The sequence below is a fragment of the Mastigoproctus giganteus genome, chromosome 12, assembly GCF_048544385.1.
Source record: "Mastigoproctus giganteus isolate SK-2022 chromosome 12, ASM4854438v1, whole genome shotgun sequence".
Classification (NCBI taxonomy): Eukaryota; Metazoa; Arthropoda; class Arachnida; order Uropygi; family Thelyphonidae; genus Mastigoproctus; species Mastigoproctus giganteus.
Window position 1 is genome coordinate 154,384,534 of NC_143586.1, and position 144,179 is coordinate 154,528,712.

At 39.3% G+C, this 144,179-nt stretch overlaps 1 protein-coding gene across 1 annotated transcript; it reads right to left on the reverse strand.

Moving 5' to 3' along the window:
• Nucleotides 1-6,790: 6,790 nt before the first annotated feature.
• Nucleotides 6,791-113,959, reverse strand: LOC150077524 (paired box protein Pax-6-like). The gene is made up of 9 exons (XM_090386910.1): nt 113,886-113,959; nt 76,947-77,062; nt 64,425-64,771; nt 34,685-34,919; nt 26,456-26,602; nt 24,941-25,023; nt 17,317-17,504; nt 16,847-17,082; nt 6,791-7,958 (listed from the first exon to the last, which is right to left on the reverse strand). The coding sequence occupies exons 2-9, from the start codon at nt 76,957-76,959 to the stop codon at nt 7,864-7,866; spliced, it is 1,344 nt and encodes a 447-aa protein (XP_090243036.1). The 5' UTR covers nt 76,960-77,062; nt 113,886-113,959; the 3' UTR covers nt 6,791-7,863.
• Nucleotides 113,960-144,179: the final 30,220 nt, after the last annotated feature.

Sequence of the window (144,179 nt, forward strand, 5' to 3'; positions counted from 1 at the left end):
GATCAGTTCAATTACTAAACCTGCATTACTATTTGAATAAATGGGACAGTGCCTTCCTAGAAATGAAAGTATTTGAATGGATCCTTTTGCGCGAAATTCCATTGTGGACGAAGGTTGAGGAGAGCGTTTTTTTTATTTCAAATAAAATAAAACTGAATATTGACGATGGCGAGTTATTCAATGAAGTTTGTTGTGTTAAAAATTATGTTACTAAGGGAAAACCCAAAATGAAATGACCTGCCATCATAAATGGGTTGAAATATTTAGATATTGATAAACAAATATCTTTTAAAAATATTTTAAACATCGTAGAATTTTGCTGGTCTCCCGGGATCAAATGCTCCTACTAAGAGAATATTTTCAGTAATAATATGTGGACCAGCGAGAAAACACAACTAAAAGTTGAAACAGTGAAAACATGCATTTATACTAAATGCAATTTTGATATGAGTTGTATGCAGTTTTATGACTTTTAAAAAGATGAGCGTGATATTTTAAAAAAGTACATTCATGCGAAAAATATGAAAATTGTGTTGTCTTTTTTAGATAAATTTACATCTATTATTTTATGTTAGATATTTTTATTATAATATGCGTTTTGTTAAATATTTTTGTAAATATTTTCTTAGTTTTGCTTTTGAACCTTACTTCGCAAAATAAAGTAATAAAAATAAACTGGTTTTTTTATCCTTATAAACCTATTTCAGATTTGCCCTTTATTTTCTCAGGTTTGTCCTTCATTTTCTCGGGTGTGTTCTTTATTTTCTCCAAGAAAATATGGTCACCGTAAGTATAAGGGAAATCAATGCCATAACATGGAAAATCAGCTTCTGTGAGAGAGAATGTTATTTTCAGAGAAAACCAAAGATTGCAAATTTAGTAGACATTATTTTTCATATTTTTTGTAAAAAAAATAAGATTTGTACATGTTTTTATAGAAAAACAATGTGCTTTAATAACAAATGGCACCATCTTTTATAATAAAAGCACATTGTTTACTCATGGTAGTTGCCACTACCCTGAGTGTGATTTTATAATAAAAGCACACTCAGGGTAGTCGCAACTGCCCTGAGTGTACGTTAATTTTTTTTTCTTCAGTTTTTTCATTACTCAGAGAATTCCAAGGTTGGAGTTCTCTGAGTAACAGACTCCATGGGGTTTCGAGTTTCTCTCGAAACGAGGCAATGAGAGTGAATGAGTTGGAGATACACATCTCCAGCTTACTCGCATCATCCAACCCTATCAGATGTCTAATTATGGGAGATTGTCAAAGAAAATGTTTTTGGCGATCCAGTATCAAAAACTCTGAAAGATTTGCAGAAAGCATAACAGGCGTTCTACCCAGCTTACCAACAGGGACTATTCGAAAAGATGTATTCAATATATAAAAAAAAGACTAAAACTTTGAAGTTGGGGACCCTCATGTTGAATACGTTCTTGAAGTCTACTGCAACTAGAATAAGTAAAGCAATTTGAGCTATTTTATTCTGCACCATACTGTACCTAAATTGCTTTCGAACGGTTTATATGTTGAATTTTTAGTTAATTTCAGAAGATGGTCCAGCGCCAGAATACAAAAGTACTGAATATATGCAGTACATTTGTCACGTGGTTCACGTTTGTCTCTTTATCACGTGGTCCAAGCTCACGTGATAAAGAGAATAAAGAACGATGCCGTTCTTATATTCTCTTTATCATGTGAGCTCATCAGACTTTATGCGGTCACTCCGAAGTAAAAACAAAAAATATTTCATTCATTTCTTTATCCTGCTCCTTCTGATTGAATACTGCTTTGACTTCCCCCACTTTTTAAACAACAACATGCTATTCTCTTAATTATTACGTTTCTGAGATACTAAACGGAGTAAATATAAGGCAAAAGGAAAGCACGTGGAGAATTGCTGTTACGTTTTTGATCCAATTCGTTGATGTATGTATGAATGGAATCCTTTAAAAATTGTCAACGCTTTGCATAACTTTACCCAGATCAACGTGGTGTTGAAATTTAATTGCATGTAACTGAAGAACCTACCTGAAAACTGTTAAAATTCGTTGCTTATTCATTACTAGCCAAATTTATGTTCAAAAATCTTCACAGATGATTTAAAATATTTTCCCTTCATCGCATAACATTCAAAATTATATTTTCCTGGAATTCTAATCAAAGGTGTTGATAAACCAAGCAGATATATAGTATTAAGTAGATTTATGAAATCTCCCCTAATCCAGATGAAGTCGAAGATGTTGCTTTCATGTTGTATTAATGTTATTGCTATTTTCATTTTATTTTATTATTATTTTTTTTCTGCTTACTCTGAGAACCGATGTTAAAGGGTAAAGATATCGACTCCAACACAGCATTAGGATGCATAAACAAAAGTGCTTCGTGAAACTTAGTAATGGTCAACAGTATCTCGATAACATCATAAAAAGTGTACCGACGGGAAAAGAAACCGGGAACGTGACCCACACTTGGTCACCTTTCCATCGATCACTGGTGACACAATTGTGGCAGCTGGTGCTTCTGCCCTTGATGTAAGGTGAATGACTGCTGGAGTTTGCTATGTTAGTTAAAGATCACATGGGAGCGGACCGGCAATCTGGTGAGAGGGTCCAGAATTTATAGCTTCTCCTCTTTCGTCGAAATTCAAGCGAGTTTAGATCAAAATGCCCATGAGACCTAGTTTCTTCAATGGTAAGTTACTTCATTTCTGCAACTGATCCTTTGGAACTGGAATCTGTTTCAGAAATGAAGGTTTAAAACGGAAGAATTTTTCAATTTAAACACCTCAATCGTCATTATAAAATACAATATTGAAGGGACCCGCAACTTGGCCAATGCAAGGTCCTCCAGATTCCAAGTTCTACAGTTCACACAGGAAAATTCTGTTTGTAAACTTGGCGACTGAGATCGAAATTAATTTTATTGGACATGGAGTAGTGCTGTGACATTATTTTGATTGTTGTTTAAGTATGATTTAATAGTATGGTTTCACACACTGGTATATGATTGTATGCTAGCCCCCTTATGGGTTCGGGACCCATAACTTAAGCTTTCATTAATAAGCAGAATTTTGCTTTTGGTGCCTGAAACAATGCCTCAATTCCACTCTGTTCCATTATTAACTTTGATTATTTTCTTTAAGACCGTTTACTAGCTATATCAGGAGAATTTGGGTCTGTTCTGTCACAAACTGTAACGATTATCGTAATGCAACTTAAGAAAATGTAAAGTAATTTTATTTTGTGCAACAACACTCTTCGTACGATGCTGTCATATATATTTTGAAATTGAAGAAAGATTCCACATTTAATATATGCGTGTTTGGGACGTTATAGTAAGAAACCAACGCTGGAAAAAAAAAGCATTTTTATTTCCCTCTAACTGAATACACACCGAAAACGGACATGTTTAGGTATATTTTACAGACCATCTTAGGTTTCTCTGTTTCCCAAGAGAAATCGAAGCTTTGGTATCGTGCTTGTCGTGGAGAAATGACACTAGGTGTCGCTATACAGACATCCCTTTTCACAATCTGCCGCCAAACGGTTACAATGAGGAATTAAAACAATTGTAAAATTCTTTGGGTTAATCATAATAAATAATTACAGAAAGGGCTTAAAATGGCGCGAGCCAACGGCTGGAATCAGTTAGTTTAAAAACACAACGGAGCTGGCATTATTATAATTCCCGAAGTAGAGGGAATGGCACAAAATTCTTTTAGAAGTTAGGTTTGAATTGATGAATTAATGTCCACTGCATTTATTTGGAAATACTTCGGCAAACTGTTGAATAAAATGAAATAATCTTTACTAACATTTTGTCATTGATTCTGCATAAAAACGCAATTCAGGATTAGACAGGCATTTTTATTTTCTCTGTTTTAAAGTTATATTACTGTAATTAGGATATTGTTTTTCCCGAATATATCCAACCCTTCTAAACAAGGCCTTTTATGACATTGCAAATTACAATACTGAAAAAGAACCCGTTCTTTATTATGATTCCCACCTCCCCCATCAAGCATGCTGCTATATTTGGTAGGAGAGATCGAATTATCCTATATGTAAGAGTCATTCAATATAGGAACGGAATTTTCATTTTTAAAGGAGAGAAAATACCCATTGCTACCACGTTGAATTTTATATTGAAGTTTGCAAGTCTCCATGTTATCAGACTCGAACCGTATTCTCCCTAAAGTTTATGAAAAATGATCAATTCCGAATCAACACAAACATGGACATCACTAACTTCCATTACTCACATTGTCCCTTCAAAAAAAGCTCAGATTACAGAACCCACCAAACCGTAGTTCAATCGAGACATGAAAGAGATTTTTATGAGTAAATAGAATATGTACAGAAAATGGCAGAAAACTCGATGCGAATTTCACTACGCAGAATATAAGACACAAAGAGCCACAGTTCTTAAAATGAAAAAGCTAGCACATTACCGGATTGTATGGGCGTAAAGGCAGATTGTCGTAATCTAAAAGGATATGTGATATATCTCAAGCATCGCAAAAATATGAAACTAGATAAACATTTGCTTTAGAAATGGGCGTCACAAACCTTTCAAACACCAACGGGTGATCAGACCAATACGAGGCCTTCGTGCCATACGATCCAGTAAGCCAGATTTGTCCTCGGTCCAACTAACCCGGGAGAAACTGAATGGATTGATTAATAAGTTACCACAGGGAGAAAATATTGGACTAGATGGCTTTCCTTTATGGTGAAGCAGTGCAATCTTTGAAACAGCAACTGTCCCGAAGATCTAGAACAAGTGTTATGTGAACAGGTGTTATGAAGCCAGTTCCCGCGAATGCAAACTCTAAAGACTGGAAAGACTCGCCCGATATCAATAGTGTAGAACCTTAAAAAATATTTGAATTACTAATCCACAAGACGATAGTAGATCACTATTTTGGACATCGGCAAACACATCTTCGTACAAGCATTAACAAGAAATCTAACACCACTAATCTCCTTTATACATTCTTCAAGACCAGTATACGCTGGGCCTTGAAGCCAATTGAATCTCATATTCCTAGAACAAAGTCCACCTTTCATAAGGCTTCAGTCCCCGGCTGTGCTTCGAATCCTTGTGGAGCACTTCAATATAAAAAATGACCTCGTAAATATATCCAAGTATATTTTACTACAGAACATACATCGTAGAACATACATTCACTAAGAATATAAACTGGATTGTATCGTAACTAGGGGTATGCCACAAAAAGGGGGATATCGTCACTCGGGCCCTTTTCGCAGCTGCATTAGAGCCATTTCTCTGCTCCCACTCTAGGTTCATCTCTTACGCTGATGACATGGTGTTTTTTTTTTTTTATTGAGTCGGGACTGTGTAGATTCCAGTTGTAAACGGGAAAGCGACACAACAGATATCCAAGCTGGATATCTGTTGTGTCGCTTTCCAAACATATTGACTTAATATATTTTTCCAAACATATCTTAAGTCAATTGGCCTCGAAATAAACCACGCGAAGACGGAGCAGATGACCTTTACTTATAAGAAACAACGAAATGTTAGTAAAGTGTCGATCAGCGGTGAAGTTGTTAAACTTGTCAAAACCCACAATGAACTAAAATTAATATGAGATATGAAAGGTTCTCATCCCATATTAATCCCAAGTCAATAGTTCAACCAGTCTCCAGATGAACCTTTTTTATGTAACCTGAAGATGGAACCTTGGAGACAATTAGTTGCCAAAAAAACATCATCACATTGGCACAATTCCTAACTCATAGGATAAATGTGTTTGACGTCTGGTTGTTGGCATCATGCTGAACCAGAGGTCGAATTCTGGAATCCTTTCAGTCCAACTGAGAAGCAGACTGGCCAATATGACATCTCTACGATGTATGTTCCCTGCTAACATCATTGAAATGTAAAATTCTTTAGACTATGAAGGGATATGCACAGACAGGACGTAAGAAACACCATACTGACTGAACTGTATAAAGCGATAGCGTTTTAATTTTATCTGTATTATAGATGAGATAAATTTGAGGCTAATGTGTTTTTATGTGAGATGCAATTGTTAAAAAAGAAATCAGTTGATATTATTACGTATTTAATTTATTTCAAAGTACTGGATATTGTGAAGCGTCTTACTAGCCAAACAGGCTGTCCAGAGGGCAAATATAAATTAAAATGAACAAATAATAATCATAATATTTTAACCTATATCCTTAGTTTTCGCAATAGAAAGTTGGCAATGTTGCCTTAGATAGCCACGTTACAAGATGGCATCTTCTCTGTCAGATTGCACCTCTATTAAACAGCAACACGTCACTGAAGTTTTACCGCTTGAAGAAATAAAACCATCTCAATTGTAAATAGTACAAAAGAAATCAATTTTACCATAATTTGACCCGAAATAAATTTTATTTATCGAAAAATATGTATAGGTGTCGCGTGAACTGTCTAGAAATATTCACTCAAATGTAGTGGGTGAACATCGCCATTAGACTGTTCGAAACAACAGTACCTGCTGCAATTCATTTTGCTGATAAACACGATAAAAAGCTGGCATCTTTGGATGAAATTTATAATGACAGCCAACAATTTTATCAAAAAGAATTTTCTCTCGCGAGTGTCCAGAGATTAGTAAACAAAAGAAGACAGCAAGAAGAAATCTTCAGCTGGAGAACTACCAAAGAAATATGCCAAAGGGGCAAGAAGTGAGCATTCTTTGCGGACAGACCTTTCTTTATTGAAGTTCATGGGCAGAACACACTGGAATTCCAAATGCCTTTTTGTGTTAGTTATTTTTCTCATGAATAACAAGTCCCCTGTTCCGATTAACCAATCGCGGTAAGGTTTAAAGAAATTTATCACACGAAGCAATGAACATATCTGATGCATGAGGATGGTTCCGCACTATCTTCACGCATCAACATCGTACATCAATTGGAATTTGCTAAGGCCTTAATAATAATCCTTTAAACACAGTGGACAGTAATTCAATCTGCTTAATTACGACATAACTCTTCAGAGGCTATTAATTAGCTGTTGGAGTCACCGTTATTCTTAAATAATACCAACTTCACACCGTGTTCAGCTCGTTTTCAAACAGTTACTCCAGCCGACTAAAATCAAACGTTTCCAGGTCGGATCTACTCATTCCTGTATCGAAACCTGCTCCTTTGGTGGTGGAGGGGTGGGGTTAAACCTCGACAAAATAACCAAAACTTGCATATAAACCAACTGCAGAGAAAGCACTGAACTATGACGTCACGTATGCCACATACGACAGCTGTTCACTAAGTACATTGTTACGTCATCAATCGTCTGCTACTCACATATATTGAAGCTTGTGCGAAGAAAAGTATGTCGTTGGCATCAAATGGCAGTATCACAGATAATAGTTGCTTATGGAGTTCTGGGACAAGACATTAATTTCGGCATTAGGGCAACTCCTTAGAATTATTTGGAAGCTGCCTACTGACACGTCACACAACGGAAGACTAGTATATTAATAATGCATCATTTTTTTTTTTTTCTTTTTTTGTCGTTGGCTCTTCTAGAATTAAATTCTTCAAGATTAACACTACAGGTTGCCAATCTTTGGTTTCGATGTTTGCAAAATTAGCTGTGTTTCCAGACTCTGCTATGTATAAGTATGTATATATGTATATTATATATATTTATATATTATATTGCATTAAAATGAATAAATATTCGTCCTCAGTCAGATGCCCAAAGTATTGCATTGCATCAATCCTGTCGTTGTCATCTGACTTGCTTGGCAATTAGTTCTTAATCCTGGACTGCCCTAAGTTTGTACGACTGGTCAGAGAGCTTCATGGTCGCTATACATGTCTGCGATTTGTTAACAGTCACTGTAGTCTAGGCCAATAGTTCGAAGTCATATTCAAGTCACTATGTTGACCGGGTACCTGAACCGGGACTGATACCCCAGGAGATATCAAACCTGGAAGAAAAAAAACATATTTTAAGCATTCTTGATGAAACTTAGATGTTTTTTTATAATGTTAATCATATTTAGTGGAGCACTGCGCAGAACATCAGCTATTCTGAGTCCACGCAGAATTATGAATCGTACTGTATATTTTTAAGAATATTAGATTTTGTAACAGATTAAGAGGAGACAAATTGTTTCCAAGAGAAAAAATAATAATAAATGTAGGAAAACAGTCCAGGTAGACCTGAATAATAAATTATTTTGGTTGTGTATAAAAATCTTATGTGCATAAATAGCGTGCTTAATATTTTAATTAAACAGTTTGATTAATATTATTAATAATAAGTGGATTTATCTGAAGCCTGAACTAGAGTTAATCGTGTTGATGAGCGAAAGAACTTTTTAGGGCTTTTCGCACAGTACTGAGTTTGTCGGTTTATGGAAAAAGTAGTTTTCCATCATAAAATTTGTTTTTACCCCGAAAAATAGACAGACTTAATTTTGAAGTAAACATATGCACTCACGAGCCAAAACATTATGATCACCTACCCGATTGAGTGTTGGGCCGCTTTTTACCGTGATAATCGTTTGCGCCCGATGTGGCATCGAATCTACAAGACCCGGAAGGTGTCCTCAGGTATTCTGTACCAGATAGATAGAACGACATCTTGGAGTTCTGCAATGGAGGAGGCCCTGGCGTGGACTGGTGAATGCTGCGTTCTACCGCGTCCCACAAAGGTTCGATGGGATTGATGCCGAGGGAAATTGGCGGGAAGAGGAATACACGAAATACTTGGACATGATCCTGGAACCATTCTGCACAATGCGAGCCTTGTGACACGAGGTGTTGTCTTGTTGAAAGAGTCCGGTGCCATCTGGATACACGATCACAACGTAGGGAAAACTTTTGTCCAAAACAATGCCGAAGTAGTATCTGGCGGTGAGGGTGCGTTCAATGGGGATGCGAGGACCCAATGATGTCCATGAAAACGTTCCCTAACCGTCATAACGCCGCAGTCGGCCTGTTTTTGTCCAACCGTGCAGTCAGCATGGTGGAGCTGGAACTTTGATTCATTAGACTAAGCGATTCTTTTCCAGTCTTCCAATGTTCAGGAATGGTGCTCCCGTGTCCACTGCAGGAGGAGTTATCGACGACAATCGGTGAACATAGGCACATGAACAGGTCACCTACTGCTTAGACCTATCCGCAAGAGCATCCGCTGGATGGTGTGCTCGGAAACGTTTCTCTATACACCTTGGTTGTAGTCTGCCATTAACTGAGAAATCATGAGCCGTCTGTTGTCCCAGACAGCTCATACCAATCGCCATTCACTTCGACTGTCAACCAATAATGGTCTCCCATCCCAGCACATTGGACTGTTTTGTGTCCTTCTTCGAACCATTCCGCCACACCTTCGCCATGGTGGTCCTCGTACAGTCGACAATGCCTGAGATTGCTGAGAGGTTAGTCTCCGCCTTCCCAGCGTGGCAAATCATTTCCAGTTCAAACTCCGTTAGTTACTTCCTTTCCCCATTGCACGGGCTTCGTACTGACAGACACAACTGCCGTGCGGTCACTATATATGCTGCACCAGTCAGTGAGTGTAATTTCGTAATTCGGCTATCAAGCGTAATTTATATCCGTATAAGTATATTGTGTCTGTAGAAGTATATGTTCACAGCACAGCACGATGCCCTCGTGGGTAGCACACTTAGTAGAATCGCTTCATGGCTGAGTTAGTCAGTCTCAGGCGCGAGTAGCATGGTTTTTTCTCTCGGCAACTCGGGCTTTTCGTTCAAAAAACAGAAAATCGACCACAGAATACACGAAATTTACAGACAATATACACGGAGCAATATAGCCTTAGTCGCTGATGCTCCTAAAACCCCACTACTACAACAGCCCGATTTGCACTTTGTGCGGGCAGGCGGAGTTACTGGACACTTGTTCATTAACTCATTTTAATTCCTTCCGCCTGAACAAAAACCAGCTGTCTTTCTCTCGAAATTCCGGCCTCACCCGGGAAATGCGTTTCAATAGTCTTTGAATCACCTCTACGTAGAACGGAACATTGACTCTCTCCCCTTAAAGTACAATTCCTTGTGAATCACACCCGTTTGTCGAAAACATGATCAGCATCCCCTTGATCCTGGACTTGTGTAAACGAAACCTTTTTGGCCTTGGTCATGATTTTGAAATATACTGCATGTTCTGACTTTTCGTCTCTGAGTCGTACTCAAACACCAAACACACTCTCTCCAGTGACAATATAGCCGAGTAAAATTGTAGAAAGAGATCGTCCTTTGACTCCCAAAATGATGGCCGAATGACGATCGCTTGCTACAATTTCCCGAACTTTTGCAACTGTCTTGATTTCGAGAGGTGGGCCCACTTCTTGGGTCATCACGAACGTCCTCACGTCCGTCTTTGAACCCCTTATACCATTTAAACACACTGGTGCGACTTAAGGTTTCATCACCATAAACATTTTTTAACATTTCATATGTTTCTGTTGCAGATTTTTCCAATTTACAGCAAAATTTGATATTCGGTACTGGACAACCTCTGTACCATCACCCGGGCAGATAAACCAGAAATAACCCGAGAGGAAATAAACTACTCCTTCTGCCTGAGATTGGCTAACTACAGCCTCAATTGACGAGGACTTCAGAACTTGAGGACCTTTTTTGCAACCGTAGATAGTGGTCCCATGAAATCCTAGCCAATTTTTGCTTAATGTTTTATAACAGAACAGAACTCCATGAACACCTGCTGTTCTCAGAAAAGCGACTTTGTAAATGTAGTAAAAACAAATATTCGATTTTTAGGCTTAATGGTATCGCGGTAAAAGGCAGTATTGGGTAGGTGGTCATAGGATTGATGAAGGTGTAAGTCGTGTGACGTGTTTGAGAGCAAGTTTTCAGCTATATGATCTGTTGGCCTATTAGAACCAGCTATAGAACTGATATCTTCAGAAGCTTGGATTACCCGACCTTGACCCGTAGAGTCCATCGCATATCAGGCTAGTCACAAGTGTCCAGTTTGAATAGGGAAGATCTTCACCAGCGTTGATATGTTCCTCTTCTATTTATTGTTCTTCTGATAGCTATTAATCAGTTGAAAGAAATCGCTTTTGCTTTCTTTAAGTTTAAATGTACGTAAGAAATTATGTTATTTTTAAGTGTAATATAAAGTTACAGTTAAAAAGACAGGGGCTGGATTTTATTTAGATTGGTCCTTATTTGCAAAAAAAAACAAAAGCCCAGTAGTAGCAGTAGGGTTTTAGGAGCATCTGCGACAAAGGCCATATTGCTCCTTGTACATTGTCAGTAAATTGCCTGTGTCCTGAGGTCGATTTTCTGTTTGGTGGACGAAAAACCAAGCTACACGCGCCTGAGACTGACTAACTCCACCACGTTGTGAAAAAGGCCCATACAAAATTCCTCACGTCATCGACCGGACTCAAACTCAGGTCTGTTCCATCCGATATGGGGACGATGGAAGTCATACCAACTGTGCTACCCATAAGGTCACAAAAGCGCTTGTAATGTTAAATACATGTGGACGGTTAAGAATGCAGTCTTCGTTGAATTACAAGTTCATTTAAGCAGGTTTCCTCCTCAGTTGTTTTTTTTTTTACTCATTAAAAATTTATATATAAAAGTTGCAGAATATAATAGTGTTTTCCTCATCTTCGGGGTACAGAATAGCAAAACATTTCTACAGACAGTGCTAGAGAGCAATCGCTTCCCAGTGAACTGTGTTGCACCATCTGCCATATAATTCGGACCACGCCCATTCGGACTTCCGTGGTTTGGTTCATGGAAGGAACCAACAAGACCGAGATTACATTGAAAATCAGACCATCGTATATCTTTTGAAGCTAATGCAACATACGTTAATAAGAAATTTGAGAAGAAACTAGCTACAAGATAACAATTTATTTCAATTTCTTTGTGATTATCGGTTCCAGATGAATATTTTGTTGAAAAAGATTTTTTTAGAATAAAACTAAGTCGAAGGTGGAATGTGGTCCTTTAGAACATCTCTATACCTTTCATAGGATGAAGTAATTTAATTGCAGAAGATTGTTAAATACTGCTCATACAAGTGTCATATAAAAAAAGTGCCGCAACCTTTGGAGGATCAACTGATTAGTACTGTTTTTCAGACAAGACCATGGTTCCAGGTGTCGAAGATTATTACCCGGATGGGGAGAAAGACGAGAATTATACTTAACCTTTCCAATGAGCGAAATTTTCCATCAGCAGAAACCACAGCTACCCACGGGACATTGAGTAGTGGTGTGTGCTTGGGGAGGAGGTGAGAAATCTATATCCGTGATGTAAAAGTAGGTGTGTAATAACCGCGTGATCACCTATTACTCGTATCGCAACACTGCGAAAGTAAATGCTTTAATTATGGGGTCTGGTGGGAGTGAGTTATCCATTGCAAATATCTCCATTAGCGTCAAATAGAACACTGAACTAACTCTCGCTAGTGATTAATTCTCTAATTAATGACCCGGATCACAGCACAAGACAGTGAATGCACCAACATGACTGGACTGTCACGAACTGTTAGCAATTACTCAATCATGGTTCCCTTTCAGTCCTCGAAAACGTCGCACCAGATTCGATCAATGTCCCACGCAAGACATGTAGATAGAATCGTTACGATGTGGCAGCTGTATTCGCCGGCCATAGCGGTAGCAATTAAGCTCATCACGTGATACGATTTCGAAATTCGGATATAAATACCTTGACGTACATTCTAAACCAATCCCATCATTGTGGTGTTGTTGCCTTCCTGTCGGCTTTTCAATATACAAGAAAAGAGACTTAACGAAAAGTTGCTTTTGTTCCATCTAAAGCTCTCCACTAAAATGTTAATTTGGTATTAATTAACTCGCGAATAATGACACGCGACTTTTACTTTAATTCTCTGTTGTATAGGATGCAACTGGTGTAACCCATCTGGAGAAAGTTTTATATGCTTTGGTATTGCAGTCGAATGTTACAGCGAGTAAAAGTTAATTATACAAACTAATACAGAGAATATAAATCCACGTGTACACAGAAAATGGAAAAATAAACAAATAAAAGCTAAAAATTAGATGCTATTTAAATTTTCATTTTAAATACTGTTAAAATATACAGATTTACATAATAAATATGGGAAATTGGAGTGTAAAAAAGAAATATAATGTCCCAATAAGTTCTTGCAATAACTGTTAACTGCTTGATATATGAACTTCTATCCTAATTGCTGTCTCCTTTGATGAAGCGATTTTAAATATTGTTTGTAACCTGTGCTGTGGTACTCTGTAAGCCAATCTTGTTTGATTAAGTACTTGATCATTTTTGTTTCAACATTTTCTAATTTCTTAATAAGGAAACAAAATCGCGAGACCAAAAAGATAATTGTCGTTGCTGAATGCTGTAGCCGAATTTTATTCATTTTTTTGTGAGAATCCTGATAAGATTCCATTTGGATTCATCAATATTTATGATTAGATTATTATCCGAAGATAAAAGGGTTCTGCGAAGGAGTACAGTTTAATATAACCATTAAGGATATACGAAGTATGGCAATAAATTTCCCGGACTTGAGCAATATGAAGAATACAAAGTGAAGGAGCTCAAAGATGGTTTTATTTTTATTCAAAGTAATCGCCAGCTAATGCACTTGTTACACCGTTCATGTCCTCACATATGTTCCTGAAATCTTCTTCCTTTGAGGGCAGTTTTCACCTTGGGAAGGAGAAGAAGATCGCTGGTGCTAGATCAGAGAGTAGGGTGGATGGTTGAGCTGTAAAATTCGAAGTTTCGTGATAATGTCTTCACTATAAGTGCAGGGGCATTGTCGTGCAACAAAAACCAGCTGTCTTTCTCTCTAAATTCTGGCCTCACCCGGGAAATGAGTTTCAATAGTCTTTGAATAGTCGTTTACTTGTGTAAACGAAACCTTTTTGGCCTTGGTCATGATTTTGAAATATACTGTATGCTCTGAATTTTCGTCTCTGAGTCGTACTGAAACACCAAACACACTCTCTCCAGTGACAATATAGCCAAGTAAAATTGTAGCAAGAGATCGTCGTTCGGCCATCATTCTGGGAGTCAAACGATGATCTCTTGCTACAATTTCCCGAACTTTTGCAACTGTCTTGATTTCGAGAGGTTGACGGACGCCCACTTCTTGGGTCATCACGAACGTCCTCACGTCCATCTTTGAACCCCTTATAGCAGTTAAACATACTGGTGCGACTTAAGGTTTCATCACCATAAACATTTTTTAACATTTCATATGTTTCCGTTGCAGATTTTCCCAAGTTACAGCAAAATTTGATATTTGTTGTTTGCTCTATTGAAAAATCTAAACAGAAAGTTAAGCTATTAACGAAACTGGTTGTTACTTGCAACCAATCAATCTACTGGACAACCTCTGTATCACCATCTATTGGAGAAAGTTTGAACTGCAACATACCACTTCCTTTATTTTCAAACTCATCGAACATGACTGTAACAGCACCATGTCCGGGAACTTTACTGCCACACCTCATATATTGAAAAGGAGAAAGCCCAATGAGGATCCCTGAGGAACACATGCAAGAAAAGATAGTTCACGAGATGTTAAGCCGCTATGAAAATAATCTGACACGTACGTTCTCTAACAGCTTTAGAAGTGGAATACAAATCATAATTAGAGAATTTTAATTATAAAATTAATTAATTCTAAATTTAAAAAATATTTAAAATTTTAATTTAAAATCTTAATTTCGATTTTTAAATTTCGTGGGTGACTCTAGCGAATGTCTTTGAGAGAGAGATCCGTATAAATCACATCAACCCAATTTTCTGGATCAAACTCCTTGATGGTAAATTTCATCAACCCAATTTCATCGAAAATTGGGCTGATGTGATTATACGGATCTTTCTCAATGATCATATAAGATCATTAATACATTGTTAGTTGGTTTATTTTTTCGCCAAAGAAACTAAGGCTGTGAGGCATCAATGTGTTGTATTTGTAAATTGCGTCCTACGGTCATTTTGCCTATTCTACGGGAAGAAGAACCCTAGTTTCCTATAATACTTTGAGGAAACTCGTTTTAGATATGTATTCTGAATTATGACATCTGGAAAATTCACAGACTTTCAAATCCCCGTTTCCTTGCTTTAATTATGGAGTCTGGTTGAACTGAGTTATTAATTGAGAATATTTCGATTAGCGTCAAATAAAACATCGACTTAACTCTCCTTAATGATTAGTCTCTAATTAATGATCCCGATCACACCGCGCAACGAGACCTCTTCTTCCGAAACTTCATACACCGATTTCAGAGATTCTGCTGCTGTTTAACTCATTTTCAGATGTTCCATCAGTACGCTCGCGATTTTTCTTATATGAGTAATGTCATTAAATCTCTGTCCACTGAAGCCGTGAGTTAATTTTGGGGAACATGAAGAAATCACAAGGTCTCTAATTGCGGAATAAAGGGGTGAGGAAGGTGCACAGCCATGTTACTCTTGGTTATAAACTGTCACCCGTGCCCTCGTGGGGGAGCACAGTTGGTAGGATCGCCATCCTCTATACACATTGTGAAAAAGACATGAGCTCGAGACCCGTCGATGACGTGAGGAATTTTTATGGACCTTTTTCACAATGTGGCCAAGTTAGTCGGCCTCAGAGGGTAGGATGGTTTATTCTTCTGAAAACTCGGGTTTTTCTTCCAGCAAACAGAAAATCAACCTCAAACACATGCAATTTACAGACAGTATACGCGTAGCAATATGGCCTTAGTTGCTGATGCCCTTAAAACCCTACAACAACAACTTCGTGCGCTTTGCAGTGAAACGTTAAAAGTTGCTCTTTAGATAAAAAAAGAAAACAGCTTTTTGTTGCTATGGCAATGTATATGACTGTAATAAACAATGAACAACTCTAGCATCACATCAGGGACTTTTTTTTGTAGAAATGCATGAAGGCAAAAAGTAAAAACACCGAGGAGTCTGAGAAACATTAGAGCAGATCGAAAAACATGAATGTAGGACAAATTGCTTAGACAGAAATGTTGATAACTTGTAAGTCGAAACCATTAGTCTAGCAAATGATAAAGTAATAGACTGTATAATGCATAATGAATACAGATTCGGATATGTAGGTCGACTTACAGAATGAAAGCAAATACAAAGAATATCGTGTCCAGGAAAAACTTTGGGCAATAAGAATTATTTATCGAAATAATCTTGCAAAAAGTAAAACATCCACTTTTCCAGAATATACCACAGTCGCGATGACAAATATCTGTTTATTTTTTTTTTCGATATAACTCTGAAATTTAAGATGGAGCTTCTACATCGTTGAGGTAAATATTGCGCTTTAAATTAAATTATTGAGTGATGAGAGGTTTTTCAAGTGGACGAAAAAGTCCATTCGTTGTTCACTGTTGGAAACTATCGATTTAGACAGTCCTCAATAGTTCTTTGTGTGAGCATCTAACATCGTGCTAATAATAGGGTTTTGTTCGATTATTTAGAATATGCATTTAATCATCTGAAGCCAAGGCCACGATGTTTCAGTGGATTGTGTCATAAATTGAGTTTGTGTTTTGTGTTCTTTTTACTATTTTCTGGATGAAAAACTTGTTTTCTTCCGAAAACTCCGGTTTTTCTTCCCGAAAATAAGAATAAATTTTCTTTCATACATTAAATGAGTTTTTCATCCCGCAAATAGCATGGTTACACGGTATAATAGACTAGGAAACTCTCACTCGAAACTAATTAACTCGTCCGCTTGGGAAAAATGAGCTTAGTATTTAAAAATACATCTCGAGACTTTGGTCAACACAGTGGACTATTGGACTACGTCTCGAGACAGAATTTTTTCCACGTACCTGTTGATGCAGCACCTCCATTATTCACGGTGGGGAACTGTCCGTTTATTGGTTGCATTACGTGAGGCTGGCTGGAAGGACACGGCGGTCGACTATAGTTACCCAGTGTCAAGGAGTCGTAGGTGCGGGCGCCTCCTGATGGCAACATGCAGGAATAAGATGTCGCCTGTTGTTGAAGACACGAGCTGGGCGCCATGTTATTGGCCATCGAATAGTTTGACATTGAAGGAATAGTGCTGTAGAAAAAGAAGAAATTTAATTATTAAATTATTAAAATAATTAAAATTCCAATTTTTCTATGAAATTAATTCAAAACTAAATTTACTACTGATTTCGTTATTTGTATTGAACTAGATGGATTAAAACAGTTCATAGATGGACTGTTTAAGGATTGATAACTAAAAAAACTTTTTGGTACATCAACGATTAGAATTAAGCACTAAGTATTATTTGAAGTAAAGCCAACTTACGTGTAGGAATCTGCCATGCTGCCAATTGGCTGACCTATGGCAGGATACAGGGAGTTAGGAAAACCTGGGTTGATGGCAATGCGACCTGTGGCAGGGTTGGTTGGTACGGTGGTCTGTTCTACCACTCGCCTTTGGTTTCTTAGTTTTTCTTCTCTTCTCCACTTCGCCCTCCTGTTAGAGAACCACACCTGCAACGAAAAATAAGTTCTTCTGAAGACAAGGTATCGAAGACCAAGTTTAATTGCTTAACTAAAATCTTACTGAAGATATGCAGAAACTGAAGCATTAGTACTTCTACCGGAGAGGTTCGGTGCAAAGCATCTATTGCTGTTCCTCTCAAAGGCATAATAAACTTACTGAAATAAATTGTGCTACTTACTGATAAACGCACTTTTCATCTGTCACCTGGCATCAAACCTATCGTAAAATACAGTACATAGACGCAGTAGGTAAACTACCATATCACCAAGTTCGCCAACGTTGGGGGCGAAGAGTCAAACCAAACAGCCGGATAGCTGGTTTGATATGGTTCTTAAAGATACATGAGGGAAGTTCAGAGATCTGGAGGATTTCTTAAGTGTCTTCTTCATGTGCCTTGTCCGGTCCCTCGGACGTTGGCCATTACTAAGGAGAAATCATTCCTGTCTTCCGCTAATTTAAGCAGTTCTTCTACATTTCGAATGTTGGTCCATTGTTGAATGCTATGTAGCCAAGATGTTCGTCTCCTACCAATCCCTCGTTTGCCTTCAATCTTGTCTTTTATAATCAATAGAAGTAGAAAAAATTTCTCTTCCCGCAGAATATGGCCAAGATAAGAGATTTTCCTACATTTAATGGTAGTTATTAATGTTCTTGCTCTGAGGAGGACTTCGTTGTTGTTTACTAAGTCCGTCCATGATATTCGCAACATCCTGCGATGTATTCACATTTCGAATGCCTCTAGTTGATTCAGGGAACCTGCCTTGAGAGTCCATGTCTCGACATCATATAAAAGTAGAGACCAGATGTAGCATTTGACCATAGGTTGCCTTAATTTCAGTTTGATGTTGTCATCGCAAAGAAGCGTTCTCATTTTTTTGAAGGTTACTCTGATGATTTCAATGCGACTTCGTATTTCTTCCTCGAGGTCTGATTTCTTCGTGATAGTGATTCACAGGTATTTGAAAATTGCATGTGTTCTGAGATAGATTTTCTGTTTTCTGGACGAAAAACCAGAGTTTCCGGGAGAAAAAACCATGCTGCCCTTGCCTGAGACCGACTAACTAAGCCACGTTGTGAAAAAGGCCCATAAAAATTCCGCGCATCTTTGTAGGATCGCCGTTCTCCGCACACCGAGTGGAAAAGACCTGAGTTCGAGCCCTGTCGATGATGCGCGGAATTTTTATGGGCCTTTTTCACAACGTGGCTGAGTTAGTGGGTCTCAGGCAAGGGTATGGTGGATTTTTCTTCCGGAAACTCTGGGTTTTCTTCATGAGCAATTCAATCGGTATTGAATAGAACAATACCGATGGTTTAGTGCCAAAGGTTATATACACTCAGTGATCACTGAATTATGATTTCTCCCCCCCCCTCCATAGCTCAAAGTATAACAAACCGAAAAGCTTCGTAGACGAGAGTAGTGATAATTTGCATCTGGTTTCTGGTTGTGCAAGTCAAAGAGATAAAGTAGCAGTTTCAAAAGGGCATGATTGTGGGAGTCGTGCGTTGGATACTTCCATATTGGAAACGGAACGTCTTGTCGGTTGCTCGCGGCCCACTGTGGTTAAGGTGTGCACAGAACAGTGTCGAACGAGTCGAAATATCTCCCGCTGACAGAACTGTAAAGATGGATGTTCGCGGTGAGCGCGTTGTATGGACTCAATGGTAGGTCACTGTGCAACAGATGACATCGCAACACAATATCTGGAATGAAAGAACAATACCCCAAATGACGATGTACCTCACACTCAGACGTATGGGGCTCCACAGCAGACGACCCAAGAGGCACCTCCTCACCGCTAATCATCGTCGAATGAGAATTCTGCGGTGTCAACAACACGCTGGTTCGACACTGGAGGACTGGAAACGATTGTGTAGGTCGGATGAGTTCAAATATCTGGTACAACACGCCTACAGACGCCTTCATTATGCACGTTGCCCACTATCCAGAAAGGTGGCTGTGTTGCTTAATATGAGGCAAGTTTTGACAAGAACTATGATGTCTGGTGCGTATGGACCAACGTTTCACTGGTAAGATCTACCGGCGACTCTTAGGAAATCATGTGCCCCCCTGCCATGTCGCAATTTTTCCCAGACACAAACGGGATCTTCCAAGAAGACGATGCGCTGTGTTATCGGGTCAGCACTGTGCGCGAGTAGTTCGAGGAACACGGTGAAGATATCACCCATCTAGATTGACCACCAAATTCGCCTGACTTCAATCCAATTGAACACCTGTGGGATGTTTTGGAACGGGAAGTGAGTCATATGGACACGCAACAGTCTATTCCCGATGCTGCGAAATGTAGCATATTAGATAGGGAATGTCTATTCCCTATCTAATATGCTACCTTGAAGGTAGCATATTAGATAGGTGGTCATAATTCAGTGATCACTCAGTGTATAATGGCTAATTCCATGGTGTGATAAATAGCTACATTTTTAGCGTGATGTTGTAATCGAAAGAAGCGTTTATTTAGCCAAAGCTGCTTTTCAAAAAATACAGAACCTGATAAATTTTGGAGGAACATTGTTTCTATCCAATTTTTGAAACAATTTTTTAAGTGCTTGTATTGATATGACAAATACGTACCTATCTATTGCAATGAGTCCAAACGATATTTTTGTGGATTTTATGTGAAATCTTGGAATCAAATTGACAGAAATGGGCAGTTTGGAATCATTTCTTTTATCGTATAAATTTACAATTACTTTTTCATCTGCGCTTTTATTGTGTAATTTCTAAATCTCGGAAGATTAAAATGTCCGTGTTGTCGGTAGTTTTCTTTAGTGTGAATTCTTTAGGATAACTTTCTTTATGTATTTTGTGAAAACCACAGTCGAAAACAGCCAGGTCGTCAACGAATCAATACGCAGATAGTTTTAGGTCATTTTGTTTTTGGAACTGCGATTTGAAGTGGTGTAGGAATAAATTTGTTGTTATTGTTGTTGTTGTTTTAGGGTTTTCGGAGCATCAGCTACTAAGGCCATATTGCTTCCTGTATATTGGCTGTAAATTGTGTGTGTTCTGTGGTCGATTTTTTGTATCCTGGACGAAAAACCCTAGTTTCCGGGAGAAAAAACCATGCTCCCTTTCTCCTGAGACCGACTAACTGAGCCACTTTGTGAAAAATGACCATGAATATTCCTCACGTCATCGACGGGACTCCAACTCAGGTCTTTTCCACCCGGTGTGAGGAGGACATCGATCCAATAAGTTTTCGACAGAGAAGCAATTCTTGCTGATATTGGTATTCCTTTAGTCTGTTTGTTGACTCTTCCCCCGGTGTCTATACAATTATTAAAGACATGTAATTCGCATGAGACGTTCCAGATTTAGTGGGATCAATTATAAAATCGACAATTATTAAAATGTCATTAAGGATAGATAGATTGAAATTTTTTGTTTGGACTGTAACAGCCACTAGTAACAGTTGCTTGTAATGAATCAGAATCCGCTTGGTTGCTTATGGAATTTTGGGATCATATCAAGAAATGGAAGATTCGTGTTTTCAATATTTTGCCGAGAGGGCTATAGCGCTAAGCAGCTATAGCCCTCTCGGCTATAGCTGCTTAGCGCGGGTCGGAGACGGGTTCCTATATGTTCTACGTATTCCCCATATTTTGATACCCGTTGCACGTATTAGTCATACTTTCGTTCTCCTAATAAACATTTCAGAATAAGCCCTTCCGAGGTATTTGCCCATCCTTACCCCACAGTTCTTTGCATTAAGACAGGTGCACTGGTGTCTCAATGTACTGAAACTTTAATTATTCACCCTCCTGAACTCATAAATTCTAATAATTCTAAAAATTAAAAATTCTAATATAGTAATTTTCTGGCTAAGTTTTATATTCTAATATGGCTAAACCCTCTTTCACTCCAACAGCTCAAACATTAATTCCTATTCCTAATTCCCATTAATACGGTGGTTATAACAACTGTGCTACTAGGAGGGCATTACTTCCCTGAAGACCTCGTGCACAGGACATTTGGTAGAATCGCCGTCCTCCCCACGCTGTTGGAAGAGATCTCAGTTCGAGTCCCGTCGACGTGAGGAATTTTTATGGGTCTTTTTTTCAATGTGGCTGAGTTATTCGGTCTCAGGCGAGGACAGCGTGGGTTTTTCGAGAAGCAGACAGCAAATCAACCACAGAATACACACAATTTACAGCCCTCGTGGGTAGCACAGTTGGTAGGATCGCCGTCCTCTCCATACCAGGTGGAAAAGACCTTAATTCGAATCCCGTCGATGATGGGAGGAATTTTTATGGGCCTTTTTCACAACGTGGCTAAGTTAATTGGACTCAGGAGAGGGTAGCATGGTTTTTCTCTCGGAAACTCGGGTTTCTCCTTCAGGAAAGAAAATCGACCTCAAAACACACGCAATTTACAGACAATATACAAGGATCAACATGCCTTAGTCGCCGATGATCATAAAACCCAACAACAACCAACCACAAAATTTACAGACATATTATGTACTGCGCAATGTGCATAAAACACTACAACAAGCAACCAAGAGAGTTGAATAACTTAAGGATCTGGAGCTCATAGGATAGTAAGTTCACATTCAAAAAGCATATTGAACAACTTAAAAGAAATTTCCACACAGCCTGAAACTTAAAAGAAATTTACACAAACCAGATGCACAATCAAAGAAGAAGTTACTGGAACTTCAAAACTTCAGATAGTAATTCCATTCCTCACAAGATGCTTGTACTACCCAGTTGCGATGTGTGGTGTCTTTAACTGGTCTTCAGCCTTCTCTAACAAATTAAGAGGATGGAGGCAGTTGAATATTGACTGTTAAAGCAGCTGAACAAAGTTACTCACCAACCGATCTCCTGGAAAATTCTGCATTTAAACTTAAACGTTAAACCGAGGAAACATGGATTGCAAGAAATAAAACAAACCAAGCTCGCAAAACTGATAACGAAAGAAATCGGTGTTTCTGATATCGGTTACATTATTCATGTATGTACCAAAATATGTGAAACCGGGACAAAAACAATGGAGAAACAAAAACATCAGTAGAAAAATTAAGGAAAGAAAAATGTTACAACGCATGTTTTCTACAAACACAATCCAGTTAACAAAAGTATCAAAACTGTTATGCTTTGATACGTTGGATCCCAATTTTCGATTTTCTGTTTATTGGACGAAAAACCCGAGTTTCCAGGAGAAAAAAAACTTTGCTACCATCTCCTAAGACTGATTAGTTCAGCCACGTTGCGCAAAACACCCATAAAAATTCCTTACGTCATTGATGGGATTCAAACGCCGGTCTTTTCCACCCAGCGTGGGGAGGACTGTGATTAAACCAACTGTGTTATCCACGAGGTTCTTTCCTGAATTCTTACTATAATACACTACTTTCAGAGGATCTCTTTCTGGATGTCTTATAAATCTACCAAAATTACTATTGTCTCTAAGAGTGATAACAGCAATGAAATTTATCATTTAGGGTCTTTCCTCAATGTTCATTCCTATATCAATCATTATCCCGTACTTCAGAAGCATGGTTTTAGGAGGAATAAGTTCACATTTCGTATGTATGCAGTTATTTCGCTATAGATTTCGGAGGTCTTCAGTAAATGAGGGCAAGCGTGCTGGAAGGGTGATTCACACAGCGCATATTCGATCCTCTACAATACCACTAAATACTTGTTCTATTTTTATTAGTAATTGTTGTGGGTTTGAACTTATCTGCCATATGTCCAGCCTAGAACATAACCAGGAAATTTATCTTAAATGAAAGAATGCAGGAAGAAAAACTTTGGGTATAAAACCCAAACTCAAAATAACGAAGTCCAGCTTTTGTTAATACCTCAAAACACGAACAGTGGCTGAAAGGAAACTTTAATACGAATGCAAAGTTTCGAAATTAACCCACACCATTTCTTGAATAACAGACGAGTTTTTATTTATACGCAGATAGATTAGATCAATCCATTCTGGAATTTTAGAAGGGAGGGTTCTTATTAGAAATAAGTCTGAATAAACTACGTCTGATAAGGAAAGACCCCAGATATTTGAAATAACAACGGGGACTTCGAACATTTACCTCTTTAAGATGCATTTCAAACGTCTTCGCTTTATCACTGAATTCTCGGCGATTCTTTTGATGTCTCCAAAGAGTTCATCGTTCGCGGTGCATAAAAGACTTCCTGTCTTTTTCTATTCACAGTTTTCTTCGGAAACCCACACAAGGAGGGCTTCTTTTTCCTAGTTCCTTCAACCTGTATTGTGCTTCAGTAATTGTGTTTTAACCGCGATGTTTATTCCGTGCTTTATGCGGGCAATGCATTCTAACTGTCGGTAGCATCTGCGGTATTATGGATCGAAACTCGTCCACAAACAACACAGCGATGTCTTTGTTTATATGGGAGGATGAGAGTTTAATAGCAGACAAAGGACAAAATATAAATGATTCTGCCCGAAACCATTGGCTACATAAAATATTGGCACAATCCTGGAATGTCTTTATCCCTTCTTTATTGAGTATCTAAATCTTCAAACTATCAAGAACCGATGGAATTTCATGAATGGGCATTTAGCATCGCGAAGGAGGTTCAAGTAACACTAATTATATAATATGAATAAAGTACGTTAAGATGCAGAAAATATTACTTAGATCTGCGATTTAAATTGCTTCAAATATTTTGACTGTGAGTAATTATGAGGGCTGTTTATAAAGTTATGGAAACACTACTTTTTTTATATTAGGGTTTTAGGAGCACTAAGGCCATATTGCCTCGTACATACTGTCTGTAAATTGCTGATCGATTTTCTGATTGTTGGATGAAAAATCCGAGTTTCCGAGAGAAGAAACCATGCTATCCTCGCATGAGACCGACTAACTCAGTTAAAGACCCATAAAAATTCCTCACATCATCGACAGACTCGAACTCAGGTCTTTTCCACCCGGTGTGGTGAGGAGGAAACGCTGTCTCTTATACACCAGCTCTTGAGAAGAAACGCGTGGCGTAGATTGATAAGTGTAATGAATTGAATTGTTATGATGATATGAGGAACACCAAAAGTCATTATAAAATTCTGAATAATTGGTATTCTTTAACTGTAGAATTCGTAATTCTTTAAGAACTTAAAGAATTAGTATTCTTTTAAGTTCGCTGAATCTACTAAATGACCTATTCCCAAACTCTATAGCAACATAAACAAAACAGCAAAGGTACTCAAAGGGATCGATTGGATTGATGTGCATAGTCCTCCTGAGTTGTGCATGTCCTCGAGACAGAAACGGAAATCTTTTTTTTAATTAGTCTGTTGGAAGATTATGTTTAATAAAAGCTCGTTACAGCAGCCACTATGTAGGATCTTCTCCAAATTTTGAAACAACTGAGCTCTAAATTAATTTTCTAAAGATATTAACATATTGCATGCTCAAGACGAATCGCTTACCTGTATCCTAGCTTCTGGCAAGTCGATTTTGGCAGCTAACCGTTCCCTCGCAAATACATCGGGGTAGTGGGTCCTCTCAAATTCTAGAAGGATAAAATACAGTCATTAAAACGAGCCAGGATCGGCTGGAAGAATCAAAGTCCATTAATCAATATCTTCTACATGGTATCATATTGTTACAAGGAGAACGGATTGTGTATACAAAATCACTATCGATGGCTAGTTCGATTTATACTTGATGAGTGGGGAGGTCTTAAACGCTCAAAACTACACACACTGACCAAAAAAGTAGGAACCTCTGTATTAAGATAGTCATAGCAGAAGTAATGCAAATAAATGCGAACATGATCTATCAGACTTTGAAAAAGGTCTTCTCATGGATTAGCAGAAGCCACGATTCAAGAAACGAAAGACATAACTAGTTTCTCAAAAGCATCCATATCAAAGGTTTTTAATGACTGGAAAGAAAGCGGGTTTTCCACATCTCAAAGGCGTAAAGGTGGTAGAAAAACAATACTTCAGGAGCGAAGTCTTCGTACTCTAAGGGGAACTGTACAGAAAAATAAAACATTCAGTGTGCACCTAATAACATCTGATTTAGTCAAATCCATAACTGCCCAATTTCAATCCATGCCATGCGCAGGGAATTGAAAAAAAAATGGGTACTGGCAGTTCTATTCGAAAACTATTTATTTCAGAGAAAAACAGAGAACTTCGTGATTGGACAGTGGAACAATGGAAGAAAGTCACGTAGTCAGACAAATAACGATACGCTTTGTTTTGCGCTAATGGCACGCAGAAAGTGTGGCGATTGACACACAAATGTGTCCATCGCTTCGTGAGAACCTCACGAAGTGATGGACCCTGCTTGCCTTGTTAAGACAACCCAAACATCTGGAGATGATATGGAGAATGTTTTGTTGGAAAGGGCTGGTTCCATCGATACCGATGGAAGGTGGAATATCATCTACAGAGTACCTGAATTTTGTATCAGATCTATTGCACTATGCAATGTTATAATTGTATCCGGAAGGTGATGGTACTTTATGGATGACAATACAACAGTGCATCGTGCCAGAATCGTGCAAGAATGGTTCGGAGAACACGACACGGACTTCCACCATTTTCACAGGTCCCCACATTCACTCGATCTCAATCGTATTGAGAATGGTTGGATATGCTGCAGAGAGCCATTCAGCAACGAAGTCCTCTTTCCCCCAACTCTGTCGGATTTACGCGACATTTTGCTGGAAGAATGGTTACAATTAGACCAAAACGCACTAAAACGCCGTATAGAATCCACACAGCGTCGCACACATGACGTTATTCGAAACAAAGACTGCCCAATTTGATAATGAACAAAAGTACTTTTTTTTTTTTGGCCAGTGCTATGTATTTGCTGATAGTTTTGAGCGGGTTGGTTGTTTATTTATTTTTTTTTTAGAATATTTTTGAATTTGAAGGAAGGCAGTAACATGTGTGTGTGTGATCTAAAGATACTTATACTTTTCTTACCTTTTTCTAGTGCCTCTATCTGCTCGTGCGTGAAGGACGTCCTGTTCCTTTGAAGTTTCCTCTTCAGTCGCAGCCGTGCCGTACTGTCTTCGTCCCCACTTGGACTATGATCGCTTCTCGTTGAGCCGTCGGAAACACTGCCGCTGTCTGAAACAAGGAGTTACTGGATGAGACAGGAAAAGTACACGAAACTTTTTTTTGCATCTAATTGTGAAGCAAATGGTTCAGACTTAAAATATTGCGTTGTCTTCTACTAAAAGTCAAAGAGCCCTGCGGGCAGGCTTAGTGAAGGCTCCCACTTTATCCATCATCTGAGAGGTTATGTAACTGTTTATGGTTGCTATCTTGGGCTTGGCGTCATAAAATTCTACCATTACAAATTTAGTGGACACTATTTTGAGAATGCGATGTTCTACTTGGATATCAATGCAGCTCTGGAGCATGGCGATCGGAAAGATCATTTTAAGATCGTTACAGCAATTGCCTCCTTTCTTAGTTATAAATGATTTAGTTAAGACATCTTTTCCATAATAATGTGTGTATTGCAATATCAAAGATTGGCTTACGCGAAGACCAAAGAGTTGAATTTCACAAGAATCCTTTAATAACAATTTGATTATATAGAACAGAAAATCGGAAAAGTTAAATAGACAATTAAACAGGAATTGCTTCCAACACAATAAATCATTAATAATAATTTAACTGTCAAAAGTTGTCTTTTCCATTCGGACAGATGTTTCAGAAATCTGGTTGGCAGCATTACAAACCTTCTACAGAGAAGGTTTGAAAACAACTTGTACAATCATCAGAAAACCAAGGGTTTGCAAACAGAAGCAAGTATACTGGAAACAATCTGTGGAAACATTCAATTGCAGCTTCGCAAGTAGATTACAATTCATCAATGACAATGAATACCATGCCCAAATCGTGGAGGATAACATACTGTTCAATAGTGAAATCATCGATGGAATGTTAATTGCTGGCCAATAGGAGGGAGTTAAGATGTCTCCCGAGTGCAGTACAGGCCACAGAGGTACATGCTACCAATGATGCTACAAGTAGTTCAGTTGACCATTGTGCCCACTGAGTCCTAAAGTGCGAGCCCAGTATAACTCCCAAGAACACCACAAGCGTGCTCTGTAAGACTGAAGTCAGAAGATAGCGGTGGCCACGCCATACAGATAATGGTGTTCATCTCCAGATAGCGGCCAACTAGTCTTGCTCGATATGGTTGGGCATTATTGTCCTGTAAGATGAAGATGCCTCTATTGCATCTGCATGTCGCACATAGGGAAAACACAATGTTATCTCTGCATTACAGAGATAAAATTTAATTTTTATTGTGGTTCCAACAAGCAAACACTCAATCAGGTGGTTCGTTTCAGACATTTTAACACATTAGCAATGTTTGGTTCGCTGAATGAGGAATAGACTCGCTTCCCTGTCTGCCCCTTAAAAGAGCGTTTGATGAATACGCTGCGTTACCATGGTGGCACGTTAATCCGCATCTGCAAGTCAGCGCCATCTTTTTTTGTGTTTAATGAACCATTCATTGGATGTTTACAATATAAGTTGGAAATATATTAATTAATAAGATGTTGTGCTGCTCAAGTTTTGCATAATGGTATACATTTTAATTAATAAAAGGAACTGTTTGAAACGGAACTGCAATATTTGCAACAACTTCTAAATTTTCTCTGTTTTTGCTTTGTAGTGAAATATTACTGCAAAATCATGTCACAAAATTATTCAAGACTAAAAATATTGTCAAAAGAATACATTAAATATCGAATCTAAACCTTAAAATAACCAAGGAGTGCATGTGAGGTAATTTTAAAGTAATAAATTTTCTGTTTGTCTTCAGGGGGCCACATGCGGTCACAAGGTTCTACAAATATACACTGCTCGACAAAATTAACAGAACACATAGAAAACGTGGTGCAACTCGTGCAGCTTGCGATGAAGCAGGCCAAAATTTGGTATGGCGGGGTACCATAGAATAACGATGAAATGAGGAGACAGCGAAAAACTTCCGACAGATATAAGGGACGTCTTTGGGGGTTGTATTCGAATTACCAAAAAAAGGTCACATTACAGAAGTCGATACAAGGTGCTCGAAAATATGGTCATAGTACGTCATAAGCTCCCCTCCAACGGTTAAACAGACCTAACAGCAGTGAACCATGCTCAATATAAGGTGTCTATAAGATTCTGTGGCAACAAATCCCATTTTTCCACCAGCGCAGCACCTGAGAACCAAGTGACCGAGGAGTTGGATGTCGGCGTGCAATGCGACGCCCAAGGACATCCCACACATGTTGAATCGGATTTAAGTCTGGTGATCGTACTGGCCACAGCAGTCGTTGGATAACTTCAGTTTCAAGATATTCCTCCACCACTTGAGTTCTATGTGCAGTGGCGTTGTCGTGCAGGAAAAGAAAATCTACGCTAACCATACGCCTAAAAATTTTCACACAGGGTTCGCGGACCTGTTCTCGGTACCTGTGCGCAGTTATGGTACCCCTATCAAAAACATGAAGAGGTTTCCGGCCGCTGATCATTATTCAGTCCCACACGAGAACACCGCCTCTCCCGTAAGTCTCCCTTTCTCTGATGTTGGGGGGATGGTACCACATTCCTCGTTGTTTCCAGATTAAATAACGATTAGAATCTGTTTGTAGGCTAAAACGGGACTCGTCAGAGAACAGAACTGTACTCCATTTGTCAGGGCTCCGAGTCATATGTTCATGGCACCAGTTTCGACGAGCTCTGCAGTGGTTTGGGGTTATTGGGATACAAACCGCTGGCTTCCTTGCGTAGAGTCCACTTGAACTGAGCCTTCTTAACACAGTCCAATTAGAAATGTTTCACCTGTGGCCGCAGCAACCTCAAGAGAAGTTGATTACGGGGCATCGTAGAGTTCCATCTTGCTGTTAGAGCCAGATAGCTGTCTGTTCTGGTTGAAAATGCCCTCGGGAGACCTTGGCCAGCTCTCCTTGTCATGGTTCAAGTCAAGTCGTCCAACGGCCCGCCATCTCAAAGAGTCATCTAATAACGATGACTTGCGATTCATGTAATAACGATGACTTGCGATTCTCAGGACTGGAGATGTGGCTATCCCACTGAGCATATCAAAAAACGGGAATGAAGTGATGTGGTCCCAACTAGTATTTTTATAGGCATGAATAATTTGCATAACGTGCGGCTCTGTAAGGTGGTAGAGCGATTTCTATTGGCTACTCGGAATTTGAATGCCAGGATGTCTATTACATGTATATCAAATATTCGCCTTCAGCATCGCTGTTCACATTAAAATATTGAGAAAAACATATTTTATTTTGTTTTATGAATTTTGTGGAGTAGTGTATTTATAGTTGTGTCTGACACATGGTGTTTGGATAGAAGGTGAACAACTATCAATAGAAAGGTGTCAGCATATTAACTATTCTTGTTTAAATGCAATCTGCTTCCTAGGACATTCAACATGAAATCGTTCCGAAGTGACAAGACGCTTCTGAAGTCTTTAAAATGGTGCTGACATTAGAGAGAGAGAGAGAGAGATTACACTACCATGCATTTTGAAAAAAAATTCACCAATGTTTTCCCAGAAAAGAGTGTTTCTGAATAATTTTCTGATGCTGATTTCAAAAATGACTTCCATTTGTTTCCATCACATCAGGTTTCTTCAAAAATCAAGAAAAAAATTTAGATTTTTCACAAATTTTTATCAATTTTGGCAGAATGTGTGCACTGCTCAGAAGGTTTAGAAGGATTGTGCACAGGCTGTTAACCAACAGACCAATTGCCATAATAAATGAGGTGTAAATTTAGAAACTTCCAGGCCAGTCGTTTTCAGAGAGATGCTTTGCTTGGATAAAGAATTCTGCATTTTCATTTCAAGCCTCTAGAAAAGTTTCATCTCCTTTCTGTAATGTTCAAAAAAGTCTGAAAAGAATCTTGTCTTTAGTCTGTTACAATACGCAAAATAGGTCATATTGATATTTGAAGTTTGCAAACAACCATACGTCACGTCTGGTATTTTACGCATTGCAAAAAAGTACGCGTCACGCTTAATATATGAAGTTTGCAAACAACCATACGTCACGTTTGGTATTTTACGCATTGCAAAAAAAGTACACGTCACGCTTAGTGTTCCAGGTATTTCAAACAACTATACGTCATGGATGGACGTATTGCAAATAACTATACGCCATGGATGGACGTATTGCAAGCAACTATACGCCATGGATGGACGTATTGCAAGCAACTATACGCCATGGATGGACGTATTGCAAACAACTATACGCCATGGATGGACGTATTGCAAACAACTATACGCCATGGATGGACGTATTGCAAACAACTATACATCGTTTTAGAATTTGACGTGTTCAAAAAGCCGCATGTAATATTAGAATTTGACGTATTTAAAAAGCTGCACGTCATATTATTTGACGTATGAAAACAGCTATATACGTCGTGTTAGCATATGACGTATACTTGAAATACGCCAAATGTCAATGTGACAGGTGTTTGAGGAGAAAGCTCTAAGGGGATGAGAAGGGACTGTGGAATGGGGCGTAAAAAACGATCTTTTTAAGCGAAATTACACTTTCAGCTGCAATGCCCAGTGCAACTGGAAGTGGGCAGAGGCGGGGACGAATCAAAAACTTTTTCCTCACCACCTCAAGCCACCGTGGAGTAAATTGCAACTGATACCGTTTACCGACTGTAGTAGCGTCTTTTACGACTGTAATTACGAGGCCCTCGCCATAGTTTTTAGACCCAAACTACGGACCGAGCTCAGCGAGTCCTCACCTATTCCCGAATTAGAGAACGCGGCGTTATCAGTAGCTCGCGCTCCACTGGGTGGTAACCGCGTTAGAGGAACGCCCTCTAGGCGTTCGCTATCTCCCGTTGGCTGTTAGTTCGGCTCGACCAGCTGTAAGAATCACGTGATGACAGCGGTGGAAGCAAAATCTCGTGCACTCTGATAAATACCTCTCTGTTCCTTCGCGCGTCCTTTGGGGATAGCTTGGCGGGGACGATAACGTCGGCGACCATTTTTTTTTTTTTTCTTTCTTTGGAGTCATCGGGTTGACTTTTCCAAGTACGGAATAAGTTTCGGCTCGAGGCGACAGACAGCAAAAAACGTGAGAATTCATCACGCAGAAGACGTCGTCAGTGAATAAACTTCCACTCTACTTAAAGATAAAGCGAAGAGGAGACTGCAGAGATGTAATATAAATATCAAAAAGATGCGATGGGAGAAATAGATGCGCAGTTGTGGGTAACTGCATGTTTTCTAGAAGTACAATGCACGACACAATGGTTGTCACTTTTAGCGATAAGTTTACTGCAGGTGGCGCTGTTTCTACTGGCTGCAGCAGATGGGTTATTCTGTTCGGGAGAACTTTGTTGATTCTGAAGAAAATTTTGATTAAAAAGAGAAATGTATTGCATCTAGAGGTTTGAAGAAACTGAATAAAACGCTAACAAAATCTGCAATCGTGACGTCATCTTATAACTCGCCAATTATTAAGAGGGTGGTTCGGAAAGTAGTGGTAACTGACTAGCTTATGATGATTCTGTTGAAGAGTGGCGAAGGAGCTACGTACTGTTAGCATTATGCCTCGCGTCGACCTCTGAGCGGTTTTTGAATCTTTTGCAACAAACTGAAATTACAAGTGTCTAGAGAATGGTGGGAGGGGCTACATGACATTGAACTTTTTTACACAGTCTTCGCCCTTTATGTCCACGTCGAACCGACATTATCACTAGTTCTATAGCAGAAGTTTTTATTCTAAAGGGATGATTTTGCTTCGTTAATATGGTTCAGAGCAGCTGCAATACGTAGTTACATCTTTGGCCAGAAAAAGTAGAGGTAGTTGCCACTTCTTTTTAAACAGCCCTCTTATTATGAAAAATAGGTTTAGCGTCGAAGTATTACAGGAACTCTAGATTAAGATGTCCATTCCAGAAAGAAAATATATTTTAATAGACCTTTGCATTTTCTTCTTTGTACGCCTCTTCGCTGCGAGGAGATGAATTTACATCCCTCATATAAAAGTAGGAGTGCAGAAGAAAATTATCACTACTGTATCTATGAGAGAGATAGAGAATGAAATATTAAGACAGGAATGAAATGATTGCGAAGGAAATACATAAAAGAAAGGAGGAAACAAGAAGGGAGGGAAGGAATAAAAAAAGAAGAGAGAGAGAGAGAGAGGATGGTGTGTGTGTTCAAGAAAAAGAAGAGAAAAGGAGAGTGGGAGGAAAAAGAGAAAGAAGAGATAATGAAGAAAAAAAAGAGAGAATGCGCGTGTGAAGAGAATATAGAGCGAAAATGGAGAGTCAGAGAGATAAAGAAAGAAAGAAAGAAAGAAAGAAAGAAAAGAGAGGGAGGAGAGCGAGAGAGAAGAGCGAAAAAAAAAGAGATAATGAAAGCCAGACAAAGAGAAGAAAAAGAAAAGGGAGAGGAGAAAAGAGAAAAAGGAAAAGAGAGAGAGAGAGGGAGAGAGACAAAAGGAAGAAAGAAAGAAGAGAGAGAGAGAGAGAGAGAGAGAGAGAGAGAAATGATCACAAAAGAAATATATAAAAAACAGAAGAAGAAGATATAGAGAAAGAATAAAAAAAACAAAAGAGAGAGAGGGAGGGAGGGAGGGAGGAGAAAGAAGAGAGAATGAAGAGAAAAAGGAGAGAATATGCGAGAGATGAGAATAAAGACTGAAGATTAAGAGACAGAGATAGAAAGAAAGAAAGAAAGAAAAAAAGAGGGAGAATGAGACAAGAGCGAAAAAGAGATAATGAAAAAAAAAAGGAAGAGAAAGAAAAGGGAAAGGAGAAAGAAGAGAAAAAGGGAGAGAGAAAAGAAAGAAAGAAGAGAGAGGAAGAGAGAGGAGAAAGAAAAAAGGAAGTGAAGAGAGACAGCGATAAAAAAAATAGAGAGGGAGAAGTGGGAGAACAGAAAGAGATAATGAAAGAAAGAAAACGTGAAGCAATAAAAGAAAGAGTGGAAAGAGAAGATAAAAAAGAAGAGAGAGAAGAGAAATAAAGAGGGAGAGTAGAGAAAAGGAGTGAGGAGAAAGAGAGAGAAAGAAAAAGAGAAGAGAAAGAAAAGACAGAAAGTAAGAAAGAGATAATGAAAGAAAGAAAAGGAAAAGAAAAAGAGAAGAGAAAAGAGAGACAGAGAGGAGAAAGAAGAAAAAAATAGGGAAAGAGAGAGAGAGAGAGAGAAGGAAGAAAGCGAGAGGGGAGGTAAAGAAAGAAAGGAGAGAGAAGAATAGAAAGAAAGAGTTGAGAGAAAGAGGGCGAAGAGAAAGAGAGAAAGAGAAGAGAGGGAGAGGGAGCTAAAGAGAGAGAGAATACTTGTAGTTTGGCAACATTTAGCATCGTTGGAAAACAGCGTGCAACAATGCTCACTTCATTGTTCATTCGATCCATTGTTGCTGCGCAAGATGTGCAGCGAATGATTTTTAATCATTGCTCCCCTAATGATTCTTTGCATGCACAAATTAAAGACAACACCGGCAGCCATTTTAATACTCTCATAATGGCCGACTCCGTCTACACTCATCCGCGCCATCATCTTCGCATTAAATCTGCCGGATGGCGTCACTGGTGGTGCTATTTTCACAATAGGCGTTTTCTGAACAGTGTTAAGGGGGGGGGGCGATAACGCGAAGGACACGGGGATGACACAGCAGTATACGACGCCACAACAGCTTCAGAGGACACGAATCTAACCCGCAGATAACGGCACCTTCCTGTTCACTCTATCGGAGTTTCCGCCCGATTACCCCCGCTGCCGAGCACCTTGTCGCAGATACAGGTCCCGTGTAACTAACCCGTGCCCTGCACGAGGACACGAGCGAAACGTCGCAGATAAACACCGTTATCTCGGATGTAAGCTTTTACAGCGAGTTGCCAGATAATGAGCAACTTTCAAACATCTCGCTGTCATGGAAACTGCAAGTGGATGTCGCAGCCGCACGCATTAAACGCGAAATTAGAAGCGACTTTACTTAAACGAGCGCACGTGCAAATTAAAGCCAACCCCAACTACTTAAACCCGAGAAATAAGACAAAGACGGAGACATTCTGATCTCCGATATTTCCCGAGTGCTTCCGAACTTCCAATGACGCCATTACATTCATTCAAAGAACACTTTTAGAAATTTAGGGGAAATGGGCAAGAAATGGTTTTTGCGCTGTCCTTACGTGCCTCACCTTTCTTCTGCATCTGTCCATTCTCCGCAGGGATGCTCACAGAGTTCACAGACGGCAGACAGTTGGCAGCAATGCCCCCTAGCGTCGTTCCGCCATGGTACCATGGATTTGGCCTCGGCCAGCCTTGTCCATTGAACATGCGTAGCTTGTCGTACACGGCATCTTGAGCTTGGACTTGGGACTGTTGCTCTTTCTGAGACACCAAGTTTCTTAGCACCCGATTGATAGAGGAAACCTGAAACGAAATGAAACCGTTAGATGGTTACTTACAGGAAGATGGTATCCACACAAATCCCCCTTCCCTTCACCTTATCACGGAAATGTCGAACGCCCTCATGGGTAGAACAGTTGCCAGGATCTGCGTACTCCCCACAGCGGGTGGACAAGACCTCAGTTCGAGTTCCGTCGATAACGTGAGGAATTTTTATAGTTTTTTTTTTTTTTTTTTTTTTAGAATATGGCTGAGTTAGTCAGTCTCTGGCGAGGTATATGGTTTTTTCTCCTGGAAACGCGGAGCAATATGGCCTAAGTCGCTGATCATAAAACTTAAAGCAAATTTTCTAATTCCCAACAGTCAAAATGAGACTTTTTTGAAGGACCTTCGAACTTTGATCTGCTTGTGTGCGTTCTAAAATCGTTCCTATTCACATACCAGGAATTTCTATTTGCAACGCAAACTTTCTCATAAAATGAAATCGATAAGCTTCAAATTTCGAATTTTTAAGCAAATTCATTTGAATTTATAGCCCGAAAAAAAGCTATTCAGCAGAATTCGGCCACAGCTGATAGCCCAGCAGATGATTACAACAATCAGTTAATAGTCCGACAGAATTCCGCTACAACAATGGGTTGATAGTCTGAAAGAATTTAACTATAACAATAAACTGACAGTCCGACAGAATTTTGCTGCAGCTATGAGCTGATAGTCGAATAAAATTCGAATAGAACACTGAGCTGATATAACAATAGAATTTGGCAACAACAATGGGTTGATAGCCCAACAGAATTCGATTACAAGCAGGTCGACAGTCTGAAAGGATTTGCCTACAACAATGTGCTGACAGCTTGAAAGAATTTGCCTAAAAAGTGAGCTGATAGGTCCAACAGAATTTGTTGCAACCATGAGCGGATAGACCAACAGAATTGGGCTTCCACACTGAGCTGATAGTCCAACAGAATTCGGCTAGAACATTGGACTGATAGACCAACAGAATTCGGCTATAACACTGAGCTGATAGACCAATTGAATTTGGCTACAACAATGGGCTGACAGTTCAACAGAATTTGGCTGCAACCATGAGTTGATAGGCCAACAGAATTCGGCTGTAACAATGGTCTGCTAATTTTAAAGAATTTGTCTACAACAATGAGCTGCTAGCTCAACAGAATTCAGCTACAACAGGGTTGACAGTCTGAAAGAATTCGCCTACAATAATGTGCTGATAGATTGAAAGAATTTGCCTAAAAAAGTGAGCTGACAGTCCAACAGAATTCGGCTGCAACAATGAGTTGATAGTCTGAAAGAATTTGCCTACAACAAGACTGATAGCCCCGAATTCTTACAACAATGTGCTGATAGTTTAAGAGAATTTGCCTAAAACAATGTGCTAATAGTTTGAAAGAATTTGCCTAAAAAAGTGAGCTGCAGTCCAACAGAATTCGGCTGCAACAATGAGTTGATAGTCTGAAAGAATTTGCCTACAAGGCTGATAGCCCCGAATTCTTACAACAATGTGCTGATAGTTTAAAAGAATTTGCCTAAAACAATGTGCTGATAGTTTGAAAGAATTTGCCTAAAACAGTGAGCTGACAGTCCAACAGAACTTGGCTGCAATAATGGGTTGATAGTCTGAAAGAATTTGCCTATAACAATGAGTTGACAGCCTGACAGATTTCAGCTAAAACAATAGGCTGCAATTCCTAGAGAATTCGACTGGAACAATGGATTGATAATCTGAAAGAGTTTGCCTACAACAGTGGGTTGATAGATTGAAAGAATCTGACAACAATGGGTTGACAACCCAATGGAATTCGGCTAAAACAATAGGCTGATAGTCCAACAGAATTCGACGCAACAATGGATTGATAGAATGAAAGAATCTGCTTACAATAATGAGCTGACAGCTCAACAGAATTCGGCTGCAACTGAGAGTTAATATTCCAATAGAATTGTCTACAACAATGGGCTGATAGTCCAAAAGAAGTTGCCTGATTTATGGGTTGATATTCCAGCAATGCTGGCAAACGCACCATAATATACTGCAATTAAATTAATAATAAACTCGTCGAGGGAAAATACTGATCACTCACAAGTATATAATGGGAGAGGACAAATGATTTGCGTTGTTTCATATCTTCCATTTTGATTCACCCATTTGGCTTCTCGTGGGAACGAAGAATGGCGTGTTTCTCCTTCGTCTGAATGCTACCATTGCCCTCTGCAGAACGATTCAATTAATCACCACAAGAAACATTTCTCACCGGGGAAGAGCACTTCTTGCGCGCGTGCTCGTGTTGACATCTGATTTCAGGCAATTTCGCTAAATACCGCGTCTGTTAATTCCCTTAAGCGCTGCACGACAGCGTGTGTAAACAAATTGTTTTTACTCGAGTGGTTTACATATTTAAGGAAGACGGCCCTTAACCCTTGCCACTGCGCACGATAAATAACGCAGCAGATTGCTCTTGTTGTCAACGGAGACGTTCTTCGGCGTTTTCTTTGTTTCTCTTCTGTGGTAATTGCAACGCTGGCCATGATCATTCCAGAACTGCATTCATTGGAGAAAGAGACAAAGATGTCCAACTTGACTCAAGGATTATTGGACACGTGCGCACAAAGTGAATTACTGAAAGTTTACAAGATGTCCCACAATCAACCAGACATTCGTCCTCCTGAGTTGTCTTGGCAAATTCGAAATTAAAAGAAGTGGGTCCAATCCAACTAACATCGCCACCGAATGATTTGTTGCTACATTTAACTCCGAGATTTGTAGCAGAAAAATGTGATCAATTACCGTATTGGCTCGTGTATGAATCCCTTTTTTGTTTCGTATTTCAAGTATGAACTAAGAGAGAACATATTTGAGTGAGGGATTCATTACTGCTTCCACTGCAGTCATTTATATTAAAGAACAAAGTATGTACCTATAAACTGGCAAACTCTAAATAAAATAAAAAAATAAATAAAATAAAAAAAAAAGAGATCAGACGAAAAATAGCTAAACCTAAAAGTAAGAGAGGGAGACCCCTAGATCCTGATATCTTTTAATTGAAAGAACCAGTATATTGTAGAGTGCCTTATTGGGGATTGATGCTAGTCCTTAACATATTATTGGGAAATTGAACTAAATATCTCAGAGCAATTTCGTTTCAGAAGTACACTGATGACGTTTTTAGACAAAACCTGAACAACTTACACTCGAGGAAAAAAAGAAAAGCAGTTGATTTAGTAAAGTTTTAATCTATAGCTTCTAAAATTTAATAATTAATACTTAGTCTAATTTTAACATCAAATTCAAAAATTTTAGCTCAAATACCACACAAAAAAAAAAAAAAAAAAAAAAGTGGTCCAGACGAAAAACAGCCAAAACTTAATTGAAAGAACTAGTATAGTCTAGAGTGCCTTATTGGGGATTGATGCTAGTCCTTTACATATTATTAGAAAATGTAACCTAAATGTGCATCACAGCAATTTTGTTTCAGAAGTACACCGATGACGTTTTCAGACAAAACTGGAGCAGCTTTCTCTTTGAGGAAAGAAACAGATGATTAAGTAAAATTTTAACTTAAAGGTCGTAAAAATTAATTACTAATACTTAGTCCAATTTTAACATTAAATCCAAAAATTTCAGACCAAATACGAAAAAAAAAAAGAGGTCCAGATGAAGTAATGGAGAAAGTCCCTTGACCCTGTGATTTTTAAATGAAAGAACCAGTATACTGCTGTAAAGTACTTTATTGGGGTTTGATGCTAGTCCTTAACATTTCATTAAGAAATTTAACCTAATTATACATCTGAGCAAAATCGTTTCAGAAGTACACCGATGACATTTTTAAATAAAAATGGAAAAACTTTCCCCTTGAGAAAAAAAGCAGTTGATTAAGCAAAATTTTAATCTAGAGGTCGTAAAAATTAATCACTAAGTCCAATTTTAACATCAAATCCAAAAATTTCAGACCAAATATGAAAAAAAAAAGGGAAAAAAATAGGTCCAGATGAAGTAATGGAGAAAGGCCCTTGACCCTGTGCCTTTTAAATGAAAGAACCAGTATACTGCTATAAAGTACTTTATTGGGGTTCGATGCTAGTCCTTAACATTTCATTAAGAAATTTAACCTAATTATACATCTGAGCAATTTCGTTTCAGAAGTACACCGATGACATTTTTAAACAAAACTGGAAAAACTTTCCCTTTGAGAAAAAAAAGCAGTTGATTAAACAAAATTTTAATCTGGAGGTCGCAAAATTTAATCATGAATACTTAGCCCAATTTTAACATTAAAAAAAAAAAAAAAAAAACCAGAAAAACACAATTGGTAGTTCGTTTTCGCATCCAGCGTATCCTAACAAAGCGTGACACTTTGTGCCAAGGTTGATATCGTTTTAGAGTGAACGAATCTTTTGTTTGTCGTTTACAAATTAAGCTGGAACCGCTGACAAGGCGATAATGACAGAAACGTAATTCGGAAGAGAAAGAAAGTAAGACTGCAGATTTTGCGTCTCATGTCCTCAGCAATATCCCTTTTTTAACGCCAAAAGATTACCATTTAAATGTAAAGCGTTTGTAGACACACGCGCATACACATCTGTATAAAGCGGCGGCGTCTCCTTAAAAGTTGCAATGTCGTCAGACGCTACGCCGATACTATCACCGTCATCATGCTCGCAAATTACTTTTTAGCGTCCTAAATCGATTCGAACCTCTGCAAAACCGGATCAATTGAAACCTTTGCTATTTGCCTTATGTTGGCAGTCAGCGCAGACGTACCACGTTTATACATCAGACGAATTCCAACGTGAACGCTGGCAGCGTTCGTGGAGCGCGAGCTGGGCAGTTGAAAGAGAGAAGATGGGGGTCGGGGGAGGGGGGGGAGAAGAAAGAGAGTCGATTTCACCGGTTGTGTGCGCTGTCTAAATTGAAGATGAACAAATACGCCGAACACACAGACGAGACCAGTGCGCAAGGGGAGAGCGTATTACATAGCTGCACGTGCTTGCTACGAGCTCTTTATTGATAGTCGAAGGGGCAAGTCAGAAAACACCGTGGGGTTGGGGCAAGCTGGTCAAAAGGGAGGGGCTCAACCGACGGGAACATCTAAATTGACACAGTTCACAGAAAAACATTTGCAATTCAAATTTCGGCCACAGGGAGGCGCTTCATTAATGTGAATCGCGTCGGACGACAGCGTTAAAATCCAATTCCGACATCAGCATAACAATAGCGGCATTAAGTGTGACCCGCAATAATACCGTCACTTCTTCCCGCTGCCAATACCCGCCCTCTTTGCTTCCACTCTCTCTGGCGACGCAGACGATCCGACAAGCGACACCCCTCCGCTCTCGTAGGCACTGTTTGGAGAGAATGTCCGGGGATGTTGACTCCGTCCAGGCTACCGTGTGTCAATACACGGACGTACATCCAGTCGACGGTGCCTAAAACAGCTTTGGTAATACTGGAAGAGCGCAAGTCCGAACAGACGCACGCACGGAATGTGCGTTGGGTTTTTGCAGGACAAACAGAGGTGATTGGAACGCGTGGTCCAGTCCGTTTCTTAAAGAACACACAGAAAGAGCGCTTCCTGCTACCAAACCTGAAATCGGTATGGAGTGTAGTCCATTTCTTTCAAATTACTGGCGTGCTCTTAAAAAGAGGGCGCTCAAATCGCTGTCACTGACCCTAAACAAAAACTGGTGTTGTGCAACTAAGCTTAATTTTGGATGCGTTTATTTGCCCCTATGAAGATCTTTATTGTACAGGTCTATTCAAAATGAAGGAATATATAGATGGGATGGTAAAATTAGATGACCAATTTTTTTTCAGATTGGCTGAAATCCATAGAAATGATGGATGAAAGAAAGGCAATTCTTAAATGGTACTGGAACAAAGAACAAAGACCATTGGAGATCCTTACCTTACCTCACCCTAAAGAAAGATGTTAAGTTGCCAGGGATAACTGTGTGGGTGAGACTCTCCAATCGGGGAATCATTGGACTTTACAGATTCAATGGCACTATTACTGACGAGATTTAATTTTAAATGCTAAGGTATTGTGGAGTACCCAATATCAGAATCATCTTTCAGTGAGAAAAAAACCACTCTACCCTTGCCTGAGGCAGACGAACTCAGTCATGTTGTGAAAAAGGCCAATAAAAATTTCTCCCGTGGGACTTGAATACGGGTCTTTTCCACCCAGTGTGGGGATGACGGCGTTCCTACCAACAGCCTCACCTAACTGTGTACTCTTATTGAAAATGCTTTTGACTTGCTTAGTAAATGCTTCTTCAGTAAGAAAAAAGGTTAAAATTTGTCCAGTTGGAAGATATCTTTATCCTATTAAAGTACTGATGATACAAGTGATTGGTACGTGCAAAACTCAGTTTAAATAGAAAAAGATTTCTTCCCTGTCAATGTGGCTGTAAAAATTTACTTCTAGAGTTTTCTTGATTGGATCGCATTATTCGTTACTTTGTTTAAAAAGTTGACATCTAATAGTGTTCTTATTTCCTACAATATATGGAGTTTAAAGTAGGCGTGCCATTCTTTTCGATATTTTTCACAAGGCCCCTAGTGCTTTGCAACCAAATGATTGAGGCTTACTCCAAGATTGAAGACTTGACCATTTGGTAGCTGACCATATAACTGATGAGTCTCTGAAGGAACGTTTTAGAATACAAAACATAATGGACGTTAAGATCTGGAGTTGCTACCATTGTTTCCAGGCAGTGGCTACTTCGTTCACAGAGGTGCTGTGCCTGGTTTTCAATTATTGCTTCAAAACATCTTGCAGGCATTCTGGATTACAATGGTTGCACTGGGCTAACCCAAGTAGATTTTCCATAGTACTGTCTTCAAACCGTGGCCCAATGTCTTCCTTCCTGTATCATGTTGATACAAGTAGAAAGACATTCTCCGGAGAATTTTCACGGTGCAGATAAAGCACGAGTCCCAGGTTGCACTCAAAGACATCACCATTCATGATTCTGTGCACATCAACTAATGATTCCAAGGGAAATCAAATGAAAAAGGTTTAGGCCATTACACACTCACCTGACTTCACTGTGGGAAAAAATAGACGAAACAGTTCCTTGGAAAGACGCAAATCCGAGTGTCCAGATCATGATTCATCACTACGTATCACCCTCTGCCACTGCATAAAAGTCCATCTCTTCTAATCTATCCTCCCTAACGAGTCTTGGCAGGAATTGTCAATTTACAAATTGAGTCGTCGAGCAGTAATATGGTCACAGAGTCCCGTCTTAAGCTGGCTTGCTTATGGAACTCTCTGTGGTATTCTCTGTGGAACTGATATGCAACTTTTCCTCATCTAGTCCTGACTCTAAATGCTAACCCCCTGAACTTGCTGTATACTTATTTACCCTCGAAAATTTTTTTCGAACTTTGTCTATCCTAGAACATATTAGGTGAACAACTTGATCCACGCAGAACTATACCCACTGCGTCTATCCTTCTTTGTTAGAAAGTACCCAGGAGGGTGGAGTATGCCAGATAGAGGAAAGGAGAAACTGGCACTATTGAAGTAAGTGGAAGTGACGTCAATGTGAAACGGAAGTGTGCTCGTATATGTTTTGGGGCAATAGTAGATACTATGATTGCATTTACAACATTGTTTCTCTTCAGTGGACTCATCCTAAATTTTCTCAGGTTGCAAATGCATTTTCTTCCGATACATTGATTTCTTTGTCTAAATGAAACGAGAAATGATCATTTTTTCCGAAGCAGCAGTTTTATTGTTCTCAATTGGACTTGGACCGTATGCCCAATTACAACTACAATCCCCTAATATTTTAGAATTTCTGTAACGATAATTGAAGCCATTAAAGCTAAAGAAACCTTCATTGTAAGTTTTGGTGGTGTTAAATTTACAGATCCCAACTTCAATACCGTCAGTATGCTTCGGCTTACAACTTTGTCCACTTCCTCCCCTCCCCTACCCGCCTTGGGTTCCTCTTTTCTCCTTGACGAATTTCTTTCGTAAGCACCCGAGGTTAAACACCAATCGCTCGCAGGAAGTCGACAAAAAAGAGGACAAGAGGACCTTCTATTCATTTGCAGACAGGCCATCCTGATAGGCTACGATCCGCCACTTGACGTAATCTGGCTTCCTAATGGACGGGAGACAGCCACGACAACACTCGCCACAGCTGTCGAAGCATGTGATGAATGATCTGTGCCCTCTCTCTCTCTCTCTCTCTGATTTTATTTTACTTTCATTGATTTGGAAGCGGTCATCTTGGAGAAAAAGTCCAAATGTGAATAAATATATAAAAGGACCTTCAGGGAAAACAGGAAGGTTGGTAAGAAAAATATGGCCGAAACTGTCTTTGCGAATCCTAGTAGTTGTTTTAACTACTGGTCCCAAAATTTGTTCGAAAATAAATCATTTTCTTTCTAAAACTCTCTCCAATGAGATAATACTCTTCGGCCTAAAGATTTTTCAGTTAGAAATGAAATATCTTTTGAACTTTGCCATGAAAGGGTGGACGAAGACTTTCCTCCACCTGAGAAAAATAGAAAGATCGAATAATAAACTAGGCTTAATTTTGCTGAACACAGAACGCCCTGATCTGATTACTATACCCACAATATATTTTTATATGCGATGTTGTTTGATTGTTTATTTCTGACGTACATTTTTCTGTAAGGTAACTAAGGCCTTAAGGTGTGACGTGCCTGGATTGCGTGTGATTTATGCTAAGTTTGTTAGATGAAATATCCAAATTTACGAGTCATTAAATTTACAGTGTCCTCTCCTGAGACCGACTAACTGGGCCATGGTATGAAGTGGGGGGGAGGGAAGAGAAGAAAAGTTCTTCCCGTCTAAATGGGATTCGAACCTAGGCTTTTACCACACAGTCTGCCATTTAGGAATTGTTTCGGTGCTAAGTTTCATTCATGACTATTACAGTTTCGATCTGATTTCTTCCTCAGACAGGGTGGGCTGGAACGGGCGCTGTGTACCAAGTGTCCAACAAACACAGCCAGCAGAATGTTCAAGGAATCTCCAACGGGGTGTCATGCATAGCGTGAGAAGAGTGCTGGAATTATCGGACAAATTAAGCACAAAAGCCTTCCTTTCCGTGGATAGAGATCGGAATGCACCATCATGGCCCGCTCCCTTTCGGTGCCTGCGGACCCTTGTAGAGCCTGAGAATCGTCCGCAATGAAAAGAAAGATCCCGTCACACTACAAAACAGTTACAAAGCCGTACATCTGTTATCCGACACAACTCCCACCCTCCGGCAAGGGATCGGGCAGAAGGAGAAAAGGAAGGGAGGGTAAATTTCCCTGCATAGTGCCAGAACCACAAAAGAAAACACAGACCTTTCAAAAGCGCGTGCCCTACACCAGCTATTACTAGTGAAGGGTCTTCCATTCTGTGCAGCGGGCACACGGACATTGTCGCTGCCCGCAGGCACACACAGATTAGATAAGTGGGACTGTCTTCTTCTTTCTCTCAGCCAATGAACACCGGTCTCGCTATTAACATGTAGCCTTTCCCATTCTTCTTGCGTTACTTTCAAGTCTCTTTTCTTGTCTGAATACTTTGGTCATCTTTTTCAAAGACAGGAGGGTCGAGTAGGGAGAAGGAGCTTGTTTACCACTCGGGTCGTGTGATTATAAACCTCAGAAACTGATTGGCTACGTTTTCAACTGGTTGGCATTATTTTACTCGTATATCGCCTTTGCACGTGGCATACTCATCGCTCAAAGTATATTCCAGAGGTAGGAGAGAGGCACTGCCAAACTCAATCTGAATTCAGACTTGTATAATTAACAAATGCTTATAAGATGCATTAATTTTTAACAGGCATGAGTAGCCAATACATATTTATAATTTCCTGGAACATCGAGTTTTTCATCCAGGAAACTGATAAATCATCAACCAACGATGTTTAGATGATGTTAGACGATGTTCAGAGTTGCAGTTGGATGCAGTTCAACGGAATGATGTATTTAATCATAACTGACATATCAGTTTGGATGATATTTGTTATGCATTTGATGTTAGCCAGAAAATCTAACACCAGCAGGTGTTATTCTGAAGCAGATGATTCATTTTGATAATTCACAGAAGTAAATTAAGGCCACGAAGCATCGATACAAGTCCTCGCCAGTAGCATAGTCAATGTAATCAGTCTTTCCACAACGGGTGGAAAAGAGCTGAGGTCGAATTCCATCGATGAAGTGAGGAATTTTTGTTGGCCTTTTTCATAATGTGGGCTGCGTTAGTCGGTCTCATATGAGGGTTGCATTGTTCATTTTTCTCCAGGAAACTCAGGCCTTTCGTCCAGAAAACAGCAAATCGATCACAGATATACACGCTGTTACATTGGACAGCCCTCGTGGATAGCACAATTGGTAGGATCGCCGTCCTCCCACACTGGTGGAAAAGACTTGAGTTCGAATCCCGTCGATGAAAGGAGGAATTTTTATGGGCCTTTTTCACAACATGACTGACTTAGTCGGTCTCAGGAAATAGTAGCATGGTTTTTTCTCCTGGAAATTTGGGTTTTTCGTCCAGGAAAGAGAAAATCGACCTCAGAACCTCAGCAATTTACAAACAATACACACGGAGCAATATGGTCTTTAGTCGCTGATGCTCCTAAAATCTTACAACAACAACAACAACATTGGAAAATAGCATATTCCATTGAAATCACTAAAAAATGATCCTATATATATATATATTGACACACCCTTGTATTACTCCTGAAACAACCGCACTCCTAACTGTTTAACTAAAAATATTTTCAAAAACCATCCTGGCTCATTTCTCATTTTGGCTGTTCCATTCTTGTACTGTTACCATAGAAACGATTAGTTCAGTAAATCATCTACTGTGTACGGGCCCTTTCTTGTAAAATGGAGTGGTGAATGAAACCGAAAAACTGCGAGAGGCTTTCTTATCTCTGGAGTTCATCACAAAATCGGACCTGCCTAAGTCTTTCTTATCACAGCTACATCATCTTCTGGCAGAGGATTATACGGAACTCGTGACACCGTAAGAAATACGATCGCAACTCCTACTTGAAGAAAAAAGGAAAGTTTCGGCCCTTTTTGGACTCTCCAGGTGGCTTAGGGGGAGTGTATCGGATGAGGAAAAGCCCTCGAGTATCACTAGAGAGGGTATTTTTGCGAGTCTCTGGGAAACCATAGAATAAACGGACAGCGGAGTCAATAGCTTGTAAAGGATCTTTAGAAGCTAATCTTTCCTTGTCACTGTGAGCCACCACCTGTGGGCGGCGGTGTACTCATTGTCAAGAGACGCTGTCTCTCATGTGAGACTCGCGTTACTCTTGCGCCTATTAAGACGGCCTATTGAATGACAGTGAAAGGAAATTCATTAAGAAGACATCTAAAGAATTATTGAAAATACCGATGTAATTTTGTAATCTTCTCCTTATTCATACATGTCCCCACAGGTTTATTACGTTCTGTATTTTCCTGACCTGTTTATTTTCGTTCTATTCTGCTTGGAGAAATTAGGCTTTTGCAATGATAGTATGTTTATACATTTCTTTTGCTATATATAATACACCGAGTTGGCTTTTGCATTAACTATACCTGTCTAATACCTCTTGGCATCGGCTCCACAAGGTATTGGAGGGTGCCCTGTGGTAATGATACCCATGATTGCACAATGTGTAAAGTAATGCCGGCATCACAGAACAGGAGCACTTAACTATGTTGGCTGTTGTCAATACACTGGCACCTGCACGTCTTGCTCACAGTTAATCCACGTTCAAAGTCCGAAAGATCTCAACGCTGATCCATTCTTCCTTCAGAAACTCAAAAACTGACCGCCACGCGTGCGAACTACAATCTTATAGCTTACAACATTGCGCTTTGTTGTCTAGAATGGACCACACACTGTTTCTTAGAGTGGACTGGTGGAAACGTATTTTCAAAGATACTCTTTAACTGTTGTCAGTCAATTAATTTAAGATCACCATTTCTCTCCATCTGTTGTACTCAGCAATCTAACAGTTCAAAACCCCAGTTTCTGGGGAAAAAAACCATGATATCTACGCCTGAGACTGATTAGCAATCTAACAGAAGGATCTTCTGTCCAAGAATGCAGGTTTCTTCACACTGATGCTCGAAGTTCTCAAGCCTCTGTGAGTGGAATGTTTCTCACCGCAGTCTCAACAAGACATCTAGGCCTATACTCTTGAGTGTGCCAACAAAAGGCCTAAATTTTATTTGCGTACACCTAAAGAAGGCATTTCTCCAACACCTGCTGCTGCTGTCTTTGCAATAAAGAAAAGAGCAGAGAGGAGCACTCAGCCTGTTCTTGAACTGACAAGCAGCCCTTACAAGGAATCTCTTCAAATGAAACAGCGAAAGCCTAAAGGAAAAACGTTAAATACCGACAGGGTCCTAGAAATCTGGGGCCTACTGAAGAACAGAAAGATAATGAAAGCTGGTATTGCTTTATTTGTGAAAAGCAGGAGATGCACGATATTATCCAATGCATCTCATGTCATGTCATCGATGGGTACACGAAGAATGCGCTCTAGTTAAAAAAAGAGCAAAAAATGTACTATTTCTTTGTGTGTAAACCCATTAAACAACAAAGTATGTTCTATTTTCTAAGAGTTGGCTACTGTATATCTGTATTATACACTGAGTGATCACTGAATTATGACCACCTACCTAATACTTCGTAGGTCCTCCTTTTGCCTTCAGTACAGCAACTATCCAACGTGGCATTCATTCAACAAGATGTCGGAAGTGTTCGGGTGGTATGGGCAACCAAACTGTGTGTAATGCGGTCAGCAATGCAGGTATGGAGGTGATTGGTGTATCCAGACGCCTGATATGCCTTTCCATAGTGTCCAACAAGTGCTCTATGGGATTGATATCGGGGGAAGTTCGGAGGCCAATCGATATGCTGGAAGTCAGAACTGTGTTCCTCAAACCATTCCTGCACAAGTGCCCAATGGCTCGGCGCATTGTCATCTTGGAAGACACTATCGCCATTCGGGAAAAAGTGTAACATAGCGGGGTGTACACAGTCAGCAAGCAGTTGACGATAGCGGAGACCAGTGATACGTTGCTCCACATGCACCAGAGGTCCAAGTTCCTGCCAGTGAAACATGCCGCACACCACGCCTCCACCGGCCTGCACTTTTCACACCATGCATGATGGATGAAGAGCCTCATGTTTTTGACGCCAAACCCGTACACGACCATCCAGGGTGTCAAGTAAATAACGTGACTCATCCGACCAGCACACCTTCTTCCAGTGTTCTAACTTCCAACTTGCATGCTCTTTGCACACCAGACGAGTCTTTATGCCGATGAACCTTGGTTAGGGGAAGATCCGTAGGGGTCGTCTGCTGGTATAACCAATGCGTGCGAGCGTGCGACGAATGGTCATGCCTAAATTTTTCCGGGTGGCCCATGTTGTATTGGGTAATCAACTCTTCAACAATGCTGCGCCTGTTCGCCCGTACGAGTCGTTGGACCCAGCACTCACCTTTAACATCAACTTTTCGCTGACCTTTGCAGTTTTGCCGTCGGTTCGTTGTTTGGCCATTTTGACGCCAGTCCTGGTACACTTTAACTACGGCGGCTCTCGAACACCCCACAAGTTCAGCCGTTTGAGAAATCGAGGCACCAGCTCGTAGAGCACCCACAATCTGTCCTTTATCAAAGTCCGATAAATCCTTCCTTTTACCCATCTCTCTCTGAATTTTACCTACCTACTGAACCACCGACACCTTATCTATGCTACGCAGGTCGACTAACTGCGCACTCTCGTACCTCACGTGGTCAACGGGTCGCATTCAGTTCTCATAGGGGTGGTCATAATTCAGTGATCACTCAGTATATATCCCATTGTGTGTAAAAAGCAATATTTCATGATTCTAGAACAATTTAACCTCTGATCCAATCTAAGGCACCTTACTTGTCCAATCAAAGAGCCATATTCCTGCATTAGATCACTTCTACAATTTCAAAATATATTTATTTAAAGTTGTTCTACTGTCATTACGCATATGATTGATTACTATTTGGTAAAAGTGTTTATGCTGATTCACATGATAAATTTTCAAAGGCTTTTACAGACGTGATTCGAAATAATCAACTTGCAAAGTTATGGATCCCAATTCAGACAACCTTCCCCTACGTGTGTTTTCTGGTGGATTTGCTGTTTGCTAAACGAAAAGTCCGGGCTACGAGGAGTAAAAAACCATGCTATCCTCATCTGAGACCGACTAACTCAGCAACGCTATGAAAAACACCCATAAAAATTCCATGCGCCAACGAGGAGATTCGAACTCTGGTCTTTTCCACTCACTGTGGAAAGGTCAGTGATTTTACCAACTGTGCTATTCTTGAGGGTTCTCAACATGACGTTATTATGTTATTTTATGATAATAAATAATATTAACTTGTCGTTTGACGTCCTTACCAAAAGGTACCAGTGCAGCAGTGAAAGAGTTTTTGCATCTGGATTTCTGATCCAACGAAGAAGAGCACAACTGATATGTTGCCTTTCTTATTAAAAAGTGATCACTTAAAAAAAAAATAATTAAATTAAAAACTGGATGCCCTGGTTTCACCAGTTTCATTTAACTACATCCTAAGCTCTCAAAAAATGTATCTAAAACAGATGAAGATTCGTGTTTCTTTAGAATGGCTATAAAGGAAAGCGTCTATTGGAAGTTCTTAAAACCCTTAGAAGAGTTTTGAAAGAATCTCTTAGAGCTGCTGGAACGAGTACAGAGAAGGGCAACAAGATTGGTGAGTGGAACAAAGGGTTGCTCTTACCAAGAAAGGCTTAAGTTCTGCAAGTTGCAGCATCTGGAGACTAGGCACCTGCGAGGTGATCTGATTGAGAAGTATAAGGCCTTGATTGGTTTGAGAAAGCTCAATGCTGATTCTTCCTCTTGCTCAGATTGAAAACCTGAGGGGGCATAGATTCAAATTGAGGAAAGACAGTTGTAGAATAGATGTGCTGGTGGTTGATTGCTGGAACAAATTTCCACCTGTCGTTGTGGAAGTTGATGGCTTAAATAAATTCGAGGAAGAAGTGGACAAACCTTTGGAGCAAACGGATGGGTGAAATGGGAAGTTTTTTGGCTGATGCTGTTTAACCTCGCTTCTTGCATCATATTCTTCCACTACTGCTAATGCTAGCTCCACTTCAAGGACAGAAGTGACATTTTCTTTATAGGAGCGCATAAATCCTTCTTGTGTGTGTGTGTGTGTGTGCCTTGAAGCACGAGGAAGAAAGGCACTCCTTTATACCACTCGAATAATAACAAACAAAACAGGAACCATGTGATTTCGAGCGCATACAAATCACTCAGAGATGCTAACATTTACTACTTTGGAAACTATGTTATGTTAATAAGAGCAAGTGGAGCTAACAAATCGTTTCTTTAAACCTCCAATGGCCCCTTTTTTTAGCGACCAGCATCGAGCGGATAACAGACCAAAAGAAAAAAAAAAAATCGTTTGCCTTGGAATCAGATAGCGGTGATGAATGGCTGCATATTGCCATCGCATTCCTCTACGAAAATCTTTTAAAAAAAACTGTCCTCCTTCTTAATATCGACTTTCTTCATTTTACAATAAAAATAAAGGAAATATGCGAGAAAGAAAGCTCGTGCGAGACAACCATCCCACACTCTCACCGAGTGCGCATGCGCACTAAAATTCAATTATCTCCGAACGATTTATGATGCTTCTCGGGCCGTACTCCCCCGTAGTCATTTATTCCAGGTATTATCCCACAAACCTCCCACCGTTCCAGACTAAACCTTTTCATTAAATTCTAATTCAAGCTGCCTTTAACGCTGTATTATTACGAAGGCGCTTTGTACTCTGTCACCACACTGCGATACCATAACCTGCGCCTGACAAAGCCAAAACGCGAGCATAGGTTAATAGCACGTGAGACGCGTGCTCATGCCTAGCGCGTGAAATTAATAAAAGTAGCCCGAAGCCCCCGTAAACCTTGCGTGCCATTCATTAAATTGCTTCGCTTTCAGTTCGACAACGACCAACTGTTCACGCTGTTGGCTACTGCCAGCAAAGTAAGATACCGTCTGGGATGGGCTGGGATGGGATGGGATAGCGCGCCAGCCACAGAGTCTGCTTAACAAAAGTGGGAGTCCAAAGGAGGAGAGAAGGAATAAGAGGGGGGAGCGTGTGGGTGATGCTTTAAGGGATGGTGATTCCACTGTTTTTTTTTTGTGTGTTTTTTATGGGGAGACAAAAAACCCGGATGGTTTGCATTCCCTTGTCATTTGTCTGGTGCTGCGAGCCCATCTTGGTCAGTCGGTTGGAAACCTCATTTAACATATGAGTAAGGAATGCAGGAGTCACGTGTCGTTTTTCGCCCTTCCCCATGACGTCATTGGCTGTCGTGGTTGATTTATTTACTTCTGTTATTCGACCGGAGGTTCGTAAAGACTTTAACTGCTGCGGCAGCGGGGTTTAATAATTGTTTCTCGTGCTTTTTCAATGTTTTTGAGATGACCTTTGATGTCATTGCATCCTTTAAATATTTTTAAAAGATTTTCAAGGCCGAATTTGACACAAGAATTGTATGCGGATGAAACCTTGTAGATTCATGGTCAGCAGGACCACATTTCGGATCCATCTAGTTCAGCATTTGTCGTAATGACGTCACACATTGTTTTAATCCCACTAAAACGATGTTTATTGGTTGCATTACAATTGACGATTTCAAAATCGTCAAACCTTTTTTGTTAATAGGACTGCACCTTGTTAAGGGATCCTGCCATTGCTGGAAACACATTTGGAATTCATGTTTTATTATCTCTTCCAGAATATCTTTCGATTTTTGTTCGATCTCTTTGGATCTCTAACAGATTTCATAATCTAGAACCCCCCATTGTGCAAACTAAGTAATAAAATATATTGAAATGCCTCTGTGGGTAAATCATCTGCCTGATTTCTGCAATAATTTCATTTTAATCTGGCTACAGATGGACGCATATTTTATTGCTTCAATGCAGTTCAGCTCATTCTTGAATTCTCCCCATTTCTTGCCTTCCAGTCTTCACTGTCCTCTTTGACCATACTGGTCTTCCCCAAAGTTAAGTTCGTTCTCCTATTCCTTTCCTCATGTATATTAATGACCTTATTGACTGGAAATCCTATCCACAGTTTTGCTGATGGTAGTACCATGCAGTCCACCTTCCAGTTTGAGCAACCTTGCCCTGCACAAACAGTGTAATTTCTCGAACATCCACGACCAATTCCTTAATGCTGATCTTCATGTAATTTTCCAATGGAGTAAAGATAACTTAGTTCATTTCAATCCCTGTAAAACTCAGTCCTGTCTTCTTATATCTCGCAAAAAGGATTCTTCTGCTCCAATGTATAACTTCTATGATACCGATTTATAGACAAGATCACATATCTCTATGTGGTTCTCACATCTGGGGTGGTGCCCTCAAAACCTTTCTCAAGCTCCTAGACGCGATAGAAAACAGAATAGCGTGGTTTATTAATGATCCCTCGCATACAAATTGTATACATCCGCCTAAAAGTATGGAATCAAGTTTCATTTTTTTCTTAATTTTCAGAGATTTTATTAAAATAGGACCAACTTGTTTACCAATTTGATTAAAATATTTTCTATTGTGTGTAAAAATCAAAAAATTAAATCATACATAAGAAAATTCTAGAATATTCGAAATTATTCCAGAAAGGTGTAGAAGACTCCTAAATGTGGTAGACTATTGTAGAAGATTCTTGAATGTGGTAGAACGTTGTAGGAGATTCCCGAATGTTGTTGGTTGATGATTCTAGAATATTCTAGAAAGCGAGAGAATTGTTTCAATATTATAGAAGATTGTAGATCACTCTAGAGTGTTCTGCAATAATATAAATTGAGCAGCAAGAGCTGAAACATAAAATCGAACACCCGTCCTTCAGAAAGATTGTTTGATGTAAGTTTTGTGTGTTTCGCAATAAACATGGCAAGAAATAAGGAACTCAGTGTTGAAAAAATAAGTGCTATTATAAGATTGTATAAAGTTATTCCATGAGAAGTATTGGCAAAAAAAAACTAGGAGTTTAATTTAATGGAGTACAAACTACCATTCGACGATTCAAGGAAACTGGCAGTTTAAAGGACAAACCAAAATTCTACGGAACCACAAGATAAGACCATAACACTGCTTTCTAAAAGTAATCGACGATAACTGGACCTGAAATACAATCTGATTTCAACAAGAAAAGAGAAACTCATGTGTCTACATCCACTGTAAAACTGCATCTTTAACAAGCAGGACTCCATGGCTTGTAGCTTTCCGAAAACCTTTGTTAAAACGGAAAATCGAAAGAAACAGTTGGATTGGGCTAATAGCCACCAACATCAGACAACTGATGAGTGGAAAAAAACATACTATGTCTACAGTCAAGTACGGTGGCAGTTCCATCATGATCTGCAGTGGTTGATAGAAATGAAGGCTGGAAAACATTCTTGAACATAATGCAATATCCTCTGGACTTCGACTTTGTGGAAGAAAATTTATATTACAACAAGACAATGACCCGAAGTATAGTTGTAAGCTGTGTAGGGATTTTCTAGAAGCTAAACAACATGAGGGGACTCTTCCAAATTGTGCTGGGCCACCCCAACTTAAACACAATAGAGCTTTTAATGGATTATCTAGACTCAAGTCCGTTCAGTCTTCCCATCTTCACAAAATTCATGGGAAATGTTGGAGAGCGCTTGAAATACTATTAGTGAAGACACTATTATAAAATTACGTTTGTTGTCAAGTTCCCCGATCTCATGTTGTGAAAGCACTTTACCACGAACTGCTTGATATGATAATACGCACTCTAAAAACCACTACTCCAATGAGAAGTATATTACCATTTATTTAAAGTGCATGCCATTACCGGTTGCAGCACCTGATATCCCGTGTATTGTGGATATATCAACAGGTCCTCCATGATATTACCGTGGTTTTGCCACTTGTCACTAGTTTGGAGAGATTTCAAAAATTTCTTTACTTCATGCAACATGTCCCCCACTCTATTTTCACTTTACCGCTGAATGCATCATGAATAGTTAAACGAATAGAATAAACTTATTTGAAAAACGATCTAAACCTCGTTCATTTCAAAAACATGAGTGGTTCCAGTTCCAATTTCAATCAGTGGTTGACAGAAATGTTCCACTTACACTCTGACTGGTCCCACTTACTTTTTCTGGCAAAGTCCCAACACCACTGTTGGAATTCTCTTGGAAAAAGTAAGTGGGGCTTGGCAGGCGTTGTCAGAAGTTACCTCAATCACTGCTCATCTCAGTTGTCCTAATTATTTGCTGTACGATTCCTTTCGCTTCAAAGATGGTACTTGTGCAAATGCCCGCTTTGATATTGACTGTCAGAGACTTAGTAATTTGGAATCTCCTCTGGCTTAAAATCTCTCTACTCCATTCTATGAAATTCACCTGCTACCTCTATCGTTCTGGAAACTCCACTAATCACTTGGAACTCTGACTTTCTTTCTAGCTCTCGCAGTGGCATAATCACCGTTCTCCCCATACCGGGTGGAAAAGACTTGAGTTCGAATACTGTCAATGGTATGAGGAATTTTTTGGTCCTTTTTCGCGACATGGCTTTCCTTGATGATTTTAACGTTTACAACTCGAGTTGGTTTCCCTTTTGTACAGTAATTTCACCGACTGGTAGAGATTCTGAGTCTTTTGCAATTACTAATGACTTCTCACAGATTTGTTTATTTACCCGCTGGTATATCAGCCAATCCTAACCACAATCCCCCACACACTTTATCTTTTTCTCACAAACAACCCTTCAAAGTAATGTTGAGGTGAGTGGTCCTCTAGGCAACTCAGATCACAACTTATAGTCTCTTCGCCAGTGGAAGCTTTCTCTAGTGGCCATTCTCACCTTCGTGTTGTTTGTTATTAAATTATTCTTGTCGGAATGAAATTCTTTATTCCCAATTTTACCTTAAAATCTCCTCCTTTATCTAAACTCGAAAACTTTTCCAATAAATGTTCTAAGGCTGTTCAAGACAAGACTGTTGCATATCTCAACTGGCTCGCCCCCAAATCTCTAGGTTCATTCTCTGCTTCATTAAAGCTCGCAACAATTGTAAAGCGGTTATTAATCAGTCCAAACTAGATTTTTAACAGGCTATGAGTAGAAACTTACTTCTTGTCCAAACAGTAGCCAAGCATTTTGGTCTCTCGCCAACGCTATTAGCCACAACGTTTGCCCATCTGTACTCCCACCTCTGTCAATACCTCATGGTTCTATTGCCACCAGAGCTAAAGATAAAGCCGACTTACTAGCATCCTACTTTTCTTCTAACTGTTGTATTGATGTAAATGAAGTCCTACCATTCCCAATACACACCATTTAATGCCTCCTCTGATCTTCCGATAAAACGTTGTTAGAAGAATTCTAAACAACCTTGATGCCAAAAAAGCGCTCCAGGTTCTGATGGCTTCTCTCCATTTGGTTTCAAAATCTGTGCTCCTCAGCTCGCTTCTGTTCTGTGTTGCCTTTTTGCAATTTCTCATCCCACAGGTATTTTTCTTTATGCTTCAATATTCGTTCATATCAAGCCAGACACTTAAAAAGGTAACAATCACTCCCGTCCAATTATTGTCCTATTGCATTTACTTATACTCTTTTCAAATAATGAAGAAGTCCATCAAACGCCAACTCTTAACCTATCATGAATCCTTCCTGGTATCAAAGATGACCAATATGGATTCCGTTTTAGGCTTATCTTTGGACGAATTCGAAGTAAAAGTTTGGTGAAACTCAGGATAAGGCTTTTATGGTGTTTGGCATTAAGGCCTTCTAAATAAGCTTCCATCTTATGGATTACTGACTGACTTTTGCAATTGGGTTTTCTGTCTAAAACTAGCTACGTGATGGTAGTTGGTAGGGCCGCCACAAGTGGGTAGTCGAGGTAGGCATCGCCTGCAGGCAGCAGTTCAGGAGGGCGCAATTTTCTTTTTTTTTTTTTTTTTTTTTTTGAGATTGTTTTCTGATTGGTATCAATATTCAGAATTTCGGACAGCAAATTTTATTTCGCCTACTAGTGGCACATAGGGTCGCAGAGCTACTGGTAGTTGGTCTCTGTCACGTCACTAATGCAATGTGTTCCCCAAGGCTCAGTTCCTTCTCTCATTCTTTTCCTCTTCTATATTAATGACATTCCACCAACTGGAAATCCTATCCATAGTTTTGCTGATAACAGCACACCTACATTCCATCTTGCAATTTGAGAAACCTTGCCCTCCATAAACAGATTCAACTTCTTAAATGACCACTACCCAATTCCTTAAATGCTAATCTTCAGGTTATTCTCCAATGGTACAAGGATAACTTAGTTAATTTCAATCCTTCTGTAACTCAGTCCTTTCTTATTTCTCATAAAAAAGAATCTACTGCTCCTTTGTTCATCTTTACACTCAGATTTCTAGACAAGGTCACATATCACAAAGGAAGCTGTGACGTGGGTGATGACTTCAGTATAAAAACTGCAAAGGCTGTTCGACTAAAGTAACATGAAGCTAGAATGGAGAAAACGGGTGATCTGTCAGAATTTAAAAAAGGTCTTATTGTGGGTGCACGTTTAGCAGAGCTACGATTCAAGAAACGAAGGACTGCAAAGTGAGAGGTTCTTCCACATCTCAAAAGCGTAGATGTAGCAGAAAATCAAAACTTCATGAGCGAAGCCGTCATATTCTAAGGAGGAGTGTACGGAAAAATAAGACTTCCAGTGTGCAGCAAATAACATCTGAATTCAATCAAGCCTAGAACTGCCCTGTTTCAACCCGCACCATACACAGGGAATTGAAGAACTTGATATTGGCAGTCGCCTACCTATTAGGAAGCCACTTGTTTCATAGAAAGAAAAATCGGCTTGTAGTAGTGCCGAGAACGTCCTGATTGGACGGTGGAACAATGGAAGAAAGTCATGTGGTCAGACGAATCACGATACAATGTTTTGCACTGATGGTAGGACCAGGAAGCGACGAATCCTGCTTGACTTCTCAAGACAACCAATGCATCTGGAGGTGGCATCATGGTATGGGCAATGTTTTCTTGGTACGGACTTGGTCCAATGATACCGGTGTAAGGTCTAATGTCATCCAGGGAGTACTTGAATTCTGTATCAGATCCACTATCCGAAAGTAATGGCCACTTTATGGATGACAATACCTGACAATGCCAAGTATTAAATTCAAGAAGCCAGAATCATAGGAGTCTTCATATTCTGCAAAAGGAAATGAGAAGTAAAATCACAAAATGAAAGGTCGAAAATTATCCAACTGTATGGTAATCTCGAGGTGATAGAGCTTTAGTTAATTAAAAGTTAATTTTTACACATTCCATTACTTATTTCAATCACGAATTAATACCATTTTTAGAAATTATGTACAGTAGAGGTACGTGAGGTTGCCGAAAACTGTTTTTTGTCCAATAAAGTGCAATAATCCCATGTTATGAAGCATGAAACAACGAATTGCCTTGGTCTTGAATTTAAAATAAACTGCTTCCCAAGGAAAAAACTTATCATAAGTATTGAGAAACGATGCAGTGCAAATTTAAACATTGAATCGATACAAGTTTCAGTATTATAACTTTCTCTGCAACAAAATGAAATACTGATGGCCTAATCTGAAGATAGAAAGAAGTGGTCTCACTAGAATGTCTGCTCAGAACACCGATATTATCTCCAATGATCATCTGTGGGATGAATTGGAGAGGGTTATGCAAAATCTACCATTGAAGCAGATTTTAAAAACTGCGTTTAAAGGTTTCCTGCATCATTAGTGGCAACAAAACAAAACCACTGTATTACCAGTTTCCATTGAAACCTAGAAATAATTTGCCATCCAGTTTATCCGTTGAGTTGATGGCCAAAGGTAGGAATACAGAATAATAAAATGGTGTTTAAGTCACTTATATGAATATCTCTTGGATAAGATGGCGTATGCTTCTGTTTACTTGTATCGTATGACATCACCAGACAACCCTTCCAGACGATTTATTAAATTGATTCATTTTATAGGAAACTTTGTTTTCTTTTAGCTACAAGTCCAACCTCTGTTCACATGCAATCATGAGCCAAAAACATTATGACCACCCCTGTCTCCATGAGTCGATGCATCCCACAACACCTAGGGATGATATCACCGACCGGCGCAACATATATAGCGATGGAATTGGTAGTGCTTGTAATTTCTTCAGTACGAAGCCCATGAAATTTGGGTTGCAAGGAAGGTGAAAGCTATTATCCCAGCAACCGCAAGCATTGTCGACTCTTCGACTACCACAATAGTGAAGGGTTGGAAGGAATGGTCTGAAGAGGGACATAACTACCCAACGTATTGGGACCGGGAAATCACCACTGGTTGACAGTCGAGGTGGACAGCGGTTGGCACGTGCTGTCCCGGACAACAGACAGCTCACGATCCCAGTTAAGAGCAAACTACAACTAGGGCGCACAGAGAAACGGTTTCGAATACACCATTCAACAGACGCTCTTGTGGATAGACCTATACAATTCCTGCGACATCAATTCCATTTGTGGGATGCGGTGGAGCGCAGCATTCGCCAATTCAACCAATCTCTCGCTGCGTTTCCGAACTCAGGAACGTCCTTCTATCCAGCTGGTCCAGAATACCTAAGGAGAGGATACCTTCCGCATTGTCGTGGAGTGGATGCCACACCGAGTGCTAGCAGTTATCACTGCAAAAGGTTGCCCAACACACTATTAGATATGTGGTCATAATGTTTTGACTCATGAGTTTACACTTCATAATCAGATGACATTTATCTGTGGTCTGCTCACGGAAGGGAAGTAACAACTGTAAATAAACAATGGGGATGATTATCACATGGGAGCCCAATCACACTGTACAATAAATGGCACCAGGAGCGATAATTAGGATGCTGTCAATGTGAATGAAAGATTAATCAAGAAATTTCGATTTTTCTTTAGTGTTCACGTGTTTACACGCACTGTCTTCTTTACGTGAATAGAACACGCATCTAGCAGGAAGATGTACAATCCTGGAGATCAGTAGTGAACGGTGGAATCCCAGGGCATTGCCTTTAACCTGGAAGAACTATTTCAGCAGCTGGAGAAGAGCCCAATATTAACAGCGTCAAATGCTGATTGTACATAAAGACACAAAGCAGCAATTTCAGAATTATCATTAAAAGCTTGAAGAATTTTTGAGGATGCTGTGATTGGAGGTTGTCGAGTGTGGCTCTTTGCTTGAGAACATAGTGATTTTGGGAAGGTGTCTCAGGAAGTAGGTGGTTGGAAAAAACTGGTAATAGTACTTTTTCAGGAAGCTTAAGTAGACTAGACGCTTTGGATATGAGCTTGTAGTGAATGACTGATTTTGGTCTACCGAACTTTGGGACCGGCATTACCTCATAAATATTCCATTGTGCAGAAAATAACTTTATTTTCTCACAGTATTATAGATTGTTAATAAGACATCAGCAATACATGGACATAAGGGTTTTAGATGATGTGTGGCACTTAATCATGTTTTGATAAGCATTATCGCTCTGGGATGTGTTGGTCATGAAGTCATAATAAAGAAATGGTGCCCACCATGTCTTGGACTTCGAAATAATGGTAATCCTTTTTGAGGCTGCATATCTCGCAATGGTGGCAAGAGATATCTTAGGCAAGCCAACAGCCAAATCGGCAGGACAAGTTGTTAATACATCCCATGAAATTGCAAAGGTAGCAGCTTCAAAAAGGATTTCCATTACCTCAAAGTCCAAGACATGACGGACATGGTATTCAAATAGTAATGAATAACAGTGATTTTATTGTAATTGCGAAGTGGTTGGCTGAAGTTCGTCAAGGGCATTAGGAGAAATAATGTTACTGGTACGTGGTCCTAATCAAAATATGTTTCTGGAGGGCAACGAGTTAGTGCGATTTGAGGCAACGATGAGGTTGAGCTGATTGTAGCTCCGGGTTTGGAAATTCTATGACACTTTCTGTTCCAATTGACTCAAGATCGTGCGTTAGCATTTTTCTGAGACTGCCAAATTGCTGAGAGGTTAAAGTCACCAAAAATCAAGTGCATAACATTTTAATGCGTTTAGTTTACCGATCAGTTGGTGGCATCCAGAATAAAAGTATGGTGTGGTGGTGGAAGGATATAAATCGAGCCAATATCAACATTCATGTTGTCAAACTTGAGAGATATGTAAAGCTTCGAAACATTGGTTTTGTCTGGACTCCTGAATAATTACAACAAAGCGGTTTAACTTGTACAGTATGCAGCCGCCGCTTCCACTTATGTCAAATCGAGATGCAAATGCTGGAGCATATTGTGCAGCTTTAGCCACACCAATGATTTCTTCAGTCTGGTGCGCCAACCAGGTTTCTTTAATACACACAATATCATACTGCTGTGATTGGAGGATCTACTCAATCAAGGATATGAAACTCCTTCGAAGGCTCCGCGCATTTTGATAAAAGATGACCAACAGATTTTGATGAGTTATGCAAATTCATATTTGCTGTCTATTTCTAATATGGTTGTTATTTCGAGTGAGACGCCAAGTGAGCTGACAACCTATATATTTCTGCTATCTCCATCATCTTTTGATACTGTCTCACCTGAAGATGTATATATATATGGGGAGAGAGAGAGAGAGAGAGAGAGAGATTGCAGGTTGGACATCTCTTTGGAATGTATGAGATATGCAGGGACTTATGGTCATAGGAAACAAAACAGCTGGGATTCCATTTTCCGTCATTAGTGTTAGATTCCTGGAGGATAGAAGGTGGACTTCTAGGATTGACACAGAATAGACGAATCAGCACACCAACAGAACAAATGATGGGATCACAAAGAATATCAAAGCTGCTCTGCGCACAGACTGTGCGATATGATCACTGGACAGGCAGCTGGTGAGCCTCCACTTTGATCTGTAGTTCTTGGTAAACGGAATCGGTAATCTGTTGTGAAGTAGTGCTAAGAAGTACTCCGAGGTGAACAGGCTTTTCTTGACTGATGTGCTATTTGGTTGACTTGCGGATAGCCTGAAAGTTTTAGAGATTCTAAAAACTATGCTACGACTAGACTTGTTCGTGATCCGACGTGAGGATTAACAGAAGAACGACAGCGGGAAGCGGTTGGCTCTACACACAGCTGAAGTATGTGCGATGTAACAAGTTGGTAGCCACTTTTCATATACTGCAGATCTCCTCAGAGCGTGTTATCAACAATGATGGTGATTTTTTGTTTGCTGGACAAAAAATCAGAGTTATTGGGAGAAAAACCATGCTATCCTTGCGACTAGAAGGACGGGAGCACAGTTGGCGATCCTATCAACTGTGCTACCTACGAGGGTGTTGGTGCTTGAGCCGCGGAGAGAGAGAACTACAAGAGGATTGAGCAGAGGGGACACATGGTGGAGTGCACTTGTGCAGGCCTGTTTAGTGCGGCGAACTACTCGTAGATCAGATGTGTATCTCTCTCTGGCTGCGGAGCACTTGAATTTCTTCCTAAATGAGTTGGATTGTTACCTACTTGACATTGTTAATTAACAAATGAAGATCAGTTGCTGGTGAGCCACAGAGACTTCAATGGGATTGATTAAACAGACAGGTCCTCTGAAATTGTCAGTGCATACAGGAATCACAATCTTCTGACACCTGGCACTCGGTTTTGGTTGACTTTTCATATACTGCTGTCCTCAAAAGAGGTGATCAAGCACTCAGTACGACTGGTGACATGTGTACTGTCATTATTACCTTCGTACAGGTTGATATCTGTAGGAGGGGGCACTATACAATGAGTTTTAACGAATTAACGTACATTGCAATTCAATTATTAATGTACGTTGCTTTCACTTAATTTGTAGGCAAATGGTACCTAAGACATGAGTCCGTTCTCATTGTAAAATGATAGATCGAAACTAAAACAGGTTTGTAAGAAAAAGCAGACGTATGAGGATATTATTACCAGCAAGTAACCCAGTCGTGTCTACTACGTGGAAAAAATTGTTGGGTTTCCTTAGGTCAAAGATAACAATAATTATATCTTTCAAATTCTAGTTTATAATAATCCATTTCGAATCCATAATTTTAACACATGATTCACACAAAAAAGATGATCTTTTTGCTGTGTAAGCCCCGGGCTCAGTCCCATTTCGACATCTGTGCCTGAATAGAGGTTTGTCCGTGCTTGTACTCTTTAACACCTCTGTTGGACTCTTTCGTCAACGGATGTTTCCAGGATTGCTATTGGATAAATGTTAATTGGTTATTGAGCTCATCGCGATCCTTGTGTTGTCCATTCTCCCACTGAATTAAACACAAAGCATCCCCACGTATTTATCCACCTGGGGTGCTCCATTTTATGAAAATGTACCTTAAAAAGTGCCCGCGCGCTAGTACAGTTGGTAGAATCCCCGACCTCCCCACACAGGGTGAAAAGACCTGAGTTCGAGTCCATCGACGAAGTGGGGAATTTTATGGGCATTTTTCACAACGTGGCTGGGTTAGTCGGTCTCAGACGAGGGAAGCAGGGTTTTTTCCTCCTAGAAGCTCGGGTTTTTCATCCAGCAAACAGGAAATTGACCACAGAACACGCAATTTACAGACAATATATACGGAGCGATATTGTTTTAGTTGCTGATGCTCCTCAAACCCTACAACAACAACAACCTCCTGAAAAAGTGGCTTAAAATGCAATTTACATAAAATGGAATCTATAGTTGAAAATTTGGGCTACTACGTTCACTGCTAACCAGATAAATATTATTAGTTGTTACTTTCAACAGATGAAACGGAAAGTGTTCAAGCTGCAGTAACAGGCATCCGTTTATTGTCCAAGATTTAGAGGAATCTTATTTCAAGTGCTAAAAAAACAGGTAAAAGAGAGAGATCTTCATTGGATACTGCAATCAGAACATTAAAGGTAGACTCGCATTTCTTTAAACAAGCAACCAGACAGAACACACTAGCATGCTAATCCGTTGCCATGGTAGCACGTGTGATCCCGAATATTTCCACCACCGTCCTTCTCCTGGAAGCATTGTTAAGCCAATTTGTGGCGTGTGACTGGAGTCACAAACTCTTTCCACTTCCCCTGTCAACAGAGGTGGACAAACTAATTTTTGCAGGCATTTAACAAGCTTAGCTTCTTGTTTGAGCCACCTTACGGAGAACAAACCCCTGATTGCGGAGAAACACGGGGTAGGCACACACAACGCGGGCACGGGGATCCACATGTGCTGGGTTCAGATTGCAAGGCGAGGTTCAGACTCAAGAAAACTGCATTTTTAATTAAAAACGCATTTAAAAATTGTTACCGAATATGGTGTTAAAATTCAATTCGAATAAGAAAAGATTTTTAAGTCATTAAAAGAAAATGTTAACGGCCTTTTCGTCTTTTCACTGAGTGACATCGTTTAAGGGACCAATTATATTTCTTTAATTACGTTATTAATTTAATTTTCATTCGCATATTATTTTTCTTAAGTAATAAATCTTCTAAATTGATTAGACTTTCAACCCTTCTCTTTGACAGATTTAGAGATACGTCACTGGAAGAAGGATTTTGAGATAAGTTCATTGAATGTTAGCCAGAAATTCATTGGAAAAGAAATGGTTTCCAAACAACAGTAAGCATCCTTCATCAACACAATGTAGATCACACTAGAAGGAAATCAGCAATTGAAATTTGAGATCTCAACTTCACATGTTTGGTCAATCAGAGACGCAAGTTTGAGGATGATGCAGAAGTTGAAATTGCGATTCATATCTGACAATATTGCTTGGAAGCGACACACCAATTCCATTTATTGAGTGATTCACTCTGGTTTGACAAGCTATAATACCAACACATCTTTTTAAATAGCAGTTTTGTAGTTAAAGCTAAAGAAACTACACTCACTGGCTAAAAAAATTAGAAACCTTTATTCAATATTTAGTAGGGCCAAAGTTTTCCAGAGTTACAACCCGTAAACGTTATGGCATGGATTCCACTAGGTCACTGAGGGAGTCTAGCTCCAGATTTCATCATTCTTCCATTAGGATGTTTGCCAATAGCTGTCTAGTGGTCGGTAGAGAATTCAGAAGCCTTTCCAACATATCTCGGATATTATCTTCTTCATGAGGATGGACAAAAGAAGCCCCAGGAAAGCTTACAATGTTTATCTGATAGCAAGAAACTAGTGGTCATACCATGTGGCAATTTGTACATTTACATGTACGTCTAATTATCTGTTGATGCCAGTTGCAAACGGTTTCTAATCTTTTGATCAGTGAGGGTATAAAAAATATCAGTATAAACGTATTGCCTTTAAAAGGAAAGGAATACGTTTAAAGCACAACTATTAATATACAGAATAACATCCCATATCCATGAAAAAATGTCAAATTATTATCTTAAAATTTCTGGACAAAAGAATACCAGGGATGAAAATTCACGAAATATAGAACAAAATCCAACTTACACTAGGCACGTTCTCATTTGTACATACTCCTTCGGACAGTAGCCGGTCCCTTATCTCCCAGGCAAATATGGAGGGACATTCTCTCTTGAAATGGGCAATCTTCGACACAACGTCAGGAGTAGCTACACGGGGTTTGCTTCCTCCAATAGCCCGCGGTCGGATCGACCCCGTTTCGTAGTATCGGCCTAGAATTTTGGAGACACAGCCGTTGGATACCTGCAGGATACGAGAGATGTCGCAGGGTCGGGCACCGCTATGGGCTAACTCGACGATCTTTTGTCTAGTAGAGTCCGGGAGAGGACGACCGTTCACGTAGATACCACCAAGCTGATTAATACCGCTGTGACCTGTCGAGATAAAAAAGGTCAAAGTTCAAATCGCAAAATGGCTAATTCCGATCTTATCATACAACTCTCTGATACATCATTTGGAATCATTCAGAAAGCATTTGTAACAATTTTAAATCAGAATCGAGACGATCATCAAGCATTGAATTTTATGTACTCATGCAAACAAAAAATATTTCAGACTGCGTATTACTTAAACTGTTGCACAGGGCATGCAGTTTAATAGGTTCTGTTAATTTATGTGTCACGTCTCGTGAACGTAGAGGAGAAGCGGGAGGAGGGGAATAAGAAGGAGGAGAAAGAGGTAGGGGATTTAGTGTAAATAAAGTATGGAAATATTTGAAAATTCCTCACTTTATACAGTAATCACTAAGAAAGACAGAAGAACATCATTCCAAACAAAATAATTTCTACCCTCTTGGTAGCACAATAATCAAAACTGGTGTTTCAGGAACCTTATGAAAAAATAGGTGGATTCTAATCCTTTTGAGCTGGGAAAGGGGATTTATGAGCATGTTCCACACGGTGGCCCAGTTATTCGGTGTCATGTGAGTTTTATCTAGCTGAATATTCCGAGTAACCATAGATTGTAAGCTATTTACAGACACAATACACGTACTCCTCATGGCCTTAGTTTCCCCGGCACTACTTTCCTCGCATTTAGAAACAGACACACAGAGTTTCTTTTAAAGTTACTGTCACCGATCTCATATTAGTTCTAAATATTAGTCCTAAAATTTGGAATCAGGTCTAATTTTTCTTAATTATCAAAGTTTTTATTAAAATAGGAAAACTTGTTTATAATTTTTATTAAACTACTTTCTATTATGTATGAAAAATCAAGTTTCTGAAATAATATTAAAGAAATATTTAAGACAATTATAGAATATTAGAATAACATAAAAAGATGTACTAGATTCCTTAATGTGGTAGAACGTAAGAAACTGAATGCTGAAAAAAGGAGTGCTAACTCTGTACAAAGTTATTCCATGAGAATTATTCGCAAACCAGTAGGTGTTCATTTAAAGGAGCACAAACTACCATTCATCGATTGAATAAGACTGGCAGTTTAAAGGACAAAACACGATTCAGGCCGACCGTGCAAAGGAAGCACAAGATCAGACCATAACACTGATTTACTACCCTTGAAATCCGACCTGAGTTCAATAGGAACTCTTGCATCTACATCCACTGGAAAACTTCGTCTTAAACAAGCAGGACTTTATGGTCGTGTAGCAATCCGAAAATTCCTTATTAAAAACCAGAAAATCGAAAGAAATGGTTGGCCGAAGAGGACACTGTGGACATATGAATCCAAATGTTAAATTTTTGGATCCAAGTGTAGAATTTATGTGAGACGACCAAAAAAGAAAAAAAATGGTGCCACATTGATTAGTGCCCACAGTCAACATGATGATGGCTCCATCATGATCTGGGATTGCTTCTGTCTTTCTGGAGTGGGTGACATGGGCAGAATTGAAGGAATTTTAAGAAAAGAAGGCTGCAAAAACATCCTTGGACATAATGCAATATCCTGAGGACTTCAACGCTGGTGAAGAAATGTTATGTTACAACATGACAATGGCCTGAAGAACTGCTCTAAGCTGTGCAGGGACTTTCTAGCAACTAAACAACAGGAGGGGATATTTCGAATTATGATGTGACCATCTCAATCGCCTGACTTAAACCCAATAGAGCTTTTATGAGGTCATCTAGAGTCTATATTATAGACTGTGAAGTCCTGTAGTGCCAATCTTCCCAAAATTCACAGTAAACCTTGCAGATGGTTTGGAAATAATGTTTATCAAGACTCTATTATAAAATTAATCGGTCAGAATGCTACGTCTGTGTAAGGCAGGGATAAAATCTTCTGGAGGATATTATGATGTAAAGTTGTTAATCATTTCAATATTTTTTGCTGAAAATTTTTCAATGCTTAATAAAAAGCCTTAAAATATTTGAAAATGTGTTTTTTTTTAATAAAAACCTTACATTATTGAAGCTAATTTCAAAAAAAATTAAAGAAAATTTTTGTCATACGATGTGATTCCAAACTTTTAGGTGGGAGTGTACATCGAAAATACACCAGGGAAATCACCGGTAAAATAGCGCTGATGATCACGTTGGGGATCTTTTGTTTTAACCCATTCCCTGAACTTCAGAAAGAATTATCGTGTAAATCAGGATGGAATATTTAAGAAACTAAATCAAATGGACAAAAACAATGCACTTCACTTATCTGAATACAAACATCGAATATTTCCTTGCAGTGGAGAATAGATGGATCTTTTTGACTCATCAAGGCATCGAGTGTCTTGGGAGTTTTCTTAATTGATGAAGAAGCTTCAAATTGCTTGTCGGCCTTTAAAAACGTCCCTTATACTCATTACCACCTCATCTGACAGCTAACCAGAGGAACATCTTTCGGACTTATTCATTCGATCTTTAAACTTCCACCATCCTCTAAAGCGTTTAAGCCTAACCTAGCCTGCACACATAAACGCATACACTGGCGGCTGTTGTCCGCGATCCACTGGGGTTATCGACTAGTGGCAGCCACAGAAATTTGTTGCTCCCTGATGTATAATTCATGGTATCTCATCCTACTACTTCATCCCAACGCCGCTGTCATTTTTCTTTCCAAGAAGGGGGTGGAGAGGGGCGGCAGACTTTGCGAAAGATCGCGAGACTGCTCCCATGCTTAACTATCTATGAGGGTAGGAGAGGTTGTTGGGGGTAGACGAAGAAAAGTGATTAGACACGGACAAAACCAATCATCCAACGCATCTATTGGCAACACTCTCTCTCCTTAATAAAGACCTGCAGGCGTCAGGTTTCCGAGTCAATTAAACTAAGAAGTGCGCAGAATCTGCCCAATGACAATCTGTGTTTAAGTACTTTATGGTTTTAATTTCGCTGAAGAGGAATCCGTAGGAAAACTCAAGACAAACAATTAAGTTTTCCAAAGAAGGCACCAACGGCAATAGGGAATTTTGAACTAATATCGGTACAACAAATTTCCACATTGTGTGTCCAATTCCACACAGGTGTACAGTTTTCTTAAACTCTTTTCATCCATCCAAATACCTCCACGTACGTCAAGTGTGAATTACAATAGAAATAACAGTCCAAGTTTGTTTTTTGTATTTGGTGGGTTGAATCATACGACCATCTTTAATCGTATATTCCACTGGGTTGTTGAACTTCCTGATTTTCGAAAAAAGTTGGTCCTCTCTGTCTGCTGGAAATTCGGATTTTTCATCCAGAAGAACAGACAAAACCGACCACTTAATATATGCAATTTATATTGACATCTCAAAGCCTTGGTTTCATTGACACTCGTGATTTTCCACATGATGTATAAAAACACCTCGCACAGCCATTTTACCAGCCTAAAGGCTCAAGTAAGAAATATAGTTTTAACTATCCAAGAAATGAACGCTTTCAGGAAGAAACTCCCTGAAATTCCCCTAAATATCAATGTGAAGTCTTCTTTCGACAAGATCGTGTTCAAATACACTAAGGTGCAAAAGTTAATGAAGTCACTCCTTTTTACAAATATGTTATCGTCACCTGTTGAGTTTAACAAATTTCTACTTTGCGTAGACATCCGACTAAAAGCAAAATGGACGTGCATATCATGAAAGAATAATCATCGACTCATAAAAATCATATAGATTTCATAACGAATAAAGGGTTAAATTATGATTAACAGGGGTATAACCATCCCTTACTGCTATTGAATTCTCACTGCAAACAAGGTTATTCAAGAGATCAGTAGGCAATAAATCCGTTCCACTTCGGGAGTAAATTTTAGCTCGTGTAGGTTCTTGGAGGAGGATGGCACGTGCAAGTCTGCTTCTTGAAGCAGACTAGGGGCATGTTCTATAAGGTACAGATGGATTACCAATCAATTGCTGATGTTCTGCCATCGTGGATACCTCGATGGCAGAAAATCAGCAATTGATAAGATGGATTCCATCCTCCAATGGAAGAACCAATCTTCCTTTTCCATCATCTGTGGTACATCCATTCTGCAAAACTGTCTGGATAGCATCTTTGATTTGTAAGGTGAGTATAAAACACCGAAACCAATGTGTCTTTATTTATTTTGTCTTGAAACAAAATGGTGGCCAAATTAGAGTAGGTATTATTGTCATCTGTGTCAGCTATAATCTATAAGGTTGTAAATGGCCGATTATAGGGTTTTCGGAGATTTACAGCAACTATCACGTATGGTCAGGTGTCATGGAGGTTCAAACAATGCCATAACTATGAAAATTAAACCAATTTTTCTTTTTATAGACTGTTGTCTCGCTAAATTATTAATACAGAGAGAGAGAGATTGGTTTATTCTACAAACAGATTGTTGAGGAACTCCCTCCATGGTTGTGCATGTACGCTGCTCGTGATCACCAACAGCGGCACCATTGATCACAGCGGCCTTTTCGGATACTATTTACGCTTTCCGTACTGTATCAACATTGGCACGTTCTGCAGCTCCAGGCAGTCATGCGTGGGATGCGATTTCATTCATTCATTCTTTCCAGCAGCGAGCGTGTTTGTCGTGTTACAAATGTGTGCGCTGACCAATGGGGAAGAAGCAGATCGGTAGGGAAAGGGTGGTTAGCCTCGGGGAATACTCTAATACACCACACACTGTTTTCTCACGGACAGAACCTCACACAATGCTTCATACATTGTAGAGAAACTCTCTCTCTCTCTCTCTCATTGGAACAGTTTTTATGATCACGTCTGGGCATGCGCAGATCTTCCTAAAAAAAGTATATGTGATCGAATCTTGCCTTACTACGCAGTGTACAAAAAAGTCGAATACTCTACATTCATCATGAACACGATTAGATAAAATAGTACAGTAGTAGACAAAAAAAAAAAAAAAAAACTTGCACATCTTAATAAACCTCAAAACTTAGAAAGTATTCAAATAAACCGTAAATTAATTATTATTTTTTTATTTTCCATTCGTTAAAGTAGGGTTCTCTTTAATTTTTTAGGACATATATGATCTGTTAGCCTTTAAGGGTTGGGTTGAATATTTGAAGAAGGTAGCCAAGGTTATGAGGCAATATATTGAGTCTGTAAACTGCGTGCGTTCTATGTTCGGTGTGCTTATTCAACGGGATGAAAACCCAAGTTTCTTGAAGTAAAATCGAGCCTCTATCTTGCGTCTCTCTCGAGACCCAACAAAACTTTGTTGGGCATGACGAATTTTTTTTCGCCCACACTGTATAAACAGAACAAAAAAGCATATTCCGGCCAAGAAGTTGCAAGACCGACTAACTGATGACCCAATGGAGTGTTAAGGTGGTGGTGGGGGGGGGCGTAAAACGAAAACGACTCGAAACAAACTTTAAATTTCAAATCCCAATTGGAGTAGCTGTTGAACGTGAGGACATTGCCCACACTGGAATGTCATTCATCAGAGCAGCAGTTCGCATTTGACGTCTGCACACTTCAAGCACCCCCACGTTACGTCTGGGAGTGAAAGATTTTTTTTGTAGCGGTGTCGAAAGAGAGAAAAAAAGGCTCGAAGCCAAGCAGTCCCTTAATATCACTAATCCGCCAAACTGACACCAACCAGCACAGGAAACGCGACAAAACTTGATGCGCTCGTGCTATACTTTAGCCTCAGCCCGGCTGCGGACAAGAAACGTTAGCGGGCGCGATTAGCATTGTAAATACGTTAGCCCGTTGCTCGTGACACGACGATAACACGGATCAGGGCGTAGATTCATTTTCCTGTGTCTCTCGGCGACTGACCGAGCTCATGAAAAATGTAACTGGGTGTCGGCAGGGATGTCTGCTTGTGTCGGAACGCAATAAACCGACGCCCGATTGCGTGTCGGGAATACATAAGAGACACTGGGACATTAACATAATTCTATACCGGCAGACGACCCTGTTTTTTTTCTTCTGCTTTCTAGCGAGGGTGGTGTAAGTTAGCATTTCAATACAGATAATATCAGGAAGCTTCCCCCCTCCTCCAAACCATCCCCAAGACGGCTTTCAGCGAAAGGAAATCCTCGATAAAATCGACAAATGAATATTTGGTGAATTACCAAAGAAACCTTACCCAACACCTCAGTTTCGTTTGTATCTCAAAAGACCCATTTAAGGTCATAGAAGAGAATAGTTAATTTCCCGAAACGATTTCTTGAAGAAATCCTTAAGACTCGTCAAAGAATCTTCTGAGAGTCTTCCTTCCTTCCTTCTTGGATCGCAGGCGATTTTCCAGCGACAAATTGGGTTTTATTTTTGCGAATAAAACCCTTACGTCCATTTGAGACTGACTAACTCAGTACTTGATGAAAAATCCTAAAAAGGTCGAAGTGGATGCTCTTGATATCGACCTAAAGCCTTTAAGTCTTTCAGCCATCAGCTACTTATCCCCAGGCTTGACAGGTTTCATTTCAGAATATCCGTTTCACTGGATTCTTGAAACCCTTCTTTTTCTTCTTCCTATAAACACTCTTCCCTCAGTCTGTTCCTCTCTCAAATGAACCCTTGCCCTGATGACGCAAAAGTCCTACTCTATTAGCGTCTGAGTAATTCATCTTCTATCAAACTTCTCCGTCCAACTTCCACAATTCGTGTTTGAAGCTAAGCCAAGCGTTTTTAAGTGCAATATATCCCTTCAACCCTGGAAATTCTGGTTTTTCATCCCTCTAGAGAAGAAACCTCCACAATTAAAGGAGAAAATATACTAACCCCCCCCCCCTCACAACCTTATTTAACTCCATGCAAATTGCAAACGACCCACCAAAACCAATCTGTCCTTGCAATATCCCTGAGTGCTTATCTACATGACCCGCGATAAACCTAGATTATCCTTCTTGTAGGATCCAATTCAAACTCAGAACTGAAGTCCAATGTCCACAGTACAAATGAACAAAAAAACTATTTCTACTCAGTACATGGCTAGTTCCTAAGTCGAACTTATTGAGGAATGCCAGTGTAAGATAATTTCCAGTCATCATCGGGATTTGAATCTTCTACCATTCCATTTCCGGAAATTACCACAAGGCCACTGACTCTAAACTTACAACAAAAACGTAACTAACTATAAACCGCATTTCATCGCATTACAGATTCTTCCTTGGTGGATATAGGTTCCCGAGGGACCACATCGATCCCTCAAGAGAGTTCAAAAGGTCTCAACTCACAAATCTTACATCCATCGAATTTCTGTCCAATCATAACAATCGTTTAAGTAGTCCATCTATTGAAAAGAAAATAAAGAATCGCTCGTCGCACAAACAGCAGTTCACAAAAGGGGCGAAACACCTTCAGAAATCCACAAAAGACCCTCCACCCCCAACCCCCCTCCTTTTGTAATAAATTGAACATCGAACTTCCGTAAGAAACCGTGGCCATTTTAGCGGCAGCGAAAACGCATCTTTAGAACTCAATGATTTACTTGGTGTGTGTGTTTGGAAGATAAATGAATGTTGTGACTACATCTGATGTCGAGGTTACTATTACAACAACATTAACAGGTTATTTGCTTCCCGCTTTGTAAAGACGCCGGGAGCTGCCATTACAAGCGGGCAATCAAACGGGCAGACGACAACCAATAATGCCGGCATGATACAACAAACAACGCTAGCAAGAGTGTGTGCGCGCGTGTTGCCTGCGAGCGCGTTGGCTCGTGCTCCCAGCCAACAATTAAACAATGGTGGACTTTTATAATAATTTTACCCGTGACACGTAGATAAATAATTGAGTTCCTTTTATGTTATATTAAGTTTCCCCATACAACTGGCTAACGACATATTGGAAGGGGAACATTCTTAATATTTAATGGATAATTGTTTCCTAGACAGTTTCATTTTGATTGGAAGAAAGAAAGAAAGAAAGAATTTTGGAGTATTCGGATAATGGATTTCTCATCTTTCACTCGACATTATTGTTTACGCTGCTTCCGTAAACAAATTGTTTGGCTTTTATTTATTTAATATTATCGGTTATTTAAAATCGTCTGTTTTTCACTTGTGTTATAGATGCGAATAATATTGCACTCTTTGGTTCTGTTTATTTCAGATTTTCATTCAAAATTTAAAAGCAGACGATCTTAATTGTTACAAACGATCAAAAGATCGACAATTGGAACTTTAAAGCTAGAGCAACGATCAGAAAAGAAATATTGTTTCATTGTTGCAACTGTGGAATGTGCATTTCGCATCTGTTGGCCACGAATTGCTTTAAAACCTTAGCCATTGTTGGAATAACAATGGGAATGATTATTATTGTTGCAAATAACATTGTTGACAATAACATTGGACTCTTTGGTTCGTGTTTATTTCAGATTTTCATTCAAAATTCAAGCGCAGACGATCTTAATTGTTACAAACGAACCAAAGAGTTCAATGTTATTCGCAACAATGTTATTTGCAATAATAATAATTCCATTGATTATATGATCAACATAAAGCTAGAGTAACAATCAGAAAAGAAAAATTGTTTCATTGTTGCAACGGTGGAATGCACATATTTCATATCTGTTCTTTTGGTCACCAATTAAAACCTTAGCCATTATTATTATTATTATCTGTTTATTCACCTTAGGTTCACCCCCTGAATAGCCAGTGGGCTAGGCGGGTGTTCAAATATTTTTTTTTTTTTATATACACCATACAATTTTATACAAATTTTCGATATATAAATTTTCCCATTGTTGGAATAACATGGTAATTATTATTATTGCAAATAGCATTGTTGTTGCGAATGACATTGAACTCTGGTTCGCGTTTATTTCAGATTTTCATTCAAAATTTAAACGCAAACTATCTTAATTGTTGCAAATGTTCAAGAAATCGACAATGAGAAAGCTAGAGCAACAATCAGAAATAAAAAATCATTTCATTGTTGAAATTATGGAACGCACATTTCACATCTGTTCTTGTTGGTCACGAATTGTTTTAAGACGTTAGCCATTGTTGGAATAACAATAGGAATGATTATTATTGTTCAAATAGGATTTTCGCGAATAACATTGAACTCTTTGGTTCGTGTTTATTTCGGATTTTAATTCAAAATTTAAACGCAAATGATTTTAATTGTTACAAACGATCAAACCATCGACAATGAGAATTTTAAAGCTAGAGCAACAATCGGAAAAGGAACATTGTTTCATTTTTGCAACCGTGTAATGAACATTACGCATTCGTTGGTCATTAATTGCTTTAAAATCTTAGCCATTGCCGGAATAACAATGGGAATGATTATTATTATTGGAAATAGCACTGTCGCGAATAACAGTGGACTCTTTGGTTCGTGTTTATTTCAGATTTTCATTCAAATTGTTGCAAACGTTCAAAAGATCGACAATGAGAAATTTAAAACTAGAGCAACAATCAAAAAAGAAAAATATGTTTCATTGTTGCATGTGGAATGCACATTTCACATCTGTTGGTTACGAATTGCTTTAAAATCTTAGCCATTGTTGAAATAACAATGGGAATGATTATTATTATTCAAATAGCATTTTCGCCAATAACATTGAACTCTTTGGTTCGTGTTTATTTCAGATTTTCATTCAAAATTTAAACACTGACGATTTTAATTGTTACAAACGATCAAACCATCGACAATGAGAACTTTCAAGCTAGTGCAACAATCAGAAAAGAAAAATTGTTTGATTGTTGCAACTGTGGAAGGAACATTTCACATGGATTGGTCATGAATTACTTTAAAACTATAGCCATCTTTGAAATAAAAATGGGAATGATTATTATTGTTGCAAATAGCATTTCTCTTTGGTTCGTGTTTATTTCAGATTTTTATTACAAAATTAAACGCAGACTATCTTAATTGTTGCAAACGTTCAAAAGATCGACAATGAAAACTTTAAAACTAGAGCAACAATCAGAAAAGAAAAAAATTTTAATTGTTGCAACTATGAAACAATTGCTTTAAATCTATAGCCATTGTTGGAATAACAATGGGAATGATTATTATTGTTGCAAATAGCATTTTTTCGAATAACATTGAGTTCTTTTGTTCGTGTTTATTTCAGATTTTCATTCAAAATTTAAACGCAGAATATCTTAATTGTTCAAAAGATCGACAATGAGAACTAGCAACAATCAGAAAAGGAAAAAAAAGTTTCATTGTTGCAACTGTGAAATGTACATTTCACATCTGTTGGTTACGAATTGCTTTAAAATCTTAACCATTGTTGAAATAACAATGGGAATGATTATTATTGTTACAAATAGCAACAATCAGAAAAGGAAAAAAAAAGTTTCATTGTTGCAACTGTGAAATGTATATTTCACATCTGTTGGTTAAGGATTGCTTTAAAATCTCAGCCATTGTTGAAATAACAATGGGAATGATTATTATTGTTACAAATAGTTATTGTTACTCGCTCTTTTGGTATTATTTAAATTTTAAAGTCAATATTAAACCAAATAAAACTTTTAAGCCAGAATATTTATTAACGTAGAAAATTTAAAAAAATTAAATAAATGGAGCGCATCAACTGATGTCAATAAACGCCGTGGGGTTTATAGATCCTAGGTTCAAAGCGGGGTTAAATATTCATAAACCGCTACGATATACCCGTTTGTATATAATCCTGTCAGGATAATTTCGCGTGCGGCAGCGGGGTCGGCTATTGCACCAGCGACGCCACACTAGCGGGGTCGTCTATTACGTTGTTCTACAAGCTCTGAGCATTGTTTGTGAACTTCATAGCCCCCGGCCATGTACGGAACTTGGACGCTTCTAGAAAACGATTCGGCCGTACGGACGTCGTGGATGTTTAACATTCTGCCGTAGCATTTGTCAACATGCGCCTGTAGAAGAGGGCCGAGCGAAACAATGGTTATGAACGCTTGCCAAAAATCGGCTCTATTGGACGATATCTTTTGCAGATGTCATGTTGATTACGTCATAGCTGGCGTTGGGGAAAAGACCCGGACGCGTATTTGCATCGAGTCATCTTTCCTCGTTAAAGGGCACTCGTAATAATTCTTTTTAATGTTCGCTGCAGAGCGCTTGGTTTTTAAACTGGTACACTTTTCTTTTGCGCTAAGAGCAGTCATAGAAAAGATAAAAGCATTTCCGGTTTATTTTTGAATAATAAAAGCGGAAATCGTTTGGAATGTTTTGATGTGTTCCAAATAACAGCGTCTGATATTATTCTACACTTCTATTTGGATTATTACGTCAGAACGTGTTGTTTCCTAGGCAACTCTTTTAACAATGGAAGCAGCCATCAGCAAGTGTGACGAAATTTACACGCAACAATAATGGCAGAATTCCAAGTCGTCTGCTATAATGTTTATATTATTTCAACCGTTAAAAATGGAATTTGGGTTTCCTTTGATGATAGTAATAATTCACGAGCTTTGTTTTTCCCCCTTCTCCCCTTCCTTTTAAATAAAAAATTATAATTATTTATAATCATTAGTGAGAATACAGGCTACAATTCGTCACGTGTTTTATTTGAAATTCTATCTAAGAGATGAATCTTCTGATTTTTATGTTGGCACACTTGGAAGGCTTTGTAGACTTATTGATCTATCGGTGTTGAAGATGGTGGTAGGGACTGGAGAACTTGTGAGTTACATCTTTGGGGCTAAGTCATGAAATTATAATGTAATACAATATACAGTGGCTGGGGTCTGCTCTCCCTACTTTATATTAGCGCCCTGAAAGTTCTGCTCAAGGTCCTTCACACCACTTTGCTGTTAAAGGTTTGGTTGGCTGTTCAAGCAGAGTTTTAGCTAATCAGCTGTTGTGTGTGGTTGAGGGATAATCCGCAATATTTTTTTATCTTTCCCCTGTAAAGAGGGCTTTGCCTCAGTACGCAGAAGATGATTGTTAGAATGGATGTCGTACAGTGAAGAGATTTCTTCAGGGGCAAAAATTGCCTTAACATGGAATGCTGACTTTTATCGACAATGAGAACTTAAGGCTAATAGATGTCATGAGGGGTCTGACATTTACCCTCCCCCCAAAAAAATAAATAAAAATAAAGAACGAAAAGGAAAGAGGAATAAGTAGATAGAGTAAGAGGAAACAGGCAAGGAAGGTTACGCTGACTTTCATGTGTGTTTGTGGTATTCCTAATAAAATGGACTGTCAGTGTATATTTTTTAAATAATAACCATGCTAATAGAGAAGTTTATGTGGAAAAGCATCTTACCTTTGTGTGGCATCCTAATTTCGCCAAGACTGTTTTTTATTTGACAGCTTTCCGCAAGTTGACCTCCGAATTTCCTACCGGGCTCACCATTTGGTGCTTGGACGCGACCCGACTACCTGAAAATCGGAAATTAACCTCCGTCAGCAACACCAGGCTACCACTGAACGATAGTCTATCTACACTACTCCTACTGCACGCATGCACCCACACACACATACACACCACTGGCGAAAGCATGCCACCCAAGTAGTCCAAGTGTCCAAATTGACCTTAATTTTGCTGTTCAGCCATTGAAGGGGGAATCAAAGAAGTATTTTAAAATGGCCAACTTCTGAGGACCATTTTTTTGCGATGTCCTTCAGCGTCGCCTCTCCATCTACAAAGATCTCCGAGTCGCATTCAAATTTCCATCCCCACGAACCACACAGGACAAAATGTAACATGTCTGAGGGGTTTCATCTGCAGCAATCTATCCATCAATCTGCTCGAGCATCCGCATTATATCGAATCCGGTGTCTAAACCAAACTATGACCTCCACCATCAGCCAACCAATACTACTCCCAGTAAATAGAGCGCCACCTAGCGAACAATCGTCCTCACATCCGTAACCAATAGTTCGCTAATGGTATTTCGTTCTTAAATTGGTGGAAATGCATCTGCCTTGTGCAGTCGAGAAGCTACCAATCGGTGGAACACCACCTGGACTACTAGAAGCCACCCCTTCGATCATAAACGCCAACGTATAATCTGCGCATGACCCATTTCGGTTATGAGATGACCATCTTACTGCAATCGTAGTTCCATGGTACTTTGATTAAATTTTTCAACTGAGATCTGTCCTCTGAGGTCATTCCCCACTTTCCCCAACACTCCTCCTCCCCCAAATATAATGATGCCATCCCAATGCCCATCGGAACTCTCCAATTTATAGCTGGAATTTACAAAGCAAGAAGCCCAAACACATTCCAGCGTCATGTTTTCTTCCTCTGTCTTTCTTCTTATTTTATTTTTTTTTATTCCCCAATGGCTATTTCTCCTTTAGTACCGCCCCCCCCGTCCCTCGGTACACATTTTGGTTTATGGAAGGAGGGTGGCTGAAAGACAAGAAGTGGATCTCGAATATAATATGCAAATTAAGCGATGTTGTTAAAAATAGCGCTGTTTTTGTCACGAAAACCAACCTAATCATTATTCATCTTCTTATTGGATGATTAATGGCGGAAACCATTACTTATAGCAACCCCTTTTTTCAACGTCCAGGTGATTAATGACCGAGATAACTATTCATGTTTTTTTTATTACAGTTTATAGTGTAACATTCATAAATCATGTTCCGATAGGAAACTCATAAACTACTTCTTTGCGCATGCGCGAGTGTGTTGTTTTGGGCTCCAGTTTCCACTTTATAACGAGCAATCTCCAGAAAAGAAACTTCAATTAAGTAGATTCAGTCTTTCTGTCATTCACTCTCTCGTATTTGCAGGATTTAGCTGTCAGAGACTGACAGCCCAGCATGTGTTTGTTCATTCACCCTTCCCTACGTATCACGTGATTAATTTATGGAAGTGGACCACTTAAGCAACGCTGAAAAAATGATTTAAGGTCAATAAAGTTTCGTAGAAAACTAAACTATTGTATCTATTTCAGAAGTAATATCCTTCGTGGCAGCGCAGTGGTTACGCCTCCCAACACCCCTTGGAAAAAGTCCGAGCTTAAATCACTGGAGGAATTTAATTAATTTTTCAATTGAGGCTGTAATTAACGAGCCTTAGGCAAATATTTAAGGTTTACCTCGACGAAATATTCTAGGTTTTCATCCCGCAAAATATGTAAATCTGGCCACGAACACACGCTTGTACAAGACAATACTGCCACGTTGTTTTGTTAATTACGTTGTACAGCTGCGATAGGATAATACTGTATCCATATTAATACAATAAAGACACTTATATACACGGGTGGACAAAAGTTAATGTGTACTCTAGTTTACACGTTGTAAATCGAATTAATAGAGTGGTCTGACAGTGCGTCACTCTGTGAGATTTTGAGGAATATCAAGAACGTTTGAGTAACCTTTCGTGGCCTAAGTGCGCCCAGACTTCGAATTGGATTGATTGCACTGTAGAGAGAGAGAGAGAGAGAGAGAGATCGGAAGGATGGAAGTAGGCCAGTCTCTAGCAAGGTTCACGAATTTGCTCTCGAATGTACAGTACAGTAGATCGACTAAAGGTCACAGCACCAGCAATGACCGATATCCCACCTTAGTTGCCAGGAGACATTGATAAATGAGAGCAGAGTAGCTCTCTTGAGAACCTGCAGCTATATTAGGACGGAATACTGTTTCTATGGTTACTGAGGTGATGCCCAGCATGCAAGACAATTCGCGATTTGTGTTCTTTCACCACATCCCACAAGAACACATTTCAAGAAAAACGTCAACTAGACCCAACAGCAATGGTCCATATTGAGGCTAATACGTTTCAGAGATTAGCCTCGAGTTAGACTACAGACCAGTTCTATCGTGTATGGAGCGGTCTGATGAGCTTCGCTGGAATCATGGCTCATAGGATTCATACCGATGTTAAATCCTACAACTCTCTGTCTCTCTCTCTCTGGTGGGAACGCATTTTCAGCTATGCACCAGCTAGTTTGCATACTTTACCACCCTAGCGAAGGTCTTTCACTATCTTAAGTACCAAACAGTTTAAGTTATCTAACCTTTAGTTTTCATTCCATTTTGTGAGAACTTAAAACAACCAGCTCCTTTCTGTGCATTGGCTGTTTTGATATCCTGTTCTATATAATACAGTAGATAACAGATCCGTCGTTCATGTTCAAGTGATTCTAATACTAAATTTCCATTCCCCACACTATTTCTCTCGAAATGAAACAGCCAATGTACAGAATTCCTTCCAAAAAAATTAGAAACATTTCTTCAGGTCCACCTCACGCCCGAATTACAGCCTGAGTATGTTGTGAAATGGATTCTACTAGGTGTGAGGGAACATAGGTCCAGATTTCGCTATCCTTCCATCAGGATATTTGCCAACATCTGTATTACAGTTGTTGGCAAATATCCTGACATCCCAGCATCCCATACATTCCCAATAGGATTCAGACCAGTAGAACTGGGCGGCTAGGGTAGAGCTTGAAAAATTTGGCAATGATCCTCGAACCATTCGGATACAATTTTTGCAGGGTGCATTGTGTTGTGAAAGAATCCGTCGCAATCCAGATAATATTTGACAGAGACTGGAGGTAACACGAGGGCACCAACTCCATACCATGATACCACTTCGAAGTGGACACGAAACAATTTGAATGCATGGCGTCATCACTCGAGACTCGTCAGACCACATTATCTTCTTCCACTGTTCAAGTCCAGTCTTAACCACACATCGCATACTTTTGAGAACCATGCAGGAAAACAGACGATTACCAGCCTTGGGGCTTTTTAGCACAATTTTGATCACGGGGTTTGAGGCAAAGGTTGAGTGAGTTAGGGGTAGAAGAAAGTCCAAGTTGAGGAAGCCGCGCATGTAATGAAGCATTGTAATATATACCAGCAAGCAGCAAAGGACATTTGCGAAACCAAGTTATCCTATTGATTACAGAAAAATCCCACACGATTCAAATCCGATCCCAACTTGGCAGAATTTCTAAAAGCATTAAAAATCAAAGAGCACTGCGCAACCCATTCTCCCCTAACACTTCAGTCTCATAAATCTCCTTACATTTTCCACTTATTTCAAGATTATCGTCTAAGATATTTGTGCAGTTATTACAGTTGGAATGCCAACACCTTGGCAAACTTAATCATCTCACTTAACTTCCCGCATTCCACCAGCAGGTGGTCTAGTTTGCGTTTCCCTCCACCACATCCCCTCTAATAACAGCAATGAATGCCTCTAAGGATCGTATCTCTGCATTCCCTTATTATTTCTTATCCCCCCCCTTGATAACAAACAAATTCCCAACGTCTAAATTAACTTTCGACACCAGGTGGTGTTAGTTGTTCAACATCAGATTAAGTTCCAGTTCTTGAGATTTAAGTTCCAGTTCTTGATTGATCTTTTGACCTTTGTTTGCTGATATAAATATCTTCGGTCTTCTCTCTCTTTCGCTTTCTCTGTGTGTGTGTGTGTGTGTGTGTTGGGGGGGGGGTGCACCAGGAATTACTTTATCCTTTCCGATAGATGGAGTATATTGACAAAGAAAAAGTTCCGTTTACTGTGACCCCCTCAGAGCAGCCGATCAATTTTAAAATCGCAGTCAGCTCCTGTTGGATTAGTTGTTCTGCTGTTTTTCAGTTCCCTCCCGTTAGGGGGGATTTCCCCAGCTACAGGAGCTGTAGTGACTCGCGTTGAGACGCGGAGCAAAATGAGAGCAGACGTAAAAATATGTTAGGGTTGTTTAATTCCACGCGCGTCGCATATACTTCGACTACCAGCAGAAAAAGAAAAAAACACAGACGAAAGAAGATATACAGCCTGAAGTGGAAAACGGTTTCGTTCTTTGAACTGATTTGTTAAACCTTTAAGATTGTAGACGAAGATAAGGAGGGGATATCCTTATGTCCATGAGCGTGGCAGTTTGCCTGATTTTGACTGCGCCAAAGGAACTAAGGCCGCGAGCGTCAGCACATCGTGTCTGTAAATTGCGCGTAATCTATGAACGGTTTGCCATTTTCCCGGATGAAAATTTCCGGCCCAACTAATACAGCCGCATTGGCTGCGCTGGATGTTTTCGTTTTAATTGATGATTAAAATACGGCCCAGCCAATTGCTATAAAAATTGGCTGGGCCAATACTGGGCGGAATTGGCTGGGCCGGATTTTTAGGTCCGAATTTTAACCATCAAATAGCAGTAAAAAAAGTTAACAATAGTAATAGTTTATGAGCTCCTGTTCCAAATTTGTAGGGGAAACTGAGGAGAGAATTAAACCTAGAACCGTCCCATTGATCAACTAAAAATATGTTGAAAATTTGGTAGCAATCTGCATTTTTCTTGTAGATTAATGCGAAAACATACTTTCATTTATAATTTTTATAGAGGGGGGGGGGAGTTGAAGAACGAGGGCTGTGAAATCATGGCTAGAACTGAAATTGCCCCAAAGACCAACAGAACAAATGTGGCCTCAATTCAGATTTTCGTTCAAGAGTAATACGCGAAATATACTTTCATTTATATGAATAGATTTCTGTGGTGAGGGGCAAGCAGGGAGCGTTGAGCCCTGAATGGGGACATTACTAGTCCAGGAACGGGCACGAAGTAACTTTCAGCAGGCTTAGTTACCACACCCAAAATCTCTCCCAAAAGGAGGGTATCTCAGCCACAGATGGAAGCTATCGAATCTAGAGAGAACCTTATTGATATCATAAACAAATTACCAAACAAAGCTACTGTGGGTCAGATTGATCCCCACTTTTCATAATTAAAATATGTAGCATATGTATAGTAGACCTTCATATCTTCAAATACTAAAAAGTGGAATCGTCCCAACAATTTTGAGATCCTATCACGTTAAACCTCTTCCAAAGATTAAAAACCCATGATCTCCTAAAGACCTACGAAGAATCTCCCTCAGCTGTTCTCTACTCAAAATGTTTGAAAAACTGATTCATCTCGAAGTCGCCAGACACTGCTTTGGTCACAGATTTGAGTTGATCTGTATATCATCTTTATTCTATGAACTAAAGAAGACGAGAAGAAATCATCCCGAACCTTGCCACCCACTTCGGCTAACACTTACAAATCTTAATTCTCTGAGAGATATGTTTCCCTCCAATATCCTAAAAATCTTCAACAAATTAGGCATCCGTCTGGATTAATTATAAGCTTTACAGAAAGATAATCCTGGAGAACTGCTATCAGTTGATGAATCTGTGAAAGGCAATTTCACCTGATTAATGAATGCCTCTCTACAAATAATTTATATAACTTCAAAGTATGTATAAAACTTCAACCTTTTGTATATAAGTGAAATTTCTCTGTAAATTTCTCGGGTCGAGCCCGTATGTACTCTACATGTAACTCGTTGTAGATGTGGTACCTTGCACCTCAGATATAGATAACACACCCTCTTACCACATAGCCATCGTGGTTGAGTAGTCAAGGTTCTGCACGAGACATGGAGGATTGTGCTGCATATGTGGTTAGCTTGTCTGCATCTATCCAATGGTTCTGCATCGGTGATTACCATCAGGTGGTATCTCCTTCTTGTGCAATCGTATTTTAACAAGAATAGAAGTGGAAAATCCACTTCAGACTATAAGGATTGTGAAATAAATCCTTATAGGAAGAAATAACAGAAAAATCTTAAGAAATAAAATCTTGAGATGTTGAGGAATTATGCAGTAACCAATAGCAGAAGCATGTTTTCAGATACGATGGTATTTTTCCAACAATTGGTGCACCACCGCATTTTCATACTGCTGTTGTGACTATCTGGAGAGGGAATTTCATGAACAATGAACAGGTCACAGAGTGAATGCTTTTGAATATCCTCCAAGGTCTCAGGACCTCAGTCCCTTAGATATTTTTTATATGGGGATACCTGAAAGATAAGGTATACGCCCAAAGCCTAAAAATACGCAGAATTTCAACTTACTTGCGCAATGTTGTATGTAGGAGCCTTGAAAAAAGATATCGTTTGTGCATGTATCGGAGGAGGATATTCTGAACATCTTAAATGGGTTTTTTTCAAAGCTCCCACATTAATATTCTATAACTTTCAGGCATTAAGTGTTCTACAAATTACTTACACTGTACTTTGTCCAAAGTAGACACCCATCACTTTATTATAGATTCGGCGCCCACTTAAACACACCACAAGATCACGTACAAACAATTAGTCATATGACAGTTACATGTGGTACAAAGAGTCTTACATCCAAAGAGAAAGCAGTCTTGGAGAAGGCATTTTGGACGACATGACTTTATGGTCCTAGATTATCGAATGACCACACAGCACGTTTGCAATGGTCGAAATGAGAAGTGGGCAGCATGCAAGTACAACATTGGGACACACCACAACAGTGGGAGGTGGAAAGTGCGACAAGTTCAGCCTATGGGAGCAGGAATAACCTCAAAATTTTGCAAAGCAATAATCAGTAATAATCAATAAGCGCACGAACTGTGGTATTGAAAACCAGAACCACTCATAGCACAGAGGATATAATCACTGTTTTCCCCCAGACCAAGTGAAAAAAAATCGCAGTTCGAATCCCGTCAATGACGCCCGGAATTTTTATGGATCTTTTTCACAAGGTAGCTAAGTTAGTTGGTCTCAGGTGAGAGTAGCAAGGTTTTTTATCCTGAAAACTCGAGTTTTTCGTCCAGCAAGCAGCAACTCGACCACACGTAATTTAAAGATATGGCCTAAGTTGCTAATGTGCCTAGAACGCATTTAAACATCATTATAATCAGAGGAACCCATCATATTTATTGTCTACCCTTTAGGTTACTTCTAGCAGGATAAGGCACAATGCTGCTGTGCTTATACCATGTTGGAGTGGTTCAAGAAACACAATGGGAACTATTCTTCTTCAATGGTCCCCAAAATCAGCAGCCCTTAATCCCATATTTCCATAAGAAGGAAGAGCCATCTAGCACTGGATATCACTGCCATCTACTTTTCAAGAATTACAAGAAAGGTCCAGTGTGCATGGATCGCTATAACACCAAAATGTTATCGGTAGTTAGTCTACACGATATTAGGCAGATGTACCTAAAATATTCTAGTCAGGGTTGGGTTCTGTTATGGCCTACTAACATATGCTGCTTCATGAGTATGTAAAATATGTCCTGCGGATCTGTAAGATCCATAAATCAATTTAACTCTGGCCTCAATTTATTGATAATCCACCTCTTTACCATTTTCTAACCTGTAGAATAGGAAGCAGATGATTGTTGATGCTTCCTACCAAAATAAATCCTTTAAATTTCATGGTTTAATGTAGACCGAGTGGATGGTTATAAAAAATAGTGGAAGTTGGCAATGCAGAGTTTTCCTTAAGGCCTATTTCTAAAACTCGCCTTAATGATGTCATTCCAATAAAATCTTAATGGGTTTTATCGGTATGACATCATTAAGAGGTTGCCTTCTGTCTTTCTTCTAAAACTTCTTTTTAACTTTTATTTTTAAAAACACGTTAATCAGGATTTGTGAAGCTCTTTAGCCCCTTTCTCTTAGGTCCCAAATGTCACAAACTTGGACAGTATTTGGTACACCAAAGAGAAGAACTGAGCTTCCATTTTCTGTATTAAACAGATCCGATTAATTTCTCCATAATCCATCCATTTTCCAAACATTCTCATCTGCTGCGCTGGCACACAGTGACGATAATACTGCCCTCTGGCGAACATAACAGCTCTCCGCTCTAAAGAAATAATTAATTAGATTTTGGCATTATTTTTCATTAGTACGGGTGTTAGCAGATGAGTTTTAAAAAGGGAATTTACGCCGATTAAAATAATTCTTCGTATTACTTCCGCCAGTATCACACGGATCTGAAGGCGTAGCAAATTACCACGACACAGAGGGGTCACGCGCATAATAAACAAGAAATGATGCTTGGATTGTAATAAGGTCTTCGTGTTTTTAGAAGTGCAAAACATAATTAACACCGCTGTGGTATTTATGAGAGCAGGTTTATCTTTGTCGGCTTTTCTTTTCTTTTTTTATTCTCTGTGTATTGTCAGAAACTCTAAACTTGTTCAGAAATAATTGTACTCGTCTTATTTTCCTCTACAAAGAGATATGTTAAGTGGCATCGTTCTGTAATCTGCTAACAGTTCTAGCAATTAAGCTAAACATGAAGTCTCTGTTGTTGTTGTAGGGTTTTAGGAGCATCAGGGGCTAAGGCCATATTGCTCCGTATATGCTGTGTATAAGTTACATGTTCTATGGTTGATTTCCTGTTTTGTGGATGAAAAACTCCAGTTTCTAGGTGAAAAACCGTACTACCCACGCCTGAGACCGACTAACTGGGCCACAATGTTAAAAAAGCCTATAAATATTCCTTCCATCATCGACAGGACTGGAACTCAGGTATTTTCCACCCGGTGTTGGGTAGACGGCGATTCTATCAACTGTGTTACCCACGAGGGCGTGTAGTTTCTGTTCTTCAACTGGGAATACCGATATGAAATTCTAGAAGGTAATATCCAGAAATAAAACACATTTGTAATAGCAAAATTAGCAATCTCAAAAGAGTTTAAGTAAAATAAAAGATTTACAGCTTGGACATCAGAAAATGTGCGTTAATTGTACATTAAATAGTCTTCCATAAAACTCCAGCACCAAAAAAAAAATATTATTAGTCACCCGCAGAGGTTTTGCTGCACATTTGGGATTAAATGTAGGGAAACCCTTTGGGATTAAATTGAATAGGTCAGACACTTCATATTGAAATGGGATTAAATTGAATGGGTAAGACACGTCGAAGCCACATTCCACAGAAACATTAAACTATACATTCAAGTATATTGATAACTACAGTACACTGACTGTTCAATAAATTAAAAACCTTTTTCAATTGGCGTCAACAGATAATTAAACATATGTTATTCAGATGTCAGTTGCCACATGGTATGATCACAAGTTGCTTGGTTTCTTAGTCAACCTGGTCATACAGAAGATAGGTGATCTTTCTATTCTTCAGAAATGTGATTTGTTGGAGCAAGTTTGGCAGGATCCACACTTGAGAAAACAAAGGACATCACGTGGGATCGAAAGCAACCATCTCAAAAGTTACAATGAGTGGAAGACAAGAGTAAAATGTAATATCCAATTTTGTGTCTGAAATACGAGGTCCAGTATGCAAGAAATTATTGAAAAATTTCAATTTAAGACATGGAAAGACCCATTTACAACCAAACTATGCAGCGAGAGATAAAGAACCTGAGTTTTGGTAGACGTATACTTTGTAACAGAACTTCTTTCTATAACAAAAATCAAAATATTCGACTGTAGTGGTGCCACCAACGCAAAAACTGGACTAGAAATAATGGAAAAAGATCGTATGGTCTGACGAGTCTCGAATTGCACTTCTTTTTGCACCAACAATGGAATTAAAGTGTGGTTTGAAACTCATGAAGCCATGCATCCAGACTCTTGTCCACCACTCAAAGCTGCTGTAGGTGGTATCATGGTATGGAGTATGTTCTTTTGGTACAGAATAGATGCACTCATACACTTAGAAAGACGCGTCACTTCCAATGAATATCTTTCTGCCGTATTGGACCTACTTCACTCTGCATTTTAACCCGGATTGAGATGGAATCTTTCAAGACGACAACGCAAATATCCACCTTGAAAAAAAAAAAACTGTATCAGAAAGTTTTCAGGAACATTCCCAACAATTTCTCCAGATCTAAGTACGATGGAGAATGTCTGGGATACGTTCAGTTCAGGGGTGAAGGAACACGGTAAGCCTGGTAAGCAGGGCATAGGGGCGCCAACGTCTGGGGGCGCCGAAATTTAAAAATTTTATTTTAATAATATTTAATAAAAATATCTCAAGGGCACCAAATACATTTCTGCCTAGGGATGCCAAAAACCCTAGAGCCGGGTCTGGATATGTTGGAAAGGGCAGTTCGGCTTCGCGATTGTCTACTGACCACAATACAATCACAAATATCCTGATGGAAAAAATAGTCAAATCTAGAGTTAGACTTTCTAAGACATCTAGTGGGAATTCACGTCGTACGGGCTATAATTCGGGGAAAATGTGTCCCTACTAGAGCTTGCATAAATGTTTCTAATTTTTTGGGCAGTGGATGTATTTTGAAATAAATTGATATATACTCGTACTTAACATATAGCATACATTAAGTTGCTCTGGGCGTACCTCTATTGTTCATCACTATTAATGGGATTGTTTCTTACCGGGAAAAAAGCTGGCCAAGAGTGAAAAATCTTAAAGAGATAAATAAATATGTTTGAGTCTGAGTGATAGGTATGGTATTCTTAATGAATCACAACATAGGTTCTTTCCTGACCAATCTAATTTAATCATCATGATGAAGTGATAAAATAATTGGATGCTAGCAACCACTTGGACATTATTCACTTTTACCCCTAATGACCTTGATGTGAAACCGCATCAAAAGTAAAGGTTTGATACGGTTCCTCATGAAAGGGTATTATATAAACTGGAGTAATTTGGGATTCCTGCTGATGTCATTCTTTGGATCAGTGGTTCACTAAAAGATAGAAGGCAGAAGACAGTCGTCATAAATGGAAACTATTCGAGTGGACCATTACACGAAATCCCTCAGCAGTGCTGGAACCAATTCTGTTTCTTATTATCTTTAATGATATTGCCGGAGTATGGAAACTATCAAAGTTTTGTTGATGATTTGAAGATAGCAGGGGTAGTTGACGATCAGAACCACGCTATATTGCTGCCATATTGCTTCAAAACGACTTGAATTGGTTGATAATGATCTGAAAAATCGCAAGTGAAGTTTGATGCTTCTAGCAGAATCTAGGAGTTACAAGTTAAGAAGTGGAGTTTGTTTAAACTATCTCATGGGGTTTACTTTCGGACAGCGTATTGCTTGTCACAGTGGTCGAGGCAGAGAGTTTGATAAAGTTTAAAGCGAAATTGGACAGGCACTTTTTCACGATGAGTGACTGGAAATTATTTAATTTCATTTTTTTTTTTTTTTTATGGCGGACGCAGAAAAAGTTCCCATTCTTGCATCATTTTGCCAATCTAATCCTAATAAAATACAATTAGAACAATTAAAATGAGGTTTTTAAAGGCCATTTTCACTTCCATAATTCCAGTTTAAATAATATTTTGGAGATGGATTTACCTCATAGACAGTTGCTTTTGCACTTAACGTGCACCAAATCTAATAGAAAACTAATTAATGCAATGGTCTTGATGCTCATTAATGAACAAACAAATTTTCATTCACAACGAAATGCCTCGGTAGCCCAATACCACAGCAACTCATTTTGAAGACAAAATTTGTTCTGTTGTGATCATCAAAACCATTCGAGAGAAAAAGCATAGGAGAAGAGAGAACAGTCCTCCTAACTCAATACAATTTCAATATTTTATAATTTTGAAGATCTAAAATTCTTTTCGTTTTGAGTTAAAGACGGTGAAGAATTTGGTTTTGACTGCCTCGAAATCTGCGGCCATCAATTTATAGGCCGATGCTGCAAGGTCTCGGGAAGACAGCAGCTTTCCGTTTTATTCTCAACCAAGCTCTGGGATTTTTGAAATAGCTAGCGTTGTTCGGATGAAACAAAACACTCTTTGGTTGACCAAAGAAGTTTTTGTTGCGATGCAGCGATCCAAAGTTCCATTTACTGGCAATAGACATCGGCTGTAACCGTGTATTGCTTTTATTAGGATTCGTCACTTCAAAATAGACTACACCACCGTGGAATGCAGTTCTCCTCTTGGCTGTTATGATGGTAAAGCACTCATTTCTCTCCTCCAGTAACAATTTGATCCAGGAATGGTGCCTGATAATTATAGATACAGAAAAAAACAGATATCATCTTTTGGTGTCAGATTTTTTGGAGACAAGTCTTGCAAAATACATTTTCCAAGTTTGTCACAATTTGCAGTCCTTTTAAATGATGGAATGAATCCAATTGAGAAACATAAGTGTACCTGTTACAATAAGATAAGCTTCAACTGTGGTCTGCAGGTTAATGTCCAAGTCAACAAGTCTTCCTGTTCAGACATCGACTTCGGTGATGAGAAACCCGAACTTCTGAAACCAAAAACGGGGACGTCCTCTTATTAACTGCTTTCCTTCATAACCTGTTTTTCGTCACTACATTCGAGTTATTTCCTTTATGGAATTCAGTTTAAACAGCTCAGTATGTTTTATTTAAACTTCCATATTGCTTTGAAGAAAAATTCCGCTCTAAAAATTTACTGATAAACTGCTAATTAATTTCTATGCAATAATATTACACAACACAATAACAGATCGTTGTCTTGTGAGCAATAGGGCCTTTTCAGAAAACAGTTAAAGGCTGCGTCGAGTCCGACAGAAACCACCTCAACCAAAGAATTTGTAAATCGGTAGAAAATTCCACACCCAACAGAGGATGGAAAACACCAGAGTTCGAATCCCTTCGATGACGAGAGAAATTGTGATAGGTCTTTTCACAACGTGGCTGAATTAGTCTGTCTCAGGCGAGGGTTGCACGGTTTTTGATTCAGGAAACTTGAGTTTTTCATCCAGGAAAATCGAACACAGAACACATGCAATTTTTACAGATATAATATATAAGGCGCAATATGGCCTAAGTCGCTAAGGCGCCTAAAACCCTACAACCAACAAACAAGTAGGAAGTAGCCATGACAGTTTTTAATTATTCTAATACATTGGTACATTAAATTCCATCAAAACACTTCCTTAAATAATCGATATTTTGCCTCGTTTTAATACGAATGTCCCTATTTTCATTTATCCCATAATTCCTAGAGTGATACCATTCTGAAAATTAAAATAAGTCTGGTGATCAATAAGACAGATAGTTTAAGCCAGTTTTCAAAGGAAATATTTGATCAGAGTAATTGCGAAGTAAAAAACATAAACTGTCTTCCAATTTAGGTTCACCATCTTCCTGCACATAAGCACGTATCTCACAACGAATAATCTTGGAAATTTAAGACACTGAAGAAGACCAGATTCAAAACAGTGACCAAGCTAGACCGAATAAATAGCCTGCTGTCAAGTCCTTCTGCCGTAAGGGACTCTCGAGGACTTGTAATGCCCACTACCCAGCATTAGGCCTACTTACTTAAGTAACTACTACTGCACTCCCAGAGCTTTGTTTAACGCTGACGGTTGAACTCATGCCGCCGCTGCCTCAGGACCGGAGGGAGGATGGGAGAAAACAGCAGATTCAGCCCACAGACGCAGGACAGGTTTCTGTTCGTTTGAGCGAAATAATTGCTTCGTCATCCCAGAACCCGCTCATGGGTCCGCTTTTCTCATTTCCCTTCTAACCGCCACAATACTGTCGACCGTATCTTTTCAGCGGCACCATGACATTTGTTCTACTCCGCAATCTGTGCCGCAAGGAAGGAACAGTGGGGATGGTCACAGAGGGATACGGTGGGAAGTAAGAGATTCTTTAGTTTTGCCAGACGGCTTTTGGGCACAGCTTTCCTCAAAACTTTCAGTCCAGCAGCGTGTGTGGTTTTGGTCTCGAATTGGTTTTCATTTCAGCTTGCTTTCAACTGATTACTTCCCTGTCGAGTCCACTGAATGCTTGCCGTTTTCTGTTTCCGATTTTTTAAAAGTATTAATCGAAAATATTGGTGTTTTCTGCCTTCTATTTTCTCAAACCCAAAACTGCCTTATTCGCGAATAAAGCAGAGTCTACTGCATCGCACGTGTGGAAGGGGTGTTTTCTTTAATTTTTGTACTCAATGGAGTCTGCCTGTTCGATAGAGCAGCACGGACCCGTTGTCTGATGTTAGGTTATTAATCTACTTTGTGTACCGTCCACACCATAGAGCAGGAGTAATGCGAACGAGCAACTTGGTACAATAAAGTCACAAAGATTTATACTATGACAGCTCATTACATATTTAATGACTTCATTATAATAAATCACAAAAGGGCCGCTTTAATTTCTACACAAACTAAGGGTCATCAGTAACACCACAGAGGCCATATCAGGAAGCGTACATTACGTCACGGATACCTTTTTGTCTGTCCTCATCATAAAGGAAGTCCAAAAAACTCAGAAATGAGTCAAAATAAAAGGTATTTATCTGGAAACTAAGCTAGTTAATTAGTTAAAATGTTTAGAGAATTATAATATAATAATTTTTATAAAAAAATCACTTATATGAAATTTTTACTCCAAGTAAGACATTATTTATATTCCAATCAAGATAAAAGATGTTCTATTTTTTACTTTCTGAAGAGTCATTGTTTTAACGCCAAGGAAACAAACTAACCACGAAGAGTTAATATTTTTATTTTGCAAATTGTGCGTGCTTAAAAGAGGCCTATCTTCCTGGATGAAAAACCCTTGGACACAAACCATGCAACCTTTTTCCCGAGACCGACTAATCAGGTCACGATATTAAAAAACAGCTCAGAAAAGTTCCTTCTCTTTAAACTGGACTCGAACTTTTTTATTTTCAACACGGTGTGGGAAAGAAGTCGATTTGCAACCACTGTTCCACCCACGAGGGCTTTTCGAGAAAGTCAAAACCGTCGAAAGTAATCCACTTAAGTAAAAGTTATTCTGAATCGATGCTTTTTATTTTTTTTTTTAGTCGATTCCACTTCATTGAAAGTGTCTCCATTCGGGATCTTTACTTAATATAAAACATCTGCATGCATAATTTACGTAATGGACTTGCATGATTTCCTTGGGGATATGCAAATGAGTTGAATTATAATAGCGAGTCTAAATGAAGAGTTAAATTGGTAGTTCATTCAAAAATTGAACTATGTTGAAAAGTATTTAAAGTGAAATTTTTAAATGTGTGTAGGAGAAACACCAAGGCTGCCTCCCCGAGGCGGTGGACGGAAACGAGGAGTCCCACTAGGGGCCCTGGTGACTAAATGCCGGAGGAACAACAGACCAACATAACCTAACACTACACCACGCACACTATTTTACAAACCTACACTATCTCTGGCATTCTCAGAATTTGTATTGAGACAGAGTTTAACTCGCGGGTTATAGGAGAAACCCCCGGTGCTGCTGGACAATAAACACTACACACTATGTGCAGGAGAAACTCCTTGATAGATAACTTTATTTTGACTTTTCCAAGCTTTTGTTTCGAAGATTGTATGGTTTTATTTCGCAGAAATAATGGTTTTTCATCCCATAACAAGAAAACACAATACGATAAAAAAAAATGCACAGACACGACATATTTGGCACCTCACAGCCTTGGTATCTTGGTGTTTTGTACCTTTATGTTATGATGATAGTTACAGTATACATTCGCCCTTATCAGACATTACGTTTCAAGGATTTCGGGATATGATTGCTGAGTTAGCTGACCTAACTGGAGAGGTTAACACAGTTTTCCTTTCCACAGACAAACTATCTATGGAAGAAACGCGAAAGTTCCAGACTCCTCATGGCCTATCATCGCCATCAAGGAAAAATTTAAACACTCCCTGCGATTACTGTTCAGGTGGTGAATAAATACGGGTGTAACCATGTATTAGTCGAGTGAGATTTCCAATAAACACTAAAAGAAAATAGAAAACAGTAGTGGTGAAATGGGGATACCTTTCACTTTAATTTGAAATTAAGACCCTTAATTGAGTGATGTTGCCATGGAAATATGATGTTCCTTAAAGCTAATTATACGAGTAAATTGTCAATTTGGTGGAGTCATGTTATCCAACTAACATGGGACAATGTGTGTGTGCCTTAATAACCTTTTTTGGGTGAATAATTAAGGCTTGCTGACAACGACCAACACACAACCGGTAAACAAACCAACCTGATTGATGTCTATTGTATAATTAACATAATATTAGAATTATGAAAGCACAAATGTGTATTTTACATTGCGATTAAAATTAAAACAAATTAACTTAACCCTAGAATTACTACACATATTTAGTGCACAGTTTCCAAAACAGAACCATCCTCATACATCGAAAGTAAATATTATTTGGGTAGATTCATTTATAAACCTCTTTGTTTATGTTCATATATTTATTTAAATGGCAAGAGAACCATGTTTATTTCAGCCAGGCCTGATTTTCTCTTATCTTTGGAATCACCCAAGTTTCTTTGGAATTATCCAAGTTTCTCTAAATTTGGATGATTCCAAAGATTTTTTAAGATTAAAATTGGCAGCTCAGAACGATCAGTACTCGTATAAAATTATATTTTGTTCATGGCCACCTTGAAGGCAGGAATATTTTAAAAGTATTCAGGGGTAGAAATATAAAACTACAGTCTGGACACATTGGCAAAGAGATATTGAACGCATTGGTTAACTCACAGAACACACAGTGGACTATAAATTCTGGCATTTCCAGAATTTGTGATTTTGTCAGTCTGCAGTTTTCTTATCTTTGATGTTTGCTTGTTGGTGAAGAACCTCATGGTTCTAGCTTTGGTAACAACTACAGAAAACTATGTTCTAAGATAGCGGTTAGGCAGACCAGCGTATATGACTCACCCCAATCTGCGTTCTGCGTACAAAAAGTAGCTTTTGGAAGCAGATGGGGTGTTGTACCTCTGGAAAAGAATAAGGAAGGCTTCTATGCAATGGTTCGGTTCTATGAAGCCAAAAAAGAGATTCCAGTTGTCTTTATATAGTCATATGGATATTTAAGGAGGTAAAGAAATTCGATCCGACCGGATGTGGCTTGGGTTTTAGAAAAGAATTCAAAGAGAAACAAGGGACAGATTGCGCGTAGTGATGTCGGAGAAGGAATTCTTAAGACACCACTAAGAATTCTTCGCGTGACGCTTTAAAGGAAAACGTGTTGGTCCATATGGATGCCCAGTTCGATTCAAGTAACATCATCACGTGATGTCTTAACACACAGAGAAGAATTTAAAAAAAGAAAAGAAAAAGTCTTACCTGTTGTCTCCATTTCAGCGGCGACTTTCTACCCGAAATGAAACATCAATGCAATTCACGTGCTCCGGGGGATCTCCCTTTACAGAAGCCGAGATTCGCTGCTGCTATTCTTTAACCACCCTAACTAGTGCACACCCTGACAGCAACCATCGCACATCATTTACGTTTAGCGACCACTTTGTGGAGTCGATCCTCGTGTAGCTGCCAGGATGACATCTTAATCAGCATTAATTCAATTGTTTCCGTCCCCCGATCATGTGAGGCCTCCCCAGCGGGAAGCTGTCACCAGCTCGTTCAACCGCTTCCCCCCAAGAGGGCTTTCGCGCCACACAACGAAATCGATTGGCACACGTACGACTCGCATACACACACACACACACAACAAACGGTACACGCACTACTTACCGCTCCCGGCAACCGACCGCGTGCAATGGATTTGTGACGTCACAATGGAGGTCCGCCACGTCTGGCTGGAAAGCCGATAATGTAGAGGAAGTCGTTGTGTCATTGGCTGGAGGTGTTGCGACTCATTTGTAGGGAGTCGTCGGTTTAAAGTGCGGATGAAAGGAGTTTCTCTGCACACGGAACCAAAGGACTGTTTCGCTTCTCTCCCCATACATCATCAACCCCCAGGTTTTAAACGTTTAGATGACTTCAAAGAAACTGGTGGATAATTTCTTTCCAAAGAGTTTTTTTTTTCGATGGCTAAAGTGGAATGTTTTGTGGGGCATTCCCTTAACTAAGGTGGATTTACACAATTGAACAGGATGGTCAACTGCTACATCGATCCGCTTGATTCGCTGAATGTAATGATTCGCTAAGGCGCTCAGAACAAACAGTGGAACACGCGAGAACGTTAAAACTAAGAAGTCGTGGGTTGCCAATATTTTTCTTCTCTTTTTTTTCCCTTAAAAGAAGAATGCGAAGAATTTTTCAGTTGATAGTACGAACTTTTATCGATTGGCAATCTTCTTAAAACACTGGGTCAGTGATCTCAAACTTTTTTCAGCAGAGCGCCCCCTTCCTCAGATTTTTTTATATGCTTTATAAATTTCTCTTTCCCAAATAGCCTCGTGGTATCGTGTAGGTTTGAAGTCATTGAAAAACAAATACGAAACAAAGCGCGCACTCTAAGCCAGTGAATGCGAGGTCATCAGTCAACCCAATATACCAAATCTAGGTTATTTGATGGTTGCCTTCAATCTGGTCAGCTGCTCCAAATTTAGGATGGCAAAACTTTGGGAATTTATGATTTATCCTTTAGGTAGCGCAAAGTTTCCATAAGATGCCTGGTTCTCTTGTTGTTTAAAACTATTTGAAATCCTTACTTCAAATATCTAAGGCGCTTCCATCCAGATGGTAGAATATCTCCAAAGCACTTGGACAGGTGAAAGCGGTAGCAGATCTTCCATTAATATGTTCATTCCAATATAATCGAGAATTTGTCTGATTTTCTCAGCTTCTGTTTCTTAGATCAGGGGAATTTTCGTGACTATTTTGGGTGATCGTAACCGATATTTGGGTACAGAGATGAGTTACAGAACCGGCCTACCAAATTCAAATACATTAGTATACCGTACAAAAACACTCCCTTGACAAAAAATTAGAACCTTTTGCCAACATACTTAAACTTACATTATGCAAATTTAAGTTGTAACGTCGACTGATCACAAGTTGCTTGGTGTTAGATAAATAGGGAAGACCGGTGGTCCTTCCGATTTTCAGGAAGATGTTATTATTGGGGCACATTTAGCAGGAGCCAGAACTAAGAAAACAAAAGAAATCACTGGTGGTCAAAAGTGTACAAGGAGTGAAAGACCGAAGGAGATGCAGCCCTAAAAGGAAGAAATGTGGCACAAAGCCGGTACTCCAAAACGAAACCGTAGGAATTTAAGACGAACTGTGAATCAGCAGAGAACTCCAGTGTGCAGAAAATGACTGAAAAATTCAATTTAGATTGGGAAAGACCCATTTTTCTAACCGAACTATGCGGCAAGGTTGAAGAAGCTGGGATTTGTAGTCATGTGCCAACTTCTTTCTTTGAAAAATCAAAATATTCGACTGGAGTGGTGTCGCCAAAACCAAGAACAGATTATGGAACAGAGGGAAAAGATCATATGATCTGACGAATCTCGATTTACACTTTTTTTGAACCAATGGTAGGGTCAAAGTGTGGCGTGAACATCATAAAGCCATGAATCCAAACTGTTTGTCCACTACTGTTTGTCCAAACTGTGTGTCCACTACTGAAGAGGGAGGTGGTATCATGGTACAAGGTATATTCTTTAAGGGTTGTTATCTCTTTCTGTCGTATCCGACCAACTTCACCCTGCAGTGCTTCATCGAATCTGAATTCAGATTCGATTGTATTTTTTTTTATTTTTTATTTTATTTTATTAATAAAAAGATACACAACAGGTAACCATTAACAGTGTATCTGAGATCAGATCAATAAACATAATAACAATAATGTGAAATCCTACAGGACGATAAACATTGATACAAATTCAAACAATAAAGCATATGTACAAAAGAGGATTGTATTAAGTTAAGTTACCGGTAAAACAAGTAATAATTAATCCGTTAGAGAATAGAAAAATAATATAACAAATAATAAGCTACAATAATTAGATGTGAGCTAGTCACTTTGCAGTTTAAGTGAAGAGGCAAACTTGTGGATGGAGTTCATCAGTGATTGGGAGTTGTCAAAGAAGTCAATGAGAGAGTCATTTGCTGATTTGCTGATTCTGTTCAGTGGACTGAACTTCATTAAGTCCGTGTTGGCAGAGTCAAGGCGAAACGGTGTAAGGTTCCTGACTTGTCTACAAGGAGCATTGAAGTTTATTTTACTCAGGATATCAGATGCTTCATAAATTCCAGTGATTACTTTGGCTAGGAGGGCGATGTCAGCAGTAACTCTTCTAGTGCACAGAGGCCTTAGATGAAAGTAATCACACAGCGATTCATAATACACTGAGTGATAGAATAGAGGATTGCGGTACGTAAGGTAACGGATAAAGTTTTTTTGGACTGCTTCAATTTTGTTAGTTAAAGTCTTTGTGTGAGGATTCCAGATGGGTGAACTGAATTCAAGGATTGGCAGAACAATAGTTTTATAAAGGATAACCGCATATCTGTAGCTTTTGAACTTGTATGTGTTCCGTTTGATGAATCCCAGTGTTTTGAATGCTTTGCTGGTGATTTTAAGGACATGGGCATCGAATTTAGCACTGCTGGAAAAGAGAATCCCTAAGTCGTTAACTTGGTCACACCTTTCGATGATCACAGAGTTAATACTATACTCCGTTTCATTAGTTGTGGAGATCTGCAAGATGAGAAAGAGATAACTTTGCACTTCGAGGGGTTAGCAGACAAGCCATTCAGAGATAGCCACAGAGAGAATTTATTGAGAGCACATTGAAGTTGTTGAGAATCGGTAGTCTCCTTCACTGCTGAGTAGATCTTAAGATCATCTGCATAGAGAGCAACTTGAACATTGGAGGTGTAGATGAAAGAAGGAAGATCATTTACGAAAACAATGAAGAGAAGAGGACCTAAGGGAGAGCCTTGTGGTACTCCGCTTAGTGGTATAAAACAGTCTGAGTTCACTTGATCTATGATAACGCTCAAGGAACGATGCGTAATATAGCTGCGTAGCCATGAGAGCAAAGGGTCACGGATGCCATACAGCTTAAGTTTTTCCAGAAGTTGTTCGTGCGGGACTTTATCAAATGCCTTAGATATGTCTGTGTAGACTGCATCAACTTGTAGGTGGTTATCAAGAGCTTCAGAGGTGTATTGCCAGAAAGGAAGTAAATTTGTGACTACTGACTTGCCACTGCAGAAACCATGTTGATTCTGATCGATAAAAGGCTTGAAGAATTCGAAGAGATGTTTGTGCACTGCTGTGTCGAAGAGTTTAGCCAGGCTGTTTTGCAAGGTTATGGGTCTGTAATCGCATACGTCATTTTTATCACCTTTTTTGAAAATAGGAACTATATTGACCTGCTTAAAGTGATTAGGATACTTCCCCAGCCTGAGAGACAGGTTGAAGATCCGCAGTATGAGGGGTTTCAATGTAGTGACAGTCCTTTTCCAAAATAGGCCTGGAATGTCATCTGGGCCTCTAGTATAGTCATTTTTCATGCTTTATGCATCTGAATAGTCATTTTTCATGCATCTGAATGTATCTTCGACACATTCAGATATAATTGTATCTGAATGTTTTGAAAAAAAAAAAATTATGCAGGAGTTTGGAGTTAAAGAGGGAGGAGGATTGAAATGCACATTGGAAGAAAAAAAATTAAAAAATAACAGAAGTAAACCCATCCTTGAAAGAAAACATTTGTTCCATTAAGAATAATAACTACTCCTGTATTATTCTCCGATGTTTCTCTTCATCCCTTCCACCGAGATCTCTCCACTGATGCGACATAAATCGTTTGCCATTTGGGGCGACATGACATCCACGACAAGCTTTGTCCGCTTCCATAACTGCGCATTTGAGAAGTAGCGATGCCGATCAACCCGCTTAATACATACGCGCATGCACACCCACTCAGCTGAACTCCGACCTTAGCTACAAGCATAAGAACAAAGACCGAGCGAATGTCTTTCTAGAAATTCCTCCAGTCATCGATGGGAGTGAAATCCAAATACCTCCAAAGGAGGAGGAGTGGTGTATGGCTTCTAGTATTACAAATATTTTGTCTACAGGAGAGAAAAGGAATAATATATCATCATTATATAAGGATTTAGATTTAACAACCAAAAAAACGACGAATTTAAAATCGAAACGTATGAGACTAACACCTTAAATAGCAATTAGCACAGCAAGACTTTCCTGACTGGAGGAGTAATAAGAAAGACTAAAATGTAGCGGTCGGCATGGGTAATGGAGGTCGAAACAAGTGGTAAACAGGTGGTAAGATTTATTTTAAAAGACACAGTAAACAAAGATATTTGAATATTTATAAAATTGAAGGTTTAGACGAATAGGAAAAGACAGCCATTCAAAACTAACGGCGTTTAAAACGGTTTAGCACTTTTTTTTTTGAGGAATAAAATTTTAAAGTGTGTATAGTGTAAAGGTAGACCCATGGAGCAACTTATTCCAGAAGTTAGCAACTCTCTGGCTAAACGAAAAACATCCCCTTAAATCAGTCTAAATCTCTTCCCTCATAATTTGAATTTATGACCCACTTTTAGAATCATTTATAACAGTCAAAATTTCATCCCGTTCGTTTTACTTTCATCTCTCAGAGCTTTACACGCCTGAATCAGGTCATGGAAAAAAATAAAGGTCTTTTTTATACTCTGGCAGGGAAGTAAACAACAAATCATGAATACAATCATTAACTGTATTTAGCAGTCACGCAGGCTTGAACCACTGTCCACTCAAGAGCGTATGGTACTGCGTTCTTCTTTCGACCACTGTGGAAAGTACTGTATATATGGGTAATAAGTAAGAGTGTCCTTCAGTTTAGTATTATAGTTGAAAAAGAAATAAAAAAATATGTATATGAGGTAGAGAAAATAAAATAGAATGCCTCAATGAAGTAATTGGCGAAGAGTGAAGGTAAAATAAATACTGAAAATAAATATCAAAGTAAGATAAGTTTAAAATAAATGCCATAGATAAGGATAATTGATAAACGGTTAATGGGTATGTTCTTCAACAAATTTGATGAGTAATAAATGCTTTTTTAAGGTAATGGGCGTGTAGAGATATGGTAATACCAAGGTAAAGGGTGTAGACTATAGAGTATTGACATTATCAGAAAGAACGTCCATGTGTCATGAACAGTAAACGTCCCCTCTCGTCACAAACGAAAACTTTGTCCCTACCGAACAGTATGTTGTACATTGTTGAAGTATTCCGACAAACTATTGAAGTCAGAGATGTTTACAAGTAGCCAAGGTAACTGCCCGATTATCCACACTACGAAGAACACTTCGAATGTCATGTACATACGACTCTTCCCGCGCGTTCTTTCAAGCAATAACAACCACCACGTTTCTTCCAGTGTAGTGAACTCGAAGTGGTAAAGACGTGAAGAAATTGTTGTGGATATTCGGCCAGATGTTGTGGTCGTTAGAGAGGAATGGAAGTCTTGGAGACCAAAGAAAAAAGAAGTCTTAGCCGAAAGAAAATAAGCAGTAAGAAGGAGAGAAATGTCGGCTTTTAAGTGGCGGGAACAAACAGAAGGATAAACTAACACATGTGCAAGAAACGCTGAGAAAATACGAGTGTCGGAAATGGGACTAACGGGTGAGGAACCATAGCACTTCTCACGCTAACCACTGAAGGAAACATAACACTCTTTCAGGTCACTAAGTGTGAAAAAAAAAAAAAAAAAAAAAAGGTGGGGAGGGAAGAAAGAAATTTGATTAAGAAGTTCTGCTAAGAAGTCTGTATATTAGAAAAGTTCTGCTGGCCTCTCCCACCAAAATGGCAATTTAAGATTTAGGATTCAGTAATGGTTGAATCTCATCCGAGAAATCTAGGTAGAAAACGCAAAGTACGTTAACAAAAATAATGAGAAAATTTGCCTTCAAAATCAAGGTGTCGTGGGGACGATTATAATCTCTATGGTCAAATGAATGACCTCTCAGGATGGTCAGAAACGGTTATCAACTTTATAACTGCATTCTTGGTAGTTGAACGTAATATGTCATCGTGGATAACACAGTTGGCATAATTACTGTCCTCTTCAAGCTGCGCGTTAAAGATCTGAATTCGAATTCCGTCAATGGCTCGAAGAATTTTATGGGTCTTTTTCAGAAAGTGACTGAGTTAGTCGGTCTCAGGCGAGGGTAACATTGTTTTTCCCCTGAAACTGGGTTTTTCGTCCAACAAACAGAAAATCGATCCTAGAACACACGTAATATCTTCAAGTCTTTAACGATCTGAACTAGATGAAGCAGACTACTGAATTTATTATTTAATTTCCACCAGATTATTAAAAGTAGGACTGTTTCACGTTCTCTTTCTATAGCCAGCAAGGTTTAAACTGCCCACAACACGCAAGTCTTAATTGACTATTATTTGTATTAGCATTGAATTACTTTTAAACAAAAAGAAGTGCAATACTTGGTTTTATTCTCCCAGAAACTTAGGTTTTTACGTTTCTTGGGCTCTCCTGAGCAGAGTACCACACGACATTCAATTATCATTCCCCTGTGAAACTCTTAGCTCTTTCCACGTGCTCATTTATCCAGTATATACGTTTGAAATGAATTCTGGGACAGTCGCCAATCACCTTTATAGGCAAAAAAATTGCATAATTCGCAGTTGCACAATTTCCAGCAATCACAGAGGTGTCCCACGATAACGAACACAGATCAGCAAACTGGATTTATGTATGGTTGTCACCAACAAAAAAAATAAACTAGTATTGAACTTGTACCATTCCTTAAAACATTCCTTACTTACTAATGATTTCTATGAAGAGAAAATAAAACCATTTTATTTTTTTCAATGAGTGCAATTACTCGAAAAGGATGGGAACCGCTGGTCTGGACCTTCGCGATTGGTGAGTGATTCCATTACTACTCTCCAATGTTGCATAATGTCTCTGACTGCGAAGAACAAATTTCTTATTTTTAACAAACGATTTTTGGGAAGGACACTACCAATTTGATATTATTTTCACTCCCTTTTTACACTGCCAAATGTTCGTAGCCTCTCACCCAGCTGCCTTTAACGCCAGGTGGATATTTTGTTACAAGCCTGTCCAATCGCAGTAAGTGCACTTGACACCAGTGCTATTAAAGTATCGGGTTTCATTGCTAATGGCCAATGGACTACACCTGGCACGCACTTCGAGAGGTACTTGGGTAGCGGGAGGGGTCCACATCGACAGCGGTTTGCCACTATTTGTGGATAACACGATGACCCTCCAAATGTTAATTTAAGAATGACAAAAACCCTTGAGAGAGAGAGAGAGGGACGAAAGCATTACCGCAGAGAGGGAGTAGTGAAAGTTTTGGGTTAAGTTGAGGGAAGAAGTTTTTTGTGATATTGAATGGAAATGCCATTATGGGAGGGTTAAGTAACTAAGATAATCGCAGAACTGTCCTAAAAGGTGCTGGGGGGAAAATACCTCAAGAAGGTCAAAGAACAAGACATATGTTCGCTTTATTTTTTTAAAAATGTGGTCCACGTGTAGATTATTCGAAATTAAGTGTAGTCGCAAAGCAAGAGAATTAATCTGAACAGTGCCATGTTTATTGTTAGTGTGAAAGAAACATTAAGCATTTTTTTTTTTTTAAATTGTGAATGCTTTCAAAGGGAATTGGAATATTATTTTTTTTTATTTCAAAATTTAAATTAGAAAATGAAATTTTGTAAATAAAGAAGAAAGAAAAAGTCATTCTTCGAACTTTGTCGATTGGACCGCACTCCAACACAAGTCCAAATCAAAATCGTGCCGGTTTCGATGAGAAGTTGCACGTTGAAGTCTGAACTGAAAATTCCTACCTACCACCGAGACGAAGCCCTCCCATTCTGTCAGAGCACCCTTTAATTACCATTTTTAGGGAACTGCAACCCTCCTACCGCTTAGCGTACAGATTACTGCTTCGGGTTGGTTCGCATCTCAGTATTGACGTCTTTGTTTTTCAGGACGGCCAAACAACAAATGACTACTCTCAGAGCTGACGTTGTCTCTGTCATTTCACGTCTCCCAGTGACAACGACACAGTCACGCGCTTCATTGCACGTGCTGACTGCACGCTTAATGAATCACAAATTTGCAATCACTGCTCTTTCACGTCAAAATTACAGGCTTCGTTTTCCGACTTTCTCGAAGGTGGTCACCGAGTCCACGCACATCCAGCTCCTTCTTTCTTTCCTCACATTTATCTTCCCTTCCTACTATTTTCTAACCCTCTCTAGTTTGACTAGTCCTTTAATAGTAATTATTATTCTGATTGTACGTGGGATAAAAGAAAAATGGTAATTTTTCGAGATTTAAAATATGATTCTAATGTCAGCGCCATCTATTATCTAAAATAGCAACCAGTGATTAAATAAATCTTTACAAAAGCTTTTTTGAAGCCCGATAGCTGTTTATTTTGTTTATAATTTTTTAATTATTATATAAAATATTAGGAAGATTTAAATACAGATTTCTTTCTTCTTCTCTAAATCATATATGACAGAAAAATGTACAATTGTCTCAAAGTTAATCGGAAAAAAAATAATAAATATATATATATTTATTATATATATATATTAAATATATTTATATTTATATTTAATATATATATATTAAATTTAAAATTCTATTTTAAATTTAAAAAATTTAAATTTTTAAATTTTACATCAGAAACTTTTTAATCTTAAATTTAAAGATTAAAAGTTTTAAATTTCAGATAAAATTACTATTTATAGCGAAACTTGATAACATTAAATGCAGCATTCACTCACACTGTACACTTTTTTACTGTCTGTATACATCCCATTTCAAGTGCTCAGATTTACTTTCATGGGCTGCACGGTACAGTTAGATAAAAATAAAAATAAATGAATTAATAATCCATTACCGTGTTATTTAATAAGCTAAACGAGTCATCAGTTGATATAATCGCCCGCCTTCCACACAGGATGGAAAAGACATCAGTTCTAATCCCTTCGATGACGTCAGGAAGTTTTAAGAGCCTTTTTCACAAATATGGCTGAGTTAGTTGGTCTCAGGCGAGGGTAGTATGGTTTTTTCTCTATGAAATTGGGATTTTTCATCCAGAAAACAACAAATAGACCACAGAAGACCACAGGGTGCAATATGGCCGATACGCCTGAAACTCTACAAAAAAGAAATAGGAAATAGTGTATGGAGGCAATGCTACTAGCCAAAATAATACGAACTTTTTATACAGTATCGAATCAGGCCACCTTTGTTTCGAATAACATCATGTGTGTGGAGCTGTATGGATTCTATACGGTGTTTTAATGAGTTCTGGTTTAATTGTATCCATTCTTCCAGCAAAATATCGCGTAGCTGCGACAAAGTTGAAGGAAGAGGACTTCGATTCGTATGGCTCTCTCCAGCTTATCCCACACATTCTCAATGGGATTGAGATCAGAAGAATGTGGGGGCCAGGAAAGATGAGGGAAATCCGTGTCACGTTCTCTGGACCATTCTGGCATAACGCGCTGTTGCGTTGTCATCCATAAAGTGGCATCACCTTCGGGATAAAAGTGTAAGATGCAGGGCTCTGATACAAATTCGGGTACTCCCTGGATGATATTCAACCTTTTTTAATGGTATCAACAGACGTAGTACGTGCCATCAAAACATTCCCCATACCATGATATCACCTCCAGATGCTTGGGTTGTGTTAACAAGGGAAGCAGGATCCATCGCTTCGTGTGGTTCTCGTCACAATCTCTGCCTGCCATCAGTCCAAAACAAAATGTATCGCGATTCGTCCAACCACATGAATTTCTTCCATTGTTCCACTGTCCAATCACGACGTTTTCGGCACCACTGCAAGCGAATTTTTCTGTTTTTCTCTGAAACAAACGACTTCTTCCGATTAGGCAGGTGACTGCCAATATCCAATTTCTTCAATTCCCTGCGCTTGGCATACGGGTTGAAATTGGATAGTTCTGGGTAGAAAATAACATTTGAATTCAGATGTTATTTTCTGCACAATGGATGTCCTATTTTTCCCTACAGTCCTCCTTAGAGTACGAAGGCTTCGCTCTTGAAGTATTGCTTTTCTGCCAGATGTGTGAAGAACAGATTTATTTTCAAGTCATTTAAAACCCTTGAGATGGATGCTTTGAGAAACCAATTGTGTCTTTTTCTTAAATCGTGGCTCCTGATAAACGTGCACCCACAATAAGACTTTTTTCAAAGTCCGACAGATCTCGCGTTTTCTCCATTCTGGCTATAGATTACTTCAATTGAGCAGATTGTTCAGTCTTTATACTGAAGAAGATTTACAACTTTCTTTGCATCTATTTGAATTTATTTGTATTTCTTCTGTTCGTGACTGTGTCTTAACATCCAGGGAAGGGAAGAAATATCCTGCAAATAGTATTGACGCCAAAAGCTGCTTTAAGTTTATATTTTTGTAATTCTATTTATATTCTTCGTAAGGTAAAGCAGCTGTATATCTTACAGTTACGTGACTAATGAATTCTTCGTGTCGCTCAGATCGCGTTATCATTTCTCTACCCATCTTCACGCGGTTTTGTTTCTTATCAGGTGCAATTGGTGTTGAGCCAGCGAAGTTTTATATGAGTTTGACATTCTGCTGCTTAGCAGATGGGGTGTGATTCTTCCGTCTTCACCCAGAATCTCCTGGACCTTTGAATTTTACTCTGGCGTGGTGGAAGTTCTCAACTAGTCGTCGGCAGTAGATAGTCAATCTTAACACTTCTTTCACAGTCTCTGTAGCAGCAAGTACCAAAACGCTGTTTACACTTCAAATCTTCCATTCAACGTGTCAGAACTTGAAACTGTGTCAGCGTATTCTCCTGCCATCTACTCGCAGCTCGTCGAAACTTTAATGGCGCTGCCATTTTCTGCGAATTAAATGATCATATGTGTATACTTCAAGGAATGCTAATCAATCTTTTTATGGAAAAGTATCATTATAAGATTCAGTTATAGGTATTGCGTTTGAAAAGAAACATTGTTGTTGTTGTTTGGTTTTAGGAGCATCGGAGACTAAGGCCATGTTTGCTCAGTGCTATATTGTCTGTAGATTGCGTGAGTTCTGTGGTCGATTTTCAGTTTTCTAGACGAAAAGCCATGATACCCTCACCTGAGATCGACTAACTCGGCCACATTGTGAAAAATACCCATAAAATTCCTCCCATCATCGACGGGTTTCGAACTCAGGTCTTTTTCCATCCGGTGTGGGGAAGACGACGATTCTCCCAAATGTGCTACCCAACAGGGCAAAAGGAACACAATTCTAATATGAATCACTATCATTAGATCACAATCATCCAACAATAAGGGGAACACGCTCGTCCTGACCACCAGACAATTCCCGAGACGAGTTCTTATGCTCTGTACAAGGTGATGCCCAGCTCTTGAAGTAACAAATCCAATTCCACTATATAATCAAAATAACATCCCAGCTCTGCCAAGACAGTGTCCTCTTTCCCCGATGTTAGGGGGATATGAACATCTTCCACGTTTTCTACGGATGAGAACACGTCGAGAATCAGTTTAAAAACTAAATCCTCAGCTTGTGCCTGTCCTGCCAATAGCCACCCGCCACTTCATATCTTCCAACCGTCTACATTGCATTCTAAAGAAAGAGCTAAAACTGCATTAAAGCCATTTTCTTCTACCACGATTGGAAACATTTCTGAAACTCGTTGATTTTTTAGGAATGGAAAGTCGTCAGTGACATTCCATCGAAAGAATCCGTATTCTCTCAAAAATTACCACATTGAACATACCGCCGCGTTATGAGAGAGGACATTTCTGATGAATAAAGGTCAAGCAGACCAAAGCACTGATCGACAGGAATTTCAAATCCTGGAAGAAAGTAGTGAAAACAAACAGGACGATGTCTTTGGAAAACGTTTCGTTGGAATTTCAGATATTCACTCGAGCCATCGTAAGCGCTTTCACGGTCTACAGAAGCTAAAACCTGTGAGAACAACCAAAAAATAAAAACTGGTTTGAGGAAACCGAAGTACAACTAGCCTGACTATTTCCAAGTCCAGACCTGAACCAGAACCTTTAGGATGAGCGGGAATTGGATCAGGATGTGGACATTGCATTCCCCTTCTACAGCTAAACGGACAAATTCCTTCTGCCTGTTTTGCGAGGAACTAATTGAAGAAGGGCCCGTGCTGTCACTGGGGGCACAGTTGGACCTACGCCTTCGTTGTTATAGGGTTTTAAGTGTATCAGCAACTTAGTCCATATTGCGCCATATATAGAATTTTGCAAATTGCTATGTTCTATTTTCGATCTGCTGTTTGCTGAACAAAAAACCCAAATTTACCGGAAAAACCATGCTACTCTCGTCTGAGACCGACTAACGCAGTCATGTTGTGAAAAACTCCACCCGATGTGGGACGGATGGTGATTATACCAGCTGTGCTACCTACGAGGGTGCCTATGCATCAGTCATTTGTTAATTGAAATGTTTTTCCAAACGTGATGATGTCCAGATATTTTATCTTCTGTTCGGTATTTTTTTAAATGCTTGAAAGTAGAGTAGAGCAAGGAAAGAGGACAGAGAAGGAGTTTGACGGTAAACAGTTCACATTTCATTTAACATGACTGTGATTTCGCTCCCCATGATGATCTGTTGGTTTGGAAACACAGGATTTGTCTTACGCTGCCTGCAGTCGAATTTCCTCCTGGTGACAATCATCTTCATCTGAAAACTGCATCACATATTTCAATGAACATATTTCAATGTTTGGCGGTTCTGCTTGTCTTGTAATAGAATCTGATACGCCACAATTAACGACCTATCATAGGATCACGTAACGGCTGATCAAAGGGCCAACACGACTAAATAACACTGCTATCTACCTGCCAATAGATATGTAGCTTGGGAAGATTCAATAATGTCCTAGAAAAATGTTCTTCTAAAGCGATTCTGTAGAATATGCTATTCAATACACTCACCGGATTGTCATAGCCACCAATTTTCTTTCACCAAATTGTCACATATACAGCGAATTGTCATTCACCAAATTGTTGAATACACTGAACTCTTATACAACGTCTTGCAACGAATGGACGTGGTCTAGTAATGTTCTGATTGACCACAGTTGTCAGTCTTCGTTTTGCATTCGTTTCAAAGGACCCAAAGACCTACGAAAATGCACTTCTCGGATTTCGACACTGTTGCCACAAGCCTCCCGGCCAAAGATACATCGTATTGTCCTGAAGAAAATGGGTAAAATTTGTTGTCCCAGGAGTTTACTTTCCAGTATTAATTCCATTCTTCTATCACTCATACAGAGATAATTTAAATGAAAACAAAAATAGTAAAATTAGGATTAGCATTAATATTAGTAGAGGGAAATGATGCAAGAAAGCAAGCTTATACAGCTTCAGCTAAAAAAAAAAAAAAACAAAAAACCTTCCCATTTCACTTTTCCATTCGCTCCAAAAGTTTGTCCAGTTCTTCCATGAATTTGTTTAAGCTATCATCAACCTCCACAACTACTAACCAGATGGAAGTTTGTTCAAACAATCAACCACTCGCTGGCTAAAGGCAAACTTCCGCACATCTATTCTGCAACCATCCATCCTCAACTTGAATTTATGCTCCCTCACTGCATAGTCCGAGCAAGAGGAAGAACCCCACCAATCTAATCTTTGAATGGTTTGAGCAAGCTCAAACCATTCAAAGCTTTATACATCTCAATCAGATCACCTCGCATGTGTCTGGTCTCCAACGTCTCCAGACGCTGCAATTTGCAGAACTTAAGCCTTTCTTGGTAAGAGCACCTTTTGTTCTTCTCACGAATCTCGTTGCCCTTTGCTATACTCATTCCGGCAGCTCTACATCCTTCCTAAAATGAGGCCTCCAGACCTGTATGCAGTACTCAAGGCGTGGCCTGAGTATCCCTTATACCAGGAGTGGCCTACTTAATTTGTGATGCGATCTACTTTTTTTCCTTCAAAATGTGTCGCGATCTACCATCTCAAAAATTACATTGCACAAGGTACACAAATCGAGGGATGACTGTATATTTAAAATTCGTCGTAATCGACCGAAATTAAATCCGCGATCGACTCGTTGGCCACTCCTGCCTTATACAAAGGGATAATCATCTCCTTATCCATGCTAGCAAAATCCTGAATATCATTAAACTCACGAGCTTTCGTTTCTCAAAAAGATTCCTGGGTACCATCAGAGAAGATTGTTTTAGTTTCTTGCCGAACCATTCATTCACTGCTTACTGAACCTCTTCAGACCAGTACTACACGGTCTTTGAAGTCATCCCCCCTTTAGTTTCATACTGAGCCAGTAGCGCACTTATCATCTCGTCGTAGCCTCAGATGATTGACGAGATCAAGTCGACGAGGGAACCCATCTTGTCAACGTTCTATTGAATTCTAGCTAGTTATGGGCAATGTGATCTGATGCTCATATTATGCCTTTCAACTTAATACGTCTGTTTCCCACGAAAGTGCAGTTAGACAGCCATTTCGAGGAAGTTTTCCAAATCCTGGATTCAATTTTTAAACGTTGGGACCTATTCACACACACACACTCCTCTTGATAAGAAACAGTTCTGACCAAACATACTTGTGAGGAACACAGGTCTTGATGAATTTCAGTGGGGTTTCACCCATTCTGCATTCAAAGTACGCCATTTTGAATCTAAAAACAGATTGTAGACAGTGTGAAAAATAGCAAATGCATTCAAGATGCGCTAACTGACCTAAAATAACACCTTTAAAAACTTTACTCCTATAAAAAACATTCCGAGATTTTCAATAGGCCAGGTGTCATCAAGTCAACAAATGAGTTATTGACTGTACAAACTGATCGAGTAGTCATAAAGTGACTACTCGATCAGTTTCTAATGATCGTTACGTTGTGTTCTAAATTAGCTGTGATTTTCTTTAGAACTGACCCAGTTCTCTCAACAAATCCCAGTTACACTGGGCTCCAAAGCAGTTTTCCAATAATACGCTTTTTAGGTCACGTCAGAACTATTTTCATAGTTTATCTTCAAATAACAAAGGAAGGAAAGGATCCCAACCATAAACTTTTGCTACAGTTAACTATTAAAACTGTAGATGAGCTAATTGCTAGAAGGAAGTACAAATATTTTATTTCTGCCACTAAGTCATAATTCTTAAATGGAAAAGAATTATTTTCTTCTGAAGTGTTACTTGAAGGGACAAAAAAAAAAAGGAGAGAGTCTTTGAAGAACGAAAAGTACACCATGTAATCAAAAAATATTCTTTGATCTTTCTATTGCCATAATTGGAACTATGAAACGCTTAGGAAAGTTTTCTATTATCATCCAAAGTTGATATACCATCCTCAGATTCATTGTCTTCTTTTCAGGTCCTCTGATGCAAGATCCTTCAAGAAGTTTGTATTTTTGACTACGTCCTTGTAGTGTATATATATTTTTTATCTATCAGACTAGTCACCAAAACTGAAATGCAATTGGTCCAGAAATGCTCCAGAACTTGGATTCCACGTTGAATTCTTCAAATTGGAATTCATGTTTACGATTTGGCTGTGAACGATAACATTTTTCACAGCTAAAATCATTCTAGTCACCAGAAAATTTTCTTTTTCTAAGGAAATTCCTTTAGTTTTAAAGAACAGGTGGAAGCTGTTGAAGACCAGATCTGAAGATGGTAGCTGTTCGATCGGTTAAAATCGCACAACACTGATGATAGCCAATGCCACTACAATGGCTACTTAGGAAACATAAAATTTGGTTCTTAATTCTACGACCTTATATCAACGGCTCGTAAAATTAAAAGCCAATATCTTAATTCTTCAGTAATCAAAAGGCGAAGGTTTTGAATAATCCTCCTATTAAAAATGATCAGTAGAATGGAATTTTATGATAGGATCTGTGTCTTTATTGAAACCAAAGAGAAGCCAAAAACAACCTTAACCCATTGTACACTGCATGGAAAAAAATCATAATAATCCGCAAGGCCTCTGAAAACCATTGTGACCGTGCTAATTTTATTATCACCAACTACCCAAAATGGTTGGTTATGGTCCATCCACGTAATTAATATAGCTTCTCGGTGTTGGAAAAATCAACAAAATGATTTTGGACAGCAGTACCACGAAACCCCTGGGCAGTGATGAATGATTGGACACATAAATACAAGGAGATCGAATAAAATACAGTCTGTTCCATCATGTAAAGGCACACCTGTGGGTTTGAGGAAACCGAGATATTCTAAACCCCCATCTTCTAAGTAGGATCTCTCACTTTTATTCATCTATCTTTTCTTCTTTCGCCCTTCTGTGTTTTCTGTTTATGTGGTAGTCAGTCAGCGGAAAAAATCACATCATTGTTGAAAGACCGTGTGTGTGTGTGTGTGTGTGTGTGTGTGTGTGTGTGTGGTTAGTCGACCACACTCCCGTCCCCACAAAAACACATTTGCGTTTTTTTTCCTCCAACACTTCTTACCCTGACCTGCAGTTCGGAGTCTTCCATGCGGAAATCTGCGGTTCCAACTGAACACCAATTTACAACACCATCCGACCCACCGGCCGCTGTCAGCGACCTAAACGGTCAACAAGAGCGTCCGTTGTCCCAAGTGTCACCACTCCGTGATAGAGTGATAAATACTCTGGCAACTCTTTGTGCGAGAACTGTGGGGGGAAGAGGAGAAAAGGTGAAAGAGAGAGAGAAAGATGGAGGGAGGTATTCGGACCTTTCATAGACGCTTAACATCACGGATGGATGAAGTTCTTTTGAGAGAAGCAGTCCGTGAAGAAGGACCTGTAATGGATTGTAAAATCCCCCGAGATGATAACTTGGCTAATGTCGCACACACAGAGGGCTACTCTGAGTTGTTGTACGAACGCGGTTGGGACGCTTTCTTCTAAAAATATATTTTTTTGTTCTTGCGAACGCCGGGCATGCGCGTAAGGCACCGTTACTATTATTAAAATTTGGGGGTTTGAATAAAATAAAGAAATTGAAGGGTATGAAAGAAATTTCAAACACTTTCACCTTTCAAAAACCTTCTAATTACTGACTGGTAATTAAGAAAAAATGGAGAGGACGGCAAGTTGGCAGCTAAAGTTGAACAAAACAGAAAATCCTCACTGGTTTTTGCCCATGCATCCTAATAGCAACATCCATAAGCATCTTAGCCGAGAAGATTCAACCCAATCTCGATGTCCTGTACACATGTACAATGTTCTACCACCACACAAGGCGGCATCAAGATGTGGGCGGATAGAAATGCTTAGTTCTTTTTTTTTTCTTACCCTGACTTTTCACTGCATTTCACTGTGAAGCTGTCAGCCCCAGAGAACAGAACTTTGTCTCCCTTAATACGATAATCACACCAGCTGCTTCATCAGGCTTCGTTGCTGGCACCACGATTACACCTCCTGCGCTTCCATCCCGTGTTGAAATAGCCCGGGGTTCGATTATAGCAGGATTTGTTTTCCATCTTCTCACACAAGGTAATCGAGTTGAGTTTTGGGCAAGGGTTGCATCGTTTTAACTCCCAACAAAACAAACCAATATCCACTATTACAGAACACGACACAGCCTTAGTTACCTGGACGCTTGTTCCAAACAACAGACTGGCTATATTGATATTTCTAGCCCATCAGAGAATGGAAGGCCATGAATGCATAATACAAGAAATTCCATTTTCTTTTTTTCTACTTATATATTTATTTATTTAAAATATAGTTATATTTTTGAAAGGAAAACAAGGACCTCATCCATTCTTCACTTCTGCAGATTCATGTTTCAAAGACTAAGAGTGGAGTGATTTGACAGGAGATCACAGCTCAAGATTCACACTCAGACTCCTATCTGCTATTTCCTTTTCAACACGTACATCATACCAAAATATGTCTCCTAATCTGCTTTCAAGATCTTTGCCCTCATCCAAAAGTCTGATGACTTCATAGATAAAAATTCTAATCAGATAAAGAAAATTCAAATAATAATTAATTATTTGAATCAACGAATTATATTTGTACTGTAGATCAAGAAAACAAAACAAAGAACGTACAGCTAAATATTCTCCTGCGCCCCTTTAGAAATCTCCCCTTAGTGGCCTACTATCAGTCCATGTACATAATTAATATCAGAAAAAGCACGATTTGCAAAGAAGCACTCTTTACAGGGGCAGATGAGACAATCAGCTGTTCGGATTTCTTGTAAACTGTGGGATTGAATGGCTTTAATTGAATGGGTTCAATTGGCATTGCACCCACACGTGATCGCCAATCCTATTAGCAAATTCCGATGATTTTGCACTAAAGAAAATGTGGGTGAGCTGCAGATCTTTCCCCCTTCCCTCACCCTGAAGTACACTCGAAGCCACGCCGCTGCCATAAACCCCACAGAGACGAGTTTAATCCGAGCATTACGATAATCACTTTCTTTGCGCACGCCACGCTCCGACAAGCAAACTCGTGAGTCGGAAAACAAGACGCACACCACATCGCAGGCTACTAAATACGAGTCAATTTTCTCAACGAGCTGCAAATAGAGGAAGGGGGATGGGAGGGAAAAAAAAAAAAGGCGCATCTCAGCTGGCGTCGCTCGGCACGCTGTTCTTGCAGCCTATCAGAGGGCCGTGCAAGCAGAAAACTCAATTAGCGGCAAGAGCGCCCCGTTTAGCACACTCGCGAAGAAGTGACGATAAACAAAAATTACACGCGCAAGGTACGCACCTTTATTCGAAGTGGTCCGTCTCCCTCCTGGGCACGAGGATCAATTGTTTGTGCGACACTAGAGAGGAGCTCGCGAGCCGGACTGAATCGCTAGACACTCCTTCTTGCTGCTTAAATATGAAAACGACATCGTCTTCGGCCGCTCTGGGCGAGGATCGGGAAACCTCCCCTCGAACAGCCAACGGCAGCTGCTGGACGTTGTCATGACAACCGGGTATCGATCGCGTCCGCGCTTCAATTTTGCTGACCAATGAAGCGTTTCCCCCGGTAGCAAACTGTTGTCACGTGAAAAGACTGACAAGGCAAGAGACGCGGGCGTGGAAGCACGCGCTTCCATCCGGCACCTAATGATTAACGTTATAAGGTTGCTCGCGCACATTAGGGTACTTAAAACGCCGCGATTTTTGGCGCAGACATTCGGAGCTGTCCGTTTCCTGTGTCGTATTGGGCGAAGATTTAGTATTTTGGACGCACAATTATCGTGTCAAGAAGTTGGGTTTTTTTTTTAGAGTCGCACAACGACACCCCCCTTTGGAGTTAGACGACTTCATTCTTATTGGGACACGTTCTTGGGACTGGGCTGGTGACAAAAGTGTTAGAAGAATTTTACAGCTCATTACTCCTTTCTTCCTGGTGTCGTGCATCGCTGGCCTTCGTTCTGTGCACGAGCATCCTTTACAGGAAATGGTTGGAAGTCATTCACGCGCTCACAATTCATGTTTTTGTTTGATGCCAACTTTACAGCGCGTCGCATTAAAGTTCCGTTTAAATCACGCTAAGCTTTTCCACCCACCGACAGCCCTTCACCCGTGCACCCAAATTCTGCTTGTTTACACCACACATAATTAAGTTTGTAAGAATGATTCTCGCGTGGTAAAATGGGCTTTGTTAATGTCAAGTGGAAAGAAATCCATGCGCTGATTACAGCGACTGAAATAAGTCTCTTTGAATGGAGATGTTTGGGACCCATTCAAAGAGATTCGATGATTGAATCTCTCTTTGAATGGCCCAGAAAGAGCCATTCTAACTTATGGGATGAAAAACCATAACTTTTGCCCAACCAACTGCGTATGAAAAACACTCATAAAAATTCCTTCCATTAAACGAGGTTCGAACCCAGGACCTTTTCTACTGTTTGTAAATGTAGATGAGAAGGAACAGTTGTTCGAGAATATGACACTTAGATCACGTATTTTATTAGTGATTAATAACTCTTGAAGTTCTATAGTGTAATCAAACTGAATGACTTACTTACGAGGATCTTTGATAAAAGGATCTTTGATCTTTATAAAGGATAAGACTACAGCTTATCCTTTAATGGACCAATGGACCAATGCAAAACCTACAGAATCAATAATGAAATATGTCAAATCCTTCTTTGATTCAGTACTTTGTTTTACAGCTGAAATCTGGAGCATGGAATCCAACAGTGTTCTCAAAATATGGGAGCTCTTAGACTGGGAAAACAGACAAGTCTACTCTTCCTACAATACTTCCAAAACTTCAGTATGCAGTCACTGAACAACTGCACAACCAAAGAATTCAAGTAAGAAAAATGAAAGCCTTTCTACACCTTTGGTAGCAGACCAGGACCACATCAACATCTGGGCTGGAGAATACTGGCAAGAAATCTCCAAAGCATCCCACTGCTATGCTCAAACCTTAATAGACTTGGTCCATTCAAGAGATATTTCCCAAATTATGTTCTTAATATTCTAAACAAATTACAGATTAATCCTGATCTAAGGTCAAAGTAGTGACAATAAACAAACTAAATACGTGCATCAGAAGACAAGTTTGTTAGTTTGTAATTCCAATGCCTAAAATCTATGGCTCAGGAACTGATGAAACTGAGAACAAGCATGCTTCCACATGGTGTTCTCAGTCAACAGACATTCCCAGTTTCCTCATTCAAAGGTGTAGAAGCGTCCAAAGTTTGCACTGAGCATGTGAAAAAGAAAACAAAAATGCAGCTAAGATAATGCATAAAGATAACTGAATAGGAATATTAATTAAATAAACAATAGTAACACCAAATGGATAAACAGCCTTGAAGAGAATTTGTCACTCACCGTTGTAACACTTTATTTAGTGTTCAAGTCCGTATAAATAACATCGACCCACTTGCCACGATCAATATCCATGGAAGCAAATTGCCAAAAGGTGACAACGAATCTTCGGGACGAAAGCCATGTTGACCTTGAGTTAGAATTGGATTGAAGTATACAGAAAGTTTAATTTGAACCATTGTATCTGCTTTTTTACTATGCTATTAATGAGCATTATTGGACGTTAATTATTGGCTGAGTTTGGAACTCTTTTATGTATTGGCATAATGTCAGCTTTTGTTGAAGGAGCCAGGATAAACATCTTTAAAAGATTCGTTAAAGATATTTTAAAGTGGTACCGTTAAATTATTGTAGCAGAGTTTCCAAAACATTTATCGAATACCATCAGGTCCCTTGGCATAATAATTTTTTAAGTGCTTGATGGTAGACTCTAGTTCGAATACCTCAGTTTGAATCCTGTCAATGACGAGAGGAATTTTTAAGGGTCTTTTTCACAACATTGCTGAGTTAGTCGGTCTTAGGGTATTTGCTACACCAAAATCGTCTCTTAGAAAACTTTCTGAACTCTCATCCATCGAGAAATTATCCTTATCTGAATCACCGGAAGTATCTAAATATCAGCAAAAAGATGAAAAACATCGATTTTGATTTAAACCCGATTTTTTAAAGCATTTTTCGTGATGATTTCCATGCCTGCAATTGTGTTTCTTGCCTTTTGCTTTCATTTACTTTGAATACAAGAGAGAGAGAGAGATTCCAATTGGGTATTTTGAAGGAGACAGACCTAGTCGAATAGAATTATTAGGCCAATGACATTTGCTTTGCAGAATTAAATATGGTTAATTACAAAGCATAATTCATCAATATCCGCGAAGAGTTGTTTACATAACCACTATGCGATAATTTTATCCAGAATGAAAGCATTATCAAGATTCAAAACACTCCTCCTCCCCCAGAATTGTACCTTTACCAATTTAGGAGGTTAGCCTCTATAAGATACATCGGAGCAGGCATTCGATTTAGCTGCATAGATTGTTAGTCCATTTATCCATGGACTAACAATGCATGGATTGTTAATCTTTTATCAGGTATTCGGCGTGGTCAAATAAGAATATTGTACTGATACAGCAGATAAACAATCACTGCAATATCCTGTTTTGCTTCTCGGTGGCACGAGATGCTCGATATCCTCTTCCAAATTACTGGATATACTTCCCAATGAGGTTAGTCTACGGTGGGTTGCAGGACATGATGAAATAGAGTTAGCCTACTTCATGTATTCATCGTAGCTGCGTGGTCAAGCGCGAGAATGCAGCAGCACACTAAATACAGTAAGCCATCGCATTCATGTCGGAACGATTAACTGTAAACTTCTCAGACCTAATGGTTCTGCAGGATGTAAACAGAAAACTCATGATGAACAACACCATGACAATCAAAGCAAACGGCAAACATGGATTTGATCTTCGATCGAGACATTCTTGCTTTCTTTAAATTGGGAGTTTTCCACTTCATGGTTTGACCCTTACTTTGTGGATCATACTGAAAGACCCAGGATTCATCTCCTGTTATCATTGAATTCAAAAATTTAATGACAATTCTTTGCTCTAAATTACGCCCACTCATTTTTCCTCCGAAGGGTTAAAACAGTGATTCACTTAAAGAGGCACAAAACTTAACCGATTGCAAAGAAACTAAAACTGATCTGTACAGGAAAAAACAAGCTACCGCATGATATGAAAGTTGTTGACATGCGCAATAGTAAGACGTTGGAAACCAACGATTCTCATTTCATTTTAGCCGCATCTTGTATTTCAGACCTTGCTCACGACTTCTCCAAAGTATTTTTGGATTTTTAGCCTTTTTACCAAATGGAATTGAAAGAGAGATAACAGAAAAAGAAGGTGAAAGCAGTGAGGTTTATATTAAAACTTTATAGTAGATGAAACATTTTATCTGATATGTGGTTCGTTATTGCGTCAGACAAGGCTTAAATGCATGGGAAACAGTTAAAGCGATGAATGAAGTGTGTGGTAATGAGTGTCTTGGTAGGACGGCCATATTCCAATGTGACTGAACTTTCCTGTGTGAGGTGGTTTTTCCATCAATACAATGCAAGGTCCAATATGGCTGCTCGTATTGTGCAGGAAGTGATCAGTGACATAGGTACCGAGGTTCTACCACATCCCCCTTATTTACTGGAATTAGTCCCGTGTGATTTCTTCCTGTTTTCACGTCTGAAGAAAGCTCTGAATGGCAAGCGTTTTGCGTCAGATACAACGATGCTCGCAGAGCCACAACGGAAGTATTTCGCAGTCTTTCGGAAGTTTGCAAGAAGCATTTAATGCGTGCGTACGATGGTGGCGAAAATGTGTAAAGTTCAAGGAAGAGTATTTTGAGAAGGAGAAATCTACAGAAGATTCAGATGATGATAATAAAGGTAAGATCTTGCACTAGTCCAAAAAATCAAAAGAAATTTCTAGAATACTCGAGAATATTCCAGAAAGGTATAGAGGACTTCTGAACCTGGTAGAATATTGTAGACGATTCCTTAACATTGTAGATGATTCTAGAATATTCTAAACAGTGGAAGTATTGTTAGTATTAGTAATGGCCACATGGTGCAAGGAAGCCCATGTTGCACCAGCCAAAAAAATAAAAAATAAAAAAATAGTAAAATAATAATAAGAAGAAATAAATAAAAATAATAATTAATAAATAAGAGAAAAGGAAATGAACAACCTAAGCGTTTCCCTCCTCCCGTAGGTAATATCCAGCTGATCTTTGAATTTCCCCAAACTGTCAGCCTCTACCACCCATGTAGGCAACTTATTCCAATAATTTATAACTCGTTGGCTAAAATGAAACTTCCTGCAGTCCAATCTAAACATTTCCCCCCGTAACTTGAATTTATGTCCCCTAGTTCTAGCATCATTTATAATCTTGAAAATTTCGTCCTCATTCATTTTACTGATATCTCTCAGAGCCTTAAACACCTCAATCAAATCTCCTCTAAGGTGTCTAGTTTCCAAACTCTGCAACCCACATATTCGAAGTCTTTCTTCATAAGGACGCCCTTTTGCCGATCTCACCAGGCGAGTTACCCGTCTCTGGACCCTTTTAAGAAGAACAATGCCTTTCTTTAGGGGTCTCCATACTTGAACACAGTATTCCAAGTGTGGTCAAATCTTATATGAATGGGATTATAACGTCATTTTCTATACTAGCAATTGTTCGATGCGTCATCGAATAGGACACCATGGGCCTTCCTTGCAACCTGTCTACAACGCTCAGAGAACTTAAAGTTTGACCGTATTGTAACACCCACGTCCCTTTCCTCCATTACCGGCTTTAGTTCAACTCCACCAAGCGTATAAGTTATTTTCGGGTTACTGTTCCCCTGGTGCAATACCTTACACTTTGTTGGATTAAAGCATAGCTGCTATTTTTCTGACCATCCCTGAAGTCTACCTAGGTCATTCTGAATCTGAAGTCTATCTAGGTCATCGTTTCAACATTATAGAAGATTGTAGATGATTCTATAGTGTTTCCAATAATACAAATTGAGAAGTAACTTATAAAATCAAACGCCTGTTATTCAGAAAGAGTATTTGGGAAGTTTCGTGTGTTACGTGATAAACATGGAGAGAAATAAGGGACTGAATGTTACAAAAAAGAAGAAGTGCTATTTATAACTCTGTATAGAGAGGGCTATTCCCTAGAAATATTGGCAGAAAACTAGATGTTTCATTTAAAGGAGTACAAACTACCATTCGATGATTCAAGGAGGCAATTTAAAGTATAAACCAAGATGAGGACGAACATGCCTAACAACGGAAGCACCATATAGACTATAACACGGATTTCTTAACGCAACCGACGACTTAATGCACCTGAAATCCGAGCTGAGTTTAATGGGAAGAGAGAAACTCCCGTGTCTACATCCACTGTAAAACTTCTTAAACAAGCAGATCTTCATGGTCTTGTAGCGTTTCCAAAACCCATATTAAAACCGGAAAATCGAAAGAAATGGTTGGCTTGAGCTAAGAGCCATCAAGCCACTGGATAATTGAAGAGTGGAAAAACATAGTGTGGACGGATGAATCTAAATTTGAAATTTTTTGATCTAAGAGTAGACTTTATGTAAGACCATCAACTGAAGGAGAAATGGTGCCACGTTTTTTAGTGCCTACAGTCAAGAAGGGTGATGGTTCCATCATGATCTGGGGCTACTATTTTTCTGGAGTAAGTGACATCGTCAGAATTGAAGGAATTTTAAGAAAAGAAGGCTATAAACACATTCTTGAACATAATGCAATATCCTGTAGACTTCAACTTTGTTGAATAAATTTTGTATTATAATGAATTATGGTGTGGCCACTCCAATCACCCGACTTAAACCCAATAGAGATTTTATGGGAAACTTGCAGATCGCTTGGAATAATGTTAGTCAAGACATAAAATTAATTGCCAGAATGCCACGTCCGCGTAAGGCAATGATAAAATCTCGTGGAGAACATTGTTTTGATAAAAAAATGAATATCGTTGTTAATATTAATCATTTAAATATATTTTGCTGTAAATTTTTCAATATTTAAAAAAAAAATCTTAAAATTCCTTCTAGTGTGTTGTTTTTATATTAAACCCTACATTGTCATAGCTAATTTCAAAAAATTAACGAACACTTGTCACTTCCACTGCTCGATTTATTAAACTTAAATGGAACCTTCCCAACAATTTAACTTCTGTTTGAATCCTGCCAGAGAAGGCACAAATTGCATCGCCCTTTAATCTCTTGCCTACAGACAAGGAAAGTTGCAATTAATAGTTGAATTTGGATATCCTGTGGTTTACACCGTTGCACCACACGAAATAGCTTCCAGATGGAGCCTTAAATCTCTTGGTCCCACGGCAGCAGCAGGGAACTTTTATCTATTCTTTAATCTCCATTTATCGCTACGCGTGTGATTGTACAGGCGGGATTTGGTCACGTGCTTTCAAGTGTGCAATACGATAGAAGTTAGCTGTCGCCTCACAGAGAGGGTAGACAAGCAACAAATGGAAAGTGACCCTCAGATTAATTACAGAGATGTTAATCTCCCTCCGATATCTCACTTTTCCGATGGCAGATGCACGGGCAACTGGAGTCACTCTTCTGTTCCTGATATTAAAGCACCAAAAGTCGAAAAATTATATATTTTTTTAAGGTGTTTGGGTGGGAACAAGCCCCACCCCTGTAAATTGCTTAAATAACCAACACAAAAAATAATTCCATCACCATCAGATGGTGAAAGGTTCGGGAAAAATAGATATGAAAAAAGATTTTGGGACTTAAGAATTAATATTCCAGGGTCACCTGGAATATTAATTCTTAAGTCCCATTGTTCCCTCACAGGGTTTCCCCCTGTTAGTCAGTCTCTGGAGAAGGTTGAATTACGGATTTTTTATTCTAGAAATTTTGGTTTTCTATCCTTGAAAACAGCCCAACCGAACAAGATTTATAAACTAAATATGGGTTCGTTAACGCTTCATGAATTTAGTTGCCTTGGCGAGAAATCAAACACAAATGACCAACATTTTATTATTATATAAACGGTTAAACTTGCTACAACAGAGACTACCAAATTCATCAATCCATTATCTGACACCAGATTATGTTCAGGAAAATAAGCGAATTCAGCATTTGCCACAGCAGTGCATTGAAGCAGATTGAGCACAGTGGACGATTAATGCATTAGATTCGATTAGATCCTGCAACGATCAGGTCCTGAGGATTTTCCAGATTTCAGTTGGATGGTTGTTGTGGTATCAGGATCACTTAGACAAATCGGCTCTATTCGAAATTTAAAAAAAAATAACAAAAAAGGAATTCGAATCGAAAAAATCGAGTTATAAAATTCGAATATTCGCACATATTAACAACTATTGATTTATCCTTTTCCGTTACAAGATTTTGAACCAAATTTGAGGGAGTACTCAGGAGCTACAATGGTATTACTAAAATATTTTTATAAAAGGAAGATGATTCTGTTTCTAAAGGTTTAAAGTAACAAAGAATCGACAAAAATGCCATTTATAAACGTTTTTAGAACATTTTTAAATAAAAGGTACAGGGGCAGCGTTATTGGATGGTTGTAGAAATTTCAATTTAAAGACGATTCAAAATCCAAAAAGTTTTAGAACATTTAAAAATACCTTCATGTTGTCCATTTTTAGGACAAAAAAGAGCGATTGAGCCAGTAAACTGTAAGAGTCATTGAAATCAGAGGAGCATGGAATCCTATTTACTCAAACCATAAGATTTCGTCAATGTTTCCTCCATAATAGTTTTTATTAAGAATTTCTAAGGAACAGCAATGACTTTTCAGGTACTTCAAACCCAACAGAATTAAATAAGAGGGACTCCACAAACTCAATTATTCACTGACCTATGGTGTATTGTCACCTTTCTTGCGTGGCAAATTCCTTTTTGACAGCTCTTTCGACACGTTGACAGTGAGCGTCACATGTCACCGGTCACTCCGCGTGCACACGTGGTGTTTCTCAGCAAAACACGGCAACTACAAGAACAAAAAATGGCGGGTTTCTTGTCAGTGGAACAGACATGTGGGACACTGGGATCTGGGTGCACCTGGCTGCACAAAAAAGGGAATAATAGAAAATAGTGGCGTTGATGCGGAAGATAACAACGCCTCCTAGGCGAGATGTTGCGCAGTTCGAGCTGCGGTATAGTTTTCCCTGAAAAGCGGTCCGCACACGGTCTGTTGACTCCCCAACGTGCCATGAAATTAAATTATGGAGGGAAAAATATATTGAGACGTTTTAACTGCCGGAACGTATAGGAGAGAAAGGGAGAGTTTACACTTTTTGTTTTATTCATAAGACACGTTGCCCACTCGTGTGCTTTTCTTTCCCCACTATTTGAACCCCTCGATTTTTCATTCCTCCTAATTTTTTCGAAATACGCGTACTGTGATCACCATGTCTGTTCGTCCATCCACATGTACAATGACTCCCAGTGGACGGATTTTCACCAAATTTTATATTTGGGCCTTTTACAAAGATTTTGAGAATGATTCCGAATTTCATTGAAATCGGAGAAATAGAAATCTGGCAATTATTATTTATTTATTTATTTTTCATACCCATTATATTCATAGGCTATCCAAACACCACGAAAAAAAAATAGAAACAGCAACACTTTTGATTTAATATCGATGAAAAGCAAATAGGAGGAAGTAAATGCCTGTAGGATGAGAAGTGGATCGAGTTTAACGGCGACCACTCAGCTACATCAGGCCATAAAGGTAAACTCCAATAAAGCAACGCATTTTTGTCTAATAACTATATACACTGTGTATATATGCAGTACAACGCCTGTTGCAAGTGCTTCATATGCGCATCCCTAGCGCCGGCCCTGCTCTTCGAAATGTATTTAGGGGAGGGTTTCATTTTTAAGTTAATTGGAACACAGGCATGTTTGTATGCTTTTGTAGAAACTTTCGTTGGTGGGACATCCCAGTGCTGTACTGGGATGTTAAACGTAATTGCCTCATAGCATTTGTGGAAGTCTTGGTTGTCATAGGTTGTCTACTCTTGGGATTGGACGATGTTTGTTAAGCAGGAGAGTGAAATGCAAAGGAGGGATTCAATATGTCTGTTTTTTTTTTTATGAAAACCCCAAACACGAAAGGTGTTAGAACCTCTCGTGGGTTGGAGGTTGAGAAACGGCAGTCAAATGAATAAACGAGGAAGATGAAAAGTTGGTTCTGCGAGTTTGAAGTTGGACAGTAAATGGATGTTGGCTGGTGACGGCACGTGTTCGGACTGTTTTGAAAGAGAGAGCGGGAATTATAGAAGCCAATTCAGAAGAACAGTGCCCATGGAAGTATCTGTAGAAGAGGCAAGCAGCAGAAACAGTAGGTCTATGAGACAGTACAGTGAGTGGAGAGACTCTGTTAGAGATGAATCATTAATTAACCTAACTGCCCTCTTTTGAATGGAATCAAGAAGCCTGAGAGAGGTTTTGGGGGCACCACCCCAGATGTGGGAACAATATTCCATGGCAGGGCGGATTTGCGATTTATACAGAGTGAGCAGCTGTTTGGAAGAAAAGTAACGCCGAGAGCGAAAGAGAAAACCAAGTTTTTTAGATGCAGAGGAAGCAATATTTGTAATGTGCTTGTGCCAAGAGAGATTAGAAGTCAGGGTAATCCCCAAAAGAGATATATCATTTTGCCTAGAAATCGGAGTGTCAACAAAGATAAGCATAGGGACAGAAGAATCCTTTTTGCGAGTTATAAGACAAGACTGAGTTTTAGAAGTCAACTAAGTTGTCTTTGTCCCACTGGAGAAATACCTGGAGATCGGCATTTAAGAAATTGGTTGCGGATATTTGAGAAGTTGAAGCTGATTGAGCAGAGCAAAGTTCTCAAAATGGAAAGTGGAATGCAATGTGCTATCATCGGCAAAACTATGGATAGGGTTTCCAGTCAATGGAAGAAGGTCATTAATACACAAGAGGAAAAGAGTGGGGGAAAGAACTGAACCATGGGGGACACCGGGATTAGTGGAGAAGTTAGAAGACAGAGAGCCATCTACCATCACCCTCAGTGAGCGATCAGAGAGAAAACTGGATAACCAATTACAAAAAACAGTTGGCAAACCATAAGATGGAAGCTTGTTTAGAAGACCTTTATGCCAAACACGATCGAAAGCCTTTGAGATGTCAAGAGCAACTACTTGTGTTTCATCAAACCTTTCCATTGAATTTGTTCATAAATGGGTAACATAAGCCAGAATATCACCAGTATTCTGTGGATTATGTCGATATTCCTGTTATATGGAGGAAAGATCCAAGTTTCCAGGAGATGTGATTCAATAACAGAACTGCTAGAACAGTTCCACTGGAAATGGGTCCCTCATTCACAACTACTGTACATCTTGCACCTAGTAACTTGTACAGGTTGGAACAGTTCATGAAGCACTGCTAAAGAATCTAATTCCTAAATAATCCGAGGTCTATCAGTGAGTGCACAGACTCAGCCCTGGTTTCTTCAGCACGGGAAATAAAATATTAGAAAAAAATTGTAGCAGTCGCCAATCACTATGGACAATTATATGGAGAAAGAGTATTTGTCGTGTATTGGAATGAATGTGAATGTTCATATCATTAAAGTCGAATGCGGTGAATGTTACTTACTGAACGTCCTTGGTAGAGTGCCATTACTGGAAACTGAGTAGGATTTTCATTCAAGGGACGAGATTAATATACAATTAATATTCTCTTCGTAAAAAGAAAAATTAATATACGACGCTAAAAACATAAGTTGGTTGGGTGCAGCTGAGTTTTAGGAACATCGGCAACTAAGGCCATGTTGCTCCGTGTATATTGTCTGTAAATTGCGTGTGTTCTGAGGGCGATTTTCTGTTTGCTGGACGAAAAACCCTAGTTTCCAGGAGGAAAAACCATTCCACCCTCTTATGAGACAGACTTACTCAGCCACTTTGTGGAAAGCCAATAAAAATTCCTCAGCTCATTGAGGGGATTCGAACTCATGTCTTTTCCACACAATGTGAGGAGGACAGCGGATGTGGGGAAGACAACGATCCTCCCCACATCGGGTACAGTTCCACACGCGTTGTATTTAACTATGACCATGGCTCAGATTTGTGGAATCCTTGAAAAAAAAAAAACTGGCGATTGTTTGAAAAAGAATGTTTCACGTTAAAGATTCAATCACTTTTTCGATTTTTAAACAAGTGCATGGAGGGGATGTATTTATAACCACAAAAGGTATCTTCCCAAACACTGTCCCAAAAGATGTATTCCACGGTTTATTTCCCAAACTTTTCTTTTTTACGCAGATTTTTCTCCAGTTAACCAATTTCCTTAACAACTAAGTAGTTGATTGTTAAATGACTGTAAACTCCTCTGACCTATGAGGTGGTGTCAGAATATAAAAGGAACATATTTAACAGTTTCCCAATGAAGAGTTTCCAAATGAGTGACCACTGATGAATCCATTACTTCTAATGGACTGGTCAGTGGTCACTCTTTTGGAAAGTTTTGTGTTCGAATCTCGTCGGAAATTGGAGGGATTCTTAAGAACTGCCACGAATTGTAATAGATGAATGGTGGGTTCAAATTCCAAGGAAACAAAATGATTCTAAAGAGAAATTCGTCGTTTATCCACTTCGTAACGAAGGAAGTTTAATGCTAAGTAATTGAATCGATATGAATTTAAATATTCAGGTGGACAAATACAATAGTTTGGTAATTCAATCGATCTGAAATGCATTTATTAAAGTAAGAAAGTCACATACAAATCATCCTGAAGTGACTTTTATTTTATTTATCCAGAACACGAGTTTGGATTTACTGACCACCTCAAAGGCGAAGAAATGTCTTTATAAAATCTTACGTGATTGACTTACAGTAGAAGTGGAAGCAATCTTGGCAATTATCAAAAAGCTCTAAAGTTAAAAATTCAATACTTTTTCTTGGCGACTGTTGCAAATCGAGCCATAAAAATGAAAAATATGTATTTTCGTCTTTTATACTCAGCAAAGGTCGCATGAACGTTAAAAACATAAAAATGGCAGTCATCTTTATTATCGGACAGCTTCCATCTCTAAATCCCGAAGCGTAGTGAAGGTATTACCACGAATGTCGTCCAGCCTTTCAACTTGGCTGCCTTTTCAATCGGTGTTTACAGTTCCCCGAGCACGACAAAGAACAAGAAAGCAGCGTGAAACCCACAGATATATGGTTGTATGAAGGGTAAAGATGGCAAGGCTGGACATTTTTACATAACATGCGTACAGACCGCGTATTTCCATATTTTACGATGCCAACTTGCAAGACGTGATCAGACACACAAAAGGAACAAATTTCTCGTGAAATACTTCACCTATTTCTTTCACTGGATTTATTTCTATTCTCAGAAACTTTTGCTCGCAGCAAAAATATATATTCCATATTTTAAAAATGGCTCCCTTCTTCGTCTGCATTTTTACACATTGTCGATTTCTATCGCGTGCGTGAGTTAAAAAAGCGCGTCTGATCTCACGCTCCCGTGACGTCAATAAATGAAGCGCCGCCTGAGGAATTCACAATCTTCTCAACTTATATTTTATTTAACTGTTGTATTTATTTATTTAATAACATATGCCTATTTTTGGGCGCTTTTTTAATAACATATGACTGTTTCTAATACGCATAATAACAATAATTATTATGCGTATTAGAAATCAAGTTCAGGATTTCAAATGAATATTTATTTATTCCTTGAAAGTGTCAAGGAGTTTAAAGAAATTATTTATTGAAAGAGTTTTCAATAAATAGCCAAATAGATAGATAGGCCAAATAGTCTTGAAACAGCCCCAGAGGGTTGTTTCAAGGCTATTTGACCTATCATCGGTGGGTGGGCAGGTATCCTGGTGTTGTAATAGTGACAACCCAGTTATGAACTGTAACTTTAAAATATGAGAGATGCCAGATGGTGTATAACTGTTTAAACTGGTAATTCACTTACGAAAAAACATGTAATTGCACTAACCTTTTAGAATTTGGTAGGACTAACTACTCTATAACTCTTTTCTTAAACCATTAATCAGAACAACACGAAATTGTTTTAAAAAACAACAAAACAGAATTCAACCAAATTTTGCTCACGTTCATAAACTTTTTCCATTATATGGCAGTATTATTCAGCTCAGAATCGTGCTATCGAGATGGAAATTTGAGTACTGATCTAGTGCAAGTTCTGTTAAGGTTTCTTAACAGGAAGTTTCGACATCGCCAAGCACTATGGGGCAGTTCCATCGATGGAAAGTAACAGCTTTCTTAGTGTAATAAGAGGAATATTGTTGATTACTTAGAAGATATTGAGATAGAAGAGTTCGTAGAAATCAATATGTATATAATAAAAGTACGGCTTTAATAAAATCAAATTTAACTTAATAAAAGTCGGTCTTTAACAAAATTAGAGACACTCAACTACAAAAGAAACAACTCCTTTATGATTAATTTCCACAATGCATTCGAATAAACTGTTTTAGAAATAGCTCCTCGGCAGCTACAGGCCTTGGCCAGCTTGCTGTTTCGTTACTGACAGTCTTAGAATTGTCTGTGAGACTTTCTGCACCGATAAAACCTATAGGACCAACATACTAAAAGAACTGTATCAGATTATCCAGTGCTAACTTCAATAAGCTCCCAAAAGGAGTGCAATATGTTCACCTTGATGTAGGACTTGAGTTTAAAATTATGTACATATTTGATTAACAGTCTTTAATCATTTTGTTAAACAAAAAATAAGAGAAGAGAAACTACACTGCTCAACAAAATTAACAGAAGAAAATGCTTTTCGTGAATATTTTATTGCGAACAGTGCAAATATTTGATATAATAGGCATTTTGCCATGCAAATTCCAAGTATCCAATAGAAATCGATCTACCACCTTACAGAACCGCACATTATGCAAATTATTCATGCCTATAAATGCACGGGTTGCGACCATATCACTTCATTGGCATTTGGTTTGCTCAGTGGGACAATCACATCTCCAGTACTCAGGATGGCAAATCATCGTCGTTTAGGTGATTCTTTGAGATAGCAGACCGTTGGACAACTTGAAACCCGGCAGTCTCAGGGGTAGGTGGCACGTTGACTAAATGTGTCACGTAGTGTCGTCTCACATTATGGAAGCAGTTTCAGGAGGCAATAACCATTACCAGAAGAGCTGGCCAAGGTCGCACGAGGGTTGCGTCAACCACAACAGACTGCTATCTAGCTTTAACAGCAAGACGGAAAAAATTTCCAATCGGACTGTGTTAAGAAAACTCAATTCAAGTGGACTCTACGTTGGAAGCCAGTGGTTTGTATCTCATTAACTCCAACCACCGCAGTGCTCGTCGAAACTGGCGCCATGAACATGTGACTTGGAGCCCTGACAAATGGGGTACAGTTCTGTTCTCCGATGAGTACTGTCTTAGCCTACAAACAGATTCTAGACGTTATATCATCTAGCAAGTTATCGCCGTTTAGGTGATTCTTTGAGATGGCGGTCCATTGGAGACATCTGTCATCTGGAGACAACGAAGAATCGGGTATTATCCCTCCAACATTAGAGAAAGGGACACTTATAGTGGAGGCGCTATTCTCGTGTAGGAAAAAATAATGATCAACGGCTGTATCCCTCTTCATGTTTTTGATAGGGGTACTGTAACTGTGCAGAATTACGAGAATAGATCCCCAAACCTTATTGTACGACTTTAAAGGTGCGATTCACACAGATTTTCTTTTCATATACGACAACGCCACTGCACATAAACTCAAGTGGTGGAGGAATATCCTGAAACTGAAGATATCCAACGACTGTCGTGGCCAGCACGATCAGCAGACTTAAATCAAATCTGACATGTGTGGAACGACATTGGGCGTGGCATCGCACGTCGACAGCCAACCCTTTACTCCTTGGTCACTAGGTGATCTAATGTCTGAGCTGGTGGAAGAATGGGATTTGCTGTCATAGAATCTTATAGACACACTTATGTCGAGCATGGTTCACCGCCGTCAAGCCTGTTTAGCTATTGGAAGGGATCAAACGCCGTACTGATGTTGTGACCATATTTTCGAGCACCTTGTATCGACTTCGGTAATCTGACCTTTTTGGTATTTCTTATACAACCCCAATAAATGTCTCTTTTAACTGTCCAAAGTTTTTTGCTGTCTCCTCATTTCATTCTTATTCTATGATACACCACCATACCAATTGTTTTTTCTGCTTCATCGCAAGCTGCACGAGTTATACCACATTTTTTACGTGTCCTGTTAATTTTGTCAAGCAGTGTATATTAGATATTCTCTTGCCTGCAAATAATGACGTTCCACAGCATTGCCAAATTTGTATTGATAATTGTACGTAGCACTAAGGAAGCTGTGGTCTCTTCCATGGTTGCTATTGATCCCTTCACTGAAACTGAAGTTAATCTTGCAGTTGCTAAAATGAATAGCTGAAGTTGCCCTGGATTAGATCTTTTTGAAGGAATTTTTATTAAGAGATTTCATACAATTTGTCCCACTGTCTTACCAACGTCATATAATAAATGTTTGAATGAAGGTCTATGTCCTTCAATCCGGAAGTCTTCTCGGCTAAAATGAATCCTTTAATTATCTGATGCAACAACAATGAAATCATACAGACCTATTGCCCTTCTGTACCACTTAGGAAAACTTCTTAAACGGTTGATCTCGCTGAGGCTCACGTCTCTTTTCGTAGACGAATCACTTTTCTCAGTCTATCAGTACTGCTTTCGCCCAGGGCGTGGCACTCTCCAGAATGCTAATTCAACTACCCACGTGTATTGGGCTCTGTAAATTGCGTGAATTCTGTGGTCGATTTGCCTGCTTTGCTGGACGAAAAAACCCACTTTTTTCTGGGGAGAAAAACCTTGCTATCTATGCCTGAGACTGACTAACTTAGCCACGGAGTGAAAAAAGCCCATAAAAGTTCCTCGCGACATCGGCTCCGTGGTTTAGTTAGTCGGTCTCAGGCGTAGATAGCAAGGTTTTCCCCCAGAAACTGGGGTTTTTTCGTTCAGCAAAACAGACAAATCGACCAGAGAACACATGCAATTTACAGACACAAATACATGTGACCTTAATATAAAAATAAGGAAGCCCTGACTGAGCTGTTACGTGTCCAGCAAGTCTAGTATCAAGTTTCGAGACTATAGGATTCCCATAATGTTTTTTACACAGTGTTGAAGATTCTGAATCCAAATGTCTTTGCCGTCTACATCGACTTTACCGGCGCCTTTATTCATCTTTGGTTGTCCAATTTTTTTTTTTTGCTCGTTGTGTCAAGCACTTTGTCCAGTCTCTTTATATAATCTAACTACAATCTACTTTGTTGTTGTTGTTATTTGGTTTTTAGGAGCATTAGCAACTAAGGCCATATTGCTCCGGGAATATATGCGGTGGTCATTCCCTGACCTTTCCGCATCCTCCGTATTTGGTGGTCACGGGCTCGAACCCCGGTCTTATCAAGAAGCGTGTGCTACGCACTGCTGCTCCTGCCCACCTGGCTACGGAGGCGCCACAATCTACTTTGAAGACCGATCTGTTATTATTATTATTATTATTATTATTATTATCTGTTTATTTCCACAAGGAAATCACCCCGGGACGGCAAAGTGCCAGGAGGGTGCTCTCTCAGGCTCCAACTCCGTCATTAGGACTGTCAGTTGTGGTTGTCCACAAGGCTCAGTGTTAGGTTCACTCGTCTAGAACCTTGTCCTGGATGAGTGACTTTTTAGGACTGATCATAACATCTCTAAACTGGCTTACGCCGATGATCGCATGCTGCTTGAAAGGGATCTTCGCGTTCCTCAATTAAATCTGATGCAAATGCTATTATGACCGATTTATCTCAATGGTGTACCCCATCAATAAGTTGTCTATTTCATCAACCAAGGCTAAAAGGATGATGCTAAATGGATGACTTGATTCTTCCCGGAATCCAGTGGTTAAACTTTCAAATAAGTCATTGTCTTTGATCGCCTTTCATAAATTTCTCGATATGATCATTGACTCCAAACTCGATTTTATTTAACATTTGGCGTATCGTCGTGAAAAAGCCAAAAATTAAAAATCGATACTGATCCGCATTTCCAAACAATTGTAGGATTCGAATTGTCGTTCTCTGCATCTCATGTATAAAGTTGTATTCGCACCCATTTGTACCTGTGGTGCTGGCGTCTGGTTTCAACATTCCGATAAAGTCAGTGCGCAGAATAAGCTAACTTCCATCCAGCGATCTATACTTATCGATGCTTAGGGCCTGCAGAACTGTATCAACTCCAGCCCTGTAGGTCCTTAACGGATGGTTTTCTCTTGATTTGCTGTTTATTTTCCATAGTATTAGTTTTTATATAAGACATGGAACTTCTATTAAATTTTTGGTTTTTACAATTAATAGTGCCATTGAATATCCAAGGTTGAAAAGTCACATTGCTGGAAGTTTTTGATTCGGCGGTGGAAAGATAACTGGAATAACTCCCCTAAGGGACGGGTAACTTACAAATTCATTCCAAATGTTTTGCATCTGTGCAAAATAATTCTCGCTCCCCAAGAACTTGGAATCACATCTATTGGACTCACTAGAGGAATATAGGAAGCTAAAGGGATATGCACAAAAACTATTTGGTAGGCGTAAAACAGTGATAGCCATCTACAGAAGAAGAAGATAAAAATAAAAAATAAAATAAATAAATAAATAAATAAAAAGAGACACAGAACACACGTGGAGAGGACTCAAGGAGAACCTCCCACAGGAACCTGCTCAATACTAATCATCTAAAACCAGCGATCGCAAGAATAACCCCATGGAGATGCGGATCTTCCCATGATGAAGAGAACCACAGCCATTGATAACATACTAACAACGGACTTGACCAGTGTTCATAGCTGAGGACACATCTAGATACTAAAGGCCACCGATGACAGAGAAGACCGACGAAGATAGAGAAACTCCAAGTTGCTGCCTTTATGGAGCCATATTGGCTCAAGGCTCTGCACTCTCTCTTGTGCAGTGCAATTCTTTTACTCCCACACCCGGCAGGGGAGGGAGGTGACGGCTTGCTGTCTCCTCTCTTCCCTGCCACACCATTCCTTCCCTCTGGTGGGGCATGGGCATGCCTCACTGAATAATTGGGGGTCACCTACCCTATCGACCCTCTTCTTCCTATTTCACCCCCCCCCCTCCCAGCACTTTCTCTTGCACAGTGTATAGCCCTACACGTCCAAATTTAAAATACACCAAAAAAATTTCGCCCAACCTTTTAGGCACTTCAGAAACAGGCCTTCAGCGTTAAACCCCATATTAGCGCTTTAATATAAGTGAACTAAAATCAACCGCGGTCGTTCCAATTTTATTTTAGGTCCTAGCCACTAAAATCCCAGGAAAGTAAGTGGCAGGACCTGCCAGAGTACAATTACTCAATGGTAACACCCGGCTAGCCTCCACGTGGCGAGGTATGGGCAACGTCGGGTCCCATTAGGGGCCTGGCGGCCAATAAGCCGGATAAACAATGGGCACAACATATAACACTATACATGACCCACACACTTCTAAATCTCTGGCTTTGACAGGGTACTGTCACCGATACATAGAACATTCGCGGAGATGGGAGAAATCCCAGGAGCCGCTAGACCCTCAATATACCTCATACCTCTCGCTGGTTTACTTCAAACCTATATACGTTATTTCTCATTTCTGGGCATGGTTCACTAAACGCCAAATTGGCTGAATGCCATCTTATAGTTTCACCTCTGTGTATTTGTGGCGATACTGAAAATTGGGAACATGTCCATTTCCATTGCCACCTGTATGCGGACTTACGTCTGCCTATGACACACCTTTGGCCTTCGGCTGCTCCTGATCAGGAAGAAACTCTGCTAAACTCCAAGGAGAACTTTCTACTTCTTTAAGACTTTGCTACCAAGGCCAAAGGGAACTGCGTGCACCCAGACAGCCACCTACTGGCCACTGTTGATCCTTTGATCCAAGTACAACTGGATTCCTTCTCATGAATCAGCTTATGCAGGGAACTTCACCAACTTTGTTCGCAGATAATGATGATGCTGACACGGACATTATCCTTCGAACTATTCTTTTTCTTCCTCTTTCCCCTCTCCCTAACCCCCCTCTTTTCCTCTTCTTTTTATTTTTTTGAGGTTCTGCCTTTGTTTGGTCTCCCTGGGTATGAAATAGTTGGTATCCATGGTCTTGCATTCCACCAGTGGATACGGGACTTACTTTTTTATTTTATTTTTCATCATATTTCTTAATTAATTAATTTTTTATTATTTTTGTTCTTTTGAAACTCCGTGATATCTTTCTACTTTCCATAACTGCTACTTTATCACTTTGACTTGTATGACCAGATGCAAATTACCACTACTCTTGCATACAAAGCTGTTTTGGGTTTTTATACTGCGTGCTATGCGACATAGTCCATTATGGATGGAGTGGTCATAATTCAGTCATCACTGAATATTTATATTGTTACCTTTTTAACTTTGAAATACAATAAATGAATGAGCGCAGAACATTCTGCATGTTATTATTTGGGTTGAGGTTTAATCCAAGGTGCTATATGTGACAAATGCTGTTCGCTGATGGAAGATGTTGCTGTTGTAACAGGGTTTTAGAAGCATCAGCAACTAAGGCCATATTGCTCTGTATATACAATCTGTAAATTGCGTATGTGGTCAATTTTCAGTTTGCTTGATGAAAAACCAGAGTTTTCTGGAGAAGAAAACCACGCTACCCTCGCCTGAGACCGACTAACTCAGCCATGTTGTGAATAAGGCCCATAAAAATTCCCCACCTCGTCGACGGGACACGGACTCAGGTCTTTTCCACCCGGTGTGGAGAGGATAGCGGTACTACCAACTGTGCTACCCACGAGGGCGAAGGATGTTACTCCGTTAGATTTGCTGTAAGGGGAATTAAGGTGAGTAGTTTTATATCATCAGCATATATTTTGCATCATCTTGGAAATACACAAAGTTAATAAATATGGCTGAAAACAGGAGACCAGATAGGACGCCTCTAATGGTACCTCTGCGGTGTAGCCAACTATAGTGAGACTTCTTAATAGTGAGTTGGATAATCCTATTCACCAATAATGAAGTGAGAATGCGAAAAATCACCGTTTATTATATTAATATATTGATAAACATTACACTATTACATTACGCAGTAGATTAAGTAATTTAATATCGAAAATGATACCATTTTAAAAGAATTAAGCCATCTCAATGCCGATTTATCAAGTCTCTTGGTCCTACCGGACCAAGAGACTTGATAAATCGGCATTGAGATTGCTTAATTCCAGACCTTACTGGACCTTACTGGACCAAGAGACTTCACTACCGGATCACATCAACAGTCTTGAAGACGGGAACAGTGAGTTCCCGAAACGTAGTCATAAATAGTTTAAGTGTCCGTCATTGAGGTGGTTTTATACAATTTAATAAAATTGTATCATTTCGACAATAAATTACTTTATACTACGTAATATAATAGTGTACTATCTATCAATTCATTAACATAATAATAATAATGAACAATCACTTAGACCACCTCTTCCAAGTAATTGCCATTTATCCCGAAGAATTATTGCAATAGGTCAAGAAGGACTGCAATGTCTACGCTGTCAAAGTCAGCTTCAGTATCAATGTGCACAAGCTAATTCACGTATATTTTTAAAGGCTCCATTTTTCAACTTTTTAAGACGTAATGTACCGACAAATAATTAGCTCTTTGCTCTCCTATTGCGAATCAGCAAAGTATTAGCTACACTTTTTGTGGCCCTCGTTGATAGCACAGTTAAGATAATCACCCTTCTTCCCACCTGGTGGAAAAGACCTCAGTTCGAATCCGATTAATGACGCGAGGAAGTTTCATGGACCTTTTTCAAAACTTGGCTGAGTTAGTCGATCTCAGGCGAGGGTAGCTTAGTTTTTACTCCAGTTTTTCGTCAGCAAAACAGCAAATTGACCACAGAACCACTCAATTTTTACAGACCTATTATGGCCTAAGTTGCTGATGCACCTAAAACCCTACAACAAGAACCAACCAACTTTTTTGTGCTATAATATAGCATAAATTTTATTCTGTATCAAACTGTTTGTACAGAATACAGCATTATGTTCTGGAACTTCTGCCAGTTCCTCGACACTTGACTGCATGATATTTTAAACCATGCAATCGAGAGTCACCAGACTCTTTTGACTACCAGCAGTGATGTAACAAATGGCACAGTAGTTTAGACAGTGTAAAAAGAGGAAAATCGTGTAGTACAGGATGCCACAAAAACGAAAGAAACCATCGATCTTAAAAATCATAATTTGAAGCAGTCTCTTCTCTATTCAATCCAGTCAGCAACATGTATGAAATAGTGGCATTCATAATAAAACTTCCAGTTTACCATTCGAGTTCTTTAACGCCTGATCGGATGAGTGGAACAGATTTCTTAAACTGTTCTTAAATGAAGCCTGGGGAAGGGACGAACAATTAGAATAAAATAAACGAAACTTATGCAGCTGGCATAAGCAAACCGTTTGCAACCGGCATCAACAAATAACTAGAAACCGAATGCAAACGTAAGTTGTCACATGGTATAATCACAAGTTCCTTGGTATCAGATTAATACTGTACGCTTTCCTGGAGCTTCTTAATCGATCTGGTCATGGGAAGACAAGTGATATTTCCGATTTCCTCAACGTTGGAGCACGTTTAGCAGAAGCCATAATTAAGAAAATAAAGAAAAATCACTGGTGTGTTGAAAGCAGCCAAAAGTATAGAATGAGTGGAACACCAAAGGAGAATGCAGCTGTAGAAGGAAGAAACGGTACAAAGTCGATACTATAAGATCGAAACTATAGCATTTTAAATTGAATTATTCGTCAGAATAGAAGGTCCAGTGGCAGCAAATGACTGAACGATTCAATTAAGACAAAGAAAGTCTCAGTTTCAATCGAACTATATGGTACTACTGATGAATCTCGGTTTTGGTAGTGATGTTTTAAATCACTTCTCTCTGTAAATATCGAAATATTCGACAGAAACGGTCAATGCCAAGACTGGACTGCGAAACTGGAAAGAGTAGAAAAAGATCATATAGTTTGACGAGTCTCGATTTACACCTTTTTGAAATAATGAAATGTGGAGTGAACTTCATGAAGCCATGCATCCAGCTGTTTCATGTCTACCATTCAACCGGTTGTAAGTGATTTCATGGTATGAGGTATGTTCTGTTGGTATGGGCTAGGTCTATGATGGATATTTTCAAGATGACAACACAATTATCCTCAGTGCAAAAGTTGTATCTGAATGATTCGAGGAACATACCCAAGAACTCCAACATCAACTCTGGCTGTCTAATTCTCCGGATCAGAATCCAATTAAAAATGTCCGGAATATGTGGGAAGTGGCAGTTCGGCTTCTCAATCTCTATCAAATACAATGTACAGCAGCTGACAAATATTGGTGGAAGAATGATCAAATCTGGAGTCAGACTCCCTCAGACACCCAGTCGAGTCCATACCACAACGTGTACGGGCTAAAGTCCGATTTTTATGGGCGGCGAGTGTAAATATCAGAATGATACGAGTCCTGTCAGAAAAGTAATGAGATTAATTTTGTAACAAGTGTAGGCAACACTGGAAACAAGTGACGCGCATCAACATGTAACGTGGTTCTTCCCCTAACATCATTGTGTTTCAGCCCGTTCAAGGCAGTACGTCTGATCACCGTATCCAGTATCATCGTTAGGAGGGGCATGAAGACCAGGTATTTGAGTGTTTTTTTAGATAGACCTAGGAACACTTATACGCGTGGTTAAGGGGGTATATCCGTCCTCTACTCCCCCCGAATACGCCTCTGTATCTGACGTTAGTGCAGTCAAAGTACTCACGTGTTTGTTAACAGTGTGTTACAGTTATGGAACAGCGAAATATTGAACAATGAATGCGATCAAGTTTTGTGTGAAAGAAAGTGCAACTGACGTGTACGAAAAACTGAGAACCGCATATGGAGAGGATGCCATGTCACGATCTCAAGACATTGGCACAAGATGTTTCAGAGAGACGTGAAACGGTGGAAGATGAAACAAGTCCGGACACAGCGTAGAGTGTGTTTAGTGTAAAAAAGAACCAGGGATTCCCCCCATCTCTGCGTAGTATACATTGTGGGTGTGAAACAGAACACTGCCAATGCCAGAGGTTTAAAGGTGTATGGATTTTATAAATGTGTAGTATCGTGTACCGCTGGTCATTTAGTCGCTGGGCCCCTAATGGTACCGCAAACAACCACTCGAACTGACGACAATGTCCAAAGAGTGAGAGCGTTAATTCGTCAAGATCGAAGGACAATAATCAGAATAATAGCTGATGAACCGATTTTAAATCGAGAAGCTGTTCACAAAATGTTCACATAATTGCATTAACGAATCGCATACTTCTAATAAGCTTTATGAAAAGAAACAGTTGAAGATCACTCTAAAAGATGTTTAATCTACACGCTGGCACTACCACATAGATCAAGAAAGTTTACAAGTAATCGTTTTAATGATGAATGCAATCGTCAATTATATGTCGTTCCACACGAATTATATTAAGGTGAAAAGAAAGTTTCATATTAAGGGGACGACCCAAAAATTACCACATATACCCACCTGTATTATATCAGTAAATTGCGTGCGCTGTCTAGTCTGTTTTCCTGGTCGAAAATCCCGACTTGCTGGGAAGGAAAACCTTGCTCTCCTCGTCTGAGGTCGACTAACTCAGCTGTGAAATGGATGTGTGTCATGGTGGCTCCAAGCCAGTAGCCCATCTACACCTTTGTTTTGTGTGTTGGTCTCGAAATTCTAGGCCACTTCGCCACCAGGGAGCAGCGAACACCTGTGCAGCTGTCGCCTAGTGCCCGTTCCCAGGCAAGATGAAACCGGCCCGGATCTACTGTCCTATATGTGCACAAAATTCCGCACCCACCAGAGGTAGTGCAATACCAGTGGGTGTCAGCAATGCCGCTCCCAGCTGTGGAGTGAAAGCTCGCAAAAGTTCCTGGGGTCATTGACGGGATTCAAACCCGGGCCTTTTCCTCCTGGTGTGGAGAGGACAGTGATTATAGCCACTGTGCTGTTGTTTTGGGGTTTTAGGAGCATCAGCGACTAAGGTCATATTGCTCCTTGTATACTGCCTGTAAATTGCGTGTGTTCTATGGTCGATTTTCTGTTTGCTGGAAGAAAAACCAAGTTTCTGGGAGAAAAAACCATGCTACCCTCGCCTGAGACCCACTAACTCAGCCACGTTGTGAAAAAGGACCATAAAAGGGCCACTGTGCTACCGTCAAGTCTATATCAACGTACATCTGTCGCACTTTAACAAAAGGCAGCCTGGCATGAGTTCATAATGAATCTTAACAGCAGTGATATCTCTAAAATGGAACTAGCCACTACGGTTTAGATGTTAAAAATGTTATCTTAATATTATCGATTATTACTATGGTGTGGTGTCAACAAGAAGTAACCCGTTATCTTACCTCATCTGCTCGTTTACACTTATCCAAATTTGTTGCATGGCTTTCATATTGGGGTGTCAAAGGACGGGTCATTTATCGGACAAATTTTCTCCTCTCCTCTCCCCACTGCAACCTCCCATTCACAAACCACAGCTGATTTCTAGGGTGGCACGCAGTATGTCACGTAGCGACATCTAGGGAACGCTAAATAAAGTATTTCGAATTTTAGGTTAAATATGAAAACATATTTGTATATTTGAAATTTCATTCAAATGAATTTTATCTTGTTAGATTACGACAGATTCACACAATACGGGTGTCAATAAATTTTTACAAGTACTATATATAAAATTATTCTCAGATACAGGAAAAAAGGCAAAGTGGTCAACATCATCCGGCCAACAAAATTTCTGGGAGAAAAAACCATGCTACCCTCACCTGAGCACCTCACTGCCCCACATCAATGCTCTCAGTCTGGAGCTTAACTCTATAGTAATTATCTTAAAGTTATTCCTTCTCTGTAGCTTGAATGGTTTTTCTCTTCAAGATAAATTATGCTGTGAACATCGTATAGCCCTTGATATATTTTGTCGAACGAACCTCCTCCCCTGCAGGAACCCTGCAATACAAGGAATCTTTCCAGAGTCTAATGATGTCCTCATAATTAACCTCAATGGTTCAGTGCATTCTCTGGCCTCCTCCCTCACAATTAACGGATATATGCCACAACTCCAGGAGATTTAATTGCTTTTAGCCTTAAAATATTTTCTAATAAACAATCTTCTGTAATTTCAATGGCGCTAATTTCATAATGCGTAGCCTTACTGGCACAGCCTCTCCTCAATACGTAAAGATCGACGCAAAATACCTGTTCAGTTCATCAGCAACATCAGCTGAATTATCTTAGACTTTTCCACACGTAAACTTCTTAAGGATCGGATCTGATTCGTTTTTCTTCTTCGTATATACACGCATAAAAAACTCCTTGTTCCCCATGTCTATTATGTCCAAAATTGCATGTGTTCATTACTTGATTTGCTTGTTTTTCTGGATGAAAAAACCAAATTTCTTTGGGGGGAAAAACCGTACTATCCACGCGTGATACCAAATAACTCAGTCAAGGAGTGAAAAACTCCAATAAAAGTTCCTCGTGTCGCTAACGGTATTCGAACCCGGGCTTTTCTACCCGGTATGAGGTGAACGAAAATATGGTACTAGTATAGACCAACTTGTAGCTGTTATAGGTTTCAGTACTTTTTCATCACTCATTTGACATTTGTTCAGTTTCGGGATCATAGTGATTGATTCAAGTTTCACCGATGGTAACTAGCCGTGAAAAAACTCTTCTTGGTTTTTCATATGCACATTGTGCCCTGTGCCCTTTCCTTTTTCTGGTACGGGGTCAGAAGTCTGGGAACCCATTTAGCAGCTACTTTACTCATATGGATAATATTCTCCACAGACCTACACTAATTTTGAGCTTTGCAGCTAGTTCTTTGACGCTAATACGGCAGTCTTCCAATATCAATTCTTCGATTTTTGCAATACTGTACTCTCTTCTATTACAGCAGTTGTTAGGCGTCCTGGGATTTCTTCATCATGCAATGAGGTTCTTCCATAATTGTTTATACCAATGTGCAACAAGACTGTAACCTGGGCAGTCTTCTCCATAAACAGCGACCATTACTTCATGGATTGTTTTGTGGGTTTCCCTTGCAGAAAGAGGAACCGAATCACTGATCTGTATTCCACTTTATCAATTGAGCCTTCATTCAGCGCTGAATGAAGGCTCAATATATATAAGCTTTAAATATATTCCAGAATTCTAATGAATTAAACCTCCCTCTGCTATCTATTCAGTTAACAGAAGTCATGTTGAAACCGATTGCCACCAATCCACTCCAAGTATTTCTCACACTGAGAAATACTTGGAGGAACCATTGGCACGAGTTCAAAAGTTCAAGAACTTTTGAACTCGTGCCAGTGGTTCCTGAACTGATAGCTGGATCATTGATGAATGATCAGGTCTACAATATTCTTACCCCTGATATTCTTTAACATGTTGTTAGAATGATAATCATCCTGTTTATTATTTAAAAATGTTGCTCTCCGTGGTGAGTTTTCTTCCCACTTGCTCCAGTGGCAAATTTTGTTGCAAAATGAGGTCGATTGAAGTTTAACAGCAAATACAGTACATAGTATATTTCCTGGCCAATTTACTATAAACACCACGTATTTGGCGGTAACCCCCCCCCCCGCCCTTGCCATGAGCAGCGATTACAGCCATAAAAACTAGTTATCACTATTACAAGTTCAATCTATACCATCTTACCAAAAGTCATGGGACATTTGTAATTATTAGCAAAACATGTATTTATTCAAAGTAATTAATTTGGCTCACCTTTGGCGGCAATGACTGAGCAACGCATTTTGGTCTTGCTCTTGTTTTGACTTCCAGCTCTCTCAAAAATGTTCAGTTAGGTTGAATTCCAGCCATGTGCTGACCACAATGTTCCGATATCATTCACTTTTCTGCCCTCGGCTTCTGTTTTCTCACCATGCTGCCAGATGTCGAGTTGAGGATGTTTTATTCACGCACAGACATTTCCCCCCTCACCTGAAATCTGTCTCCCCTCTGAAGCAACTCTACTACTACTTCAATGTGTTACTCGTTCGGCGTATTCGTTTAAAATGAATCCAGGCTAACCAACGCTTACTTTTATAAGTAAAATATTTGCATATTTCGTATGCACACAGATTTCTGCAATCAGAGGGGTGTTCGAGATTTTCAGTAGGAATTTGCTACACCGAATAGCTAAAGAATGATCAATCGAAACCCATTTCCATTAAACACTTAAATTAACATTACATTATTCTAAATTTCAGTTAAAATTCAAATATAAAATTGAAAATTACTGCAAGATATCATTTCATTTAGAAATAATCCATTATTCCATCGAATCTATCTGAAGATGGCGAAGTACTGCTCGCTAGAGAATGGAAGCAAAATAGCTACCCAGATACGTTCTTTCCAAGTTGTGATTTAAGTAAAACAGCCCTCTGTATAAGAGTAGTATTTTTCAATGTAAAACATTGCCTGGTCTGACGAATCCTAGTTCCTCCTATTCCACGCCGATGGATTGATCAGAATCTTGTGAAAACAGTACAATTACACAGAGCCACCCGGAGTGTTTCTTGGTATACATTGGGGCCCCTTAATACCAATGAAGCAATACACAGGTTATCTGGAAATTGTCATGGCCGCAAATCCATCTACGGATGGGTTCTTCCATTAAGATAACGTGGCATGTCACATGTACAGAACTGGTTCCAGAAACTCAATTTGCAAGAAATATAGCAATTGAGTCAACATGGACAAGCATGGCCATGGCAGACATTCCACACCTCTCTGAGTCCATGTCACAACGAATCCGGGATGTTCTGAGGGTTAAAGGTGGACCTTGTGGACATCAGGTAGGTTTAAATAAAGCGGTTTTAAGTAAGATCTCCCTGTACTACCATTTATACTTGTAACTGAAAGAACTGAGAATTTTTTAACTTTAAAATTAACGATTTAAAAGTTTAAAAATTAAATTTAAAATAATAATTATCATAATATTTTCGAATCGTAGCCTAGAGTAGTCTCACATTTCCGGAAATTTTGACTAAAAGTAGCATCCTGATGATTTAAAAAACAATGGAAACAACACCACCGAAAAAGAGTCATCAAGATGGAGTTACGATGAAACGCACTTGAATTTTATTTTTCATCCAACCACTTCTTTCAGACACATTCAAATTATAACGATGTTTTCTCAATTTGGTGTCTTTATAATTTTTTTTCATGCCTTATTAAATGAAACTGCAAATGAATTCATCCAAGTCAACGACTTAGAGAGATTACCTCCATAATGACGTTCTCTATAATGAAGGCAATTTTTCCTCAGGGGATCACACGGGAAAACACTTTATTACAACGCGAATCCACTTTATCCACTCATTAAAGTTCACCACACTTTCTCTCTCCCTTTCTCTCAAGTAGCGAGCGTGTATGTGCGTGTGTTTCCTTTCCTTTTCGCATCCTAAAAAAAGAAAACAGCAAAAAAGAAGAGCTCAGTGATCAACAAAACTATTTTATCCCACATGTGTCTTGAAGAGACCGAGTTTGATTTTATGCAGCTAAGTTGCTTTCTCTATTAGTTAAATGGATGGGCGAAGTACTTGTTTATCATCTCTTTTTGTGCTGCGAAAACACCACAGAAAACAAGAAGCACAGAAGATAGTCGACATAGTTGGGAACAAAGAGAGCGCATTTATATATTCATTGTCTTGGGGATTGACTGTTTATAGAACAAAGCAGCCTCCTGGGCCATCTTTCGGCCCTTCCTTTTGTTACGCGAGGTTGAAGTACATCTAATAAATAGAGTAAAACATAGGCAGCATTCTTCATCAGGCGCATACGTTCTCCAGAGAATGGTGATGTGAGGAAAAGATGCTGGTAGCAAAAAAAAAATTAAAAAAAAAAAAAACTTCGCGATAAAAGGCCCACATTTCTACGCGCGCGTGCCAGAGAAGAGCCCCTGTCCGACGGTCATTTATTGCGGGTACAGTTTATCGCTGTCAACGTGCACGAAACTGCCACTCACGTTCGGGGGAACACAAAGGCAGGTCACCTGGTCTATTCTGTTGCGGCATCTGAGTGTGAAATTTCTCATCACCCGAAAAACGAAGGCAAGAATGCAGAAGGCTGCGCCCCGCGCGCGCTCCTTCTATCCATCCTTCCTGCAGCACTTCTTTCCCCTTATCCCCTCCCTGGAGTAAACTGCGTGCTCACTCTCTCTCTTTTTCTCCTTCGCTCTTTTCTTTCCCCTCCCCCTCACTTTTATAATCGTTGGAGCAAAAATATAAAAGTATAGTAGCAAATTTTTGCAGAAGCACACCGTGCCATATATCCCATAATTCCTTGTTTTGACGTCGAGGCTATAAGTTAACGGAGTGACCCACATGAATGGAACGTAATGCTTGCGTGGATGGTTCGTTGAACCGATTTTCTGCGAATGCTCCGGTGGATAGTAATGTTGCATAATGGGAGATTCAGCTGTTCTGGGTCACATATGTTGTCTGTTCT

Excerpts from the sequence above, each read along its gene's own strand:
- LOC150077524 (XM_090386910.1), bottom strand. Across the intron at positions 26,603-34,684 it reads TGGACAGATGCAGAAGAAAG|ACAGCGGCAGTGTTTCCGAC; the intron begins GTGAGGCACGTA and ends TCCTTGTTTCAG. Across the intron at positions 17,083-17,316 it reads AGCATGGCAGATTCCTACAC|CACTATTCCTTCAATGTCAA; the intron begins GTAAGTTGGCTT and ends CTTTTTCTACAG.